The sequence below is a fragment of the Cygnus olor genome, chromosome 16, assembly GCF_009769625.2.
Source record: "Cygnus olor isolate bCygOlo1 chromosome 16, bCygOlo1.pri.v2, whole genome shotgun sequence".
NCBI classification, from domain to species: Eukaryota; Metazoa; Chordata; class Aves; order Anseriformes; family Anatidae; genus Cygnus; species Cygnus olor.
In genome coordinates, this window is record NC_049184.1 from 15249350 (window position 1) to 15377912 (window position 128563).

At 54.1% G+C, this 128563-nt stretch overlaps 11 protein-coding genes across 24 annotated transcripts; 8 read left to right on the forward strand and 3 right to left on the reverse strand.

The window, feature by feature from the left end:
- Positions 1 to 1771: 1771 nt before the first annotated feature.
- DUSP15 (dual specificity phosphatase 15) lies at positions 1772 to 9405 on the reverse strand. The gene is made up of 7 exons (XM_040576329.1): positions 9272 to 9405; positions 7214 to 7247; positions 4625 to 4707; positions 4161 to 4210; positions 3540 to 3614; positions 2879 to 3050; positions 1772 to 2683 (listed from the first exon to the last, which is right to left on the reverse strand). The coding sequence occupies exons 1-7, from the start codon at positions 9290 to 9292 to the stop codon at positions 2474 to 2476; spliced, it is 645 nt and encodes a 214-aa protein (XP_040432263.1). The 5' UTR covers positions 9293 to 9405; the 3' UTR covers positions 1772 to 2473.
- TTLL9 (tubulin tyrosine ligase like 9) lies at positions 9279 to 21341 on the forward strand. 5 transcript variants are annotated; one of them, XM_040576324.1, is made up of 14 exons: positions 9279 to 9422; positions 9592 to 9696; positions 10690 to 10937; positions 11429 to 11540; positions 12702 to 12887; positions 14838 to 14906; positions 15206 to 15296; positions 15913 to 15953; positions 16041 to 16152; positions 17003 to 17061; positions 17899 to 18095; positions 19790 to 19903; positions 20390 to 20511; positions 21072 to 21341. In XM_040576324.1, the coding sequence occupies exons 1-14, from the start codon at positions 9279 to 9281 to the stop codon at positions 21140 to 21142; spliced, it is 1671 nt and encodes a 556-aa protein (XP_040432258.1). In that variant the 3' UTR covers positions 21143 to 21341. The 5 variants fall into 5 exon arrangements, with proteins under 5 accessions (XP_040432258.1, XP_040432259.1, XP_040432260.1 ...); XM_040576325.1 differs by having other exon boundaries at positions 16041 to 16128; XM_040576326.1 differs by lacking the exon at positions 14838 to 14906.
- Positions 21342 to 22770: 1429 nt separating this feature from the next.
- On the reverse strand, positions 22771 to 24424 carry PDRG1 (p53 and DNA damage regulated 1). The gene is made up of 5 exons (XM_040576330.1): positions 24264 to 24424; positions 24111 to 24186; positions 23940 to 24014; positions 23503 to 23583; positions 22771 to 23179 (listed from the first exon to the last, which is right to left on the reverse strand). Exons 1-5 carry the CDS (start codon positions 24345 to 24347, stop codon positions 23097 to 23099), a joined length of 399 nt encoding a protein of 132 aa, XP_040432264.1. The 5' UTR covers positions 24348 to 24424; the 3' UTR covers positions 22771 to 23096.
- Positions 24425 to 29401: 4977 nt separating this feature from the next.
- Positions 29402 to 39990, forward strand: XKR7 (XK related 7). 4 transcript variants are annotated; one of them, XR_005824966.1, is made up of 4 exons: positions 29402 to 29868; positions 36281 to 36480; positions 36632 to 39017; positions 39056 to 39990. XR_005824966.1 is itself a non-coding variant. In XM_040576331.1 (3 exons), the coding sequence occupies exons 1-3, from the start codon at positions 29402 to 29404 to the stop codon at positions 37582 to 37584; spliced, it is 1620 nt and encodes a 539-aa protein (XP_040432265.1). In that variant the 3' UTR covers positions 37585 to 39990. The 4 variants fall into 4 exon arrangements, 3 of the variants coding, with proteins under 3 accessions (XP_040432265.1, XP_040432268.1, XP_040432266.1); XM_040576331.1 differs by having other exon boundaries at positions 36632 to 39990; XM_040576334.1 differs by lacking the exon at positions 29402 to 29868 and adding an exon at positions 29966 to 30004 and having other exon boundaries at positions 36632 to 39990.
- A 1117-nt stretch (positions 39991 to 41107) lies between these two features.
- On the forward strand, positions 41108 to 44954 carry CCM2L (CCM2 like scaffold protein). Of its 2 annotated transcripts, none has more exons than XM_040576335.1 (10): positions 41108 to 41287; positions 41525 to 41692; positions 42005 to 42088; positions 42184 to 42367; positions 42783 to 43237; positions 43333 to 43468; positions 43589 to 43652; positions 43778 to 43925; positions 44053 to 44191; positions 44424 to 44954. In XM_040576335.1, the coding sequence occupies exons 1-10, from the start codon at positions 41258 to 41260 to the stop codon at positions 44705 to 44707; spliced, it is 1692 nt and encodes a 563-aa protein (XP_040432269.1). In that variant the 5' UTR covers positions 41108 to 41257; the 3' UTR covers positions 44708 to 44954. The 2 variants fall into 2 exon arrangements, with proteins under 2 accessions (XP_040432269.1, XP_040432270.1); XM_040576336.1 differs by having other exon boundaries at positions 41110 to 41287; positions 43781 to 43925.
- A 484-nt stretch (positions 44955 to 45438) lies between these two features.
- HCK (HCK proto-oncogene, Src family tyrosine kinase) lies at positions 45439 to 54723 on the forward strand. Its single transcript, XM_040576337.1, has 13 exons — positions 45439 to 45548; positions 47352 to 47469; positions 47763 to 47802; positions 47990 to 48089; positions 48308 to 48406; positions 48582 to 48685; positions 49082 to 49231; positions 49534 to 49686; positions 50029 to 50211; positions 50452 to 50528; positions 52434 to 52587; positions 52849 to 52980; positions 53796 to 54723. Exons 2-13 carry the CDS (start codon positions 47353 to 47355, stop codon positions 53996 to 53998), a joined length of 1512 nt encoding a protein of 503 aa, XP_040432271.1. The 5' UTR covers positions 45439 to 45548; position 47352; the 3' UTR covers positions 53999 to 54723.
- A 940-nt stretch (positions 54724 to 55663) lies between these two features.
- Positions 55664 to 71031, forward strand: TM9SF4 (transmembrane 9 superfamily member 4). The gene is made up of 18 exons (XM_040576338.1): positions 55664 to 55821; positions 59416 to 59529; positions 61100 to 61199; positions 61610 to 61778; positions 61859 to 61988; positions 62988 to 63111; positions 63483 to 63601; positions 63795 to 63906; positions 64399 to 64469; positions 65048 to 65180; positions 65747 to 65828; positions 65935 to 66010; positions 66352 to 66435; positions 66620 to 66795; positions 67123 to 67186; positions 67780 to 67899; positions 68445 to 68534; positions 68913 to 71031. Exons 1-18 carry the CDS (start codon positions 55738 to 55740, stop codon positions 69060 to 69062), a joined length of 1998 nt encoding a protein of 665 aa, XP_040432272.1. The 5' UTR covers positions 55664 to 55737; the 3' UTR covers positions 69063 to 71031.
- Positions 71032 to 76966: 5935 nt separating this feature from the next.
- PLAGL2 (PLAG1 like zinc finger 2) lies at positions 76967 to 86289 on the reverse strand. 3 transcript variants are annotated; one of them, XM_040576339.1, is made up of 4 exons: positions 86151 to 86286; positions 83514 to 83741; positions 81761 to 82155; positions 76967 to 80832 (listed from the first exon to the last, which is right to left on the reverse strand). In XM_040576339.1, the coding sequence occupies exons 3-4, from the start codon at positions 82021 to 82023 to the stop codon at positions 79611 to 79613; spliced, it is 1485 nt and encodes a 494-aa protein (XP_040432273.1). In that variant the 5' UTR covers positions 82024 to 82155; positions 83514 to 83741; positions 86151 to 86286; the 3' UTR covers positions 76967 to 79610. The 3 variants fall into 3 exon arrangements, with proteins under 3 accessions (XP_040432273.1, XP_040432275.1, XP_040432274.1); XM_040576341.1 differs by lacking the exon at positions 86151 to 86286 and adding an exon at positions 84238 to 85262; XM_040576340.1 differs by having other exon boundaries at positions 81761 to 83741; positions 86151 to 86289.
- Positions 86258 to 89750, forward strand: POFUT1 (protein O-fucosyltransferase 1). 2 transcript variants are annotated; one of them, XM_040576343.1, is made up of 7 exons: positions 86267 to 86485; positions 86593 to 86714; positions 87076 to 87258; positions 87840 to 87952; positions 88410 to 88602; positions 88860 to 89102; positions 89225 to 89750. In XM_040576343.1, the coding sequence occupies exons 1-7, from the start codon at positions 86356 to 86358 to the stop codon at positions 89411 to 89413; spliced, it is 1173 nt and encodes a 390-aa protein (XP_040432277.1). In that variant the 5' UTR covers positions 86267 to 86355; the 3' UTR covers positions 89414 to 89750. The 2 variants fall into 2 exon arrangements, with proteins under 2 accessions (XP_040432278.1, XP_040432277.1); XM_040576344.1 differs by lacking the exon at positions 89225 to 89750 and having other exon boundaries at positions 86258 to 86485; positions 88410 to 88565; positions 88860 to 89098.
- A 1368-nt stretch (positions 89751 to 91118) lies between these two features.
- Positions 91119 to 103064, forward strand: KIF3B (kinesin family member 3B). Of its 2 annotated transcripts, none has more exons than XM_040576346.1 (9): positions 91119 to 91205; positions 95583 to 97021; positions 97625 to 97726; positions 98411 to 98533; positions 98645 to 98763; positions 98998 to 99111; positions 99804 to 99909; positions 100119 to 100297; positions 100558 to 103064. In XM_040576346.1, exons 2-9 carry the CDS (start codon positions 95639 to 95641, stop codon positions 100649 to 100651), a joined length of 2220 nt encoding a protein of 739 aa, XP_040432280.1. In that variant the 5' UTR covers positions 91119 to 91205; positions 95583 to 95638; the 3' UTR covers positions 100652 to 103064. The 2 variants fall into 2 exon arrangements, with proteins under 2 accessions (XP_040432280.1, XP_040432279.1); XM_040576345.1 differs by lacking the exon at positions 91119 to 91205 and adding an exon at positions 91588 to 92229.
- Positions 103065 to 104872: 1808 nt separating this feature from the next.
- ASXL1 (ASXL transcriptional regulator 1) lies at positions 104873 to 120998 on the forward strand. 2 transcript variants are annotated; one of them, XM_040576348.1, is made up of 12 exons: positions 104873 to 105038; positions 109412 to 109494; positions 112398 to 112506; positions 113630 to 113750; positions 113826 to 113923; positions 114272 to 114365; positions 114664 to 114816; positions 115241 to 115404; positions 115511 to 115607; positions 116106 to 116211; positions 116682 to 117297; positions 118035 to 120998. In XM_040576348.1, exons 1-12 carry the CDS (start codon positions 104979 to 104981, stop codon positions 120978 to 120980), a joined length of 4647 nt encoding a protein of 1548 aa, XP_040432282.1. In that variant the 5' UTR covers positions 104873 to 104978; the 3' UTR covers positions 120981 to 120998. The 2 variants fall into 2 exon arrangements, with proteins under 2 accessions (XP_040432282.1, XP_040432281.1); XM_040576347.1 differs by having other exon boundaries at positions 113630 to 113923.
- Positions 120999 to 128563: the final 7565 nt, after the last annotated feature.

Consider the following 128563-nt stretch of genomic DNA (forward strand, 5'->3'; position numbering starts at 1 on the left):
GGAGCTAGTCCAAGCCCGCCGACTCCTCAGCCAGACAGAGCCCAGCTGGATAAGCCTTTATCAGCTGGGGAATTCTCTCCTAACAGCGAGGTGGTGACATGCAGGACCAGAGGGAGGTAATTACCCTGCCATCAGGGGAGATGCTCAGAATTGTTTTCCCGGCTGTTCTGCTCCCTGCACAGGGAAGGTGAAGCTGCTTAACCCTTACACTTTTCAGGCTGAAATGCACTTCAGAAGCAGTCAAACATTAACTCGCAGCTAACCCTGCCCTTACCTGTTTTTTTTCCAATTGTGCAAACCAGATCTGCCAAAATAAATATGTTTTGCCGTGCTGCGGAGCTGGACCTGGAGATGCCGTTGCTCTGCACACAGCCTTGATGTGGGTTTATAGCGTGAACCAGGAAATGTTGCATGTAAATACCTCTGTGCGGCATGTCCCGGCGGGGGGGCGGCAGGAGCGCGCAGCTGTGCAGGGGGAGCACGCTGGGGGCCAGGGCTGGAGCCCCCCCTGCAGCACCTCGCTCTGTGCCGAGGGAGCGGGGAAGCAGCCAGGGCTGGCAGGGCCGAGAGGAGAGGGGGACTGGAGGGCGCAGAAGCAGTGGGGGATGATGCTGAGTTATCCTGATGAAAACAAGATGGGAAATTTGGGGTGCCGAAAGCTGCAGCACTGCTCGGCACCCCCCCCCCCCGAACAGCAGGGGCAAAGCCCCTCCGCCTGCTGCCCCTCACTGCTCCCCGCACAGCTCCGTGTCCCCTGCGCAGTACCCGCAGGTGCAGCAGGGCCCTGGGGACACCCGTCAGCTGCCTGCGTTCAGCCACAGCCGTCATGCAGCAGTAAATGAGCAATCATTAATTATTGACGGGCATGTCCTGTCTGACTGCGCTGTCTCCTGAAAGCACCCAGGGCAGAGGCCATCCTCGCTCCCCGGCAGCTCCTTCCCCCTGGGAGCCTGTGTCTGGTACTCAGAGCACAGCTCAAATCTCCCTTTCTGGCTGGGGGGAGGAACACTGAACCCTTTAGGAAGAGGGGAACCGTGGTGCAGACAGCGGGGATGAGGGAGCCCCCAGGGACCTGCGCTGGCTGCCCGCAGGGTGATGCTGATGGCCCAGCTGGGCAGCATCATCCCCACCTGAGACTGCGGCAGTACAAGGTGTGAGCAGGACGGGGCTGGGGGGGAATGGGGTTTGCACTGCCCAGCCTCCCCGCCGCTCCCAGCAGACTCCAGCTCAAGGCAGTGAAGAGGCTGCAGCAGAACAGGATCCATGTGAGTGCCCGTCTGCTCCTTCCTGAGCTCCCCAGCAGCACAGCCCCGCAGTGGCACCGGGGTTTCTGTCCCTGCCTGTGCCCTGAGCAGGCTTTAGTGAGCAGCCCGTGCCCTGCAGTTTGCTCCCAGTGGCTCTGCTGTGGGGTGGCATTGGGTGGCTTCCCACCAAGGACAATGCTGCTGGGGCATGGCCGGTACTGTTTGCACGTGGTGTTCCCAAAACATCGCTGTGGGGTTGTAGCTGCGGGGCCTCAAACCCCCAGCAAACGTGGGCTGTGAAGCGCAGCTGGGTGGGAGAAGGGCAGGGAGCCCTTGCCTCCTTGTAGCCTCCCTGCGAGGCAGCAGGCTGGCCTCTGTACTGGTGTGCCAGTGTCTCCACCTACTGCGCCCCTTCCCTGTGCTGCTCACGGGTTTCAGACTCTCCCCATGCCAGGACTTTCCTGCCCCAGCCCCCCCCGTTGTGACCCAGCCATCACCCACGAGTCAATTTACATCCCAGGCAGACCGCAGAGAAGAGACGTTTATTACTATGAGGACATAGAAAGTCTTTAAGCAAAATGGCTTAAGGCTCCGCTTTAGTGAGGTCTGGCTAGGTTAAACATTTATTTCCCACCATTTAAAGATTGTGCCCTGGTATCAGTGGGAATGGGGTGCGATGAACTCCTAAAGCTGCAGTGCTTGCTCAGGGCTTGTGCTTGGTTGGCCTGGAGCGCCGGGGCACCCGCACGCCCCTGCCCCGCAGCCACCTCGGCTCTGGAAGCTTGATGCTGGTGGGAAATCTGCCCCAAGGGGTCAGCAAGCTCTCCTGCACCCCGTGTGCCCCTGAGGCCCATGCAGCTGGTACTGAAGTGCTAAAGCTGCTGTCAGCATCACCTGGTTGCTGGGAAGCCCTGTCTGTCACTCTGCCTGGAGCCAGAGCCCACAGTGACCGGGGGACCGTCATCTGCTTTCACCAGATGTCCTCCCACACCAGGCACGAGGGGGCTGACCCCCGCAGTGGTCTGCAGAGCGCAGCAGTGCAAATGAATCCCTCCCCCGATAGCTGAAAGCCAGGACAGAAGATGGCACGCTTGAACCCAGAGAGGAGAAGGAGCTGTGCTTGCCTGTGGCTCTGCAGCACAGCACTTCCCCTCCAGGCCAGCGGTGCTGCAGCTTAGTTTTTACCAGGCTGTTAGGTGATTTTTGCTGCTCTCCCTCCCGGGCTGTGATCACTTCAGACAAGCCGGGATGCAGGAGAACGTCCTCTTCACCCGCAGCAGAAAGGGAGCGGTGCTCTTGATGTCCCTGGCTCTCGGTACCAGTCCTTGCAGAGCTCCCTCTGCTCTGGATGCTCCTCTCCCCACTGGCAGCAGGGCCTTGATTTCTTCCTCGTCATTGAAAGGGGATGACCCATACCTCTGCCTCAGGTGCCTGCGGATCTGGGGAAAGAACAAGATCCCAGCATGCTTATTTCAAAGTGCAAGACCAAGCCTGCAAGCAAGGGGCACCGGGAAGGAATCTGGTGCCCCTGGGCTCTGTTCCTGCCCTGAGACCCACGAGCCGGCACCGCCACAGAGGAGCAGAGCCGCAGGGCTGTGCGGGTGGCAAAGGCTGCGTCCCCTTCGCGCTCCCACCTTGCGGGCTGCGCTGCTGCCGAACTCCTCCAGCTGCTGCCTGAAGCCAGGGTTGGGGTTGGCGACGGGTCGCACGCTTCTGATGGCCTCGAGCACCTCCTGAGAGCTCAGCTCCGTGACGGCCATGACGTAGGCGACGACGACAGTGGTGCTGCGGGAGATCCCGGCCAGGCTGGCACGGGAACGAGCACATGGGAGGCTGTCCGTGGTGTGCCCTCCCGGCTGCTGCCCTGACCCCATGCCTGCCCCTTCCTCCACCCTTGTGCTTCAGCTATTTTGGTTCCCCTTCTCAGCAAACTTGCTCTCTGGGAAGCCAAAGCCCTTCCAAGGTCCTCTCGATCAGTGCCTATAAATACACCCCGCTCCCCTGGGGAAGTGAAAGTATCAGCTGCTGCCTGGAAGCCTGCCCCAAACAGCTCTCTTCCCACTTGCTCGACGACAGCAAAAAAGCTGCCCCACTCTAGCAGCTCTCCAGCCCCAGGACTCCCCAAATCCTGCTCATTTGGAGGCTGCAGCTAAGCCTGATGGTGGATCCTGAGTGGATTCGTGCATACGGGGACCCCCTGGCAGACACTTGCGGCTGAAGTGGGGGGTTCTGGCAGCTAGACCTTCTGCTGTGCTGGGAAGAATGTGGCATTGGGCATGAGAAAATGAGTTTTACCAGTGGACAAGGCAGTTCCCTCCATGCAGGCGACACTGGTGGATAAAACTGATGCATTCCTTGAAGTGCTTCTTGCTAGCAGGAAAAATAGAACAGAGTAAGGACTGCAGGTGTGGAACCAGATTTTTAGGCTGCAGGTGGTGCAGCCCTGAGTGTCTGAAGACAAACAAAAATAAAATTCCTGTTGCTTTACAGACACCATCACCAGCTGCTGAGACCCAAGCAGCTCAGGACTATTTTCCCAGGAAAAAGCCTACGGCTGCTCACATCTCTGACCGTGCCAGCACTCCTGGCCAGCTCTGCGCCTTCCCTGCTCTCCCCCATCTCCAGGCAGCCCTGCCCAGGCTCCCAGGTGGAATGCTCCCTCCTTCTCTGCATCCCACTGCAGACGGGCTGCCTCTTGCCTCAGCTCAGGGCTGGGACCTGCTGCAGTTGCTGAGCTGGGAAGCTGCTCTGCCAGGGCCCCGAGGCTGTCCCCAGCACCACAGCACCGTGTCTGCAGCTTGCTGCATTTGAGGAGCTGGACGCAGCACCGTGAGGGCTCGGGGTACTACTGGCTGTCCCACAAAGACCGAGCTCCTGCATGCCCCCGTCTGGGCACCGGCCTCACTGAGTACTCACATGTTGGCCTCTGGTGTGTCTGGCAGGGGAATACGGAGGTAGGTGATGTCCTGCAAGACATGAAAACAGGAGAAACTCAGCCACCGGGGTCCTGCAATCTGCTCGCCTGCACTCCCCTCGGGCTTCATTCCCACAGCACAGCTTCCCTCCGTGCCGGGATGGGGCTGCTCTCCCCCTCGGTACGTGCATCGGGGAGGGCAGCAGGGAAAGAGGAAGCTCGTGGCAGAGGGTGGGAAAACAAGATGAAGCTGGAGAGCTGGAAATTGTTTCTCATCAGCATTCAAGGCCAGGTTATGATCACAAGCCAGCAAATTTCCCAGAGCAGAGGGGCTGCCTCGCTCCTCTGGGACTCTGCTGCTGGGGCGAGGTGGACGTGCCATGGGATGCTCGGAGCTGAAGGGAGGTGCTGCAACGTGGGAAGAGCTGCAGCAATCTGCATGCTGGCGTCAGGCATGGGACCCTACCTGCAGCAAGGGCTGGGGGGATTCATGGATGGAAACAATGTGGGTAATCTTGTTCCGGCTTAGCTGCTCCAGGTCTTTGGCATCTAAAAGATAAAAGTAGATATTAGCACGTATTTGTTTCTTACCCTTCTCCTCCCACAAGCACATCCACCGCTCTCCTGCAGACAAACCAGCACGCAAAGCCTTGCTCGGGACGAGCAGCTGCATTACACCCCCTCCCATGCACATCAACGCACTTGGAAGAAGAGCAGTCACAGGCAAATATGCAAACGCCTCTTGGAAATCTGGGAACACAAACCCGGGGCACCAAAACAGAGACCTACTCCCTCCGAAGGCACTTGACCTTGCTGCTTCTGCTTGGATGAATTCACGTCTGCATGGGAAAGCACTCTCTTGTGCAAGCAGGCAGCTTCCCACTTGCCTCTACTTGTCCACCAGCTTAGGGCGGAAAGAACGTGCTCTGTGACCGCACCTCTCCCATGCAACCACAACATGTGGTAATGGGACCTACTGCAGCCTAAATGATTTATCTCACAGGCTGCAGAATCGGAGCTGCAGCTTTTCATACCAACACTGAGCTTGGCTTAGGCCGAGTTCGTTTTTAGTATCTAAGGGGTCTGCAGGAAACAACTGAGCTGCAATTTGGAGCACTTTGCATGTATCCCTCTGCCATTGCATGCACAGAGATCAAGTACCCTCAACTTTCTGGGGAAATGACCTACTTTTCACTAATGCTTCAGCATCCTCTGGTTGTAATGCTGGTCACTGGTCTAGCATAAAAGTTATTATGCTGTGACGATAGCCTGCTCATCTTGCTGGCTAAGCAGCTTTGTAGCTGTTTTCCTTTCATGACATGACCAGCTGATCATGCACAAGCTGCAGGAGATGAGTACTAATATTTTCTCATCTCATAGCTTTGGGTTTCTAAACTTCCGAGTGGTGTGAAACCTTGGCTCGGGAATCTGAAACATGATGTGCTAATGGCATGATGTGAATATTTAATAGAAGTGAGTCTCAAGAGGCACGCTTCACATTAGAGTCCATGCCTTGTGTGTGCGTGCAGCGGGGAGGGAGGCGGGGACCCTCTGTCCATGGACTCGTACATCAGCTGTCACCTTCCCACCCGGCTCTGGCAGGCAGAATGACGGCAATTAGTGACACGATTGTAAAGGCTTACTATGGCTGGAAAATGCTTTCAGTCGGAGAAAATGTCTCTATGAGCTGTCAGAGCTTAATTTAGCGGGCCTTAAATCTCTGTCATCACCCTGAATTTCTTGGTAGAGCAATGCTTTGGTGGCACCAGGCCAAGATAAAACATCAGTGGTTGCTTGCAGTAACCTCTGTGAAGGGCTCGGGAGCCGGGTACCCCTGGGTGCGCTCCCCACAGGGCTCCCAAACAGCACCCAGCCAGCAGCAGCTCCTCCAGCCCTAACCCCTGAAACGTTCCCTTCCGATGCTGAGGAGCGTGCTCTGGCCAGGCTGCTGCCAGCCAGGACTGTCACACTGGTTCTAACGACATTTTCTTAGCAATTCATGCCAGTGTTTTCAAATGTTCTCAGCACTTACAGCAGGAATCAAACTGTCAAAAGAGCCGTTAGGGAGGCAGGAGCTCTGATAAATGCTGGTTTTTCATGGCAGATGCCAGCCCTTACTCATGAGTGACTGACAGTGAAAACCTATTAAAACAGTGATTCGGTGTGAGAAGGGCGACTCAGCCTCTGGGAGAAACACCCGAGCATGTGCAGCCCCCTCCTACTCGCTGCTAAAATGTGGGGGAGGCCGAGGCTTTCAGGAGGGCTTTCAGTTCCAACCTGTCTGTCCCTGCTCTGGCTGGTGTCACAGCATCTGCCCAGGTGCTGCTGGGTCTTTCCTGACAAGGTCACGGCCCTGCTCAGCTTCTTCCTCCAGTTTCCTGATATCTCAGGAAAGCTATTAAAGAGAAATAAGGCAAGCAGAGCAAGGGCAGAGTTTCTGCCCTGCATTCCCACCAGTGCCTCCTCTCTTGCTGTTGCTAACACAAACTGCACGCCTGTGTAGCAGAGGAAACCTCATTCCAGGATGATGAGGCATCATCCTATCCAGAGTTAGCTCCAGCTCTCCACTGCTTCTCTCCACGCTATTTAGTTTACAGGCTCAGCGCCTGCATCTGCCCAGGCCTGAGCTCCTGATTCTTCCCCTCCCCAGGAAAGGAAAGCAAGGCTGGAGATGGGAAGAGGAGGCAGAGGAAGGCAGTGCTGGAGGAGGAGCTGGCCCATCTGCTAGGCAAAGGGACGTCCTGAGCAGGGCTCAAACAAACCGGAATGATGGGGAGTGCAACAGGAGAGCAGCTTTTATCCCTCAGCTGGAAGAGGAAGCATCGTGCACTCAAGCACCCGGGAGCCCCTAAGCCTTCCTGATGTGGCTGGGACAAGCCGTGGGGAAGCTGAGTGCCTGCTGCTGACCCTCCGAGCACAGCCCACCCCTGCAGCACAGGCAGCAGGCGCTGCGGGCGTGCAGGCAGCGCGCTCCCTCGCAGCACGAGCCTGTGGGGTTGGGGCAGACAGAGCTGCCCGGCTCAAGGACTCCTCCGCGGCGTGGGGCTCTGCTTACCGATGAAGTTTCCCAGGTAAAGGCCGGGGAGGATCTGCAGGACACAGAGAAGAGGTGTCAGTCTGTCAGCAGCTAACGCAGCCCCTGGTACCCACTGCGCTGGGGCTCCTTGCTCCAACCTGCCCCTGCCACCACCTCTGCCCGAGCATAGCAGAGGCCAGGATGAAGCACACAGAGGGAACCAGCAGCATCCACCACTCGCCTCTCCTCCCCTGGACTCCGGCCACTCCAGCCCACACAGCCACGGGCTGTGGCAAACCAGCAGAGCCTGCAGAGGGGCTCAGACTGGTGAGCCCAGCCACAGCTGGAAAGGCAGAAGTGCTGCCACCAAAATGAATGGCTAAATGACCTGTCCGCTGTCACCTCGCTGCCTCGAGGCCTGCAGCAGCAGCAATGCAGCTCGGTGCCTGACATCCAGCCCAACTGATCTTTGGCCACACCAGTGGCAGCCCCATTCTGCCTTCCTGCCTCATGCTCCAGGCCCTTGCAGGCACTGGAAGTCTGCCATGTCTCTCTTATTGCTCCCTTATCAATTCCATTGTCACTTTCTTTAGTGATTTCTTATTGCTCCTTTTGCTCATTATCTATCTATTTTTATCTGAGCTCAGCAAGCTGCACGCACCTTAACGCAGCCTCAGACTGCGCCCCTGACCTGTGCTCATCCTGCTGTTCGAGGCATGAGGAAGCAGCAGACCCAGGGAAGCTGGAGGACGTGACCCAGGACAGCCTTGGCCAGCGCTGGCAGAGTGGGGAGTGATCACACACTCCGCACAGCCCCCAGCTCTGCTCTGCTCCCTGTGCTCCCCAGGGAGCCCGTTTCTAACAGGCCTGGGACAGATTTCTCTGAACACTGTGCCTTAAAAGTAATTGTCTTGCAAAATTTCACTTCTTACGATGAAAAGATAATTACTTGACAGTGCCTCTATTAACAGCACTCCAGATTACAGAAGTGAGACACCTTGCATCCATTCCTACCCTTAGCTATTTTATATTATCCTTTTTCCCATCTTGGAAAATGAGGGCTAACAGCCTGTGCACACTTGTGTGCGCTCAGGCTCACTTCCAGCTTCTCCCTGCTGCGTGTTTGGTGGGCTGGGACCTGGGCAAGCAGAGAGGATTTCTACAAATAAAGTTTTGCTTGCACTTATCTCACTGCTCATGTTTGGAAACATTTCTATTGCTCTAACAGCTTAAAGATCTTTTTTATGATTCCTTAAATTTTAGATCAATTTTATATCGACAGGGCGCCTTTAACTTTCAGCAACTGCACTGCAAATGAGATGGCACAAGAGCCATTTAGCAAGGCCAGCTCCCAGGGGCAGGACGCTGAGCCATGAATAATGGCACATTCCTGTCCCTGTAACTTTCTGATCCACTCCTCGCTGAATAAAATGGGGCATTGCAGCTCTGTCTACAACACTGAAAACTTTCCCAGATAATGAGTTTTTTTAGGTTGGAGGGGATGTTTAAAGCATAAAGATGTCTCCGTTCACCTGTGACCTGGGAAAAGCTCAGACAAGCAGGAAATAGTGCCTGTCCCCTCTGTCAAGCAATGCTTTGAGCGCTGTGCAGAGCCCAGTGCTGGCAAGCACGGTATGTGGCACTACACCACCCTCAGGGTCTAATAGGGCTGCTGGTGTGTGCTTGGGATCTTGTGCCTTTGCTTTAAAGGGGTTGAAAGTTTCCTCCCTCCCTTGGAGGGGTTTCTGTGACCTCCCGTCCTCCACACTCTGGCGTGAACCCGGTAGTGCTGTTCAAACCAGGCATGCCCTGACAGAAGTGGCCGGAGGTGGCTTGCAGGGTAAGTCCGAGCTGCAGCTTCACACAGCATCTCTGCCTGCTTCTCATCTGATTCTGCTCAGCCTGCAGGTAAACAAGCTCCTCCAGCAGCCGTGCCTGGTGCCGCTTTCAGCATCGGCGGGGAGGCTCCCTGGCACGCGAAACGCTGCTCGGCATCGCAGAGCAAACAGAACCAGACCAACATCCCCCACCTCCAGCACTGCAAGCCTGACCTGCAGCGCCCGGCTCTGCAGAGCTGCACCCCAGCGCTCCCTTTACCTTGCTCATGCCATTTCCCATGGTCTGCAGGACGCGCCCTGGGAGGGGCGGGGAGCAGGTGTCCTTGTCCCTGATGCTACCGTCCGCCCTGTCCCCAGGCGAAGCTGCTCCGGACGCTCCCTGGGAGGGTTTCCGTCATGAAGAGCTTGCTCCTGCGGGACAGCCGCTTGTCACAGGGGGCTCGATTCCAGCACACGGAGGCCAATCCCCTGGCAGCAGCGGGCTCTCCCGGACAGGAGAGACCTTGGCCACTTCCCCTGAGGCTCCTGCTGAAGCCCTTCCCCAGCACCCGCCTCCCTCGCACCGACTGCTCCTTCTTACCGGGAGGAGACAAAGGAGGAGAAACTCCACCTCTGAGCGGTGGTGTGGGAGCGCTGGGTGCGCTGTCTGCTGACGGCCGCCGCTGCCAGCACGGCCGGACAAGGCTGCAGTGTGAAGAGAAGAACAAAACCTTTGTCCTGCTCGATCAAGGACAGTCTGTTTGGCCACGCAGCCAAGCGCCCGGTGGCATGCCCGACCCTCCCTGTGCCTGCCGTGGGGGTACAAGACCCCAGCTCCCGCGCTGCAGGAGAACCGCAGGCTGACAGCAGCAGCAGCTCCATACCCACCCGCACACAGGCAAGACAAGACGCCTCTCCTCCCGGGGGAAACGTCCCTTCTGTCCCCACAGATCGGGCAGTGCCAGCGGGTGCCGTCACCTGAGCACGGGCAAGAGGCCAGGTTCAGACGGCGAGCGCCCAGCCGGCGCCTCAGGGCTGCTCCCTCCCTCCCGCGTCGCCTGCACCTGAGCAAAGTCAGGGTTCTTTTCGAGACCTGAGCGCTGAGGGGACTGGGAAGCGTTGTCACCGTCCCTGCGAGGCGGTGACAGAGCTGCAGAGCTCCCAGGGGCAGGTCGGGGCCTGGCCTGCGCCCCCGGCCTCAGCCGGGCAGGACTCCCAGCCCCTGCGGGGACCCGGTCCCCTGCAGCCCCTGCCCCGTGTGCCCTGCTGGGGTGGCAGCTGCCCTCTTGGTGTCACCGGGGCAGGGAACAACCCCACAGCAAGGAACAACCCCATAGCAAAGGACAACCCCATAGCAAAGGACAACCCCATGGCAGGGGACAACCCCACAGCGCTCCCCCCCTGGGCTGGGCAAGGAGCCAGGACAACCCAGCACCCTGGGGACACCGGGGCTGCGTTAGGGGCCCAGGGGTTGGAACTGGGGGCTCTGGGGGTGACCGGGAGGGCGGCAGGGGGACCCCACAGGCCCGAGGGGACGCCCCCCCCCAGGCCCGGGGCCGCGGGCGCCCCCTGCTGCGCTGCGGTTGCCATGGGGACGGCCGCGGCCCGCGGGGCCTGCGCCATGGCGGGGCTGAGGGTGAGGCCGCTGCCCCCCGGCCTTCCTCCTCCTCCTCCTCCTCCTCCTCCTCGTCCTCTCACCGCCTCGCCTCTCCGCTCCTCTCCCCGCAGGCCGCCGCTCCCCGCGCCCCGAAGAGGCCGAAGCAGCGCCCGGCGGAGCGCGGCGGGGCCGGGCCGGGCAGCACGGCCGGCTCTGCCCGCGGGGCCGCCCCGCTCCCGCCCCCGCCGCCCTCCGGCCTCCCCCGCCCCTGCGTCCGCTTCAAGTGCGGCCTCGCCGGGCCCGTCCTGGATGTGCTGCGCCGGCGGCCCGGCTGGCAGCAGGCGAAGGAGTAAGCGAGGCCTGGCCCCGCTGCCCTCGGCCGTGGGGGGTCCCTCTCGCCGCGTCCCGTTCGGCAGCGGCCCGGTGGGGCCGGCTGGGGGTCCCCCGGTGGGGCCGGCTGGGGGTCCCCGGTGGGGCCGGCTGGGGGTCCCCGGTGGGGCCGGCTGGGGTCCCCCGGGGGCCGGCTGGGGGTCCCCGGGGCGGCTGGGGGTCCCCGGGAGCTAGCTGGGGCCTGGGCTGTGCTTTGCTGCGTGCCTGGCCCAAAGAAGCCCCATAGTGCTCCCCAGGTTGTGCCCCCAGATCCTGGCTTTGCGTAGGTCGAGGCAGGCCTGGGGGTGGGAATCCTGAATTTTCTCCCCTTCTGACTTTAAAGATGGGGAGGACGCCCCCCGCCCGAGCAGCTTCTCTCTGGTGTAGGAGGTGCGGGGAGGAGAGGTGGCTGTGGGCGGTGGTGACCCCGGGTAAGTGCGGTGCTTTCTGCATGGGGGCCTTCCTCCCCAGCGAGGAGGAGTGGGATTTTCTCTGGTGTGATGTCAGTTGGCTTCGGGAGAATTTTGACCACACGTACATGGAGGAGCATGTTCGCATCTGCCACTTTCGCAATCACTATGAGGTAAGAACCCCTCAAAGGTGGAGTGAAACTAGGAGGGTTTGAGGAGGTATTTTTAACTTGTCAGTAAGTTTCCACGAGAAGTGGTTATGACTGGAAATACCTGGTAATGTTTTCCACCATGAAAACTGGCTTCTCTTACAGCTCTGATAAACCTTCAGAATGTATCAACATCCTTGTGCCTCAGGTAGGGCTTTGCTCTGGATCGTGACACCGTTTTACCTTGTTCCCAATTCAGTAAGCACCAGCAAGTCCATGACTCTTGAAAATTACAAAACCAGTAGTGTAAGGGGGTCTAGTTAAAAATACAGCCCTTCCTGTTTGTAGGTGAAGGTGAGTTTCCTGACACGTTTCCAAGTGGGATCTCCTGCAATTCCGGTGCATTAGGATTGGACATACGTGTTCTCGTTTGCCCAGTGAAAGAGAGCTTTTACCCTATATTCATCTAAGGCTGGTGCATTGCAACAGGTCCTCCAAAAGGGCAGTATTTTGGGGAACCTCATTTGTATTTATGAGCAGATTTAGTTGCAACAGCTAAAACTTACCATCTCAGAGGTCTGCCCCCCATCCTGTCATGGATGGTGACTTCATTTCAGCAGTAAGGGCTGCTGAGCAGGATGTGCATCTGTTCTGAGCCTTCATGCTCACCAGTGTTAGCATAAATGGGGACTGACAGTGGTTTGTAACACTCGTCTGTAACCTGCAGCAGTTCAGGAGCGGATACGCTTCGAGCTCAGCTGATCATGCCACAGGAGCTGCAATCTGAGGAGCGATGGAGCTGCAGTGGTTTGGGTTAAGCCTGCCTGCAGACATGATTACAGCTGTTGGTGTGGGCAGTTCTGAACAGGGCTGTCTGCTGGAAATGAGTATGCTGACTGCACTGAAAGGTTACGTTAGAAATGGTAAAACATGGGTTGTAAAACCTGCTCTGTTCTAGCTTCCCTCTGTTTGTGCAGAGATTAAATAAAAATTGAAATCAAGCCTTCTCTGGCACAAAGCAAAAACAGTTCTCAATGATTTCCACGTTTGTTTATTTTTTTCCTGAGGCATATGTGGTGCAGTTGATTCCCCAGATGTCACCAGAAACATCTCAAGGGCAATGAAAGTGAGTCAGGCTGCGTGAGCATCTGTTGAACCTAACCTTATATTTCTCTTTCTACCCAGCTGAGTCGGAAGAACTATTTAGTGAAGAACCTGAAGAGGTTTCGGAAGCAGTTAGAAAGAGAAGCAGGAAAGCTTGAGGCAGCAAAATGTGACTTTTTTCCAAAGACATTTGAAATGCCTTCAGAGTACCATTTGTTTGTGGAAGAATTTCGCAAGAAGCCTGGCATCACTTGGATAATGAAACCGGTAAGTGTATGTTCCTCTGAGGAAAGTGAGACAGAGATGAATGGATGCCTTCATCCTGTGGAAGGAGAGGAAAATATGTAGGAAACCCACAGGAATAATGACATGTAGCAAGGTGGTTAGGAGCAGCAATACTTCTGTCCAGTTTCCTGGCCAACACGTACTACCAAAACACTTCCTTTTGTGTCATAATTTATTTCAGCAGTTGAAAAACAGCTCATTTTATTTGTAGAGCCAAAGTTAACTCAATGGTGAAGGTATAAAGCCCACGATTTTTGTGTGTAGGAACAGATTGTGCTCTTAGGGATTGTTGCTATGGGGCTACGGCCAAGTTCATGCTCTGAAATATTCCAGTTCAGCTGCAGGTGTACAAGAAGGTGTGTGTGTATGTAGGGCAGCTGTCTAATCGGGCTTCTGGTTAAGCAGTGTTTTAGGGCAGCTCCTAAAGATGGAGCTATGAAAACATCTGTTTGGTTTCAAGGAAACCCCACTACATTAGATGTCAGCCCTTGTAAATCCAGCCAACATACCGAGTGGACTTTAATCTCTTAACGTTCTTAGGATGACAGAAAACTCCACGAGCAGCCTGGAGTGTAAATCGGGGTGGATTTGGTTGGCATTACTTTTTTTTATGCTCTGTAGTTAGAGACCTGAAGTGTAGCCTCATGCTCTGAATCAAATCTGTCCCACAAAACTTACAGCTAGGTGGAACTGTGCTGAATGAAGCAACTTTCAATTTAGCCAGTGTCCTTGGGAACCGAGAAAAAATTGTACTATTTCCTTTACAAATTACAATGTAAAGCTGAGAAATGTCTTGCTTCTGCCAGTTGATTCAAGCTGTATAACATCATGAGTATCATGCCATGGTGCATAATTAAAAATACACTGATCTGTGGGACTGCGAGAGGACGGGCACGTTGCTTTGTGCAGTAGGTCTGGCAAGAAGGTTGGGACAGGACAACTTGCCGTAGCTGCGAGTCAGACCCATCAGTAAGGGCATCCTTTTGAGAGGAGAATGGGAGGTAATTATGCAAACTAACATGCGAATTACAGCCAGGAGGACAGCAGCTAGTGATTATCCAACTCTGCAAATGGGAGTGTGTTAATTGTCAATAGAAAACCTTATATTAAGCTGAGTTTTATGCCCACAACCTCAATTAAAATGGTGGAAAAAAACAGCATACGGTAAACAAGGATATATGAAAAGCCTGTGATTGCTGGGACTTTACCAACAACTTAAACGAAATAGTTTGCGACTGACCTCAGAAGCTCACAAACAAGTGAAAATAACTCTGGTGCTCGTTCTGTCGGTCTGCGCTCTTCAGCAGCCCCACGTAGTGATGTCTTGGCCTGCCTACTCCCACGCTTGGGTACCGTAGGTCAGGACATGCACGGTGCCAGATCCCAGGACTGCAGGAATCTGGACTTCCTTTGAAAGTGTTCTGGGGAGTCTTGCTTCTCAGGTGGCTTATCCGGGCCACTCTTAACTTGCTTTTAATACATAGCACAAACTAGGCTCTCTTCTGGTTTGTTCTGCTCTTGCTTGCCGTAGTTCTCTGACATCTTTCATGACTTTCCTGTTTAATTAAGTTCTGTAGCATACACAAATTTCAAGTGTGACTTAAAAATTCCCAACAACATATGTTGTGTTACTTATATTTCTGCAAGCATGTGACAGAGTTGTTTATTCGTTACTATGGAACTTCCCCATAGGCTGTCTGCCTGCTTTGCCCTTTCCACCAGGAATTCTCCTAACACTTGTAATCTGAGCATTTAGCACTTGAGAGCTGTTGTTGGATCCCTTCGTTTTCTCCCTGTCCCCATAACATTAAATAAATACGCTTGCATACAAACAGATGATGAATCAGGTTATGCAGGGCTGCTATGCTGAAACTCTGGGGAACAGCAGGAAATCCTAACGTGAAAGCAAGTAACTGCTTCTCCACGCTGTAGGTTGGCAGGTCACAAGGTAAAGGAATCTTCCTGTTCCGAAAACTGAAGGATATCATTGACTGGAAGAAGGTGAGAAAAACTGTCTTCTCTTTAGGCGATGCCCAACTGGAATTTTGTTCTCTTTCTATTCTTTCATCCCCTGTTTTTGCCAATGACTTGTTCTGTCCTCCTCTGCAATATTCCTTTGCTGTTCCCCCGAGTGACAACAAAGCTTCTTACGGTGGGTTTTCCCAAATCGTTGTATATTTTATCTGGGATCTGACTTCTTAAATGGAGGCAGAGCTTCCAAAACAATGGAGTGTATATGGGGAAAGATGGTGGAAAAACAGTTTCTTGAAAGGGGAAACTGCATGTTGTTTCTCTCACAGGATGGTGTCCGTGCAGATGAGCAGAAAGATGAAACACAAATAGAAACTTATGTAGCCCAGCAATATATTGAAAACCCATACTTAATAGGAGGTAAGATGCCCATCTAAGCCTCTGCTTTTCTGGTTTGGGGAAAAATTAGCCTAACCTATGGGATTCCCACTGGATGGAAAGGACACCGTAGGTTGTTCTCTGTGCTGAACTGTATGTGGCTAACTTCCTGGAGTGACCTGTTTCTGTGCCTATAAGTGACTGTAAATAATCTGCAGCATCGATATCTGTGGTGTGGTAACTAATTGGCTTGCTGAGGAAAGGCTTGTGAGAATGTAGAAGTGACTCGGTGAACAACCACTGGGACTAGTTCAATGCATAACATGTTAATGAGTGTGCTGTCGCTCTTAGACGGATCATTACACCACTAGCGTGCATGCCCAAATATTCATCAGAAGAATGCAAAGGGATGCTTGCTTAAGCTTTGCATTATTTTTCCAGAAACTTGTAAATAGTCATTGACCTGGAATAGTGGCCCTACTGGTGTTTTTATTTTAATATTAGATAAATGTTCACAAAGTTCCTGATTCTAAAAAAAAAAAAAAGTATGATTTTCAATCCTTTACCTTTGCGTGCTTATTTAGATATAAACTGATATTGGGTACTTCTAGGCAGTGGTATCGACAACTGTATTGCATTATTTTTCTGTTCTTCATAGGTCGAAAGTTTGACTTGAGAGTTTATGTTCTAGTGACATCTGTAAGTGCAAGCCACTGTTATTAAATTCTAACATCAAAACTGGATTTTTTTCCTCAGTGCTCAGTTGTTCCTTTCCTTTTCTCCCAGTACATCCCACTGAAGGCCTGGTTATACAGAGATGGATTTGCTCGCTTTTCCAATACACGATTTACTCTGAATAGCATAGATGATCACTGTATCCTACCTGTCTCTGTGTGTGGTAAGGAGGGATGAGAAAAGAAATGTAGAATTTTACTGCTCGGTATTAGATATATCAGATGAACCTTGTCACTTCTGACACCTGCAAACACCCACAGGATTCTCCTGTCGTGTTGTTGCCACTGTTATTCTGTTTCTCCTGTCTTTTTTTCACTGGAAGGCTGGTGTCACCAGATCACGGGAAATGTCAGTTTGACAAATCAGCTAGGAACCCATGCTGAAATGTCAGTCCTGATTTTACTGTTAGTGGTGGAATTTTGGCAGGCTTTCTTCTTCCTTAGCTTCAGAGAATGGAAGGACAGGGTGATTCACGGCATAGAACTATTTGATTTCCTATGTGTCACGCTTGTTACTGTATTGAGTTTGATAGCTTTTACTTGATTAACACATCTTCCCAAAAGGTATCTGACCTTAATTTGATGGCTTAGGAGACAGGAAAATCCATCACGTCTCTCAGTGAAAGTTCAGAGTTCAAGCATGCTCTGAATGACCCAAAGCTGTACCAGGATGGAGGTACAGCAGACGGTCTTGGGTGGGAGTGCACTGGGGTCTGGAGGCACGCTTATATGAAGAGCTTCATGCCAGCCAGGGGGTACACGGCTGGTTCAGGGCAGTCACTCTTTTGAGAGTGATATTTGGAAAGTGACTGCTCTTTTTTTATTTTTTCCTGCAATTCTTAGTAAGATATCATGCAGTGCTGTATATAAGCTCAGGTGGCTGAAGCCTCTGATTACAGACAGGGAGGATAATTAATTGGTACTGCGGCAAAGGAGGATGGTGTAGAGTAAAAATTCAGTATTTACTTGTTCAGCGTCTCTGTGTCTTTGATCCTTATCTCTGCTTTATGCCAGATGTTCATCTCACCAATGTGGCAGTGCAAAAGACTGCTCCAGATTATGATCCCGAGAAGGTGAGCAAGTGTGTGTTGTCTGCAGACTATTCCCCTGATGCCTGCCATTTGGGCTCTTCTGGCAGATGCGAGCAAGCTGACCTCATCATGCCAGCTGCCATGCCGCGGACATGTGCGGCAGCCACTTAAATGTGCTGCCTTGTCTCCAGACACCCATAAATGTGATCTCATTTATAGGAGAGAGGCTGGGCAAGCGTTCTGCTTTAACTATTGCATTGCAGCCGTCTGCTCATCTACAAGGCTGATGTTTTTGACTTTAATAGCTTTCTGCTTAGAACTCTTCTGAGCTGTAGATACCTTATCGCTTGGCCCTTCATTTCTAAGACCTCAGTGATACAACAAGGTTAGCATTGCTGCACACAACTGTCACTCTTAAGCCTCGTGTCTCAAGAGGTGGCAGCTGAAAGAAAATAATCTTAAATGAGATGTCAGATTCCTACTGAATCTGAGATGAGGGTTGACATTTGAGAGTAACAGAGGATTGTGTTGAACTTCCATTTTTATAGTGTATTCCCTCTTATAAATCTCTCATCTGTATGGAAAGGAGGGTCTCTGCAATACCCTGACAGAAGATAAGATGGTGATTTGCTGTTTGGGAACTTGTGATGGGGACCTGGAGACTTTTTTTTTTTTTCCCCTTATAGCTGTACAATAATCAAGCTTGAATCGCTTAACTGCAGCGTGGGGTTAGTGGCCCTTGCCTTCTGGTCTCTGGGTTTTTACTAAGAATTCTTGCTTGGCTGTAGAGATTATGGAGTGATGACTGAAAATCATGCAGATAAAATGTGTGTTCATCCACTGTGAACAGCTTAATATAATTGTGTTTGGATGTCTCAGGGCTGCAAGTGGATGATTCAGCAGCTCAGGCAGTACTTGACTGCCAAGCATGGACCAGGATCGGTGGAAGTTCTCTTCGCGGATATGGACAACATTTTCATCAAGAGCCTCCAGAGCGTTCAGAAAGTGATTATCAGTGACAAGCATTGCTTTGAGCTCTACGGCTATGACATCTTGATCGATCGGGATCTGAAACCGTAAGGGTGTTAATGAACATAAAAGGGATTATAGCAGCAGGCCAGCTGCTTTCCCTGTGGTGGTGGGGACACCTCGAGATGCTTCTGTCTTCTGCGTAGATAGCTGCTTGCAGGCTGGCTACGAGTGAGCCAGTCCAGGAACTGCAAGTGAAGCATGGAGAGGTTTGAATTGTTTTAAGCACAGGAAGCTGAAATACAGAAGGAATACAGCTGGTTTTGCTCAGAGTGTCAGGGTGTATTAAAAGGGATCAGCACCATGTGAGTTTGTCTGTAGGATCTCTAGCACTGCATTGTGGAAACCTGCTAACTTGGTTATTTCTGTGATGTGTTTCCCCCAAAGTATCAATGTATCACAGCAGTTGCGGGAGGTGGGAGGGTTACTATCATCTCTTCTGCTGCAATACACATGAGCAGCAGCGTCCCATCGGCAATGATAAACGCCCAGCCAGCACCATTAGGCTGCTAGCACTAAAACATGCCCCCTGTGTCTGTGGTACACTGTCTAAAAGGTAGACCCCAACTGGAAGAGATGCCTTTTGTTAATTGGGGGGGGGAAAAAAAGAGGCCTCACAGGAGCTGAGGATGTTTAAAACAACCAAACAACCCCTCCTCCCAAAAAACTTGAAAACGTAATTTGACTCTATTTAGATATCTTTAAATACAGCTTTTATTCACTAAGTGAAAAATATGACTAAATGTTCAGCTGAAATTCTCAGATTTTTATCTGCTGCATACACAACCCAAGTATTGCAACAGCAGGAACCTGAAAGTGCAACTGATTTGTCATTACATGAGTTGAGAAAAATAGAAACAGCAAGTAGTACTTCAGAAATGACAATTAAATTGGATAATTCTTTCAGCCTTAATCATATAAAATGCAAATAGTACCGTAGGTAAGGAAATATCCCTCAGATATGACTTATGTTGATGGTGTTCTCTTATGAAGTGTCTCTAATTTTTTTAAACTGTTTCCTCTTACAACATATAGTAGCTGGCATACCTGTTACAGCCCTGTGTCCTGTCAGCATCAGTCTAATATTTCACGTAGTGCCACTGGGGACAGCTTTATCTCAAATGAGCAAGTAAATGCGACTCAGCTGTGGTCCTGGTAGCTCTAATTTGTACAGTCTACTCTGTTCGTAGCCTGAAACCGAATTAGTGCTTAGGCAGCATGCACATGAGCATCTGGAGTGACTTCGGTTCGTCAGGAAACAAATCCAAGTGGTGAATCGGAATAAAAGCCATTGATGTTACAGTACTTAGAGGCCACTGCTGCTGTTTGCTATGTTTACTTGGCTCTCGTAGGAGAGCTATTTGAACACTGTTGTGCTAGCAAACTGTTCCCAGGACACATTTGCATTCTTCCACTAAAACGGGTTAGTGCTTATCCTGTGAATTACCCTCAGTGTTTACTGCTTCGTCTAGAGTTTGGTTTTAACTTGCATGACTTTCTGGATGCTAGAGGGATTTTTTCTTTATTACTATTGAGAACAGGAATAGAAACTTTGCAATAAGCTCAGAATGTTCTTTGGCTCGGTGTGTGGTAAAGAGATTTGGGGTTAGATTTCCTATTGCTTCACACTTATTATCCTGCTAGCAGGCAGGAGGGTTATTGCGGATGGACGCTTCTGTTAGATGAACCACTGGCAAAACTGCCTGTTTCCCCCTAAGTTACTCTTGTCTTATCTCCTCAGCTGGCTTCTGGAGGTAAATGCTTCACCTTCCCTTGTTGCCAGTAGCCAGGAAGACTATGAACTCAAGTGTCATCTTCTCAAAGACACGCTTCATATTGTGGACATGGAAGGCAGGTGGGCAAAGAAGCTTATTACCTTCTGAGGGTTTTTATTAATGTGTGAAACGGGTGGTCTGTTTCTGTCCTGTCTATTCTTGGCAACCGATTGTAATGCTCTAAGCTTTATAACTGGCAAATAACGAATTTCCAGAAACAGAGCAAAGCAAGCAAGCCTACTGCCACTTCAGTGGGGAAAACAAAACAGCCCAGGGTTGCAAAGAGAATTAAGTCAGTGTTAGAGCTGGGACTTGCACAAGAACTCTTTCAGTTTCTTCTGCATTGTGCCTCCCACACCTATCGCTTCTGGAGCAATCTGTTCCAAGAAGCTCGTCTTGCATCACTTTGTGATTGACTTTACAACTGTGCTAACCTTGGATATTAATAGTAGGAAGATGTCCACTGCTTTCAGCTGTTCAGCTTTGTCTCTGACAGGGAGTTTATTCCCGTGCACAGACGGATAATCATTACTCAGGTACTTCAGTTCATGTATTTGATGTTGTAGGCTGACAGGGAAGGAGAAGCGTGTTGGAGGCTTTGATCTGATATGGAACGACGGGCCTGTCAGCAGAGAGGGAAACCTGGGTACCCCGGTGAATGGGAACTTCATGGCAAACACACATTTAGGTACGTACTCACCCAGCACTAGCAGGGTGCCCTACTCACATCCTTTCCTCAACAAGAGGAGAGCACGCACCTTTCACTAGAGAACAAGAGAACAGGGAGTGTGGACTCTGAGATTAAGGGTCCAAAAGGAACATTTTCCAAAAGCAGATGTAAGCAACCAGACTGCAGAAGCACTGTTGAAAACAAGCACATAAACGTAGGGGGAACAACTTTGTTTATAGCCCTGCTTTTCAAGTTTTAAGTCACTGCAGAGTTTTTTTTTTTTTTCATATGTCAGTTTTGCAGAAAATCTGCTTTACAATCATTGTGGTAACCATTTACTAAGCACTCCCCTAAAGCTAGCTGCGTATGTTACTGTTGTGAAGTAGCACATGGATTCTGAAGTCATACTTCCAAGAGGCTAATGTATCTTAAGTTTATTTTGTAGTGCTCAGTGTGCATACGATCAATGCTGCCTGTAGTTCCTAACTAATAAAACACGAGTACAGCAATTACCTTACCCTTCACAGGCATGAAGGGTAAGGTCATGTGCAACTCCCCTGTTGATATTTTCATTGCAGGCTGCTATAATGACAGGAAGCAACAACTGAAGCAGCTTTTCAGGACTCTTTCTGCGCAGCAGACAGTGTAAGGCCGATACCAAGCTTGGGTTGGGAGATCACCATAGGTGAAGTTCGTGGTGTCTCTCCCTCTCTTCCTCATATGCAGCAGCAGTTCCCATTCCTCTCTGGACATGGCTGCCTCAGCACAAGACTGCTGAGCTTCTTTCCTAAGGATTCCCCAGCTGGGAGGCTGCAACAGGCTTGAATAAAACATTTCATAATGGCCGACACAAGACACTCAAAAGTGATGCTGGCTTCTCAGCTGACCACCTGCAACCTACACAGACTGTGAGAAAAGAAAGCAGCTAAACACATTCTGCATAGCAAAACGAAGCTTTTAAGGAAGGCGGGCACCTGATCCCTCTGCTGCTACTACTATGGAAACATGTCAGATCATAAAACCTGTTGCCATGATACTGTAAAAATAACCTTGTCATCACATGTTAAGGAGACATTTCCCGGCTGTACTACACAGGTTATGTAAGAGCGTAGTTACAACACAGGCACTTGGCAGGGTGCTGCCATTCACTTCCAGAAGAGATGCAGCTTTCTGAAAAGCTACTGGTAAGACAGATCAGATAATAAGCTGATGTTACTCTTAATTTATGTATCTGAAGCATAAGCCTGAAGTGGACAGCCTTGCTTCTTGCAGTTGAACACTTGGGCTATGTTGTGTTAGCTGCAAAATTTTAAAAACTTGGATCAAATAAATGGCAGTTGGCTTTATAGATTTTAAAAATGAGCAATCCCTCAGTTTTAATGAGTCTGACAGAGGATTTTTTTTGAACTCTGCATAATTTGAAGTGCATGGGGAACTAGACAAGGCAATGCAGGGCTGCCTGGAGGACGCACCTCTAACCTGTTGTGCTGGAAGGTGGGTCACGGAGCCAGGAAAAGGGTGGTGTTGTGTGAAGTTTGACATGGCTGTGCAAAAGCTGCAGGAAGGCACAGCAAGGGTAGAGTCACATCCACCTTTGTGTTAGGTTTGACAGAACAGGTGAGCTAGCTGGAGCTACAGTGAAACAGGGACAACTGCAACGTTTAAAGTCCTTGAATTATATTAAAGACAGTCTTTATAGAAGTTTGGAAAAGAAAGGGCAGATGGTTTCCTGTACCAAAAAAAAAAATAAATCACTGTAGTCCATTATTAATTATGATTGATTTTTCAAAAACTTAATAAGGTCTTAACTTGTAGTGGGGTAGCAAGCTCAGACTAAAGAGGGTAGTGCAGAAGACAAATTTTAAAGCCTTTGTAGAAATCATTGGTCATGTCAACTGGACAGGCCCAGTGAATATCCCTGGTCAGCCCTCCTTAAGTGGCAGGGTTTTATTAACGTACATACATTTTATCCCTTCATCTTGTTCTTGAAAGCCTCACCTTCTGTGTTCTCTTGCCTCTCAACTTGACAGCAGAAAGTGTTTTCCCAGTGAGACTAAAAGGATGCTGCCTTCTCTCCATCCCTGTACCCCTTTAAGGAGATTCCTGACACGTTTCAGATGCACAGTTTCACTTTGTTTTAATACCACGGGCGCACACAGCTCTTCTATGCCTTGGGCACGCTGTGGATTTACAATTCCTCCTACTCCTGTTCCTAGCTCTGAAGCCAAACTACAGAAGCTCTCACAGAAAAATCTGAAAACACACACACACAGTTAGGAATGTCCCACAGCTCTGATTTTAATAATCCCACTTGCAAGAGGGTGGTTGTCAGAGGCCGTGAATGCGCCTGTGTTCCAGCATTGCCTCTGCAGTGCTCTGCCACCCAGTCCCCAGCAAGGAGCAGGAAGGGTTTAGAGCCAGAGGAGCTGCAGCTGAGGAGCCAAATGTTCCCGTCCGCTCAGTCCATCACCTGAGAGAGGCTCCAGCAACACAGGCGTTCGGGAAATCTTTGAGGCTATGGCTGACAGAGTGTGAGTGCCACGAGTGACAGCCTGAACACAGCACGTCGAGTGGTGTTTGCAGACAGCGATGGCACCACCGCCTCAACCTTCCAGTATGCGATTGATGAGTTTCATTTCCTCAGGGGTCATGGGGTTCAGGTTAAATCCCTTCAGCTCAGCTTTACCTATGAGAACATGCAGGAAATCACGGTTTTGCTATAAAATAAATTAAGTAGTCCCCATTAAACTGTTCCAGGAATTCTGGGGAGGGCAGTGGCAGCACTGGAAACTGATACAGGGTTCCCCCATGTGCTTTGGGAGTACATTCAGCACGCTGCTGGGTGACAGCTTCCTAGCAAAAGCAGCATGGTATTGCTGGAACAGGGAAGGAGTTGCAAAGTGACAGGAAAAGAGGCCCCGGGAGCCTCCAGGCCTTGAGTTTCTGGAACCTCCTCCTGACATCTGCTCTCAGGCGCTCACTGTAGGGTTCAAGAACAGGAGCATTTACCTTGAGCCTCAAAGAGACGGTTGACCTTGACACGCAGCTCCTTCCGCAGCTTGTTTATCTCCTCATCCAGATGTTCCTGATCTGAGAAAAGAGGGACGGGGATGAGGAGGACTGGGGCCTCTTGGGTTCGCACAGAAACAACACACAACCTGCAGGATGCTCAGCGCTGAAGCGCAGACCTGGGGGCAGGAGGGGCCCTTCTCGAGCCACGTTCCTGAACCTCTAGGTCCCACCTCAGCCCCTGATGCCCGCAGGCACCGAGCCCCCGGCAGCCTCGAGCCAAAACGCGCCCTGGGGCCCTGCCCAGGGCAGCGGGGCGATGGCAGCGGGGCGATGGCAGCAGCCAGCCTCGGTAAGCGTTTCGGGGCTCCTCCAGAACCCAGCGCCGCACGGAAGCATCGCTCTGCCCGTCCCCAACCTTATCGGGGCCTCCGTACCCTTCTGCATCATCTCCTTGGTGCGGGACTTCGGGAGCTCGACGAACATGTTCCCGAAGCACACCATGGCTTTTCCTGCGGGGGGGGAGAGAGACAAGAAGGGGCTCAGCAGAGAACCGGGCTCCCGGTGCTCGCCGCCGGCACCGGGCAGGGCTCGGGGCCCGGCCTCACCGTCGGGCTCCGGGTCCTTGTGCAGCGCCCGCAGGGCCTCGCGGTTTCGGTTGCGTTTCACGTCCAGGTCCACGATCTGCGGAGGGAGAGAGGCGGCCTCAGCCGGGCCGTGCCGGGCCGGGCCTCGCCGGGCCGGGCCGGGCCGGGCCGTACCTGCTGCCGCGCCGCCAGCACGTCCTCGGCCAGCTCCTCCACCTCGGCCAGGTAGCGCAGCACGAAGGCCGGGTCCCTCGCCATGCCCGCCGGCCCCGGCCCGCTCCGTCCCCGCTCCCCGCCCGGCGGAGGCCGCGGCCGCGTTCCCGAGTTCCGCGCCCGGAGGGGCCGGGCCGCAGCGCGCCCCCGCGCGGCCGCAGCGGGACCGGGCCGAGACCGGAGCCCGGAGCTCGGCGCCCCGCTAGGGGAAGGGCCTGCGGGCCGGGGGGGGCAAGGGCCTCCGGGCCAAGGACCTCTGGGCCAGGGACCTGCAGGCCAAGGGTCTCCAGGCCGGGGACCTCCAGGCCAGGGACAGAATCCCAGGATCCCAGAATCACCTCGGTTGGAAGGGACCTGCAAGATCACCGAGTCCTCTGACCTAACACTAACAAGTCCTCCACTAAACCATATCACTAAGCTCTACACCTAAACGTCTCTTAAATACCTCCAGGGAGGTGTTTAAGAGACGTTTAGACTCAACCGCTTCCCTGGGCAGCCCATTCCAATGCCTAACGACACTTTCGGTAAAGAAGTTCTTCCTAATATCCAACCTAAACCTCCCCTGGTGCAACTTTAGCCCATACCCCCTCGTCCTGTCACCGGGCACGTGGGAGAACAGACCAACCCCCACCTCGCTACAGCCTCCTTTAAGGTAGAGAGCGATAAGGTTGCCCCCGAGCCTCCTCTTCTCCAGACTGAACAACCCCAGCTCCCTCAGCCCTCCAGGCCAGGGATCTCCAGGCCAAGCACCTCCGGGCCAAGGGCTTCCACCGCCTCCTTCCCACCCTTCTGAGGTCCCCGCTGCTGCAGTGGCAGGGGGACCCATCCATCGGTCAGCGAGCTGATCCCAGCAGCCAGGAGGGCCGGCCCTGCCCTGGGTGCCTCAGGCACGGCACGGCTGCCGGCCAGGGGAAGGGGTCCTGCTCTGCTCGGCCTCGCCTCGAGCACCGCGTGCACCGCGGGACAAGGACATAAAGCTGTTAGGGAGTGGCAGGACCCGAGGGAACGGCGTGGAGCTGCGGCAGGGGAGGGCATGGAAGAGGCTCCCCAGGTCACAGCACCGAGCTGTTGGAGTTCAAGGAGCGTTTGGACAGCGTTCTCAGACACGGGGTCTGTTTTTGGGTGGTCCTGTGAGGAGCCAGGAGTGGGGCTCCTGGTGGGTCCCTTCCAACCCGGGGTATTCAATGATTCTGTGACTCGGTGGTCCTGCACGGAGCCCAGACCAGCAGATCTGCAGCCAGCGGTGTCCTTTGTGCTGGGAGGTGCCACCGTGGAGCCTGGAGAGCTGCGGTGCTGGGCGCGTGGAAACACTGATAACGGCTGAGCGGAGCACCAGGCTCATGGCCCTGGTGGGCTGCGAGGTGGAAACATGCTCTGAGGGATAACCCGAGGGGGGTGCGGTGGCACCCAGCACTGCAAGGCACTGCCGGGGCAAGTGGGATGGCCACAGGGCATGGGGACAGGGGCGCAAGGTGGTGGCTGGCCGGCGGTCACCACACTTTGTGTGCAAATAATCCCCGGAGGAAGATTAACCAGATTGGAAGATTACTGGCCCTAATCGCATAAGGTCATTTGTTACAGTTAACTGGAGAGATCTCAGTCTGCGGCAGCATGTGCTAAAATAAGAAGGCTCTCAGTGAAGTGATGGAAATGAGCACTTATGCACAGCATCCTGGCCGGGATGGGAGTGATTCAGGCTTGGTTTGGATTTTTTCCTGACATCAACCAAAAGAACCAGCAGGATTGGGGCTAAATGCCAAAACTGAAAAACACTCCCTTTGAAGGGGGCTGCCGGCTGGAGATTTCAGGGCTGGATTGGGAGGCAGCTGCTCCCCATCCACAGCCTCAGCATTTGCTTCTGCGGAGTCCCCGTGCGATGTGGGCGCTGGGTCAGCTGCAGAGGGACACGGCATGCGTGGGGCATGGGGCAAGGACCTGCCCTGCCCCTGCAGCCTCACACCGCAGCATCCACCGCAGAGCAACTGGCTCCAGCTTTCTGCCTGGCACGAAGGCAGCATTTGATCCTTAGTGCTTTGATGGGATCAGAAGGCAGCGCGCCTGATTTTCATGTGTGCTGGGAGCATGACTAGAGCTGGAGACGGATTTACCTCCTGGGGATACACACTTCTCAGAGCAGTGACAAAAAGCTCCATGGGTAGCAGAAGCCCTGTGTGGATGGGGATGGGATGGGGATGGGGGTGGGGATGGGATGGGATGGGGTGAGATTGGGATGGGATGGGGATGCTCTGTCATGTCCTGGCAGCAGTGGGAGATGCTCAGTGACCATCTCTGGGGCAGGCTTGCTGGTTGCCAGCACACACCGAAATGCAGGCACGGTTTCACCAGGGCTGTTCAGATGCGGGGGGCACAGCTCAGCACAGGCGTGTGGGGAGCTGCGGCTGAGCCTGCTGCGGCAGGAGGCATGGCAAAGCCCTGGGCACCTGGAGAACGATCCCAGGGCAGCAGCGGCTGCTGGTGCCGCGCTCTGCAGGCCTCTTCTGAGCCAGGCTCTGAGCCAGCCACAAATCATCACGGCCTTCCTCCTCCTGGATCCGGCGCCACGGGCAAGCCGCTTGCTTGGAAGCTGGACTCAGCCCGGAGACCGGAGGCCCATTTGGATTGATTGCATGTTTATGTGCCCTCCTGGGAAACTGTGCAGCCGGAGCGAGTGGCCACCCGCCCGCTGCCACGGGCTGGTTTGCATCACTCTGTGTTTTGCTGTGCAAAGAGAAGGTTTGGGTTTCAGCGTGTTCCTTTTTTTTTTTTTTTTTTTCCTTGCAGCACTTTTATTTATGCAGCTAGAAACCCTCCCTGCCTGCCTGCTGACAGCTGCATGGGAAGGCTTCGGGGATGTTTATAGTTTTTTTTTCTCATTTTTCCCTGTGACTGCCAGGGTCTGTTGTTAAGATAAATCAGACATCAAACCTCAGTCACCGTGTTTTCAGACTTCGGATATTCAATTCCACTTTTGGAGGGGGCGTTGCGGGATCTGAGGAGGAAGGCAGCTCCTTTTCCCCCTGGTTTCCCCATCCCCTTGCCCTGGGGCCGTGCCCACCATCACCCATGGGTTGTGGCACTGGCTCTGTCCTATTGCCCGGCCAGGACAGGCCCCTCAGGGCTGGGGGTGCCCAGCAGTGCTCAGATCCCCCTCATCGCAGCGAGTTGCAGCAGGCTCTGGCCAGTGGAGCCCTCCCTCCGGAGGAGCCCTGGCGCTGAGCGGCCCCACCAGGCTCCTTTCTTCTGGCTCCAGGATGCTGGGAGCATCCCCTCCCCCAGGCAGGCGTTTGCAGAGGGGATCTGTCAGGAGCATCTCAAGGTTAGGCATTTAAGTCACATTACCCATGCTAATACATGCAGCACTGGGAGCCTCGCAGAGGGCCTGACTCTGCTCCCTTGGGCTGACGAACGCCTTCCTCCCCCAGCCCGCTCCCTCGCTTCACGCGCCAGGCACCCAGACTCTCCCCAGCTTTGGGCTGATCCCCTCGCCGCTGTGCGAGGCGGACTTGGGAAGTTGGCCACGTTCTCTGGGATAAAACAGGCTCCCCCTCGCTGCGTGCTGCGGCGTGCCCGCCGTGGGCCAGGCTCCGTCCACGCGTTCGGTTCCTCCGCCCGCAGCCGCGCCGGGGCGAGCCTCGGGGGCTGCACGCAGCGAGCGAGGGTCCGTCCTCCGGGCTGGGGCTGCCGTAACGAGGCAGCTGCCTTCATGCGCTCACCCTCCCTGGAGACACCCTGCAAAGGAGCAAAAAGCCCTTTCCCTCCCTCCTGGGTCCCCCGGCGCTGCTGGCGCTGAGCGGTGGTGGGCAGCGAATGGAGCGGGGCCGAGGAGCGGGGCAGGACCAGGGCGCAGCTGGCACACGAAGCCCGGTCGGTGCCCACGGTCTGCCCGGAGGCCTCGGCTCTTCACCTCCGTGCGGCTCCTCGTGGGATTTCCCAGAGCTGGGTCCCTCCTTCCGAAGCAGGGCTCGGGTTCAGCCCAGCAGGTCCTGGCTGTGGGGGGGGGGGAACAGCCCCAGCGGCTCCCCCCTTCCCTCCCTCGGGCTGCCCTGGTAGGGGCCTGGTGGCCGTGGGCAGGAGCCTGGTGGCTGTGTCCTTGTGGTGTCCCCGTGTCTCTGTGGTGCCACCGTGTCCCTTGGTGTCCCTGTGTCCCTTGGTGTCACTGTGGTGTCAATGTGTCCCTTGGTGTCCCCATGTCCCTATGTCCTCGTGGTGTCCCCGTGTCCCTTGGTGTCTCCGTGGTGTCCCCATGTCCCCAAGTCCCTGTGGTGCCCCCGTGTCCTTGTCGTGTCCCCATGTCCCCATGTCCCTTGGTGTCCCCATGTCCCTTGGTGTCCCTGTGTCCCCGTAGTGTCCTCATGTCCCTGTGGTGTCCCCGTATCCCCGTGTCCCTGTGGTGTCCCTGTGTCCCTTGGTGTCCCCGTGTCCCTTGGTGTCCCCTTGGTGTCCCCATGTCCCCATGTCCCTGTGGTGTCCCCGTGTCTCTGTGATGTCCCCGTGTCCCTGGGCTGTCCCCATGTCCTTTGGTGTCCCCATGTCTCCACGTTCCTTGGTGTCCCCATGTCCCCGTGTCCCTGGGGTGTCCCCACGTCCTTTGGTGTCCCCATGTCCCCATGTCCCCGCGCTGGGGCAGCAGAGGCACCGCACCTCCGTGTTCCCAGCCCCCCCCCCCCGACCCTCCCCGTTCCGTGGGGCCGGCCCCGGGGGCTGGGCCGGGCCCGGGGCTGCTCCCGCTGGCACCGCGCAGCTCCCCCGGCCGCCGCGGGGGCTCGGCGGGGACCGGGCGGCCCCTGCGGGCGGGGAACCGGGACCGGACCGGGGGTACCGGGTGCCTATCCCGGGGTGGGGGGCGAGCGGGGAGAGGCCCCGCCGGTACCGTGCCGTGCAGCTGGAGGGGAGGGGGAGGGAGTTTCCCGGAGGCGGGGGGGGGGGGGGGGGGGCGGTGCCGGTGCCGGTTCCCGGCGCCCGTTCCCGGTGCCGGTTCCCGGTGCGGCGGGCGCGGGGCGAGGCCGGCGGGGGCGGGCGCTGCCGGGGCGGGCTCGTCGGTGCCGTCCTCCCCCCGGAAGTCTCCCCCGCTGCCTCCTTTCTCCTCCTCTCCCCGCAACATGGCCGCGAAGTCGGACGGCGGCGGCGGCGGCGGCGGCCCGGCCGTGAGCCTGGAGAGCCCCGGGGGCGGCGGCGGCGGCGACGGCGGGGGGGTGGGGGGGGGGAGGCGGGCGGGGGGGGCCGCGTCCCCCCCGTCCCGGCGGTACCGGCTGCGGGACGGCTGCTGGGTGCTGGGCGCGCTGCTCGTCTGCTTCGCGGACGGCGCCTCGGACCTGTGGCTGGCGGCCCACTACTACGTGCGGGGGCAGCGGTGGTGGTTCGGGCTGACGCTGCTCTTCGTGCTGCTGCCCTCGCTCGTGGTGCAGCTGCTCAGCTTCAGGTGGTTCGTCTACGACTTCGCCGCCGGCACCAAGGGCAGCGCCGGCAGCACCAAGGACAGCGCCCGCGGCCCCCGCGGCTGCTGCCGCCTCTGCGTCTGGCTGCTGCAGGGCTGCATCCACCTGCTGCAGCTGGGGCAGGTCTGGAGGTACGGGGGCCGTCGGGATGGGGGGCGTCACTGGGTGGGGTGGGGGGGTCACTGGGAGGGGATGGGATGGGATGGGATCAGATAGAATAGGGCTGCAGGGCTGCATCCACCTGCTGCAGGTGGGGCAGGTCTGGAGGTACGGGGGTCATCAGGATGGGGGGCGTCACTGGGTGGGGTGGGGGGGTCACTGGGAGGGGATGGGATGGGATGGGATCAGATAGAATAGGGCTGCAGGGCTGCATCCACCTGCTGCAGCTGGGGCAGGTCTGGAGGTAAGGGGGGGGTTGGGGTGGGATGGGATGGGATAGGATGGGGCTGCAGGGCTGCATCCACCTGCTGCAGCTGGGGCAGGTCTGGAGGTACGGGGGCCGTCGGGATGGGGGGTGTCACTGGGTGGGGTGGGGGGGTCACTGGGAGGGGATGGGATGGGATGGGATGGGATGGGGCTTGGAAGGCTGCATCCACCTGCTGAAGCTGGGGCAGGTCTGGAGGTACGGGGGGGGGGTTGGGGGTGGGTGTGTCACTGGGGTGGGGGGGCCACTGGGATGGGGTGGGATGGGGCTGCAGGGCTGCATCCACCTGCTGCAGCTGGGGCAGGTCTGGAGGTACAGGGGTCATCAGGATGGGGGGTCACTGGGATGGGATGGGATGGGATCAGATAGAATAGGGCTGCAGGGCTGCACCCACCTGCCGCAGTTGGGGAAGATCTGGAGGTATAGGGGTCATTGTTATGGGATGGGGAAGTCACTGGGGTGGGATGGGATAGGTTGGGATGGGATGGGGCTTGGAGGGCTGCATCCACCTGCTGCAGCTGGGGCAAGTCTGGAGGTACGGGGTGGTCACCAAGATGGGGGGGGGGGTCTGGAGGGAGGGGCAGCGTGCAGCAGGGACATGGGGGGATGTAGGTGGGGGTGGGAAGGTGAAGCAGGGGCCCGGGCAGCTGGGATGGGCATGGGATCGATCCCTCTGGAGCCACAGCAGGAGGAACAGGGGGTGGGGAGCCCCCGACAGAGCCGGGCTGCAGGTGTGGGTGGCTGTGGGCAAGAGCTGGCACCGGGAGCCCGCAGCCCCGCTGGTGGCACAGGCCCACTGGCCCCCATGGCCTTATCCTGGGGGTTTGGGGTGCTCCTGGCAGCCCTGAGCACCCCTGGCTCAGAGCCTCCTCCAGGCGTGTCCCCAGGCTCCTGCTTGCAGCCGGCTGGGGGTGTAGGGGGGGTGTTTGTGCCCCAGCCTCCCCCGGGGGCTGCATCGCTGCTGCCTGCCCCTTCCCAGGCCTGAGGCTGGGCAGGGAGGGCGAGCGGTGGGCTGGTCCTGAGCAGCTCGAGCCCCTTTGCCTGCAGCTCCGCAGAGCCTCCAGCAGCCCAGGCTGGGGGTCTGTTGGCAGGATTATTTCCCACTGAGCACCTTCCTCCCCTGCGCGATGGAGCGGTGCCGCTCCCTCCTCGGCGCTGTAATGGAGCTGGCTCCTGGGGAGGCTGGGAGGGAGCGGAGACAATGGCAAATTCCTGAAACAATGCCCTGAGCAAGCCGCACTCCCTGGGCCTGCTTCGGTGCTGCTTCCCCTCACGAGCTGCCATAGTACAGAGGCAGCTCTAGTCCTTGTTGTTGTCTGCACGCGCTTTCTTGCTGCTTTGCTTGGGATGCTCCAGGGAGCACTAACTTTGTTTCACGGCGCACCGTGCGCTGTGCCAGGGATGCTCCTGCCCCTTCCTTCCCCTCCTGCCCCTCCCCGCTTTGTTCTGCCCCACGGCAGCTCTCGGTAGGGGCAGGATGGGTGCGAGCCCCAGGATGGGTTTGAGCCTGGCCTTTGTGTGCTGGGAGAGCTGGGGAGGGAGAGGATGGGGCTCCCAGGGCCGCTGGCTGCTGAGCCCCCAGCAGCAGCCCCAGGGCCCCGCGGGTGATTGCCGGGGCCTGGCCTGAGCCGGGGCCGTGCTGCGGTCGGGGTTTTGCTCCCGCTTGTGTCGGCCGCGTCTCCTGTCTGCTGCGCCGCGGAGGCTCTTAAGCCAATTAAAGCGGGAACTCGGCACCGACCCTCCAGGACATGCTGGGCGCAGGCTGCAGCTGAGGCTCTTCCTAATCTCGGAATCTGGGATTTGCTCGGGTGACCAGTTAAATGCAGTTTGCTAAACCCATTAGTGGGGTTGGATCCGGTGCAGGTGGATGTGACAGTTTAAGAAGTGCTGAATTATGACCGAATAAATACTGCATGTGCAGGGAAGGCTTTTCCCTGGCCAGGGCGCCGGGGCCCTGCTGCGCCCCTTGCCAAACACCTCCCCCTTCCCTGATTTATCTGCGCGGCCCTGGCCTGGGCAGCCTGGATTCCCTCGGCAGCTCTCACCCTACAGGATCGATCGCTGCGCAGCGCCGGCCCCGGCTGCGCTCCAGCCAGGACCCCCAGCTCACACAATTGCAGCAGCTTCCCGGGTGCAAAGGCGTGCTAGCCACAAGCACCGACCTCGAGACCGTCCCAAATTAAAGCTGCTGCGAGAATCGAGAATCCGCGGAAGGTAGCTGTAATCAGCACCTTCACAATGCACATGTAAATGTGCTGCCGTGGGTGCCCTCTGGAGACGTGTCGGTGGCAGGAACGTGCTCGCGGCCGGCAGCCCCAGCGCAGGGCAGCAGGATGCTCCCCGCGGGTGCTGGCCGGGGGCAGGGGGCTGCTGGTCCCAGCCCCGCGGGACGGAGCCTCCCCGTGCTCCTGCTGGGGTTTGGCAGCTCGGGAACTCTTACCCGCTCTGTTCACAGAAGGTCAGCAGCTTTTTCGCCACGTGTAGAAACACCGACGGGAAGGGAAGTCCGCCGGGACCTGGTCTCCCTCGTGGTGACAACACCGGGAGCGGGCGAGGGGCTGGTCCCCGCATCGCCCCGCGGGTTGGCAGCCGGGGATGTGCGGGGAAGGAGGGACATGGGGGCCCTCGTCCATGTGTTGGCGTGACGTCTGTGGCACGTGGCGCTCTCCCCGACCCGAGGTTGCGGGATGTGCGATGCATTAGGAAGGCTGCAGCAGGAGAGCAATCCTCTCCTTGTTTAAATACAGGATTAAGGGATGATATCCCTAATTACCTTTCAGGAAAATTGCACTCTGTATCACTTGCTCTTGGACTGCGGGCTCCCTCCGGCTCCTTCACCCAAGGACGAGGACTGGTGGCACTGGATGTGCCAGGGCCTGGCTTTTCTCCTCGCACCTCTTTTCTCCCAGCGTTTGAGGTCCGGAGGCAGCCGCAGGGTGGGCGTCGGGGCAGCGCTGCCCAGCAGAGCGGCTACAGATATTTGCCAGGGGTGATCCTGAGCGCTGGGCACCAGGTCGGTGATGGGAGGCACGGAGGTGACCGATGGCTGGAGCTGTGCCGCCAGGACCCGCGTTGTGCTGCTGGGCTGGGGGCGAGCAAACGGTGCTGCTGCCCCGCTCCCGCCCCAGCCCTCGGTGGAGATTTTTGTTAGACTGGGCTTTTTAATACAAAGGAGGCAGTAATTAGCCCTACGAGCTCTCTCTGTTGGTTTCTGCCTCATCATCAGTTTTTTGAAAATTAAATGATTTTTTTTTGTAAAGTAATTGATTCTGTATTTCTCGTGCAGCTGCTGCTGCACTCAGTTCATAAAAACCTGGCGGTGCTCTGTCAGTGCACGCGGGGATATTTTCCTGGGCTGAAACACAAACCGTGTGATCAAGCGCATAACAAATAAGAACCAACATTTCATTCTGGCAACTTGATGGGAGACGAAATCTCATTTTAATGAGATCTACGGAGCTGACAGCAAGATGGGAGAATAATTGAGCCCCGCCAAAAGCGGGGGAGGCCGAGGGTCACTTGTTGAGCGCCGAGGAGCCGGGGACCACGCACGCAGGAGACGTGCACGGTCGTGGCTCCCCATCCTGCTGCTGCCTTCGTGATGGTGATGGATGCACACGGCAGCTGCCGGGGCACCACAGGGACGGCGCTGCTGTAGGGTCTGTGCGTGTGGGGCCGTTGTGTGCTGCAGGCAGCGGGGTCATGGTGATGACGAGCCCGGTTGGTGACTGATTACAGGGAGAGGGCAGGTCGCTGGTGTGCGGGCGGGCAGGGCTCCTGCCTCGGTGTCCTGGCTCTGCTGGGGCCGTGGGGCTTCACCGCTGGGCCTGGTGCTGGGGCAGGGAGGCTGAGTGTGCCCCGGGACCGGCTGCAACGCCCCGCTGCACCCCGAGCTTTGGGGCTGGGGAAGGTGCCGGGCGGCCACAGCCTCTCCTTGCCGAGCGCTGAGCCATGGGCTGCAGAAGGCACTAAATTCGGCTGTTCCTCCCGGGCTGCGTGTTCCAGCCCCGCTTTTACGTTAAGGCAAAGAAACAAAGCGGGGACCAGGAGCCTGCGGGGTCGTGGGCCAGCACCTGGCAGCACTTGGCACGTGGTGAAACCGGGCTGGAAGTACTAAAATCACGTCGTTTGCTGACAGGAACGTCTTTGTGTGGCTGCCAGTGCTCGGAAGGTCTTTGCGAGACTCTCAGGGAGGGGTGGATGGGGCAGGTGGTGCCGGGCTGCCAGGGGCTCCACCGGCCTTGCTGGGGACATTGTGTGGGAAAGCGGCTTTGGTCCTTGCCAGGGTGCTTCCCCGGCGTGGGTCTGTGCTTTCCCAGCCTCACCACACCAGGACACGGCTCTGCTGTCCCCTGCATGCTGAGCAGAGAGGGTTTTGGTGGGACCGCAGGCTGCCAGGGCATGCGGTGCTGCTGGCGACACCGGTCGTGCCCCGAGCTGCTGGTGGAGCCCAGCTTCCTTCTCCCCAGCCTCCCTCTGTCCCCGCCGCCCTGCTTGGCCAACCGAGCCCCCTCCAGCGCCGACTCACGGCACAGCCCAGCAGGATGCGGCCACTGCTGCCCAGCGCTGGGCTCTCCTCCAGAGAGAGGAGGCTGCAGAAGGAGCCATACGGAGCTGGGCTGCAGAGAGGGGGAAGCCAGATGGGAAGCCTGAAATCAGCCCGGCTGAGCCCCGGCCTCACCAGGGCCCTCGGGCTGCCCCGGCTTCACGTGAGCCGGGTGGGAGGACGCGGGGGGCAGCCCTGCAGGGTGCTGGAGCCGATGCCCTGCGGATGCCCGGTGCCTCCTCCCTGCCGAGCGGCACCAGGAGCCCTGTGGGGCCGCTGGGTGCTGCCGGGTGCTGCCCTCCCCTCCTGCCCGCTGTGGCTTTGAGCGGGGCTGCCTGGGGCAGGAGCAGATGGCGGCGGCAGCGGGGCAGCTGGGGGGCCGCGGTGGTGCCAGCTGATGGCCCCCACCACGTCTCCGGGCTGTGCGGCCCCCGGCCCCGCACCGGCCGCAGGAGGGGCTCAGGAGCTCGGCCGTGGCCATGGGTGCGGGAGGCCCCGGGACGTCCCCGCAGCGGGAGCAGGGCCGGCTCCTGCCTCCTCCCTGCTGATGGATGAGCCGAAAGTGCTGGGATCAGGGCTTCTCCCGGCACTCACGGGCTAATGGAGTCGGCTGACAGCGTTTTATGGACCTGATATAAAGGCCATCAGTTTGCGTGACAGTTTTACTAGGTTGGGAGGAAGCTTTACGGTCTGACTTCCTTTTGCTTAATCTTTCTGCTTTCGTAGTCATCCGTCTCCCTCCTCTCCCCCCAAACCTGTGCGCGGTCGGTGCGGAGCAGCCGGCGGAGGTGGCTCTGCCCGGGCACGGCTGCTTGGGGACACCCCGCACGCCCGGCCCCGTGTCCCCTCCTTAGGACAAGGAGCGTTTCCCTGCGCCCTGTGGCTGCTGGAGCTGGCCCAGTGCCGCGGAAGGGGTCCCCGGTGACTCAGCCGGTGCGTGCGTCGGTGCCACGCGCAGCTCCTCTGACCCCCGGCCGCTGACCAGATGGCCGGGGCCGGCGCGTGCCCGTGCCTGCGGCCCTGCCAAGAGCCGAGGCAGCACCGGCACAGGCGGACGGGGGCTCCCCGCGGGCACCCCGCACGACCAGCTGGTCCCTCCCGCTCCCTCCTTCCTCTGCCGCCGCCTGCCTGGGGCAGGGGGAGGCAGGGGGGGCTGCGCGCCAGCCGGGGTGAAAATATCCCCTTTGAGACCCAGCCGGTGGGCTGGGACCGCGGCACCTGAAATGCTCTGGGGGATGAAGAGTGGGGCCACGGGCTGAGGTCCCCATCTGGGGGCAGGAACCAGACCCTGCATGGGGAGAGAGGGTGCAGGGGAGCGGGCGCTGGGCTGGCTTGGCACGAGCTGCCCTTCCCTGGCATCTCAGGGCCCCACGTGGAGCCGCTGCCTCCTGGGGCAGCACGGGGACGCGCACAGCACCCCGCTGCCCTGCGCCTCGGTGGCAGGAGGATTTCCATGGCCTCGGATGGGTGGGGAAATGCCGTGCTGGAGCAAGGTGGCGGCAGCCCCGGGGCATGCCTGGCACAGAATGCGGCAGGGGCCGTTCTCATGCCCCTGCCCCCCCCCCTCGCGCAGGTACCTCCGCACGCTGTACCTGGGGCTGCAGAGCCGGTGGCAGGCCGAGCACCGCCGCCGCCACTTCTACTGGCGGATGATGTTTGAGAGCGCGGACATCAGCATGCTGCGCCTGCTGGAGACCTTCCTGAAGAGCGCGCCCCAGCTCGTGCTGCAGCTCAGCATCATGGTGCAGCAGAACAGCATCGAGCCGCTGCAAGGTAGGGGCAGCCCCCTCCGACACGGCCCCCACGGCTGGGGAGGGGGCTGGAGGGGCCCGGGATGCTGCTGGCCAGGAATGGCCCCAGCCCCGTGTCCCCCTGCCGCCCTCGACCCCGCTCTCACCGCCCCCTCCGCGCTCTGTGCCCGCAGGGCTCTCGGCCTCGGCCTCGCTCGTCTCCCTGGCGTGGATGATCGCCTCCTACCAGAAGGTGCTGCGGGACTCGCGGGAGGACAAGCTGCCCATGTCGTACAAGGGGGCCATCGTGCAGATCCTGTGGCACCTCTTCACCATCGCCGCCCGCGCCATCGCCTTCGCCCTCTTCGCCTCCGTGTTCCAGCTCTACTTCGGCATCTTCATCGTCACCCACTGGTGCATCATGACCTTCTGGATCATCCAGGGCGAGACGGACTTCTGCATGTCCAAGTGGGAGGAGATCATCTACAACATGGTGGTGGGCATCATCTACATCTTCTGCTGGTTCAACGTCAAGGAGGGACGGAGCCGCTACCGCATGTGCATCTACTACGTCATCACGCTGTCCGAGAACGCCGCCCTCACCGTCCTCTGGTTCCTCTACTACGACCGCGAGACCACGTCCGACTTCGACGCCTTAATCCTCGTCTGCGTGGTCAGCTCCAGCTTCGCCCTCGGCATCTTCTTCATGTTCATCTACTACTGCCTCTTGCACCCCAACGGCCCCATGTTCGGCCCCCACGCCGGGGGCTGCATTTTCCGGCAGCGGCCGGCACCGGCGCCGGGGTCCCCCGCGGACGCCGTCACCAGCCCCCCGCGCTCGCTGCCGCGGACTACAGGGGGGGAGCGGGAAGGGGCGCCGGGGGACCGGGACAGCTGCGTGCCCGTCTTTCAGGTGCGGCCCTGTGCCCCGCCGCCGCCGGCCGCCCGCGCCCCGCGGACAGAGGGCCCCGTCATCCGCATAGACCTGCCCAGGAAGAAGTACCCGGCCTGGGACGCCCACTTCATCGACCGGCGCCTGCGGAAGACCATCCTGGCGCTGGAGTACGCCTCCCCGACCACCCCGCGCCTGCAGTACCGCACCGCCGGCGCTGCCCAGGAGCTCCTGGAGTACGAGACCACCGTGTAGGGCGGGCGCGGGGCTGCCGTGGCACCCCCCCCCCCCCCCCCCCCCCGGCCGGGCTGTCCCATCTCTTCGCAGCGTTTTGCCTTTCTTTTCGGTTCACCGGCGCCGAGGGGTGACCGCGCCGAGCGCCCCGCGGGCAGGGGCCAGTGAGGTCCCTTGGTGCTATCTGCCCCCCCACACACCGCCCTCCTGTGACGCCGCTCCTCGTCCCACCCGGCTCTGCGCCGGGGGCTTGTCCTTGCCAAAATACCTCACCTGTGCCTGAGCCCCGCAGCGCCCGGCTCCCGGCAGGGCTGGCCAGGTCGGCAGCGCAGGGTGGGGACTGTGGGGCGCCCCGGGGCTCGGGGGTGGTGGGTGCCCCACTCCGGTGAGGGGCTTTGGGCACGGTGGGGCATGACACAGGTGATATGCAGGGGACACGGGCGGTGGGACAGGGCCGTGGGGATGCTGGAGAGGGGCTGTACTGGGGTGTGGGGGGCTCCTGTCACCCCCAGGGAGCAGGTGGCGGTGGGGAGTGAGCAGGGGACATCTGGCGTCTGGCCACCCCCCCATGTCCCCTGCTTCCCCAAGCCCCCCAGGTCCCGGTGTCTCCCTTCATCTCAGCCCTCGGTTCCCCCCGGTGTGGGTTCTGGCCGTGCCTGCGCCCCAGGGGGGGCCCCCGCTCCGTGTGGGATGCAGCCCCCAGCCCTGAGCCAGGCCCCCGATGCCGGCCGGGCGGTGTGGGGCGGTGGCTGCACCCCACCATCCCCTCCCGCCCTCCTGGGAACCGCTTCATCGCGTCGTGTTTGTTTTCACCTGGTAGGTGACATTTGTGTGACATTTTCTACCTCCGCTGACGCTGGTGGGGCAGGGCCTGCCTGGCACCGGGGGGGGGCATTGCAGGGTAGTGGCATCGCTCCCGGGGGCTCCCCAAGGCCAGATTCACCCCCAGGCGTTCTCTCCCCCCCTTTCCCAGCTGGGAGCATTTCCATCCACATCCCCATCAGCATCAGCCCCCCCAGCTCAGAGGTGTGAACCCGAGCCAGGATCCTGCCCCTGCCCCCGGCGCCCCCCAGTCCCCACAGAGGAGCGGGGCTGCCCTGGGTCTGAATGTGTGCCCTGCTCCTGCGGGGCCGGGCTCCCCGGGTCCCTGCCCGAAGGGCTGTGCTGAATGTACCCCCCCCGTACCCCCTCCCGCGTCCGTGTGTCCGTCCTCTGTGTTTGCAGCTGGGTCCGAAGGGCAGAGCTGCCGGCCTCCCCAGGCCGTGCACCGCTCGCAGCATGTGCAGAGCCCCCCGGCACGCACCCACAGCCCCCCCGTGCCTTCCCCCAGCCCTGGTGCCCCCCCCAGTCCCCGAGCTGTGCTGGCCCCGCGGTGCTGAGCTGTGCCCCGGGCCGGCAGCCCTGCCCCAGCCCCGCTGTGCCCCTGCGGGCCGGGCTGCTGCGGGGTCCGCAAGGTGCTGCGGGGTCCCCAAGGCGCAGCGGGGTCCCCAAGGCGCAGCGGGGTGCGCGGTGCCGCTGGTGCCCCCTTGCTTTTTTTTCCCATTTCTCCGTAGCTCGAAGGCCCCGGATGACTGCGGGCTGGGGTGGGCCGGGCTGGGGTCACTGATGCTAACTGGTGCTAACTGAAAGCCTCGGAAATCCTTTCGGAGGAGGGCATAGAGCATCGCGGGGTCTGGGCAGCGGGCTGGCCCCCCCGGGACCCGCACTCCTCCTCTCCCACCAGTAACGGGCAAAAAAAATCCCCCATCCAGCCGAGCTCTGGGGGCAGCCCCGTCCAGCTGGGCTCTCAGCGGAGGAGGCTTCTGTTATCCTCAGGGAAGCACGACGGGAAGATGGGACCCGGGGGGGGGGGTTGAGGTGCGGGGGCAGCCAGGAGCCCTCCGCGGCCCTGGGAGCCGCCGTGCGGTGCCGTGCCGGTGCCGGTTCCTGCACCCTCTGCCCGTGCCCCCAGGGTTCGGAGCCACGCAGCCTGGGGTGATCTGCGCCCCCCCCCCCCCCCCCAACCCGTGCTCTTTCCCCGGGGGGGCGCGGGTCGGAGGGACACTTTTCTATGCACTCAAGCCACGGTACCCTCAGCCCCGGGCTGCTCCCGTGTCGGGGTCAGGGCAGCGGCTGCAGGAGCCGGGGCTGGCTGCGGTGCGGCGTGGGGCTGCACGTGGTGCTGGGCCCCCTCCCCACACGCAGCTCCACCTGCACCGTGCTTGCAGCCCCCATGCCTGGCCCAGTCCCGAGCCAACGGGGCTGAACAGCCAGCGCCGAGGGGGGGCTGGTGGTGGTGGCGATGGTGGTGCCAGGCCATCAGCACCCGCTGGCAAGGGAGCGCCGAGGGGGCTCGACCCGGGGCTGAGCTGGGTGCTGTGGGGCAGGGGCAGCTCCGGGGCTGCTCCAGCTCCCTCTGGGGAAGGGGGTCCTGGTCCCGGGGGGGGGCGGCAGCATGGGGCAGGCAGCGGGGCCGCCCCGGGTTCAGGGAATGGGGGGGGGACGTGGTTCGGACTGGGGCTGAGCTCTGCTGCTCTTGGCCGGGGCTGTTTTCTCCCCGGAGGGGGCAGCTGGGGGCTGCGTCCCAGCGGGTCTCAGCCACGTCCCCACGGTGCTCGGGACCGGGAGCCCGGCTGTCACGTACTGTAAATACTCTGTGTGCCACCTTCTTCTCTGGGACCCTCGGCGCGGGCAGGGGGTGAGCGGGAGACCGGGGTCTGACCGAGACTTTTTTGTATACCACAAACTTTTTGTATATTTTTAATTTTGCTGCAACATGAGATATTAAATTCATTTCAATAAGCCCTGCCTGCGGGAGCTTTTCCTTGCTGGCGCCTCCAGCTCTCCCCGGTCCCCACCGGTGGCTCCAGGTCAGGGATCTGCAGCGGAGCAGGGCTCTGCGTGGCCGTGCCGAGGTGCTGGGGGGCTCTGCCCAGCCGTGTTGGGGTGCTGGGGGGCTCTGTCCTGGGGTGCTGGGGACACTCAGGGACAGGGCAGGATGGCTGGGGAAGTGCCACCTGTCCGGGGCCCGGGGCCCCCCCTGGCACTGCCCTGACGCAGCAGCCGGCAGGGAAGGGGTGCACGGGCAGGATGCGGTGTGCCGGGGAGGAAACTGCCGGACACGGCCCCGTCCCAGCTCTCCCAGGCTGAGTTAACTCCCTGCCGGAGGCCCTGGTCCCCATCCACCCCCCAGACCCACATGGGGCCTCGAGCCCCATGGGCAGCTGCGGGGTCGGGGTGCTTTGGGGGCTCCTGCATGGGATCCAGCTGGAGCCTTCCCCCATGGCAGGGCCACTCGCAGGCAGGGCAGGACAGGGGCAGCGAGGGGCAGGGAGCCCCCGAGTGAAGCCACAGGGAGGGGGCTGCTGTGGGGCCGTGGGAGCCCCAGCGCAGCGAGGGGCAGGGGCTGCTCTGCTGCGTGGTCCCGGGGCACCCCCAGCCCCAGTCCTGGTCCCGTCCCGGTCCTAGCCCTGTCCCAGTGCTAGTGCCAGTGCCAGTGCCAGTCCCAGTGCCAGTCTCGTCCCAGTTCCACCGCAGTCCCAGTCCCAGTCTGAGCCCAGTTCCAGTCGCAGTCCTGTCCCAGTCCCGGCCCAGCCCAGCCCAGCCCAGCCCAGCACCCCCGGCGGGGCAGGAACTCACATCAGAGCCGTCCTGGTGGAGTTTCCGACACAGGAAAACAACAAAGGCGTTGGACGGGGAGGACGGCGGCAGCGCCATGGACTGCGAGGCCAAGAGGGGGAAGAAGGTGAGCACATTTTGGGGGCTGCGGGGCGGGCAGGAGCAGCCCTGCAGCACTCGTGGTGCCTGGAACGAGGGGTGGGGAGATGGGGGGGGGCCCCACCTGCTGTCCCCTGGGGCCGAGCCCTCAGGTGGCGCAGATTTGGGGACCCCAGCGAGGAGGAGCCGTGCAGTGCCAGGGCTGGCCCCCCCCCCCGCCCCTGCCCCGTGGTGACGTGCCCCCGCATCCCGCTGTCCCTCGCAGGGCTTCGTGTCGCCCATCAAGCGGCTGGTTTTCCCCAAGGCCGCTCGGAAGCCGGCGCTCCGCAGCAGCGTCTACCGGCGGCCGCTGCACTCGGTGCCCCTCTACCCCCCCGACTACCTGATAGACCCCCAGATCCTGCTGCACGACTACGTGGAGAAGGAGGTGAAGGTAACGGGCTGGGGGGGGGGGCCCAGGGACACCGGTGGCCACACCTGCCATGCGGGAGGCCACCACCCATGGTGGCCAGCAGGGTTCTGGCCCCCTCCTGTCCTGGACAAACACCCAAGGAGGGGGGGGGGCAGGTTGGGGTGCGGGCAGTCTCCTCACCACTCCACCCCAGGGAGGTGCAGGCTGCCCGTGGGGCCGTGGCGGTGGGAGGATGCAGAACCCCAGCCCCACTGCCCCCCAGGGCTGGCGTTCCTCCCACAGGGCTCCCCCCTGCCCTCCCCAAAACCCCTTGGGGCTTTGCCCCCCCCCAAGTTTTTAGGGCACCTGACCTGGGTGACAGCCTCCCTGAACCCCTCCAGCCGGGATGAGGTGCTGCAGCTGCTGGACACCGCCAGGGTAAGAGGGTGCCCGGCACCCCATGGGGATGTCCCCGCACTGCCCCGCGGTGCCACCGGTCCCCCCCACGACCCGGCACGCTCTCTGCCCCACAGCAGCTGAAGGAGCTGCCCCTGCAGACGACGCCGGAGCAGGACAGCATCCTGAGCCTGTCCGCCCGCTGCCTCCTGCTCACCTGGCGCGACGACGAGGAGCTGATCCTGCGCATCCCCACGCACGAGATCGCCGCAGCCTCCTACCTGCGCGACGACGCCCTGCACCTCCTCATCCTCAAAACGGGTGCGGGTGCCCTGCTGGGGTCCCAGCGCGATGCGGCCGACCCCAAGCACCCCGTGTGCCCTCCCGGGGCGGCAGCCGTGCCCCCAGCACCGGCTGCATTTGATGGTGGTGGGAAAGGATGCTGGAAGTGCTCCCCCCACCCCGTACATCCAGCCCCAGATGGGGCACAGAAGGCTCCGGTGCTGTGACCGCCAAACCAGCCGCAGCTGTGCCCTAATCCCCCTGCTCCCACCCCACAGCAGCCCCCACCACCCAGCCCCACTGCCCCCAGCTCGCTGGGCCTCCCTTATCCCCCTGCCACCCCTAGCCCCTCTGCTTCCCTCCTGACCGGGGGGGCCAGGGATGAACTGGGAGCCGGGTGGGCTGGGGATCACAGCCCCCACCCTGACACCCCGTCCCTCCTTGCTGCCCCCAGGCCTGGGAGTGGACCCGGTCCCCGCCGGAGCACACCCCGAAGCGGCCCCGGTCGGCGTGCCGGAGGCAGCCCCGGCCGAGAAGCGTCCGGGGGGCGCGTGGCCAGAGCCGGGGCGGCTGGGGGGCCCGATGGAGCGGCGGCACACCATCTGCAGCCTGGACTGGCGGGCGGCGCGGGGCGGGCAGGAGGGCCGGCAGGGCGGCAGCCTGGAGCGGCGGCGGGGCGGCAGCTGGGAGCGGCGGCAGCGCGGGCGGCCCTCGGGGAGCTGGGAGCGGCGGCAGCCCTGCGGCGGGAGCTGGGAGCGGCGGCGGGCCGGCACGGCCGGGGGCAGCTGGGAGCGCGGCACCGGCTTCGGCAGCTGGGAGCGGCGGCACGCCGGCAGCAACCCCCTGGACCCCCAGGAGCCCTGCCCCGACGCCTACTCCAACCTCGTCATCCTCGCCGTGCCCAACAGGGTGAGCAGCCCCGGCATGCGCCCACCCACGCGCCCACCTCCCCCCCCCCCCCCAGCACGCGCCCACCTTCCCTTCTCCCCCCCTTCCTGCTGCAGGATGCCGCCGAGGAGTCCTGCGCGCTCATCTGCCAGGTCTTCCAGATCATCTACGGGGACCAGAGCATCGAGTGCGTGGACCGCGCCGGGTACCACTACACCTCCACGCCCACGCGGCCCTGGCTCTCCAGCAGGAGTGAGTGGCTGGGGGGGGGCGGGTGCGGGATGCCGCGTGGGACTGCGCGGGGCTGGGGCGCTTGGGCACAGCATGGGGGGCACCTGCCCTGGCTCTCAGAGCTCGGCTCTCCCTCCCCAGGTGAGAGCTGCCGCACGGACGGGACGTACGGCTACGATGCCGACTTCAGCTGCTGCAGCTCCTTGTGAGTCTGGCTTCCCCTGGGTGCCCCCGTGGTGGGTGCCTGTCCCAGCTGCAGACCCCCCAGCCCTGCCCGATGGGGGGGTGGAGGACCTGCTGACCCCCCCCCCCCCCGCCCCTGCCCTCCAGCAGCAATGGCTCCGAGACGTTCGAGGCGTATTACAGCGGGGCCTCCTCGCCCTCCTTCCACCAGTCCCACCACAGCCTGGCCACCGCCTGCAGCGGCAGCGACCAGAGCAGCACGGGGCTGGAGCAGCTGCAGGACTACATGGTGACGGTGAGGGCGCGGGGGGGGGGGGCCCCTCTCCTCTCCGGGTGCCGGGGAGCAGCCGTCCGGGTGTGGGGTGGTGGGGTTGGGGGCCATGCGCTGCCCCCAGCCCCGACCCATCCCCGTGTCCCCACAGCTGCGCAACAAGCTGTCACCCCAGGAGATCCAGCAGTTCGCCCTGATGCTCCGCGAGTACCGGCTGGGCACGCCGGTGCAGGAGTACTGCGCCGACCTCCTGCGCCTCTACGGGGACCGGAGGAAGTTCCTGCTCCTGGGTGAGCGGCGCGGGCGCTCACCCCAGCTGCCGGGGCATCCGAGCAGCCCCAGCAATGGGTTGCTGTGTCATGTTGGCCACGTCCATGTGTCCTTTGGGGATGGGGAGCTGGTCCTGGGTGTGCACCGGGGGGTGTTGGGTCCCCGCTGCTTTGCGGATGCCCCTGCCCTGGGATGGGGCTGGCTGGCACCCTCCGGGCACGGTCACCCCGAGCCTCACGGCGCCTGTCGCAGGAATGAGGCCCTTCATCCCCGACCAAGACATCGGGTACTTCGAGACCTTCCTGGAGAGCATCGGCATCCGCGAGGGCGGCATCCTCACCGACAGCTTCGGCCGCATCAAGCGCAGCATGAGCAACACGTCGGCCTCGGCCGTGCGGAGCTACGACAGCTGGTCCCTGCGCTCCGAGTCCGAGTCCTTCAACCGCATGATCACGGACATCACCCACGACATCGAGGCGCTGGCGCGGGACGAAGAGGAGGAGGAGGAGGAGGAGGAGGAGGACAACTATCTGTGAGGGGCTGCTGCAACCCGGCGGGCCCCTCGCTGCTCTCCAGCGCGGTGCTGGAGCTCCACGCCTGGATGGGCAGCGTGCCGGCTGCCTGGCACTGTCCCCACTTCGTCCCCACGGGAGGGGACAAGGCTCCGCGCTGCCCTGGCAGCTCTCGGCTGGGCTAGTGGTGGGTCAGGGCGGCCCCCCCCCCCCTCCAGCAGCGCCCCGTGCTGTAATTTTTGCAGATCGCAATTAAACGCCCGGGCTGGGAGCAGCCGCAGTCCCGATGTCCCGGGGCAGTGCCTCGGGGGCCCCCCCGGCAGGACCGGGATGGGGCAAGGGGGGGAGCAGGGCGGGCAGGGGCCGGGCTGCCCGCAGAGCTGTCCCCTAACAGCGCTGTACCCAAAACCCTGGACGGCGGGGGGGCGGCGGGGGCTGCTCGGTGCCACGGGGGTGCCACACGGCCCCTGGCTGCCGTCGCCCCCAGCCCATTCGGGGGCGCTCGGGGTGACGGAGCCGAGCAGGGGCCGTGCGGCGGGGCCGCGCAGCGGGCGCCCCGGGGACACCGGGGCCGGGAGAGGAGCGGCACGGCCCGAGGGGGGGGCTCCGGGTGTCCCCGTCCCCGCTCCCCGGGGGCGCGGCGCGGGGGTCGCGCTCCGGCCGCCTGCACCCGGGAGGGGCGGGGGCGTTACCGGGAGGGGCGGGGCCTCACCGGGAGGGGCGGGGCCTCACCGGGAAGGGCGGGGCCTCGACGGGGCGGGGCGCGGGGCGCACCCGAGCTGAGCGCGGCGGCGGCAGCCGCGGCTCCGGGAGCGGGACCGGGAGCGGGACGTGCCCCGGGACGTGCCCCGGGACGGCGGCCGAGGTGAGAGCGGAGCCCCGGGGAGCGGCGGGGCGCGCGGAGCTCCCGGGACCGGTACCGGGCTGCCCAGCCGGCCGGTCCCTGCCCCGGACAGCCGGTGCTGCCGGGGTCCCGCACCGTGCTGGCACGGGTCTGGCCCCGTCCTGTCCCCGGGTGGTCCGGGGGGGGGGGGGTCCCGGGGTGGGCGTGCGATGTCCGGGGGGGACGGGAAGGTGACACCGGGGTGCGAGGAGGGGAGAGGTGGGGTGGTGCTGGGGTGCCCCGGGTGCACCCCGTGGAGGCGCCGCCCGATGTGGGGCTCTCGGGGGGCTGCTGGGGCCCCGCCGCCCCCCGTCCCAGCAGCAGCGAGGACACGGGGCCGTGGGCGGCTGCGCTGCGGTGTGCCCACGCCTTCACACCTCCGCCACTTCCCGTCCCGTCCCCAGCGCTCGGGGCAGCCAGGCCAGCTGCTGGACCCGGGATGTGCCAGGGAACAGCTCCCGGTGCCGGTGCTCCCGGTGCCACCAGAGCCCGTGGGAAAGCCCTCGCCACCCGGCCGCTGCGTGTGACGGTGACCCGGGATGCTGCAGGCTCGGGGCCGCGGCGTGCTCAGCTCCCCAGGGGCCTGATGCTGCCCTGCTCTGTGCTGGGCTTTTGGGGTTCACTGGCAGCTGGTCTCGATGCCTGAGTCCAGGGTGTCCTCTGGGAGGGGGACGCGCTCCCTGCCCCTGTCGGCTCGGGCTGCTGCTGCCACTCATGCCCTGCCCTGACGAGGGGTCTGGCGGAGGCTTCGGCACACTGGAAAGGACGAGGAGTGACAGTGGCTGGGCTGGGAGGTGACAGCGGTGGTCCCTCGAGGGCTGTGGGACCAAGGCAGTGCTGTGCACGTCCCCTGCAATGCGGGGGCCGTTTGCTTCCTCCTTTGCTGTCACCGCCTGCACCCTTCTCCTTTCCCCTGTGCTGAGGTCTCCGCCGGACAAAGGGAAGTGTCTTTTCTGGGGGGTTTTCCCCCACACTTGCTGCTTCTGGCAGCAGGTTTTCCTGCTGACGTTTCTTTGGGGGAGCTGGGGAAAGCTGAGCACTTGGATTCATCCTGGGCTGGTGGCTGCCAAAGGCAGCTTCACCCTGCAGGGCGCAGCCGGGGGGCACGACAGGGAGCAGAGACCCATGGCCACACCGAGGGGTGCCAGCCCACAGCAGCACCCAGGGCTCCTCTCGCCTTCTCCCCGGCCTCCCTGGGCTTCCACCCCACGGGCTCAGTGCCCAGATGGGCTCCTCGGGCCCCTGCTGGCCCTGGCCACCCTTCTGTACCCATCCCCAGGTCTTGGCGGGGCCCTGCCCACAGCACAGCCATTCTCTCGGATGTGGTCTTGTCCTGGGCTGAACCACTTTTCATTTCCCTTCTTTAATAAAAGCAAAAAGAATAACAGTGCCGATAACCGTGCTGGGCTGGTGAGCTCTGAGCACCGGGAGATAGCAGAGCGGCGCTTCCCTGCTGTGGAGCTCAGCCCCGGCACCCCGGGCAGGGAAAGCTTTTTTGGGGAGCAGCTGCGGAGCTGCTTCGTGGCACCCTGCCTGTCCCAAACTCACCTCCTGCCACGGCTTTCTCTACGCCACAAGACCCCTTTTTCTTCTCGCCCCTTGACGCCCCTGTCGGGCTGCCCACGGCTCCGACCGGCCGGGCTGGGTGCTGGTGCTGTGCGTGGTGCTGGGGGAGCGGAGCCCACCCTGCCCGTGGGAGCGGGGCCGTGGGCTGGGGCAGGAGCTGCTGGCGCGGGGCTTTCTGCTCTGTCGCAACGGCTCCACTTCCCCTGCCCCCCTTCACAGGATGGGTTGCGTGAAGTCGAAGGAAGCTGACATCCAAGACAAGGTGATAAAAACAGATCTCGGCCCCGGCCTGCAGCTGGGCCACTACGTGAAGGACCCCACGGCTGACAACAAGCACGTAAGTGGGAGATGCTGTGCCCCCGCTGGGTGGGCGCGCACAGCGCTGGAGCCACCCGTGTGGGCTCTGCCCTTGGCCTCGCTGGAGCTGCGTGAGCACCGGGCCTGGGGCTGCCTGGGGGCGCTGGGATGGGAGCGAACCTGGTGGAAATAAAGGAATTACGGGGAAAGAGAGAGAAAAATGAGGGTTTCGGGGAGGGAGACGGGGAGATGCCGGTGCAGTGGCCGAGAGGCCCGCGGGGTACCGGTCTCTGCCACCCGTGACTTCCCTCTGTTTGTTGTCCTGCTTTCCAGCACAATGCCTGCAGTGTAGCCGTGCCCCTGCCCGTGGATGGTGAGTACGCGCGGTCCTGTGGGCACGTGGGGGTGCGCAGCCGATCCTCAGCCCAGGATCGAGCCCAGCTGGACCTGGCAGCCTGGGAGCTGTGGGCTCCCTCCGAGCGCAGCGCGGCCGTGGCGCGGGGTGGCAGGGACCTGGTCCCATCGCAGGGACGGGTGCCCAGGAGCCCCTCTTGCCACAGGCCCGGGGGACAGCGTGGTGCTGGCGCTCTATGACTACGAGGCGATGCACCCTGGGGACCTGAGCTTCAAGAAGGGAGAGCGGCTGAAGGTCCTGGAGGAGTAAGTGTCCCCTGCCGCAGGGTGTCCTGAAGGCTCGTGTGGCCCTGCTTGCTGTTTTTGTGGACTTTGCCCATTTGCTCTGTGCTGTAGCGCTCCGGTGACCGCCCCGCCGTCAGCTCGCTCGCAGCTGTGCCCAGCGCTGCGATGCGCCCTGGGTGCCGCTGGCATGAAGGAGCTGGTGGCGCCCAGCACTGACCCGCTGCCATCTTTATCCTCAGGAAGGGCGAGTGGTGGCAGGCACGGTCGCTGGTGACAGGGCACGAGGGCTTCATCCCCAGCAACTACGTGGCCCGAGCCGACTCGCTGGAGACAGAAGAGTGAGCGTCCCTCCGGGGCCAGCCCATCCCACAAGCTCCCACATTGCCCAGTTGTGGCCGTCCCCCCTCCTGCCCCGTGTCCCCCGTGTAGCGGGGGCTAACGCCCCCCCAGCCCACGCCACCTTGGCTCTCTGGTCCCCAGTGGTGGTCGTTGTGTGCTCTGTTCCTGCCCCAGGTGGTTTTTTAAGGGCATCAGCAGGAAGGACGCAGAGCGGCTGCTGCTTGGCCCTGGGAACGTGATCGGATCCTTCATGATACGGGACAGCGAGACCACCAAAGGTACCGAGGGACCCCACAGGGCGAGGACAGCCCTGGGAGGGCTTCCCTTGTGCAGATCTGCCTGGGAGAGGGGCTCAGGACCCCCCAGGGGGCTCTGCTTTGCTGCCGGGCAGGAGCTGGGGTCTGCTCCCTCTACAAGTGCCCCCACGAGAGCCTCAGCGCTGCCGTGTGCCTGAGCCCTGCAGGGTCCAGGGATGCCCGGTCCCTCCGAGGCTGCCTTTGGTGTTTGGGGCTCAGCTGGCCGCATGCTGGAGCTGAGGGGGTGGCGGTGGCAAGGAGGGGACAGTGCTGTGCTGGTGGCTCAGCTGGGCGGTGCTGGGACCCCGCACGGGTGTCCGGGAGCCGGGGGGGGCACTGCCCCATGCCGCGGCTCGCAGCTCGCCCTTCCCCGAGCAGGTTGCTACTCCTTGTCGGTGCGGGACGGGGACGGCCTGCAGGGAGGCAGCGTGAAGCATTACAAGATCCGGACGCTGGACAGCGGCGGCTTCTACATCTCCCCGCGCAACAGCTTCGACACGCTGCAGGAGCTGGTTGAGCACTACAAGGGTGAGCCCCGGGGGCGTCGCTCCAGCACGATCCTGCCTGGCACCGCTGGGCTCCGTGCGGCCGCTCGGCTTCTCCTCGTGGTGCCCAGCAGTCGCAGCTGCGGGTGGTGGTGCCCCAAATGCCTGCAGTGCCCAGGACTGCCCGTCCCCAGGCTGGAGCCCTGACTGTGCCATGTCCCAGCAGGGCCGTGCTGCGGTGCTGGTGTCCGACGCTGGGTCGTGCCCTGCACCCACGGGGGCTGTCGCGGGCTCTGCGCTTCGTAGCACGGAGCCTGGCTGATGGCACTCGCCGCTCCCCGGCAGGGCAAAGCGACGGGCTGTGCCAGAGGCTCACCTACCCCTGCTGCATGCCCAAACCCCAGAAGCCCTGGGAGAAAGATGCGTGGGAAATCCCTCGGGAGTCTCTGCAGCTGGAGAAGAAGCTGGGAGCCGGGCAGTTTGGAGAAGTGTGGATGGGTGAGAGCGGGGGGAGGCAGCTGGGAGGAGGAGGAAGGCGATGGTGAAGGAGGAAGGGCGAGGGATGGGAGAGGAGGTGGAGGGGTGGCAGGGGGTGGGGGAGTGCCCTGCGAGCAGACAGCGAGGAAGCAACTGGTGGGAGGAGAGAGAGGCACTGGGAAGTAGTGGTGGCCCTGTCCTTCCCGTGGGGACGGCCCGGGGCTGTGCGTGGTCTCCAGCCGTCGCGCAGCAGCTCTGCCTGCAGGAGTGGGGGTTTGGCTCCACAGCCCAGTGCTCCTAGTGCGGGGTGCCTGGGGAGGGCTGGGCACCCTGGGGAACGGCCTGCGTCCCCCCCCCCCCCAGCTACCTACAACAAGCACACCAAGGTGGCGGTGAAGACCATGAAGCCCGGCAGCATGTCTGTGAGCGCCTTCCTGGAGGAGGCGAACCTCATGAAGACCCTGCAGCACGACAAGCTGGTGAAGCTGCACGCCGTCGTGACCAAGGAGGAGCCCATCTACATCATCACCGAGTTCATGGAGAAAGGTGCCGCCCGCGCCCCTGCACGTGCCCGCGGTGCAGGACTGGCTCCCCCCATCCCCAGGGGAGACGTGGGCTCTGGGGGAACATGGGGATGGCCCTGGGAGAGGGAGGGAGGGGGACAGGCAGAGGAGGATGGGATCTGTGCTGCCTGTGGGTGGGTTTGGGAGCTGGTGGGCCCCAGAGGGTCCCGGAGCAGCATCATGGCCCTGGCCAAGCCGAGCCCCGTGCCCTGCCTGCCTGCAGGGAGCTTGCTGGACTTCCTGAAGAGCGAGGAGGGGAACAAGCAGCCGCTGCCGAAGCTGATCGACTTCTCTGCCCAGGTGAGGAGGGGACAGACCTTCCCCAGCTCCCCGTTCCAGCTCCCGGGACATGGGGCCGGCTGCTGGCACCCCGGGGTTTGCAAAGCTGAGCTCGAGCCCTCCAGATCCCCCCGAGAGCTGTTCTCCAGGTGTTTGGGGGGCAGACTGAGAGCAGCCCGCCCGCAGCTCAGGTGGGAAGGCCCCACTGCCTGCAGAGCGCCCCGGGGACAGGCGCATGGGCTGGGAAATGTGGGGAAGGGGCTGGCGAGGGTCACGGTGCCGTGCAAGGCAGCCCGCTGTGTGCTCCTAGCGTGGGAGCAGGTGTGCAGGAAAGGAGAAGTGGTTGCTTCCTCCCCACTAACCCGGTAGCTGCAGCCAGCACCGGGCTGTGCCCAGCACCCTGAAGCAGAGCAGACCCTCTTGGGAGCCGGGAAGGTTCCTCTGTTAGGGCTGTGGGTCTCTGCCCAGCAGGTCGCAGCCCTGGGGGCCCGCAGCACAGCTCTGCTTTTTGGAAGCCGCGGGGTGAAGGGCTGGAGCTGGTTCTCACCTGCTCACGTTTGCACTGTCCTGTCTCCAGGACACCCCGGGTCTGGCTGGCGTGGCCTCCCCGGGGAGCAGCAGTGTCAAAGCTACCGATTTGTGTCCATCGCTGCTGATGTGACAGTTACCTGAAAATAGTGCTCGGTGCGATACAGCCCAGGGGACAGCCTTCACGAGAGCACTGCAAGGAATGTAACATGCTGTTTTACCCCACAGCAGTGCCTATGGGAGCTTTATGGCAGTAACTACACTTAAAATCATCTTCCAGCCGTGGGCTGGAGGAAGGCATCTGGAAAGGGAGGGGTACTCGGTGAAAACAGTGTCGAGGGTATTTTCAGGAGCTGATTTTGGGTACAGCTGAGTGTGCTTGTACATCTAGCTTCGCGTGTGCAATCATTTGTGCAACCACTGTCTTGTCGCTGCTGCTTCTGCAGCGCCCACAGCCAGCGACCACTGAGCTGAGCTTGGCGCCTCAGTGAAATAATTCACGGAGGAACCTGAGCAGCAGCAAGGCCCAGGCGCAGGAGGTTTAGACCAGGTCGCTGGCTCCTCGAGCCGGCTGTGGCCGTGCCGAGCAGCGAGGCAGGCGTGCAGCCATCTGCTCCCGGCAGGCTGCCTCCGCGGGCTGCCCCCTCCGCGCCTCGTGCCACGGCTGCAGCACCGGGGCAGAGCCCCCAGCACCTGCACGAGGGCAGCAGCCGGTGAGCCCGGTGCCGGGGCTGGGGCTGAGTCACTGCGAGCAAAACCGCCCGTGGCCCTGGAAATGATCCTTCCGCTCTTGCGGTGCTGGTTTACTTCTGTATTTCGTGGGTCTCTGCACCTTGCCCCGGTCCAGCCTTGCGGGTGCAATGGCGGGGCTGACTTCATGGGCTGCTCTCAAAGCCCTCAGGCAACTCCCTGTCCTCGCCCAGGGGCCATCGTGGGGCTTTTCTGTCCTCCCCAGAGAAGCTCTGTACTGCTGACAGGTTCTAACAGCAGCAGTTAAAGTCCATTTGTTGTCCCCTCGGCAGAGAGCGGTTTGCCCAGCTGTTACACCTCGACCTGCGGACATTCACAGACACTTGCTCACAAGCACGTCAGCTCCCCGGACACCAGCTCTTGCTGCTTTTCTCACGTGTGGCCTTAAATGGGTTGTGCTGGCCCGGCCACCCAAACCCCTGATGTCTTTCACAAGGGATTCCCTGCGCTGGGAGTGGTTCCCATGCAGCAGTCGATCACGTTTCCACTGTGGCTGCCCCGTGCTCTGCCGTGGCTCAGCCGCCTTTGGCCCTGCTTCTCTTGTACTCGCCAGAAGCAACTAAGCTCTTTTCCATTCCTAGCAACAGTCACTTTTAGGGTTTTTGTGTTATTTCAAACAGACCCCTTGCCTTTTTCTGCTTTTTACAGATTGCAGAAGGAATGGCTTTTATTGAGAAGAGGAACTACATCCACAGAGACCTGAGAGCTGCCAATATTCTAGTGTCAGCAATACTGGTGTGCAAGATCGCAGACTTCGGCCTGGCCAGGATCATTGAAGACGATGAGTACACAGCCCGGGAAGGTACAAGAGCTGCTGTGGGAGTCTGGCCACTTTCTGAGATGGTGAAGGGTTGTGGGATTCCCTTAAAGCCACTTAAAATGTGCAGCTTTGGCAGCAAGGGCCCAGGGAGGGACATACTGCATAAATGGACAGATGAGTGGAAGCTCCTCTCATTTGCATTGCTTCACATCTTCCTGTTTGTTTCTTGTTCCCCATATTTCACTACGAGTTTCTCAGCATTTGGGTTATAGCTCGTGTTTCTCGTTGGATCTCTTTGTCCAGGTGCCAAGTTTCCCATTAAATGGACTGCACCAGAAGCCATCAATTACGGATCTTTCACTATAAAATCAGATGTCTGGTCCTTTGGGATCCTCCTGACCGAGATCATTACCTATGGGCGCATCCCATACCCAGGTATGGAGCTGAAATGCGCCCTCTAATCCGCTTCCAAAAGATGTGCTCTGTGTTCTGGGGCCCATCTACGGGATCTGCTTCTCCGTGAAGTTAGGTCACTGAAAACAGAGGCAATGGCAGGAAATTTGAATCTCACAGTGGGAGCAGAGCTGGAAGATCTCTGGACAGCACACAGATTTGTGTGCACACCACTAACCCATGCTCTTCTGCTTCCTGCAGATTAAGCGTGTTTGGAAGTAGCACAGGAGTTCAGGGCTGATAGCTGGGCCAGATGTTTTTGGGAAGGCTCAAACAATCTGTAAATCTTCATCGTTAGGAGCCACCCTGTACTGTATACTAGTTGTTTCTCTGGTGCCTTTTTTCAATGGAAAATGATTCTGCACAAGGACGTTGCCACAAGCTGTCCGTGAAGGATGTGGGGTGGCTTAAAGGGCTGCGAGGGAAGGACCAGCTCTGCCATCGGCACTAACTTATATTTATCAGTGACTCTGGAAGGAACGGCTCATTAAAAACTCAGCAGATGGAGAAATGCCGCCTTTATTTGGGGGGAATTTATACAAAACAATTACAATTCCCATCTGGTCTGCTCAAATGGGGTACAAAACCGCATGCAACAAGTGACGCACCATCCTAGTTGTTCGCATGTTTCCCTCAACAGGAGTAGGGGCTCCCCCTCCCCTGCTCCTCCAACCTGTCCTTTTTCTCCCTAGTGACAGTGTCCAAAGGGTGAGTGTTGGGTTTTATTTCTTCATTGCCTTTGAAAGAAATCAGTGACAAACTGTGAAACATTCACCCGTTCTGCTCCATTTCTCCAGGGATGTCGAGCGTGGAGGTGATCAGGGCCCTGGAGCGCGGCTACCGCATGCCCCGCACAGAGAACTGCCCCGAGGAGCTGTACGACATTATGCTGAGGTGCTGGAAGACCAAACCAGAGGATCGCCCCACCTTCGAGTACACGCAGAGTATTTTGGAGGATTTCTTTACTGCGACAGAGAGCCAGTATCAGCAGCAGCCATAATGCAGAAAGTTTGGTGGAAACGATGGACAGCCCTGCACTGTGCGCGCCGTGTTAGCAGCAGCGAGCACATGCACCCTGCTCTTCCCTGTCCCGCTCTCGATCTGTGCACACCTTCCTCGTCTGCTGGCCTGGCCCAGAAACCAAAGACTTCCTGAGGAGGCTTGGCTAGGAGCAAGGGCACGACGAAGCATCGCTCCAGCCACCCCCGGGGCTGCCAGGCCGGGGATAAGCGAGGCAGGGCTGCACCTTGTGCCTTCTGCACGTGCCAGACTGCCGGGCAGCAGCTGCCCCGGGCCGTGCCTGCTGGTGGGTGTCCAGCTGGTGTGAGAGCACCACGCGAGGAGGGCTGGGGCCACGGCTGCTTCAGCTACAGAGGAAAAAAGAAATAGGTTTTTTGAGCCGTCTGAGATCTTATCGTGCTGTTTTGCAGAAGTAGGCGCTTGTGCTGCACTGTGCTTGTTGAAAGGCCGTTCTGCCCTGGGGGTGCTGTGCAGTGCCCACCGCCCGCACAACCTGGCCGCTCGCGCCCACGCGCTGGTGAAATCCCGATGGATCGCCACCGGGTGCTGCGCTGCGGCACCTCAGCTCGTCTCTGCCTCAGGGACCTGGCTTTGAAGCGTTACTGAAACGAGACTCTCCCAAAGCCCTGCTGGATGGTGTTGGTTTTTTTTTTTTGGTACTTTTTTTTTTTGGTACTTTTTTTTTTTTGGTACTTTTTTTTTTTGGTACTTTTTTTTTTTGGTACTTTTTTTTTTTGGTACTTTTCTTTTTGCGGTACTTTTTTTTGTGGTACTTCATCTGTTGAGTGCAAATTTTGGTGAGCCTACTTCAGCAAGGAGGGCAGCGCGTGCTTCAGGGAGTGGATATGCACACACAGAGCTTTTTAGCGGTGGGACTGGTCTAACCCCGCCGATCTGCCCCCGTGCAACGTTCTGGAGCCCTTGCTGGAGCCTGCCCCGTGCTTCAGCTGCAGCCCCTGCAGCGCTCCCGGGGCTGCTCCCCTCCACTCCAACACCTCCGCTTCGCCCACAGATGTCATTTACCTCGTACCCTCTGATTTGCATTATCAGCAACGAACCACGCGTTCCTTCCACGCTCATTTTATGGTTTTGTTCGTTTTTAGTATTTAATGGCAGGTTGTTTAGGGAAGAGGAATAGAGGAAGTAATGATTTTACAGGGTGTTCTTTACTTCTTACAACGGACTTCCATGACTGCTTATTTTTTTCCTCATATAAAAAGACAAACACCATTTTTGTATGCTTTTATTATCAGCTTTAAGAAGCTTTTTTTACAGTCAATAAACTATTTAAACAGCCCCATCGTTGCAGCGCTCCCTCGGGCGACCCGGTGGCAGCGGGCCCAGAGCTCGCCAAACGCTCCCGAGGCGCCTCCTCTCGGCTGCCCCCGATGCAGACGGAGCCTCAGCCCCCGGGGCCTTGCCGAGGCCTCCCCCGGGCTGCTGCCGCCCGCGGCGCCGTGTGCCGGGAGGGCCGGGCCGCAGCCCCGGTGCCCGCCCAGGCCTCGGTGCCCGCTCTCGGGGCGCTGCCCTCAACAAAGATGGCGGCGCGGCCCTCGCCTCACGCCCAGCGCCGGCCCGGCCCCCGCCGCCCCCGCCCCTTCCCCGGCCCCCGCTGCCGGCCCCCGCTGCCGGCCCCGTTAGCGCCGGGCCGGGCCCCGCGCGGCCGCCGTTGGCGGCTCCGGGCCGGGCCGGGCCGGGCCCGCCGAGGCCGCTGTCGTCATGGCAACCGGCCCCGCAGCCAACCGCTCGCCGCTTCCGCTGACGTCAGCGCCGACACGTGGATCCAAGATGGCGGCGGCGATGGTGAGCGCGGCGGCGGCGGCGGGCACGGAGCGGGGCCGGGCCGGGGCCGGGGGGGGCCGGGCCGGGACCGGGGGGCCGAACCGGGCCGGGAGGGACCGGACGGGACGGGACGGGGACGCTGCACCGGCTGCAGCCCCGCCGGCTCCCCCGCGGCCGGGCGCGGCTCCCCGGATCGGGCCGAGGCCTCGCAGCCTCCCGGGGCGGCCCCGGCCCGGCCCCGTCCCTCCCGGGCAGCGCCGGCGGGGAGGCAGCGGCCGGCCCCAGGCGCCGCGGGGGGAGGCTGTCCCGGCCCGCTGCGGCTTGTCAGCAGGGCCGGGCGGGAGCCTGTCGCTCCCCCTCCCACCTCCTCCGGTCCCGAGCCGTGCCCCGGGGCTGTTCCCGGTGGGAGGCCGCTGAGGGAGGCCCCGGCGGCACCGCCCGGGGGAGCAGCGCGCTGCCGAGGCGCTGGTGAGCGGCCCGCAGCCTCCCGGTGGAACGGGGAGCGTGCCCCCGCGCCTTCGGGGAAGGTTTTCGAGGAGGAGGCGCTGCGGGAGCAGGGTTGCGGGGAAAGGATGGGCGCTGCTGGCCGGCACCGGGGCGCGGGGAATCCCGGAGCGCCAAGGCTGGCGGAAACCGGACGGGGATCGGAGAGCGGGGGTGCGCGTCTGGTTTGATTTAGGCATCGGTACGTGCTGCTGGCTCTCTCCCAGGCAGGGAGGAGGCAGGGCCCGAGCTCGTTTCGAGAGCTGAAGACGTTTCTCCGGGGGATCTCCTGGAAGCCTCCTCTTGTACGAAAGGCAGAAGGCTGCTGACAGCCCTCCTGGTGTCAAAGGGGCTCTCAGAGATCCGTGTGAATGCAGCACTTGTCTCCTTTCCAAAGCCTTTCAGTGACTCCTCTGAGCGCAAGCGTAAGCTGGGCCTGTGCAAACACTTGTGAGACACCCGGCGAGGCAGCCTGCGAGCGGGGCGGGGAGGTGGCAGGCTGGCACCTGGCAGGGGCGAGGAGCGGGTGCTGTCTGCGCCCGGCTAACATCCTGATCGCCGAGCGGAGACTGATCGTACGTGGCAGGGAGCTTGGGGTGCTCTGGTGTAGTGGGTCTTCGTTTCCTGCCACGGAGTAGCGGGCGATTCCCTTCTTCCCCTTCTGACCTCATATCAAAAAGTGTTGGTAGTTGGACCAGGTCCTCAGAGCTTTGTGGATCTGGCCGGACGAGTGGCTGTGCACAGGTCCTTTTCCCTGGTTTTCCTCAAAACCGAAAGTTAGAAGCCCTTGGTTGTTGCTGTTTGTACCTTTTGCCCTTCTCTGTGTAAGAGAGATGAAGCCTTATCTGTCATCTCATTCATACGCTATCCATTGTTGTCATTTCCTGCTTCCTTTTCTTCCCTTTAAGCAAATCCTGTGCTGTGTTCTCACCTTCCTGGGTGAATTATCAACCAGCAAGCCAGCCCTAACGCGGTGCCGGGCGTATCACCGGGCTGCAGGCTGCTGGAAATCGCTGCTGCTCGAAGGCTTCTTCGTGTTGGCAGCCTCTAGAAAACGCCTGCCAGCAGCCAGGCGGGGGCATCCCGGGCCCTGGTGGCCCGGCCGCGCTGGGCGATGCTGAAGAGCGTTGGCAGAGTGCCTGGGGCAAGGCTGCCTGCGGGCTCCTGTTTGCCCCTTCCCCTGGATAAACTTCGGAATTCAGACTCTGGCACTGGCAGCTTCCGAGCCTGCAGACTGCGTGTGTGTACACGTGTGTGGTCACAGAAAGGTGTCCTGGGGGGTCTTCTCCTGCTGGGTCCGGCCGGGGCGTAGCTCGACAACCCCGCTTTTTTGGCAGCGATTGGTAAAGCTTTTGTGGATCTTTAGAAGAAATAATAAAGGCAATATTTTTTAAGTCTTTCTAAATGAGATAAATCAAAGAAACTGTCCTGGAATTGTTTGCAAATGTAAAGTCTAGTGATAATTACTGAGAAGTAGCTTCTTGGAAGGGTTTCTCTGCGAGCTTCTGTTGGTGCCTGCGCGTAGGACAAGAAGCGCGCTGTGAGAATGGCTGCAAGGAAGGCTTGAGTTAAACTGTCCTTACTGTTAAGTGGTTCCTTCCAAAGTTAATCACAGGGATGGATTTTCAAAGGAGATTGCCCGTCACGCTTTCGGGATTGACAGAGGTCCCGCAGGCTGAATTTCACGCGACGGGAAGAGGCAGCCCCTGTCGCTGCTGAGGGTGGCCGCGTGCTCGTGTGGCAGCGCCCGCCCCGCCGCGGGCGTCCTGTGGTGACGTGCTGCCTGCCCTCTCGGCCATTTCCCTGGGCTGACTTTCCTGGTCTGGAGCTGTGCGTGCCTGTTGTGCTGCGTGTTGCTTCGTTGTTCGATTCCCTGGCACCTTGGAACAAAGACCGGCACCTGTGTGATTTTTCACGCAAGCTTTTTGAAGCGTACAGGATCGGGGAAGGCCACAAAGGCAGTCCCCTGCCTTCTGAAGTCTGTGCCTCACCGGGGCTCTGGGACTCACCTAAAGCAGGGCTGCGTCCTGCGAGTTCTGATCTTGCGCGGCAGACGGTCTGCCCTGCAGGCGTCTGAAATGAAACGATTGCCGGGCCAGGCCCAGGAGCTGTGCAGGTGTTTTGGCACGTGTCCGCGTTGCCACGCTAACTGCTGGAGGAGCAGCACCTCCGTGGGTATGGAAGCACAGATCCTGCCCGGGAAGGCTCCAAGCTTCTCCCTGCACGCGCTCTGCCAGGCAGAGCTGGCTGCTGAGGAGCCCGCATTGGAAATTTTCCTTCAAATTTCACTTTCAAAACTCAGCCCCACCTGTTGCGTAGCAGCGTTCCCGTTTCTTGTTACCAAATGCTCTTTCTTGGCAGCTCTTTCCGTAGTCCCCCTCAGCCTTTTCTCTTGCTTGGTACCGCCTGAGTCATCGTCGTCTGCGTGCAGAGAGCCTGATTTCTGCCGAAGGTGTCATCGCAAACTTCATCTTCCACGTGCCCGTGTGTCTCCGAGCGCCTTCCAAAGCTCCGTCCTTATTTTTGTCATCCTGCAAGCTTTTTTCCCTGATGCCGAGCTGTGTTGTGGCCCAGAGGGGCAGGGAGAAAAGAGTGGGGTGGAAGGAGAGGTGGTGATGTGCCCAGCCCCTGCCGCACCACCCCGCGCTGGTCGCCGCAGGCAGCGGTGTGGGGCAGCTCCTGGTGGGCAGGGTTAACCCGGTGCCAGGGCTGGTGCCCAGTTCTCCAGTAAGCCGCGGGGTTGTGCCGTTCCTCACAGGCGTGGCGGGTGGGCGGGTGGGGGTAGAAAAGTCAGGTGACAGCCTGCTGGGTGAACCGTTCCAGACAAACGCATCTTTCCTGCAGCTCAGCAAAGCCAGCGCTTTCCTGAGTGCAGGTGAAGAACCAGGCAGAGTGGAAGGTGACCCGATGAGAGTCACAAAACGAAGTGAGGAAAGCTTTCCTGGAGTTGTGCGTAATCCCTTGACCTTACAGATTTTATAACGTCTGGAATTAATGCTTTCGGTGTTGTTGCCCATATCTAACGTTGCTCTGGTGTTTATGTTACTATTTTTAATATTAAATATATAGATTTATATTTTAGTGCTAACATTAAATATAAAAATATGTTAACATTTCTTCTCCTTTTTGCAGGAAAGGCTAAGGTGTTTGCTGGTCTTGCTGTTGTGGCTTCGTGGTACGGATTCTTTCTATGTGCCCGGTGTGGCTCCTATCAACTTCCATCGGAATGATCCTGTAGAAATAAAGGTGGGAGGAACTTGGATCTGGTTGTATGTTGTTCGTTTTTTTTTTTTTGTGTGTGTGTGTGTACATTTTTATTCCTCGTTTATATCATCATAGCTACATGGGATGGGCAAGTCAAACTTTGGGATCGATCCTGTTACTAAATTTTTGGTGCAGATTATTTCGTTTTTACTATCTTCGTGTAGGGTGTTGGGGGTAAGCAGCCCTCAAGTGGTCACTCTTGTCACCTCACCCTGCAATTCCCAACGTGATTCTCTTTCTTGTTTCTGATTTCTTCTACCAAATCCCTTCAGCAATTGCACCAAAGTCCTCAAGTTGTTGCTCTGTTTGGCCAAAGAGCGCGCTCTTTCTGCAGTTTTGAAGCGAATTTAGCCAGATTCTTTTTCCGGCACCGTACTGACTCCCAAAATGCTCGTGGAGGATGAGCCTGAGGACGGTAGGATAAAGCAGTAGTCGAGTCGGACTTTTTCAGTGTTCTCTTCTACCCAGTTTGCACATGCAATGTCTTCAAGTCAAGTGAAATCCATGCTAAGCCCTTTCCAGGAGCAGGCATTTGTCCTTGAGTGGTGGGGACCTTCCAGCCCAGGCTTGCTGAAGAGCTGTTCCTGTACAGCGTTGCTGGTAGTGAATGATGGAACCGCTTCTCCTGTGCAGGAGGAAGCCAGGCCCCGCTTCCAGACGTTAGCAATTTATAGCCCTTTTCATTTATTTTTCTAAAGCTGTGGCCTCTGTCTCAGCAAAATCCAGCACCCTTGGGGCTGCTGAGGTTTGATGCTCCCACATGAAGCACAGCACAACTTGCTCTCTGGCTGCAGGCTGCCAGACCTGGGCTATTTTTAAGCAAATGTGATTTGCCTGTGGCTACAGTGAGCTTCCTGGAAGAGGGGGTATTGGAGTGGCTGGTCTCAAAGGGATTTCATGAGCCAAATGCTTCTTCAAGTGATAAGGCAGGTCAGCCTGTTTGCCAGCGCTCTTCCAATAAAGGAGCTTGGCTGCGTTACAAAACACTCCTGTTTTTCTGAGCAGCTGTGGCCTTGGCTATCGTGGTATATGTCTGTGCTTCCCTTGTGCCATGTGACTTGTGGGAACTCTCCAGAAATGTTTGGGTTTTGTCGCTGCCCTTTGTCTTCCCAATCTGGTGGCTCTCTGGCTTTTCTTCCAGTGACAAAAATTGCTCAACCCTTCGTGTAACTAGAGGCTAGACCTCTAGGTCTGGTGTGACATGATTTATTTTTTTTTTAAATATTTTTTTAGGAAATAACTGCAGTCTCATATGAAATTTGATTCTTGTATCTCAGAATGTCTTTCAAGCTCTTTGTTGTTTTGTGGGACTTCACCGAGTCATAAATTTGTAAAAATAAAAAAAAAAATCTGCCGTGCTTCTTTCTTCAAGGGTTTCTCTGTTTGTGATTGAAATGCTGCTAAGTCCTAGGGTAGAGAATGTATGACTAGGAACTGTGCAAAAGGAATATTTGTCTCCTTTCTTACAAAAGTGAACGTAGGAGAGGTGTATTTACCAGAGGGCAGGAAACTGAGTTCTGTCATGGGGATAATCCTTCCTTTCTTCCTCCAGGCCGTGAAGCTCACCAGCTCACGAACCCAGTTACCATATGAGTACTACTCGTTGCCCTTCTGCCAGCCCACCAAGATAACGTACAAGGCTGAGAATCTCGGTATGTATCCGCCGAACAGCATGCTCCCCAGCACTAAACTGCTGCTTACGAGCTGAGTGAGAGTATGTTTAAAGGAGGAAAACGATTTGCAAGTATCCTCTCTAATAAACTGTTTGTGGAGGGCCTGCTCCCTCTATTTCTTTACATGCTGGCAGTTTGCAAACTAGAATGTCCGTATGCTGGAAAAAGGAAACAACTTACCTGAAGGAGAGAGCACGTAACCAGTTACACGTAGTGCTTGGTACTTCCAACAAAGTCAGCTACCCTCTAATTTTTTCTTTGCATCTGTGGTAACGGAGGAGACTTGCTCTCATGACCCTGGCTGTACAGTGCTCTGCAAACCGGGTGGCAGGATCAGTGGCAAGAAGCCTGGCAGCCTTAAACCCTGCTTTTATTCTCCTGTTTTCCAGGTGAGGTTCTCCGGGGGGATCGAATTGTAAATACACCTTTCCAGGTTTCCATGAATGTGGAGAAGAAATGTGAAGTTCTTTGCAACTTTCCCAACAAGCCGGTCACTCTGACCGTGGAGCAGAGCAAGCTGATCGCTGAGCGGATCAGGGAGGATTACTATGTGCACCTGTGAGTCGCCTGGAGCATGGGTTTGTGTCGGTGGGGGTTCTGTGTCGTGGACAAATTTGATCTGAAATATGTGCTTTCAGCATTGCTGATAACCTCCCTGTGGCCACACGGCTGGAGTTTTATTCCAATCGTGAGGAAGAGGAAAAGAAGAAGGAGAAGGATGTGCAGTTCGAGCATGGATACAGGCTTGGGTTTATGGACGGTAACAAGGTAGAGAACCTGGGTGCTGTCGGAGGGGTGCGTAGAGGAGCGGTGGGAGTCTCTCAGAGCATTGGAAATCCACCAGAGAGCATCAGGGTTAGGAACGCAACCGACATTTTTATATAGAATAGAAATACAAGAGAGGTCTTCTAACAGAAGAGAGTGAGGGCAGGTGCTGGAATACCGGTACGACAGCCAAAGCTCCTAGCATGGACCTGCCGTAAGGCTTTGGACGGCAAGGGTATGGGCTATTAGAAAGTAAAAGCACTGGCAAATTGTATAAAAAAAAAAAAAAATCCTGTTTGTAACCATCTAGAAGAAGTTTCTTAAATTTGCAAATGGAAACTTAGCATGTGTATTCCTGTAGATATTTTTTTAACTGTGTGCCTTAAAGATTAGCTGTATTTGACTTAACTGATGTATCTTTTTAGCATAGTCAGGAGTTCAGTTGCACACACGGCTCTGATCGCTTGAGTATAAGTTCTTACGGGTGAATGAACTTTCTGTGCCTGCAAACAGAGCTGCTGCACTTTGTTCCTGCCGTAGGTGATGTAAGAGCTCTTTGAAAGTACAAGCTTAGGACAGCTGTGAGCACCAGCAGACTGATTGATGTTTGTCTGTTAGAAAAAGCAAGCAGGAAACTCAAGGCTGTAGCTGCTGAGGTCCTTCCAACATAAATTCTGTGGTTCTTTTGCCACCGAAGTCTCCACTGAGCGCATCGTGGAGATGTATCTCAATATAATGGTATTGTCTGGGCCAGAAATAGACTGGAACCTCGTCACTGATGCTTGGAGTGTTTGAGGTGTCACCTCTTCAATACCTGTGTTCTCTCCTCTTGTTCTTTAAACTTGGCAGTGATAGCTTGATCTCGCACTATAGCACAATGTATCTGGGAACAGCAGGAGTCTTCACTTTTCTGCACTGAAACTGCTTTCTCCAGTTGCTTCTAAACTTTGCTTGTTCCTCTCTCGGGTGGCTAACATTATATTTAATGTCAATCTGTTTTAGTTCTACCTGCACAACCACCTCTCCTTCATCCTTTACTACCACAGAGAGGATGTGGAAGAAAACCAGGAGCCCACCTACAGGGTTGTGCGCTTTGAAGTGATTCCCCAGAGTATTAAACAAGAAGGTGAGTGACTTCTAGGGAGGGGAGCAAGGGAGAAGAATCTCTTGTAGGTCAAGTGTTGAACACACGCTGAGGTACCAGTGCCAGTTGTTACTTCCTTGTCTCAGGGCACGGAAGGGAGGGAGTCTGAATTATAAGAACAATATTAGCTGTAACAATAATATCTTTCCTTAAAATTTGTTTACGCTGTTCACTGCTGATTGGAAGAATAGTTGTGCAAACCGCAGAGCAGCTGGGAAAGGAATGAATGTTTTCCCTGCAGTATTTGGAGTAATAGTGGCACAGTGCCTTGAACTTGGGGCCAGGCTGATCAGCGGGAGGGGTGGTGCCTCAGGGAAGGTCTGACCTAGTGTGTGCCGTGTTTTCTGTTACAGACTTGAAGGCTGATGAGAAGGGGATGTGCACCCTACCTGAAGCCACAGGCTCTGCCCCTCAGGAAATCGATCCCTCTAAGGAGAACCAGATTATCTTCACGTACTCTGTCCACTGGGAGGTGAGGGAGTAGTGGGAAGCTGGCTGGCAGCTAACTGCCCCTGCCTGGCACGGGCTGGCAGTTCGTGCTCCAAGTGTTTGTCACAGGGGTGTTGTGGAAGACACCGGGAATGTGCTGGTGTGAGAAGACACGGGGCAATGATAGCTGCTGGGGTGTCCGAAGGGCTTCTGGTCACACCGTGCTGTCCTTTCAGGAAAGCGACATTAAATGGGCTTCCCGCTGGGACACCTACCTGACCATGAGCGATGTGCAGATTCACTGGTTTTCTATCATCAACTCGGTTGTGGTCGTCTTTTTCCTTTCTGGTGAGTGAGATGTGTGGGCTGAAGAAGGCTTTACCGTAAGTGCAGGGAATTGTCTTTAAGCCTCAGTTGCCTGTAGCTCAAGGAGGAAGTGGCCATGTCTGAACCTGCTTGGAAGGGGCAGGAAATGAGCGTTAGCACGTATAAAACCTCCTGGTTCGGGCAGCACCCCGTGGGGTCAGGCTGCTACCCGCTTTTGTGCTCTGACTGGGGTAGTTGGGGGAGTAGAATCGTTAATGTGTTTTGTTTTTTTCTTTTTTTAAAAAAAAAGAAAAACTAGGAAAGCCACAGTGCCTTGTTCATGCTGAAATTCTGCCTTCCCTACTCCCTGGGGCTTTGTTTCTGTTTTTGCTGTAGGCTGGGGGAGAAGAGTAATGGTCCAAGGCCTCCTCTCCTAGCCAGAACTGTGTATGTTGGTGGGATCAGTGTGGTTGCACAGCACGAGAGCAGCAGGGCCACACAGGAGCCTCTGAGCTAACCTGTACTTGTTTTCAGGTATTCTCAGCATGATCATCATCCGCACCCTCCGGAAGGACATTGCCAACTACAACAAAGAAGATGACATTGTATGACGTGTTTGTTCTTGGGGCTGGGATCGGAGAGGGAGGGAAGCACAGATGAGGAGGGATTTGGTTTGAAGATGTGGCTGTAGTATCTCTTCCCACCTTGCCTCCCATTTTTCTTTGAACCCTGAAGATTGGAGAGGCGGTTCCGTAATGCGCTCTCAGGACGCGTCCCGTCACTGGAAGTATTCAAAGTCAGGATGGGGCCCTGAGGAACCTGATCTAACGAAAGATGTCCCTGCCTGTGGTAGGGGGGATGAGGTAGCTGATCCTTAGAGGTCCTCCCAAACTGTTCCTTGATGTGATTCTGTGACACCTTTGGCACTCTGTATACGACAGCTAATTACCGGTACAGATGTCTTCATACTTAGGTAATGACTGGTGACAGTTCCATAAACGTGTGTCCTGGCACTGGCAGTTCAGGTCTTAACTGATTGAAGTGCGAGAGGAAAGAAGTTTGTTAACTAGAGCGATATGATTCTGTAGAGCTAGATACAAGGAAATTAGCCTCTTAGGGTGGCTGTGATAGGACCGTTATTTCCACTGCTAAACTGTATTTAAATACGTTCTTGTTGCTACAGGAAGATACCATGGAGGAATCCGGCTGGAAACTTGTGCACGGAGATGTCTTCAGGCCTCCACAGTATCCCATGATCCTCAGTTCTCTCCTGGGTTCTGGAATTCAGCTCTTCTGTATGATCCTGATCGTCATCTGTAAGTGGCACGTGTTGCATGGAGCGGCCATAACAAGAAGAGGAGCAGTGCTCAAGGGTGTTTGCAGCTCCAAACTGCAACTTCAGTCTAGGCTCACCTTAGCTTGAGTGAAGTCACATGAGTCTGCTTCCTGATGGAGGCTGTAGGCCTGTGCTCAGCATTTCTGAGTTTCTAGATAGATGCCTTCAGCTGAGAGATGCTTTTTGAGTTTGTATTTTCTGTAATCAAGATATGAGAGGCAGGGATTCTGCAGAAACAAGCACTGGGTGGTAATGGACTGAGAGACACTTGCGCATGTGTGCTTTGCCTTCTGAGCTGCACCTGCTCAAATCTCTGGGCAATGAGGCTAAAGCATGATCTATAGCCTGAGAGCAAAGCTGTGACTTTCTCTCCGGCCAGTGCTGGAGGCTGTGGGTGTGTTAGGCTTTGAAGGAAATGAGGTCTGTGGAGGAGGCGGCGATCCCAGGCGGCTGCATTCAGCTTGTGGGATGGCCCCTGGCCTCCAGGTGCAGGCTGGCACGTGTGCATCAGAGCCATTGTGCTTTGTCCTGGTTTTTCCTCCGCAGTTGTTGCCATGCTGGGGATGCTGTCACCTTCTAGCCGGGGTGCACTGATGACTACTGCCTGCTTTCTCTTCATGTTCATGGGGTAGGTGCCCACTGCTTTCCACAACTGAACTGTCCTGCCTACACCTGCCCTCCCTTTCCCCAGCAATGAAAGCTCATTTTCTTTGTCTTGGCTTGCTTCTGTCCAGGGTATTTGGTGGATTCTTCGCTGGCCGCTTGTACCGGACTCTGAAAGGACATCGATGGAAGAAGGGAGCCTTCTGTGTGAGTCTCTTGGTGTTCTGTGCTGCTTATCCGGGTTGATGATGGCAAGGTCTGGGGTTAAGTTCCACATGCATTTGTGGGTAGCTGGATGCACGCTGGCTGGACGTGCAGAGATTTGGTGTGGATTGAGTCCTTGTAGCTTTACGTGAAAGGGTAAACACCAGAGCACGTACTGCTGCAAAGCAAGAGGGTTGTCTGAGATCTTCCCCACTGCCCGTCTGCTGTGGGAGCAGAAGGGATGCTTCCTCCACGTGTGCCTTGTCCCAGCAATGGACTCATTAAAAAGAAGCATCTGGTTAATAAGTCAGGTGTTTTCTCTTAACTTGTGTTTGCTCTTGCAGACAGCTACCTTGTATCCGGGTGTCGTTTTCGGTATCTGCTTTGTCCTGAACTGTTTCATCTGGGGGAAACACTCCTCTGGAGCGGTAGGTACCTCCTTCATCCTGGGAGCCTGCTGGAGTGGGAGGCGGGTGACTGGGCTGTGGGGGAGTTGCCTACTTTCACAGCACCTTTCTCATGTGGGTGCCAGTGCAGTGAGTTGGGCTGGCCAGTGACTTCAGTCTCCAGGCAGATGAACTTGCTTGTTTTTATGACTCTGTGTGATTCCAGGTGCCTTTCCCTACCATGGTGGCCTTGCTCTGCATGTGGTTTGGGATCTCGTTGCCCTTGGTGTACCTGGGGTACTACTTTGGATTTCGCAAGCAGCCGTATGACAATCCCGTGCGGACCAACCAGATTCCCAGGCAGATCCCGGAGCAGAGGTGGTATATGAATAAATTTGTCGGGTGAGTGATGAGTGTCTAGGAAATACGGTGAGTTAAGCCCCATTCCCTCAGTTCTCTTAGGCTGCTGACCATCACCTTTCTGCTGGTGTCTGGACACAGCCAGGTCACACAGGTGTTTTCTTGAGTAATGCGGTATCAGAGACTTAATCTTGACATGTTTAATGTACCCAGCAACAGGAGCAGCTGAGTCATTTACTGCATGAAACTTATTCTAGCAATCTGGAGCTGTAGAGCTTCTGCCAGGAGTGCTCTGGGTGGTTACAGGGAGCTTCTAATGGCCAGACAGTTATGTTGTGCTGCTTACAGTTTCTCTTTCTCGCTCTATAGGATTCTCATGGCTGGTATTCTGCCTTTCGGAGCTATGTTCATTGAACTGTTCTTCATTTTCAGCGTAAGCATTTAACCCACTTCATTCTTGAATAGGATTCCTCTTGTGCCAAAGCCAATATGCCTCTGAAAGGGAGGGAGCACCCACCTGGGGCAGTTTCGTACTCCTGTACTTACTGGAGGGGCTGACAGGTTCCCTCAGGGTCTTTCAGTGTTGTTCCTAGAGAGAGCTGGGCTGTGGGTCTCTGCAGACTGTCTTCTTGCTGAAAACACCTGGAGATGTCTGTAGAACCTTCTTTTGAAGGGTGATTCGAAGGATGGTGGCGAAGATAACGCTTGTTGTAACGTTATGGCAAAGAGGGGACCTGACCTTAAGACGTTCAGCTGCTGCTTATTTCTCACCTTTCTGTGGACATGGAGGAATTTGCTGTTCCATTGCTAGGAAGATGAAGGGGAGTGAGCAAGCTACCTCGTAGCTGTCTTTGGGTATCTTTTTGCAACCCAGTCCCTTTGGGAAATGCACTTGAACTGATGCCTCATCTCTGTGGGGCCGAGGGTCCCTCATTTTTTTTCTTGCGTTAGCTGGAAGAAGTTAGTCTCACATTTGCTGATTGATTACAGAAGCATGGAAACAGTTTTATGCTGTCTTCGTTTCAGGCAATCTGGGAGAACCAGTTCTATTACCTTTTTGGCTTTCTCTTCCTGGTGTTTATAATCCTGGTGGTATCCTGCTCACAAATCAGCATTGTCATGGTGTACTTCCAGCTTTGTGCTGAGGTGAGATTTCCCTTGTCATAGTTTCAGTAGCTCAGGGTGCACACTCGTTCCTGGCAAAGCACAGGTCACGTTATTGCTGCTGCTTAGCAAAAATCCAGCATGGCCCAGATTCGTGGGTGTGATTGTTCTTTACACCTCTAGACTTTAAGGAGAGTTGAAGCTACTTGACATCTAGGCTGGGAACTGTGGTTTCATACAGGCAATTCTGCTGGGAGCAGGGTATTTTGAGCTGACATCTCTTCCGAAAGAAACCATTTAATGCCATCCATGTCTGAAGAGAAATGCAGGGCCAAAGGCTGAGCCATGTTCTCCGGTAGCAAGTGCTGTGATGCTGACCTGGCACGTTTCACTGTCAGCTTTTTGTCCTTGCTTGGAAATAATTTTGTGACGAAGTAGCTCCCCATGCCCAAACTGTGGTTTTGCTTTGAAGGAAAATGGGTAATGTTCTCCCTGTCCCAAAAAGCTCACAGCTCCCCTGAGCCAGTGAAGCTGGTGACATGAAAAGGAAGCCTGTGGAATAATGCTGAGGCTTTTTACCCTGTCAGGATTACCGCTGGTGGTGGAGGACCTTCTTGGTGTCTGGAGGATCTGCCTTCTACGTGCTCATCTATGCCATCTTCTACTTTGTGAACAAGGTATTGTTATCCCTCTCGTACCAAAGTGCCACTTTTCTAGGAGAAATCGTTGGATCCGGGGAAGGAAATGATGGGGCTGCCTAGTCCGAGCCCATCCCTGTGCTAGCACAAGGCAGCTGAGCAGCCAGCTGTGCTAATGGCATTTCCAAAGCAGGGAGGAGGATTTAAGTACCTGAGGCCCCTGCCTGGGATACCTGTGTGGAGCCATCAGTTGCTAGCAGTGGTCCCCAGCCCCTCTCTTGAAGGGGACATCTCAGCTGAGCAGAGGGTTGCTTCTACTTTGAATGCCCCTTGTTGGGGGCGTTGGCTGGTGTGGGACCTGACTCATGTTACCTCTGAACATGATTTTACTTATTTTTAACTCCTCTTCTGTTTTAGCTGGATATTGTTGAGTTCATTCCCTCCTTACTGTACTTTGGCTACACCGCCCTTATGGTCTTGTCCTTCTGGCTCCTCACTGGCACCATTGGCTTCTATGCAGCCTACATGTTTGTCCGGAAGATCTATGCCGCAGTGAAAATAGACTGAAGATGCACAGAGCCAGCAGAAAGCAGACACCTCTGAACACATGTCCTCCTGGGAGCGAAGGAGACATCTTCTCCCAATTCTTTTAAGGAAACAAAATCCAGTGGGAGAGTGACGAGAAATAAATAACTCCTCATTTTGGAATGTAACTTTTGGCACAGTGTACATGGATTCTGGGCTACTTCTGGGGGGAAAAGGGGCCTGTAGATACCTTACATTTTAACTTTATTATCCTGTTCCAGATTTGAGGGAGTTTTTTAGCAGAGAAATATCCCTCTGTATAAGTAAACCCCTTTTTGCTAATTCATCTTCTTTTTTTTTTTATGTTGATGATGAATGGATTTAAGACAGCAGTGGAAACACTTGTGAGAACATTTTCTTCCAGCCCCTAGGGTGCTCTAGGATTCAGGGAGACTCTTCAGACAAGTATCAGACTGGATTTCTTTCCTGCCTTCATGTCTGCACAGAAGAGCTTGACTGTGGCAAAACAAAAGGATCCTAAAAGCTCACCCAGCATGGGTCTGGCGTGCTCTCGCTGCAGAAGTCCTGGCATCAGCTTGTTTACAGTTTGATGGAGGTGCCATTCGGAGCCTAGGAAGTGCAATTTCACCGTGAGAGAGCTGGAGAACTGCAACCCTCAGCATCATTTCTCCCAGCTTCTGGCCTTGGACAGCATGGGAGGGTGGGATTTCCTCTTTGGAAGGTGCAGCGGGCCGCAGTGTTCTGGTGGAAGCGTGTGATTGTGCTGGTGCTAGAACACGCCACTGGAAGGATGCATGAGGTAACGGCCAGGGTTTGTGATGTCCATAGCTCTGCTCCAGCCGGGTGAGGAAACGGGGCCGGCGTCCTTCCTGGGAACCCCACGGTTCTGGGAAGCCTGAAGTCGGCGCCGCCGTTGCGTTAGTGCCAAGCAGTCTGATGCAGTGTTGGGCCTCGGCTGCGGCGAGACGTGCGCCGGCCACGCGGAAGGGGCTGGGGACGGGGAGTGGCCCCAAGGAGTTCTCCCATTGCCAGAAGCGGGCTGCCTCACTGCCTGCCCTGTTCCCCAGCTGCTCTTGCTGCTCTCTTCTCCTCTCTTAGATTCTCTACCTCCAGGGAACAGAAGTTCACACCCCCTCAGCTGTATTTTGTTCTCCACGAAGCGGTCTAAGTCCTCTGGGCAGCCAGTGTGGGCTCTTCTGCAGCAGGCTCTTCTTTTTCTGTGGCTTGATGCCTGAATGAGCCCCTGGGAAGATCTTTTTAAACGAGGTTTGAAGTTTTATGTTGGTCATTTATGATGTTTACCGGTAAAAAACTTCGATGTTGCAGTGAAGGCTCCCTCCATCCCCAGAGTAGCTGGATTCAGTCAGGGCTACAGGGGAGAGATGTGGTGGTTTGTGAGATCTATAACAATTTTGGTTTTGCTTCTTTCTATATTAAGAAATAAGGCCTCCAGGTGACCGGCTGTCCCAGGTGACACCATTCCAACACAACTGTCCCAAGCCCTCCCTGTTACCAGCACTGATGCATGCACTTGAGGGGTTTGGGGCTATTTTAATCCAAATTGCCCTAAGAGTTTCCATGAGGTCTACACAAGGACCTGTGCCTCTTATTGATGGCCTTGCTCCCTGCGAGGAGCTGGCTTCACAGATGCTTTGATTCCTCCTCAGCCCCAAGTCTTTCTGGCCTTGCCTAATAACTTCCTCAGCCATGCGCCATGCCAAAGTCCGAGCAGCCAGGAATCAAGGATGGAAAAAAGAGAGCAGGGGATGCACGAGCCAGCTGTGCTGTGGAGTACTGCGTCGGTTCTGATTTAAGATCTTTGAGATTTTTTTTTTGTTTGTTTTTTTTGCTATCCCCACCTGTGGAGAGGCTCAGCCAGCATTGATTTCTCTCCTTCCCCCCGGAGTGTTTTCTCTGTATTCTTTGTAATTTTTAATTAATGTATGTATTCTTTGTGCCCTACTGTAAATAAATCTGCCATTGTCCTGTTCTGGGTTCTCCCAAGCCACCTCTTTGATTTTCTTCTCATAACGTTTAGCCTGTTTTGGCACCTGTGTGGTCTTCGATGTGTGGCTTCAGTCACAAGCAGAGCCTGGAGTACATTCCAGTTTCTTCCGTGATATTTTTCTCCTGCTAAACTTGGTGGAGCACTGAAGCTTCTCCCAGCGTGGCATGTCCTGTATACTGCTGTGTGTTGTGATTAAAACGCCGCCGGTCAAGGCATTTTGATTTGTTCCTCGCTGTACTGCTGTCGTGCGCTGTGCGGGAAAAAGGCTTAAGCAACTCGGTTCTCTCAGCGTGACGTGTGGCTGGACTCGCGCAGCGCTAAGGGCTGGAGCGCCACGAGGGGAGGGATTGTCGATGGCTGGCACCGTGCGTGGCAACTCCGTGGTGCTTCGGAGCAGCTCGGCTGTGAGCCTGCAGCTGAGGGAGCCGCGTTCCCTCCTCCTGTTCTGGAGCCGTGCCGGCGCCGTCGGAAGGTGCCCCTTCGCTGTTAGCTTGCGGCTTGGCGTCTTTACCAGCACTTGTGCGTTTTTGCTGCGTTGGGGCATTTGTGGGCGAAGCTTCCTTCAGAGGCGGTGAGTGCGGGAGGGTTAGCGAGCTCCCTTGTGATGTTTTGCCCCGCAGAGCGATGGGATGCGAGCAGCTCCGGCTGGTAACGCGTTACGGCGCTGCCAGTGGCTGCTGAATGTCTGTGGCGGTGATCAGCTGCCGAGGCCAGTGGGGAAATAGTTTAAATTTTTAATCAAAAATCATTGGAGCAGTCAATTCTACCCTTAAAAAGGGTGGAGGAAGACTTCGGCTCCGCCAGCTGGACAATCTGCGCTGAGCTTGTTTTTCATTTTTAAGCAGACTGGTAAAGTGTGCCGTTTCCTCCTGTGCCAAGTCCGAACACAACTCAGGCAGCAGCACTTTGCCAGTCTGTATTAAGAACAAAAACGAGATCGTCCCAGAAAAGCTTGTGAGCGGTGAAAATGATTGTCAGCTTTTAAACCACGTCCTGAAAAGAGATTTCTGAGAGGGCAGAGTCCTTTTTTGTCTCCGTCAAAATGCTTCTGCAGCTGGTGTCAGCAAGACGGTCATGGCTTAAGCTTTAAGTTTTGGTTCTGGTTCCTTTGCATTTGTGCAGGGCACGGTCCTGGGGAGCCGGATGGTTCTGGGTTATTTGGGAGGGAGGGGGTGGGCCGTGCTCATCCAGAACGCTTCCCCTTGGATGGGTGGTTTTAGTGGAACCGGATCACCAAAGTTCCTGTCTGACAAACATTTTTCTCCTTGACGCAAGGTAACGGTACTGGCTGTTGCTACCTCCCAAGCAGGCTGCCCTGTCCTTCCTTGGTGCTCATTCTCTGCTGGAAACAAATTTAAAAGTCTGCGTGGATTCGTGTTGGAAGCTGGGTCTTTGACTCGCTTTATGATTCTGTCTTTGCTTTGAAACAGGCCAACCGAAAACCCCATTCCCCTCCAAAACGACACTCAAGGCGAGTAATTCAAATGCTTTTAATAAACACCTTCTTTATTTAAAAAAACTTTCAATTTGAAGTTCATTTTGCAAGACGAGGAAAGAGCTAATTTTAGTTGTGAGCTGTATGTTTCCTAATGGCACTTCGTATTTTTACAATTTAAAAACCTTGTTTATAGCCCCCAAAATACTCCATTAAAAGAGGTTACTCAATGTGTGTAAAAGTGCTAGAAAGTTTCTTTTTAGAAAGCCACTCAAGCTTTAACAAGGGGAAGCTCTGGCTCTGCCAGCTGCAGGAAGAGGTCAAGTACTGGGTCTGGCACGGACCGCAGCTGCAGGGAAAGATGCTGAACCCCTGCCATCAGCTCCCAGGGCTGAGAAATCTCTGCCTTAGAGCGGGACCTCTGCAGGCTCCGGACCAGGTGCTGCCCCCTGCACCTGCAGCTTCTGGCAGGAGCAGAAGCGGTGCTGCCCTGCAGGGCCAGGATTCTCAGCGGGATGCAGCCGCGAGGGCCCCGCAGCAGCTTTTCCTCCAGCAGCAGTTTCGGTGCGTGACCGCTTCCCGGGGCGAATCCTCGTGGCTTCCACAGGTTCCCTCTCACGACTGCTTCGAAGGCAGACATCTCTACTTTTTTTTGTTCAATATCCTCATTCAAGTAAAACGCCAGTACAAATATTACGAAACCAGCTTTCTAAAAATAATTTCTAGGTATTAGGGAACACTAGCACAAGAAAAAGTCAAGGCGTAGGCACTCAGTAGGGCAAGGAGGAGTCAGAAACTCCGGCCAGGCTTCCACCAGCAGTAACTGCAGCTGCCCGGGGCCAGCTCTGCCTGCACGCGCCGGCGTCTGCACGGAAAGCAGCAGCTCAGGTGTTACCTTCAAGCGCAGGACAGCGAGCTGCGGAGGAAAAGGGGCAGCTGAGGCAGGCACCTGCGTGGGAGCTTTTCACCTGGGCCCATGTGCTGAGTGACACGTGGCAGCTCTTCCTGTCCTGTGGGCTTTATGCAGAGCTTTTCTTCTGTCTCAGTACATCATCCGTCGGACCCGGCTGTCCGCTTGCATAGTAGTTCCAAAGACGCAGACACGGTATGTGAAATAGAGGGCGAGAGTGAAGGTGAGGACAACTTAGAAAGGGAGGCAGGAGGGGATGCTGTTAACAAGATGTTTTCATATTGAGGATTGTTCCCCTAACTGAAAATGGAGAGCTAACCTCTTTAATAGCAGTAAAAAAATGGGTTCCAAATTCCCTGTTCTTTCTTTTGCAGCGTCTTTAACTTTCCTTGTCGCAGTGAGCTCCAGCTACACAGAAGTTACCTCCGTGTCATACAAGTTCTTTGCGTGTGCTGGTGTTTAGGCACTGCTGGAGAGGATTACTGGAGCCCTAGCTTCAGCTGCGAGCACCCAGCGCAGACGATGCAGAAGGCCACCTGTACACACAGAAACAAAGCGTGCTTTCAGCGGGAAAGCAAAGCTAACTCCAGGGTGTAATTCGTGAAAAGCAGAAAACGATCTATTTGGTCATCGCAAAATCAGACCCAGAAAGAATTTTGCTTGACCTGCTCCTGAGGTCCGAAGCGCTCAGTGGTGCGTGGTCTGTGTAAGCGTGCGGTGCTGGGTGCAGATCACACGGGAGTCTGCTGAGGAAACGCTTTGGGAGAAAACTTTCTACCTGAAGCTACAAAATGTCTGAAACGCGTGGGAGGATTCCTGAAGGCTCCTGGCTGTCCACCAGAGTGAAGCGATTACACTGCGGGGTCGGGGCAGTAGCACAGAGGGAAGCTGAACCGGAGCACCCGCTAACAGTGCAGGTGGAACAGCAGGACCCGAATGTACCGAGAGCAGCGACAAGGCGGTGGAGGCAGGGGAACAGGTGAGTAACGGGAACGAGAGGGCCTCTAAGAAAGCCTCAGCAGTAGCAGCGTGCTTCCGAGTGTAGCTTCCAGCTGCCTTACGACGGAGGCTCGCTGTTACCGTGACCTGGCACAGGGAAAAAGGCACAGAAGGGCCGCGAGGTGCCCGGGTCGGTGATTCCAGCAAAAGCAGAGCGTGTGTTTCCTGAGCCCCAGCCTGGCAGCCCATGGGCCGAACCAGGCGGCCGCCTCCTGCACGTGGGCACCCGGCGGGATTGCATGCGGGGCCTCAGCCAGCAATGGGGAAAAACACAAAACAGATGAGTAACGAAAAAGAAACAAATTTTGGAAAAAGATGGAAACCCACGAAGCTTTAATGAAGTGGTTCTGTTCGAGCCGTTCCGCTCGGAGCCGTGCACTCGCTGTCTGGTGGCGGTGTCTGCTGGGCTTGGGCAAGCAATTAGCTGAAAAATAGGCACCCAAGGGAGAATTCAGTGAGCCTGAGTAGCCAGGATTAGAGAGGATAAGCAGGAAGGTAGGCTGATGGGGAGAGCATCTTTGAAGATTTCTTTGTAAAAATTTTAATTGCAGGCGGTAGAAAATGCCTCTGTGGGATTATGCTTTCCAGATAGCAAAAGTGATGCAATGTCAGAGAAAGGAAATAGGGATTTTTAACGGCGAACTGCAGGAAATCTTCCAAGCAGCTGCTATTCACCTGTCAGCAAGGAAGGAATTAAAGAACAAAGAGCTGAGCTCCCAACAAAAGTACTGAAATCATCAATCTACCAGAGGGAAAAAAGGGATTCCCATTGAAGTGACAACATTTTTCAACACTGAGGCTAAAGAGCAGGCACTATTGTGAGACAGCTGAACAGGATCTGTCAAAACGCCGTACGTGGACATTCTGTCAAGTGAAATTCAGTGGAAACAAATGCAAGTTAACATGTTGTTCCTTCATACAAATGGATTTTGAGCAAGCTGTAATCCCATGGGGAGAAAGATCTTCAGACTTTCACACAGCTCCAGAAATCTGAGCCTGGGAAGGGCTGGCTAGGTGAGTTAACCCTGCGCTGCCACAGAAGTGGCTCGTCCTGCGTATTTTCTAATGAGCAAGCTGGAATTGTTCTTATTTCAGTGGGACGCTGTGTCCTTGCCTTTTTGATAACTGAGGGACATTCTGATTTGTAATTGCTGGCGTTTGTGTCATGTCCTGCCCTATCACAGACTTGTGCTCTCCAATTGTATCTCAGGCATCTGCACAGTTCCTACAGGTCTTGAGCCCTCAAGTCGCCACACTTCAGAATATTTCTTTACTTAACTAAACCCTGCTGGCCAATTATTTGCTGTAGTTGCTCCTCTCGGGCTCAGTCTGTTGACACCTTTCTGACACAGACGTGCCTGGAATAAAGACAGCACAATGGGGGGGTCCAGGGGGCGCTCCCACTGAAGTCCACTCAGCACTTAAAATGCTCTGCATCTTTGGAGTCTGTCTTGTACTTAGTAGGCTAAGAGAATGAGAAGTCTGCTGGCGTAGCGTTTATTGCAGACAAGTCTCATCAGTTCTGCCAGAGCCATTCAGAGTTTTGCTCTCCTACAACTGGTGCTTAGTGTCTCAAATCTTGACACGTCTCTGCTGCCCTATTTCAGCGTAAGACCCAGCCTAGCTTGCCGTCTCCTACATTCATTTAGTCTCTGAAAATACTGCTTTAAAAGCTCCTCTCTTCTATCAAAGTATTTTGTGCCTCTCCAGGTGGCTTAATTTGTATTTGTCCTGTTTGACTTGCAGTGGTACCCAGCACCTGCAGCCCCGTACCCGTGGCCCTCAGCGGTCTGCCGCAGAAGAATGCGGGTCTGTAACCGTAAGGCTTGGTGCTGTGGTCGCTGACGCCGATGCTCTGGGTCTCTGGTTAAGGAACACTTCCACATTCACCATTTTTCCCTGCAGTCTCCCACTCCCCGTTAATCACGATGTTATGAGAGGAAGTAGCATGTTGACTTAAACCTCCCTAAACCTTGATTTAAAAGGAAAAAACCTTTCTGGGCTGAAACTTTTTATCGTCCTGTAACTATCGTAATGGGTACCGTTCCCTCGTGCATGAATAGCCTGTGCACGAACGGAACAATTGTCTGGGCTGTGCTGCAGCAAGCATCCTCACAGCATGGCAAGCACGACGCTGCATTTTACCTACAACTAGCACTAGCAAGAGCTTGTCTAAGCTGACTTCTACTGATTTTTCTAATAGCTCAGTACACGCCTCCTAAAGAATTTAGATTTAAGTGGCATATCTTAGATTGTCGTAGTCTTTTGTTACAATCAGCTAAAAGATGTTCACTGATCAGCTTCAGTAAATAATTCCTTTTGTGTACGCTCAGTATTTCAGGTGGAAGTAGACGCGGTAGTTTTAGACTGGCTGAGAAACTCCTTGCAAGTGCTAAGCTCTGCTGAGGAACAGAAATTTTGACTCCAGTTTCCAGTGTAAATATCTGGTATCAGCTTGTACATGCTGTCTGCAAACACGCTCCCCTTGCTGGTTTAACCTTTCATTTAATTAACAAATGTTACTGCAAGTCCAATCGTTAGCGTAGCTGTGGAAAGCAAATCACACATGCAAATAATAGCGAAATGAATTCCATTTATTCTTTGACAGACTACTGGTAGGAAAAAGATGCCTGGCTCTAAGTTTAGCTACCGCTGCTAAAGGAATTCCAGTGATGACATCTGTTGAGAGTACAATGCAGGCAAAAAGCAAGAAAGCTGAATACTCGGAAAGGGAAGAAGAAGGTGTGCGATGGCATTGCATAACTCTGCTACTCCTCACTTGCAGTAAGTGATCAGTTCTGGCCATTTATTTCTCAAAAAAAAATATCTCGACTGAAGACGGGGTAAGGCTTGCATATTATTGATAACGTTGAGAAACTCTTCAGTTTGCCAAGAGAAAAGCAGCAGGAGATGGGACTGAGGTATTCAGTGGTGGTAAACAGAAGACTAGCTGAAATGCCCTATTTACCTTTTCTATGTTAGAGAACAAGAAGGCACTCGTTGAACTTTGAAAGGCAACATCTTACAGTGGAGAAAAGGAAGTACTGCATTTAACTCAGGGAGATCATTGCCACAGGATATTGCTGAGGTAAATAAATCTTATATTACATTTTGATACAGAAGTATTATTTGCAGCATCGCTGGCTAACCTAAAACAAACGGTCTATGGTTTGGAGAATCAATGGATCACTAAGCAGTCCTTCTGGGAGGAATTACTAAACTAAATTAAAATAAAATTTGTGAGTAAAATGGAACGGGGACAAGCCCATAAAACGTGAGGCACGGCTGATGTCAGGCTGTGGGATCGGTGGCTCAGCAGAAGGTTAACGCGTCCTGACTGCAGCGGGTGTGCTCCGGGGAGCTGAGCAAGGGCAGTATCTGGCTTCACGGAAGGAGCTGGGGTAACAGAACAGAGGTAGATTTTGCATTTTCTGGATTTATAGAGAACAATATTGACAGATTTCCTGGTTTATATTGGCCTACAGTGGTTCCTGCATGCTGAGGTACAAGGATCTGCATGTCTGTAATCATAAACATGTACTACTGCACGGTGAGAGTGACCTCCACATGTCACTACTTCAATACAAGTGCCCAGGAAAATGAGAGCAGGAGACAAGACAATGCTAAATGACATCCAGCAGCTCGCTGCCACTTAGCAGTGTAACCCTTCTGCCCTCGGGAGGGAGACAGTCCGGGGAAGAATTTAAGAGGTGGGGCAGGGAGCAAGGGAAGCAGAACTTCAAGAGGCAAGGCTCAAAAAAAAAAAGAGAGAACAAAAAGGCCAGTGGAACCAAATCCTAAGTGAAAGGGTGACTGCAGGCCCAAACTCTCAGCATTTGTTGCAACTATTAGTGTTGGGAAAAATGCTTCAAATACAGTAACAGAGTGTAAATGAAGCTGGGACCAATTTTTCCTCCCAATTCCTTGCTGTTATCACCCTACGACAGAGGTTTAAAAAAAAATAAATCTATCTCTCGAGACTGCTTCGTAGATAAGCCAAAAGGGTACTGACCTCACTGAACTGTTGTGGTTAAAAAAAAAACACAAAACAAAAAAAAACAACCAACAAACAACAAACCAAACACTAGAAACTCGTACTCTGTTCCTCATCTCAAGGGAACCCGTGGAGCGAGGGCCTGAAGCTCGTTCCCACCCGTGCCTGGTCGGACGGTACTCAGTGCTGCTGCCCCCTCCTCACCCAGCTTCTTCACATGCTTTGGTTTCCAGAACAGATGCACGATCTGTTTGCCTGCGGGAGATACTTAAAAGGGCTTTATCCATACACCACAAAAACAAGCTAAGTTCTGCGAGCTGCTCCATCCCCTTGACACGTGGGTAGTCAGAGAAAATACACAGGAAGCTGCTGCCTGCAGGGGCAGAGGCTGAAATGGTCCGAAAAAGCAGTGTATTTCCCCATGGGGGAAGAACGTGATAAGTGAAGAGAAATCAGTGCAACCTGACTTCCTCGTGTAAACAGTGTTCTAGCTACACCAGATATAAAGCCAGTGTATCCTGGTGCCTCCTATGGTTGTAACGGTGGGGACAGATTTGCATTGTGTAAACAAAGGTCACTGTAATGAGTTGAACCTAACGGCTCCGCAAAGAAGAATGAGGTGACGTGAGCTGAATTCTCCATGTAAACGGTCTCGGTGCTTAACACTGACGTGGAGTAAGCTGTATTCGGTGGAGTAAGCTGTATGAGGTGATGGGATGAGAGGTAGTGGGGAAGGACAGCCTCCTCCCCGTTGGCTTCATACACAGCGGGTGTCCTGACTTCTCCTTCTCCGTGTGAAGGTATTGGCTGTTTTGCCAGAACTGCAGTGTCGTAACATGAAATGGAAGCTGGACTCTTCAAAAGTTTAGCCCCGGATGAAAGAGTCTCAACTCCTTCTCAGGGACGATCCCTTCCCAAAGAGGAACATAGCTCCAGGATCTCAGGGAAGGTCAGTGCTAAGTGTGGCTCCTGATTCACAGATTAAGAATTAGATAAAATATATCCAGTCTATTAGCTGAAAACTTCTTGCTGTACAGGACTGGGACTTGCATGGGGATCTCTGCTGTTCCAGTCTACAAGTGCTCCCTCCAGAGATCAGAAACCTCCTGTCTGAAACAGCTTTGCAAAGCTTTCGCACCCCAAAGGGAAGTAAGAGTTGTGCGTTTTTAAGGCTCTCCACAGAAGGGTGACTGAAAGATCTGTTCTCCAGTGCTATTTTCAGCTTATTGGAACGCCTGGTGGAAACGTGGCAGCGTGGTTGTGCTCAAGCTGGAGGTGAAGACGGGGGGCAATGAATGAAGGGGCCCAAAGTTCAGGGAGGCCCCAGCTCCAGGAGATTCTTGAGGTTGATGTTGCAAAGTGGTAAGCAGTGGCTGCGTCTCCCCCTGTGAGTAGCCCATGACCAATCCCCCTGAAGACACAGGTGGATTGCAAGGAGGAAGATTTAGGGGGAGGAAGCCAAGAAGATGAGAAAAGTCCATGTTAGCAGCACAGAGAGCCTCTGAAAGGTTAGCAGGGCTCTTGGAAAGCAAAGCCTCGTCCAGAGGGGGTGGCTGAGGCGAAGAGGACTGAGGCTCACCAGACGAGAGAGACAGGCTGCCAGGGAAGTCTGACAAAAAGCTGTCCACCTCTACTTTGGGTAGTTTCTCAGGCAAATATGAGGTAGATCCAAGCTGATACTTTGGAGGAGGTTGCGGTGGGGAGGAGATGGGAGAAGAAGACTCCAGAGGATAACTCATTCCCATTGGAAGAGAATTAGGAACCAAAGAATGGGGCATTCCTGAGCTTGGCATGGTTTGGAGATGCGTGCTGTACATGCCCACGGGCAGCATGCCAGGGAAGCTCTTACCACCTATCATGTCTCTGGATGCCATACACAGGACGGGACTCAGCTCTTCTTTTACTGCTACAGACGAGCTGCAGCTTAGGAGACCCAGCATGTCCACGGGCTCCGTCTTAATCTTCAGCAGTTCCTGGGAGTGGCTTTTCTTCATGTGCCTGGTCAGATGATCCTTCCGCCCAAACCTCTGAGCGCAGTACTGGCACAGGAAATCCTTCCGCCCCGTGTGCACCACCAAGTGTCTCCGCACATCTTTCCGGGTGTAGAAGCGCCTGTCACAGTGGTCACACGGATGCTTCTTTTCCTTCGCCCCGCCAGAAGCCCGTCTAGAATGAGCTTTGAGGTGCTCCAGCAGGACTTGGGTACTTTCGAATGTCTGGAGGCATACCTTGCAGCTGAGGTCACCGCTGGCAGCCGCGTGCATGGCCAGGTGTCGCCTGAAACCAAGCTTGGTGTTGTAGTTCTTGCCACACTCGGGACAGTGGAGGGCCTCCTTGTTGGGATCGTGGGTCTGCAGGTGGTTGCGAAGGTGATCCTTCCGGTGAAACATCTTCTCGCAGTACATGCACTGATGAGGCTTCTGAGCAGAGTGAGTGGCCATATGCCTTTTGGGAGAAAAGCGGGAAAGTTTAGACTAGTGTCCAACCCCTACGAGAACACATGCTACTTTTTCAAAACGTTCCTTGCGTCCTACACTGTATGCCATAGAAATCCCAGGGGGCATTTTAACGCCACTAAGCGGTGCTGAACTGACAGCCTGGGCAGCAGTGACTCTCCAGGCACAGAAGCACGACATTTCGAGCCACGGTTAGGGTCTGTCTCAGCAGTTCCTGTCCTCCCTAGAACGCATCACCTCTGCGGACGGATACTTCAGTCACCTACTCAGCTCCTGTTCTCTGCTGAGGCTACCAAAGGGGGAAATGACAAAGAAAGTCGTAGTGGTTTAGGACAAGAAATGCTCGTCCGCTGATGAGATGGCTTCATTTCATCAGGAAGCATCGGACGGTGGCAATGTCTGTTGACGGCCACCGTGGACTGATTTTACCTTGGTATCTTATACTCTGACACTGTTCATCTAGTCTTCAAGTTCCTAACGATCACATCACTTAATTATTCTATTCTATATTTCAGTAGGTAAACAGGAGCTCTGCTTCTTCATGCTAGAGCAATGGTGCCATAGAAATGTTTCTGTGATTAAAGTTACAGAGGTAGGGCTTATGAAATGTGAATGCTATTCTTGCTTTTCTTTTTGGTTTTTAATCTGTGAACTTCACTTTCTGCTTCAATTTCCTCCTTAGTAAAACAGAAAACATCTTGAGCTCAGGATAAAGTATTATCTGAGGTTCTCTGGAAGGTGCTTAAAGAGATGCCAAGTATGGTAATGTCTGGGACTCAACTGCTTCGCAAGGTAACAAGGGCATTCCCCCTCCTCCACCTTCTCAGAAATTCAATCAAAAAAACATGATGGAGGGGTTTTCCCCTCTCTTCTGGCAGAGGAGCATTGTTCTGCAGAGGCACTCAGCAGTTACCTACCTATACAGCTTGTACTTAGAAGCAAAGGCTTTGCCACAGTGCAGCTGGGGGCAGTTGTACGGTCGCTGCTCGGTATGAGAAAGCGTGTGAGTTCTCAGCTTGTCCACGTTAGTGAAGGAGGTCTCTGATATTTCACATTGGCATTTTCCCTGACTTTCAGTCTCTTCACCTCTTGGCCTGGGAACTAATTTCCAGCCTGTCTCTTCCTCCTCCTGCTTTGCATCTTGAATCCAGTTGGGAACACTGGGAAAAAATGCCGTCATGGCAGGCCTAGTGGAACACGGCCATGTCAAGCAGAACTCGAGCCTGCAGGCGTCTTGCCGTGACGTTGTCTGGGTGCAGTTTCAGTTGGAACCCTCTGTGACCAAACTGCTTTAACAGCAAAACATCATCATCTGGAATCACAGAAGAGTTGGTGTTAACCCACTACATCTTCCACCTGAGCACGCAAACGCGGGTGAGCATCAGCAAGCGCGACAAATGCGCGAAGGCGCTCGTGCTGCACGTTCACAGACATGGGGAATTCCCAGCTCCAGAATACGCCTGGTTCTTTCCTCTCTTAACCCCTGTTCCGTCTCCCTGAATAAAGAGCCAGCGTTACCTGCTGCGTGCATTTTCTCCTGAAATAGGTGGGTTTGCCTCTGGAGCCCTAAATACCTCGCCTTTCCCAGCATCTTTTGCAGAGCGTTCCTCATCCCCTTTTTTCACGTTCTTCATGTCTACTCTCCCTTGCTCTTGCTCTTTGCTCCCCTGGGCCAGAAATTTAAGGTATTTATTATTTCTTTTTTCATCCACTCTCCTACCAACACACTGCACTAGCAAGACCGTCTCCCAGCAAACCAATCTGCGTTGCCCCACGCGGGCGAACAGGGCTGTGGAAGAAAGCTTGGTGCTATCAGCACCGTCACACAGCTACCTCTTTCAGGAAGGCAGCAGGTGCTACTTCTCTTGAGGGCGCGATAAGTCACTGTCATTTCTCTTTTCTTCTGTGGGGCAAATTCTGCCTCTCTGTATTCCAAGTTTTCTACAGTAATAAACATATTTTTTTTCTTTTACACCCTTATCCATCGATATGGAACTTCAAACTATCACCCACTCAACCAAACACACCTCCTGCATCCTCTTAATCTATGGCGATTCTCTGCTGGCTTTTATGTAGAAGAAAATCTCTCCTGATCTCTGCCAGCGGGCTGTTCTTGGGTTGCGTTTGTCTTGTTGGCAGAGTACTGCATTTCTGTCAGGTTCTACCAGCACTTACACCAGTACGTGGTGAGATGGAATAAAAACCTCAGAAAAGCTCTCTCTCGCTGAATTTAGCTACCTAAGAAACTTCTTAAAATAGCATCAAACCCTCAAGCTCTTTCTCACTCCATGATTGCTTCAGAGGGAGGAACTTCCTGCCTGCACATCAACAAGAGTGCCAGTTGTGGGCAGGATGTGCAACTGCGAGGGAACTAACCAACCCCCATTAAGAGAGGGCACCGCGGAACGTTATAAATAGCTGAAATAACAATAACGGCAGCCACACAATCAATCCCGATACCGCGAGCCGTTCCCTCGGGGTGGAAAACACCGGGAAACGGGATGGCTCCAAGACAATGTGTCACTGCGTAGGAGGTGTGGAAACGTCCGTTAGGAACAGGATTCAGGTTTGGGCAGGCTGAATCTACGCAGGCAGAGCACGACAAAAAAGGACTGGGATTGCTGAGCGCCACTTTGGTACAACACAGCGTGACGTGGCGGCTGCTCCTACCCTTTAGGCTGCAGGAATCCCGTGTTTCGGAGCGGTCTGTCTTTGTTGGCGTGTAGGACTGCCAGTATTTCACCTCTGTATGATGAGATGGGTGCCGAAAGTGATAAATGTTCTCTGTCTCCTGCGTCAGGGCTGCGTACACGTTCCAGGACTCTCTGCCACTTCCTCCAGGTATTTGCTTATTTCCCTCCGCACGAGCTCAGCCATCTGTGCCAGTTTCAAAGCTACCTGAAAGAAGACAAAATTTGAACTTTGCTGTCTTCAACAGCAAGGTGCACAAACTACCTGTTGCCTTCGGAGCAAAAATCCAAATACAAATGAGTTAAGACGTGATAATTTCTGTATTTGATTACTGTTAAACTTCATGAACCTTCCTTAAAAACTGTAAGATTCTTGCACGAAGAAGGACTCTGCCTACTGAGTCTAATTCTAAAGGCACGTCATGGGACACCGACAGCTGCAGAGTGAGAAAGAAGAAAAAAAAACACAAGATGAGGGTCTGGCACAGTATCAATGAAAACTCTTCAGCAGCTTGGTTCACCTAAAAGTAACGGCATAAGCATAGTGACACGGCTCTTTGGAAGGTTAACAACACAACTCACACGTGGCTAGAAAACTCTGTGGGATCTCTACGTTCATATTTAGAATGGCTTTCTTAGCAGCACTTCCCTAAACTCTGTAGCCACCAGAGAGAAACAGCCACCGCGGCGTGGAAACACTTAACCTGTGCTTGATCACAGCAGTAGTGCCAGCACCGGGAGCCTGTTTGTCTTACACAGCCCTTGAAAAACACTTCCAGCCTATGAATTTTCAGAAATCTCAAGTAAGATCGTTACAGAAAACTCCCACCAGAAGGATTTTCCTCTGTTTCAGTTCTACAGAGGTTGAGAGGTTGTCAGAGTGAACAGCAAGCTGGAAAAAAATACGATCCACCTGAGGGCTGGATCCCCACTGGCTGCCAACGTACACGAAATATTTCACTGCTGCGCACATCGGGTTTGTGCAAATTCATCTAGAAGGCATCGTAGAAGCTGATGGACCGTGTGCGATCCCAGCCAGCTGTCACTGTACAGAGCGCAGTGAGAGACGTCCGAGTTAGTGGGTGGTACAAAAAGCTCTCAGGCGTCACAGCAAGTCCCTGCCCTAGAGTCCCCCACCTGCTCTGACAGTTTCTTCCAGTGGTTAAACCTCCTCCAGGCAGGGTTTGTTACCGAGTACTCGAGCAGCGTCTGCCCCTAGAGAGCCCTCTGGTCACAGAGCCGTGCTGGGAACCACACCGGGGAGCTGACCCGGGTTAAAGACGACCGGGCAACACCAAAAGGAGCCTGGGTCGGTTCTCTGACCTGGCCCACAGCAAAGCTGCGCTGCAGCGGGGACGGTGGGACAGGAGGCCTGGCTGACGGGTCCCCACGCCTCGCAGCTGCAGCTCCTCTTCTCTAACAGGCACCCCTGGTGTGCAGTTCGGATCGCTCCATCCCCGGCTTCTGCCTGCTGTCTCACCGCGCCTTTGCTAAGGAGCTGCTCCAGCGCTGCCCCTTTTCCTCCCGCGCACGGGCGGCTGCGCTCACACTCACGGTGGGACCGGCGAGGTCGGCCTCGGGACTCCCAGGTCCCCTTCGTCCCCCCTTCCTTCTGCACTGCCCTGGCCCAGCTGTTCTACAGCAGTGCGCCTGAGGAGCTCGCCCTGCTGAAAAGCCGCTTATTCTTTAATTTGCCCTCCCCCAGCCAGATGAGCCCCCCCGTCCTAAGTTGTGCAAGCTTCCACCTGCTCGGCGACCCGGCCGAGCTGAGGGCTGCAGCCGGTGGGAGCCCAGCGCCGGGCAGGGGCCCGGAGCTCAGCGCAGCCCCTGCGGTGCCCCAAGGCCTGGCAGCCCGGCGCCAGCCCCCCCGGGCCCGAGCTCTCCCCTCGCTTACGGACGCTGCTGGGGCTGAGCGGGGGCAGAGCGCCGGGAGCTGCCCCGGCACCGCAGCGCGGAGCAAATCACAACGAAACCCCCCGGCTTCTCCGCGCTGGGTTCCGACCCAGCCCCGCCGCGGTTCGCTTCCAGACCCCGAGTCCCCGCTGCCGCTTTCCTCAGCCGTTTCCCCGCGAATTTATTATTATTGATCAGTATTTACGTTTAAAGGCAGACCGGAGCCGGACGCGGCCGTCGGGCACCTGCTCCCCCAAGGCCACCCCGCGCCGCTTCCCTCCCTCCCTCCGTCCCCACGGCCCCGGTGTCGCCCCGGCCGGCCCCGCGCCGACCCGCGCCCTCCCGGCCCGGTGCCTCCCGGCGCGTCCCCACCGCGGCCGCCCCCGTCCCGCCGCCCCCACGACGCCCCCGCGGAGCGCCCCCGAGCCGCAGCCCCGTGCCCGGTGCTGGGTGCTCTGCCCGAGGCCTCCCCGGTGCCCCCGGGCCCTCACGGGCGGGCGGGCGGGCGGCAGCGACCGGGGGGGGGGACCGCGGGGGGGGGGGGGCGGGGCCGTGCTCCCGGGGCGCTGCCGGTACCGGGGGCCCTCAGGTGCCGCCCCCCCGTGCCCACGGGCAGCCCCGGGAGGAGGAGGAGGAGGAGGAGGAGGAGGAGGAGGAGGAGGGGGAGGAGGGGGGGGGAGGAAGGAGCCGGTGCCGCCCCCGCCCCGCCCCCCCCCGCACTCACCCCGCTCCCCCGGGCCCCGCCAGGCGCGGCTCCGGCGCAGGCCGCGGCGGCCCCATTGTGCGGGGCATTGTGGGAGTGACGTCGGGGCCCGCCGCCGCCGCCGCCTCGATGGTGCCCGCGCCCCGCTAGAGCGGCCGGGGCCGCGGGGCCGCGGGGCACGCCGGGAAGGGGACGGCCTCCCGCAGACCTCCCGCCCTCCGCCGCCATGGCGCCGCCGCCGCCGCCTCTCGCCGCCCTCCTCCTCCTCTTTCTCCTCCTCCTCCTGCTGCCGCCGCCGCCGCCGGCAGCCGGTGCCTGGGACGCGGCCGGGTACCTGCTGTACTGCCCCTGCATGGGTGAGGCCCTCCCGCCGCCCTCCCCACCCCTGCCCGCCGCCGCCGGGGTCCGGTGGGGCGGAGGAGGCTGAGGCCTAGGCCCGTTCCCCCCCCCTCCCCCCCCTCAGGCCGCTTCGGGAACCAGGCCGAGCACCTGCTGGGCGCCCTCGCCTTCGCCCGAGCCCTCAACCGCACGCTGGCCGTGCCGCCGTGGATCGAGTACCGGCACCACCGGCCGCCATACACCAACGTGAGCGCCGGGGGGGGGAACCGGGTGGGGAACCGGGGGGAGCACCCGGGGGAACCGGGAGGGACGGGGGGGGAGCACCCGGGGGAACCGGGAGGGACGGGGGGGGAACCGGGGGGAGCACCGGGGGGGGAGCACCGGGGGGAACCGGGGGGGGGACCGGGGGGAGCACCGGGGTGTGGGGACCGGGGGGGAGCACCCGAGGGAACTGGGAGGGACCGGGGGGAGCACTGGAGGGGAGAACCGGGGAGGGCATCAGGGGGAGCGCCGGGGGACCAGGGGGCAGGGCATGGGCCTGGCCTCGAGGCTCCGGGGGCTCTGCTCGGGGCCGGCCCCGCGGTGAGGCCCCGCGTGCCGCCCGCAGCTGCACGTCCCCTACGAGCAGTACTTCAGGCTGCAGCCGCTGCTGCGCTACCACCGCGTGCTGAGCCTCGAGGAGTTCATGGCGGAGCTGGCGCCGCGGCACTGGCCGCCCGGGGAGCGCGTGGCGTACTGCTTCGAGGCGGCGGCGCAGAGGAGCGCGGACAGGAGCAGCTGTCCCATGAAGGTAAGGGCCTCCCTCCCGCAGCTCGGTGCTGGGGGTGGTCAGGGGTGGCTGGCTCACCCAAGTCACCGTTCGTTCACAAACACGGGCCCCGAATCGCCACGAGCGACGTTCCCGTCACTGCTGATCTGTGCGCCTTGCTGCACCTTCCTGCCTTCCTCTGCCAGCAAATGCCCGGGGTTCGGGAAGGCTGTTTGTGCAAGTAGGGCTCACCTCTTCTGACCTGACTGTGACTGTAAGGAAAACAAGCCTGGAAGAAAAAATGCCCGTCTCCTACTGGTCCTTGCCTGGTTCCTGTCTGTGGTATAATTGTCCAACTGGTTTTAAAGTAACCTTTAAAATATTTAATGACTGTGGTGGTGGTGTTCTTTTAAAGCAGCCTTTGCGTTAGTTCTGAGTTAACTCTCTTTAACGTTTCACTCTCTCCTTCCCGTGGAACTGATACGGGACACACAGGCTGTTACGTTCGGTCTGTGCTCTTCCTGTAACGGAGGAACTCTTTGGCTCTGCAGCCCGGGATCTTGTTAGCTCACTCTCTCAGACCCCACGTGTGCACTGAGTGAGCGCTTGTCTCTCCTTTGCAGGATGGAAATCCCTTTGGCCCGTTCTGGGATCAGTTCAAGGTGGATTTTGATAAGTCTGAACTCTTCAAGGGAATCTCCTTCAGTCCTGCATACAAGGACCAGTGGATCCAAAGGTAGCGAGAAGCAGGGGAACTGTTGGCATGCCACTCTAAGCGTTTCGATTAACTCAGGAAAACAAAGCCGCAAGTGACTTTAGTCACATCGATATGGTTGGGTGACAATTGTTCTAGCCTGGGATGAAAACACAAGCTGTCATTGCTAGGTAGCTCGTTGTTACGTGTATCGGATTCTTACCTTTTTGTCTGTCAAAGAATACTAATTAATTTGTTACTGGGTGGGAGGTAAAATGTGCTATCGGAGTTCTGCTCCGCTGTTCTGTTCCCACGGCAAAACGGTTCGGACCTGTCTTGTGTAAATCCGGAGCAGTAGGTGCTGTGTGTTTCAGGCTGTTCGTAGTTTCCATTCTTACCTTCCCAAAACTTGTACTCAGCAGTCCTTGCGCAAGGTTATGCGTGCAAGGTTGTTACACTCCCATCTGTTTGATGTTTTTGATTTGTTCCCCCCCCCCAGGTTTCCACCATCTGAGCACCCCGTACTTGCCTTACCCGGGGCTCCAGCCCAGTTCCCGGTCCTAGAGGAGCACCGCCCCCTCCAGAAGTACATCGTGTGGTCTGACGAAATGGTGAAGAAAGGAGACGCCTACATTCATTCCCTGCTGGTTAGGCCGTATGTAGGAATTCACCTGAGGATCGGCTCGGATTGGGTATGGTTCGGTGCGGGGCTCGTTGCTGTAGGTGGGTGGCTAACACCGTGGAAAAGCTGTTGGAGTAGAAGCTGCCCTTCTGGGACGGAAGCCTGAACCCTGCCTGCATTCAGTAACTCGCTGCGTTTCGCTGCTAGAGGTGCTGTTGGGATTCCTCCCTCAGACAGACCGTAACGCTGCTGGTAGGGGTGGGGGGCTTGGTAGTGCGTTCTTGCAGCGTTTCCTTTCAAACGTGATATTTTCTCTTCTTCCAACAGAAAAATGCTTGTAACATGTTAAAGGACGGGACAGCCGGGTCCCACTTCATGGCGTCACCTCAGTGCGTGGGCTATGACCGAAGCACGGCTGTGCCCCTCACCATGGACATGTGCCTGCCGGACCTCAAAGAGATCAAACGTGCCCTCAAGCTGTGGGTGAAAAAGACGGAAGCTAAATCTGTTTATATTGCTACTGATTCCGAGCCCTACGCAAAGGAAATACAGCAGTTCTTCCAAGGAAAGGTAAAGCTTCTGGAAACTTACTCCAGCAGGAGTGCTTTAATAAAAGCTGGCGTTATGCTGAGACATTTGGATTGTAATAACAGATGACTGGGTTAATTTACGTTCCTTGCTTTTCTCTGCAGGTCAAAGTCGTAAGCCTGCAGCCGGAGGTGGCTCAGATCGATTTGTATATTCTTGGCCAGTCCGATCACTTCATCGGGAACTGCGTCTCTTCCTTCACTGCCTTCGTAAAAAGAGAGCGTGACGTGCATGGAAAACCCTCTTCGTTTTTTGGCATGGACCACCCGCCGAGGTTACGGGATGAGTTCTGACCAAAAGAGGAACAGGCTTGATAGTTCTCAGAGCTCTGAGCGCGGTACCTCGCTGAGGGACCACTCGGGTGCTAACGGTGTTCTCCGCTGTGCAGAGCACACTGCCGGGCTGCCGCACGCCTGTTTCCAGCTCCTGGGTACTCCTCACAGTCACTCTTCTGTCTGACCTCTCTTCTGTGTTTCCAGGGCGATACCAGACAGAAAAGAAATTTTAAATCATGAAGTTTGTAGGAAACTGGAAACTGTAAACTATATGCATACAGTTCTTATGATGTAGTTTATATCTCTCTCCATCCTCATTTTTGGGGGTTTGCCAACAATTACAAAGAAGCTGCTCGGATTTCCTCTCTTTTGCCGTTAGTAATTTTATCTGGAGATGTTGAGAAGCTTCTCATTGTCCAAAACTGACTGTAAGCTCTTTTAAAGAGCGAAGTGTTGTCAGAAATACCATGGTCCCTGAAAAGCAGCGCAAGATAAAGCTCAGGATAGGAAACGAGATCTGGGTTTTATCGAGTGCGGTTATTGCCTTACTGGACCCACATCACCTCGGTGCCTCGCTTTCCGTTCCCTGTAGTGGACTGCCTCGCAGCAGTGCTCTGAGAGTGGGCGGCTGTGGAGCAACACCTTGATCTCTCCGGCAGTGCTAGAGAAGCCTGGTGGTGGCGTGTTTACTCGTTACAGTTATGTGTTCAGACGTTCTTTGTATTGAACTGGGGAAAGGGTTTTTGGAGGGACATGGGTGGAAGATTGTTCGTAGTCGAGTTGGAGACGTAGGGTTTTGTAGCTGCTGATGTAAGGTGGAAGTCTGTTAGAAATGTAATTGTTTTTAAGCTAAAACTCCTGAAGTAGCTGTAGCGTGGGTTGGTGCATGTTTTACCTAGGTCCGTGTTAATGGTTTCTGTTTTTGTTTTTTTTATTTCTGTACTCTGTAAAAATAATCCCTCCGACAACAGAATTCCTGGTGGTAGGGCTAGTTCCCAGCACAGCTAACTGAAAGGCGTTAGCTAATGGCGAAACAGCAAAACGAACAAAAAGCTTTAGTTTGCCCCAGCGCTGTTTGCCTCCGGTACCACGTCAGGGTCTTCAGCGGTAAGCCTCGGTTCGGCCAATGCCTCTTCGTACTCCCGTCACCTTTTCTGAACACCGACTGCAGAACTTTGGTTAATTCCTAAAAGTGCCACTCGTGAGGCTGTGCTACCGGCCTGGCCGCCTCTAGTGCGGTCCAAATAACGCCCTCCGAGCGTTCCCGGGGGTTTCATTGCGGCTGAGTTTTGGTGTTTCGTTGTTACTGCTGTCGCTTGCCGCCCCCCCCCCTCCCCGTGCTGTGCAGGAGGGCGGCGGCTCCGTGCACCCAAAGCCCTGCTGGGCCCGGAGGAGCCCGGGGGTGGGCGCGGGGCCCGGCGGGGGGAGCAGGAGAAAGAAAGGGTGGTTGGTTGTGGGGTTTTTGTGGGTTTTTTTTAGAAAAAACGTGTTTTTCTAACAATAAAGAGCTTTTGTAGGCAATGCTGTTGCCCTGCGCGTCCTTTTGGGGGGCCCCGGGGCTCTACCGGGCCGGGGGGGGGGGGGACGGGCGCGGAGCTCTACCGGGGGGGGGGGGGGGGGGGGGGCGGTCGGCCCCGTGGCTCTACCGGGACCCGATCGCGCTCCGGAAGCGGCGGCGTGGGGCGGGCGCGGGCGTTGCCAAGGAAGTGACCGGGGAGTGTGGGGGGGTGGGGGGGCGGCGCCGCTCCGGCCCCGCCGCATCCGGTGCCGCGGGAGGAGGCGGCCGCGGGGCTCCATGGTGACGGCGCAGGTGAGAGCGGCGAGGCCCGGCCCGGCTCGGCCCCGCTGTGTGTTCCCCCCCCCCAGCCCCTCCCGGCGGCCCCGGGCTGCTGCCGCCGGGCCCTGCCGCGGGGCTCGGCTCGGGGCGGCCCCGGGAGCGGCGGCGGCCCGCTGGGGGCTGCTTGCAGCCACGGGGAGGCGGGGGGGGGGGAGCGGCCGGGGGCGAGCCGCCGACCCCAGCCTCCCGCCGGCGGAGGGGCTCCGGGCCGGGCCGGGGGCTCCCGGGCGGTGCCCGGCAGCGGGAGGCGAGCGGGGGCCGGGGGTGGCCGCCCCGGTCGGTGCCCGGTGGCTGCGGGGAGGTCGGGGGGCAGCGGGGCCAGCCGCCGCCTGGGGAAGGGCTGAGAGGCACGGGGGGAGCAAGGCAGGGCACCGTCGCCCCCAGTATCTGAAAGGTTTAAATGAGAGAGCGGCGGTGGGTTTCAGGTGGTACCCGGGGCGGTACCTGTAGGATGCGAGGCAAGGATTTGGGCACCGTTCCTAGAACTTCCCCAGATCTCTACACTCCTCTCTACACTTGATGCAGGGGAGCCTCGCGAGGCCCGAGGCTGTGGGGTCGGCCGGGTGTGCCCGGGTGTGCCGCGTCCTCGCTGCCAAATGTTCCCATCCAGAAGTGCCCCCGTTAGCCCACAGCCAGCCCGTGGCAGTGCTTGTTTCCTCAGGAGCAATCTTCTGTTGTAGAAAAGAACTCAAATGCTCCGTTTGCTCCCCGCCTTCCCCACCTTGGTTATACGGAGCCCATCTACCAACGCATTCCTTCAACCCTAAGTCCCAACGGGACGTTCAGGGGACTGAACCGGGTCGCTCGAGGCCTGCCTGGTGGCGTGAAGGAGTCCCCGTGGCAGAGGAGCGCCTGGTGCTGCAGCCTGCGCCGCGTTTCGCTGCCAGGCCCCACTGGCCAGGGCCTGTGCAGCCGCTCCCTGCAGCTCCGTCCTTGCAGGAGAGTTCCTGTGACCATAAACACCACAAACTGGTTCTGCTTTTGGTCAAACAGCTGGGTGAGTCTGGGGAGAAGCGTAATTTGATGTGTTGTGCTTTCAGTAAGCTGCACGGCAGCAGCTAAAATAAATGGGGATGATTCGTGACAGGTTGTTATGAAAATAGCCCGCATCAAGGGTAAGATAAATTGTCTGGGTCTATAGAAAGAGACTTGCAAGTGAGACGGGGGAATGCGTCAAAAGTTTAGGAAGCTCATATAGATGAGATACACCCAGAGGAGCAGCAAATATGCAACTTTTTTTGTTAAAAGTATGCGTTGCCAAATCTTAAAACGACACGTGCTGGACGTTTCACTTCCAGGTGAGTGTGTGCACAGCAATGTGTACTCTTGAAAAACAAAGCAGCCAATGTGAAGATTAACTTAATCCTCATCGTTTAATCCTAGTCAGCATCTCTTTCACAAGCTGCCCTTCTCATCAAAATTACATTTTGGATATTAATTGTATAAAGAAGGACCAGGCTCCTCTTGTCAGAGTTTGTGCCTAATTTGAGTATTTGCCAGTACGTACGTTCCCCATGTAATGCAGATAAATGATGCGTCGCTTGTTTTGTGAGCTTGTCTCTTGTGAACTTGAACTATAGGAATATCTCAGGTAGGTGGGGAAGGAGAAGCATCACAGAATCACAGCATGTATTTATATATATAATTACTCATGATGAGTAGAGGGAGAGTTGCTTTTTCTGCTTCTGCAAGACTTGTCCCCGTTTCAAGTGTTCTTTTCTATTGGCATACCAAAATACATGTTCCCTGTGGGCCAGAAAATAAGGTCATCTTTATTTGGAGTTGTCAGCTAGGAGGGAAATTTTTTTCTTCAGTTGCAATCCAAAATTCCTATAGCGGTTCCAGTTCAGTATGTGGGTTGTTAAACGCTTCTGGATCATTGTCCAGTTTGGGCAGCTCCACGCACGTTTTTCATCTTCCTGCTAGTAACTTCTAAATGCTTTCATGGGAATAACGAGGGAGCGAGGCGCTTCCCTGCACAACAGCAAGGAAATTCTGAAGGTCGTGTAGAGGTTTCCATACAGTTCTTCAACATGTTTATTTGTTCCTCTTGTGCTATTCTTTGTAGTGCAGATCTGCAGTCTGGACGTTGAGATAGGAGCGTTCTGCTTCCTTCTTCAGTCCTCTAGCTCTGCTCTTGAAGTTCTCTGTCACCTTATTTGAGAAGCTCTCTGGAGACATGCAGTTACTGAGTAAAAACGGTTAGACCGAATCCATGGGCTGCTGCAGATCCAGCTGGTAGAAAGATGCATTTGGAAAAAAAAAAAAAAAAAGCTTACTAGAAATGACACTGCATTTCGCAAGCTGTACCATTTGGATCTTCAGTGCAAGGCTGTCGCTTTAGCAGTAACGCGGTCTCTGTGCTCTGTTTTAAATGGCAGCTCGTTGTGCCAACTGCTGGGAAATGCAACAGCACGTGTCTTCCTCTGCAGCCCAGAGTCAGGAACGGCTCGGACCCGTGAACTGGATTTATGCGCCGTGCCTTCGGGCTGGCGGTGAGCCTTGTGAGCCCGGTGGTCCCCACTCAGCGGGTGCAGCAGAGCAGGAGTGTGGCGTGCGGGCCGTGCGGTTAGCGTGCGTGAGCAGAGCTGGCTTTTATGGAAAATCCCCATAAGTGTATTGGTGAAAGAAAAACAATAGCATAGGTCTGTGCAAACAGTTGTGCTTGAAGGCTCTCAGGCACACGTGGTTGTTTGCTGTTTCCTATAAAAACAGACGCACGAGCTCTAGCTGAGGAGGACATTCGTTTGCAGAATCCTTTCCCAGAGGGCAATCATGTTAGAGAAAGACGACGGTGGCCTCAGAGGACTGAGTGCTTTATGAAATGTTTATAAGTGATAGGAAAGGAGCTTAAACTCACCTTCAGAAGGCTGAGAAGGGCAAATCCTGGCAGGTGTCCACTTCACACCCTAATGTCCTCTGATTGCTTGAGCATTAGGCGAGGCATACCGTAGATCATTCCGCCTTTAGAGCTTTCCCTTCTACTCTCTGCTGGATACAAGCTGGAAATGCCACCTCTCTTTTAAGTACGCTAATACTTGTGCAGCAAGCACAAATGCAAGATCAACATCGACCGGGAAGCTTGGAAGTGGAGCAGGGAGCGGACGAGCCCCGTGGGGGGCCGCAGGGGGTGCAGAGAGCAGGGGGCCTTGGGGTGCTCCCGGCTGGGGGTGGCAGAGCCCACACCGTGCCTCGTCCCGCTCCTGGCTGGCTGTCCTCACCCGGCAGAAGGCAGGTGCTGGAAACACTCCTCTTAGCTGCCAACGGATTTTGGCGTCCAGCTCACTGGGGTGATTTGGTCCCCCGGCTGGTTTGGCTTACAATGTCTGCAAGCCTTGGAAGGCGGCTACACTTGGCTGCCGTAACGCTCTACTTTGCCGCCAGCTAGATTGTGAGACGTGGGAAAACTTTTGTGTAACAATTATTTTCCTTCACTTGATTCTTGACAGAAAAGTGAAAGTAACATCAGTTTTCCTAGGTGTGGAAACGGAACGTTCAGGGATGGGATGCCTGGGAATGGACAAACTATTTAACGATTTTATCTTGAATCCTCACAGCTGTTGTAGCCCAATTAAAGATCTGTTATGCTGTAGGTAGGCTTTAGAAAGTGACTTTAAAAGTTTTAATGCACAAGACATAAAAGCATTTGGGCAGTGTTCCAGGGAACCGCTGTCACTTAAGAAAACCCAGGCATAGGTTTTAAACCTTCCGAGTCAGGATGGTCCTGATGACACATCACATCACATCACGTGTGAGAAGACTGTAATGTAGAGGTGGTCTCATAAAAATGAGACATTTTTGTCAATACATGGGAGGCATAAGAAGAGGCAACTCTGAAAATACTATATTTATGTTTTGTAATCTCTTGAATGTTGGTAGGTAGGTGAAACACGCAGGTGAATCACCAACTGATTTCCTTTCACGAGCCTGCAGCTGCGTTCTGAGCAATATGGACAGAGCAGGTCTGTACTGGACTTTCAAAGCACAAGATATAAAACAAAAAGCTAAACTGCAAAGAGAATCAGTGGCAAGGAGATACATCATTTTTATAAATAGTTTTAAAAGCGTTACGATTATTTTTAAAGGTCAAGAAAAGGATCTCTGCCAACTGCAAAGGTGAGATTTGATGAAGATTCTTTGCAGCAGAGCCTGTATAAATGATACTGACGGGCTTTGGTAAAATAATACTGTCTTGGCTCAGGCCTTTTTTTAAATTTTTATGTTGTCCTTAATTGTTATTCTTCAAAATCCCTCAGAACGTAATGCAAAATTCTGCTTGAACAGATGAATTGAATATTGGCTCTGTGCAGAAAACTGCCTTCATAGATGCCTTCTTTGTTTCTGTTCTAGGTTTCTAGCACTGGATCAGCCATTGATCAGAACACGCCAGCCACAGACCTGCTGTCATGTCTAAGTTAAAGAGCTCTGAGTCTGTTCGGGTGGTGGTACGATGCCGGCCAATGAACAGCAAAGAGAAGGTAGCTTCGTATGAAAAAGTCGTTAACGTGGATGTCAAATTAGGGCAGGTCTCAGTGAAGAATCCGCGGGGAACATCTCATGAACTGCCTAAAACTTTCACCTTTGATGCTGTGTACGACTGGAATTCCAAACAGGTTGAACTCTACGATGAGACCTTCAGACCTCTCGTGGACTCTGTTCTGCAAGGTTTTAACGGGACAATCTTTGCGTATGGGCAGACTGGAACGGGGAAAACATATACGATGGAAGGGGTGCGTGGTGATCCTGAAAAAAGAGGGGTCATCCCCAATTCATTTGATCACATCTTCACCCACATCTCTAGATCCCAAAATCAGCAATACCTAGTTAGAGCCTCTTATTTGGAAATATACCAAGAAGAAATCAGAGACTTGTTATCAAAGGATCAATCCAAACGGCTGGAGTTAAAAGAGAGGCCAGATACAGGTGTATATGTTAAGGATTTGTCCTCCTTTGTTACAAAAAGTGTCAAAGAGATAGAGCACGTCATGAACGTGGGAAACCAAAATCGCTCAGTTGGTGCCACCAACATGAACGAACACAGCTCTCGATCTCATGCCATTTTTGTGATCACTATTGAATGCAGCGAGTTGGGACTTGATGGAGAGAATCACATCCGTGTTGGAAAACTCAACCTGGTAGACCTTGCGGGCAGCGAGCGCCAAGCTAAGACTGGAGCACAGGGGGAAAGGTTAAAGGAAGCTACTAAAATCAATCTCTCTCTTTCAGCTTTGGGCAATGTTATATCTGCCCTAGTAGATGGCAAAAGCACACACATTCCATACCGGGACTCAAAGCTAACTAGGTTACTTCAAGACTCATTAGGTGGCAATGCCAAGACTGTGATGGTGGCCAATATAGGCCCTGCCTCTTACAACGTAGAGGAGACTCTTACAACACTAAGGTATGCCAATCGTGCCAAAAACATCAAGAACAAGCCGAGAGTGAATGAGGATCCTAAGGATGCTCTGCTACGCGAATTCCAGGAAGAAATTGCTCGACTCAAGGCACAGTTGGAAAAACGGTCTATTGGCAAAAGAAAGAGGAGGGAAAGGAGAAGAGAGGGTGGGGAAGAGGAGGAGGATACTGAAGAGGGTGAGGATGAAGGAGACGACAAAGATGACTATTGGAGGGAGCAACAAGAAAAGCTGGAGATTGAAAAGAAAGCTATTGTTGAGGATCACAGCTTGGTAGCAGAAGAAAAGATGAGACTGCTGAAAGAGAAAGAAAAGAAAATGGAGGACCTGCGACGAGAGAAGGAAGCAACAGAAATGTTGAGTGCTAAAATCAAGGTAGAATTCTTCCTCGTCATACTTTCATACTTTTTTAAAGCAATTGATTTAGGCAGTGGGGAGAATAGCAGGTTTCCCAGGTAGGAAAGGTATTTCAAAAGAAGTTTCCAGAATAGTGATTTGTGTTTAATCAGATTTTAAAATAAACTGTTTCTAGACAGAAGTTGAAATTCCCTTAGTTTCCGCCATTAATTAGGAACCTCAATATTCATGAGTTGCTGCATTGTTCTTATATGCTGATCTTGTAAGATCTTAAGCAATCATCACAATAAAATGTGATGATGCATCTTTTCGCAAGCTGTAGCACAAAAAAAAAAGCTTCATTCTGTAACAGATCATTAACAAGATTTTATACGAGAGTACACATTTTAGTTCTTCAGATTGGCCACGTTACAGCAACGTGTAATTCCAAGCAAGTTACTGTTTCATTTATCCCCCAGTTTTACAGCAATTTTTAGAAATAGTAATTCTCAGAGCAGATGACTTCAGAGAGAGCTGCCCTCATGAAGAAGTCGTATGTAAATGAGAGAAAGTCACATCCTGCGGAAAAGACTTGTTAGCTGGTCACTGAGAGAGAAACTTAATGACCGTGTTTTCTTTCAGGCAATGGAAAGCAAACTTCTGGTGGGAGGAAAAAATATTGTGGATCATACAAATGAACAGCAGAAAATCCTGGAACAGAAACGACAGGAAATTGCAGAACAGGTACAAGGAAGAACATTTGTTATTTTTGTATAAAAAGCCTTGCTGTGGAACTTCTATAAAACATTGTATCAGGAGAAAGGTAAGAAAGTTTGCACAGGTTTAACCCTGAAATTGATTTAATGGCAATCTTAAATCTCAAAAAAAGGGGCAAGGGCTTGTGTCCTATTTATTGTTGTATGAAATATGTAGATAAGGTTTATAATACCTTTCTTCCAGCTTTTCACATTAAAGATTTATATTCCATCTTAATTGGATATGTCTGTAAGCGAAGAAATAATTGGAAGGCCTCAGAGAGTGACAATTCAGCTGTTAACTCGAGGGAAGGGGTGTTTGCTATGTGACAGAAGTTTATTTTCTATTACGCATTTTCTGATGGTAATTCGTTAAGTGCAATGATTAGTATGAATTGATTAAAAAAAATCTAACCACAACATTTAATTCCTTTAACTGAAACCTGAGCACTTATTCACCCTATCTGATTCCAATAGACCCTCACCAAAATAAAGACAAAGAAGAGCTAATGCTTCTGGTATTTCTAAGGCAAGAGATAGGAAGAACTAGAAGCTAAAGCAAAAGCCCTGGAACCCAGGGAAGTAAAAACATCCCAAGTGTTGGTTTCATGTATGTCAGCCTGGAGGTGGCAATGCAATTGTGGTCCCTAATACTGTACATCACATTCTTCAGAAACGTCGGGAGCGAGAAATCCAGCAGCAGATGGAGAGTCGGGATGAGGAAACACTAGAGCTGAAGGAGACCTATAGTTCTCTTCAGCAAGAGGTGGACATAAAGACCAAAAAACTCAAAAAGGTAAAAAGAAAATTCTTTCACATCCACTGGGTTAGGAACAAAATCAACTTGTGTGTGAAACTGAGAGGAACATTGGCAAGTTATGACTTCAGCTCTTGTTGTCTGTTCCAGTTATTTTCCAAGCTGCAAGCTGTGAAGGCAGAGATCCATGATCTCCAAGAAGAGCACATCAAGGAGCGCCAGGAACTGGAGCAGACCCAGAATGAACTTACCAGGGAACTAAAGCTAAAGTAAGTCCCGTCACTTCATTTCCTGTCAGTTAACTTCAACAGAGATGGTTTCTTAGTGGGGAGTGAAAGGAAGGACTGTTCTGCACATGCTTGTGGAACAAGATTTCAACAAGAGAAAGCCAAAACATTCCTCCTTTTCCACAGCTATATTAAGTCAGTGCGAGAGGAGCAGTAGAGAAAATCGTCTGCTGATTGTGTTTCTTGTGTATTTCCCATTGTTGTGGTTTTATGTAGGCACTTGATTATTGAAAATTTTATTCCTTTGGAAGAAAAGAATAAGATCATGAACAGATCATTCTTTGATGAAGAGGAAGACCAGTGGAAACTGCATCCCATAACCCGGCTGGAGTGAGTGTACTTCTCATCTTCTACTTAGGATCTAGTTACAGGTCGCATAAAACCCTCTAGTTGCTAAGAACAAGGCACCCCAACAGAGGGATCGAATTGGGGATGTAAAACGGCCCTCCAAGTTCTTAGCTTCTTGTTGAATTATAAAACAAAGATATTATTCATCTGAGTAGGTTGAATAAAATAGGAATGCACAGTTAGGAAAATTCTTGGAAGATTAAGATTTTTCTTCTAGATGAGCCCAGTAATTATATGTAGAATATATGTAATTCTGCATGCACCATTGAAATAGCAGTAAATTCCTATTGTATTTGTTTCCTAGATTACTTAGGAAAGCTCTCAGAAATTATTATGCGAGAGCTGTGGGTATATCCTGAATCTCTACAGAGGAAGTTCTCTAAAGCAAATTTGGTAAGCAGGGAGCAACCAAGTGCATCTGTGGTCTGTATGATAAAAAACAACAACAACAAACCATGGAGATACCCTGCTTTGTGCAGGGAACAGATGACAAGGGATAACTGCTTTATCTTGTTGACTGACTGCTGAGAGCAGTTCTCGGAAATGCAGTCTAGGTTGTTTCTGCTCTCTTGAAACGTATTTCCTTGTGGAATTTGCAGATGTTGTAGCTCATAAATTCCAAGAAGAGTTTTTGGTTTTGGTGCATAATAGACTGAGTATCTGTGTTTCTCTAGTAACCAGCAAATGATGAAAAGACCGGTGTCTGCTGTAGGATACAAAAGGCCACTAAGCCAGCACGCCAGGACGTCCATGATGATCCGTCCAGAAGCTCGGTACAGGGTAAGCCCAGATGTGGTTACAACTTTCAAATGTTCGCCTTCCTGGTCAGGGGAATGTGAATTTCAGAGGATTGTTAGTTCTTCTATGGGACGTACATTTTCACAGTGTCCTGCATAGATTTGTAAAGTACTTCAGAATAAGCTTCTGGGGGGAAAAGAAACTATTTGTATGAAAACATGCAGGCTTTGATTTTGCGTCTACTTTCTCAGGCAGAGAATATTGTATTACTGGAACTTGACATGCCCAGCCGAACAACAAGAGACTATGAAGGACCAGCCATTGCTCCCAAAGTTCAGGCTGCTCTAGAAGCAGCTCTGCAGGATGAAGATGAGATACAGGTGGATGCTTCGACCTTTGAGAGCACTTCAAATAAAAAGCCAAAAGCCAGGTGAGCTGAATTTTTAGTAAGCAGACTAGCCAACAGCAAAGGGACAAATGTAATTGCTGTCTGTCTGCAGTTCTCATCAGCCAAGCTATGGCTAACTTGGCTGTAAAGCAGAGATAGAAAGGAATGTAGGACGGTAGAGAAAGCTGAGACTGATTAGAGTATAAATCCAGTAAAAAAAAATTGGAAGATTAATTTTGATGAGTAACAGGTGACATTGTTGGGGCTTTTTTGTTTATTTTTTTTCATTTTTACTTCTTCAGGCCTAAAACTGGAAGGAAATCAGGGGGATCCTCTTCAGCAGGCACCCATAGTTCTCAGCTCTACCCACAGTCCCGAGGGCTGGTTCCAAAGTAAAACCAGCAATTCCTCTCCAGGGCGTGAACAGCCTTTGCCTTCTGAGAGCAGAGACAAGTAAAAACCTGCAGAGAGACCTCCCAGCCAGACTCCAACCCCCTTCCCCTGGAGGTGGTCTCTTTGCTGTTTAACTGACTTTTGCCAGTCCAGGTGCACTGAGCCACAGGAAGATACGTGCTTGCAATTCAGCATTTGGCCTCTGTGGGAAACAGATTTTAGTTAGGAAATCAGAAATGCATGAGGTACGTTACAGTGTATTAGAAGCAATGGGAAGCATGGGGATCACCTCACAGCATCACCGTCTCTCCTTCTGCACTAGCCCTTTTGCTGCACTGGGCTTTTTTGCTGTTGGGCAATAAGAAGACAGAGTTGAAAGTCATCTCAACAGAACCACCGCTCCAGAGCTTCATAGTGAGAACCAAATGAGGTTAAAAAGCAAAGGATTTATCCAAACCTGGCTAGGCGCACAGTTTTTCCTCCTCCTGCTTGAGAGGCTGGCATCATCCTTTGGGGTTAAGAAGTTGGTCTGACCAGGCAGAATGGCAGCTGTGCCTCCCTTTAGAAGTGTAGGACAAGAAGGGGTCTTGAAAGCAACTTTGTACTCTGTAGAAAGGAAGCAATAGAAATTGAAGTCCTTTACTTGTTTACAGGCATAAGTAAGAGCTCCTCTAAACTGACCTCCTGCAGACCTCACCCCTACCAACAGGAACCACCTTGTCAAAGAATTCATCTGCGTACCAGTGCCAGCTCCACAGCTTTCTTCCTCTCTGTTGCCTCCATCCTTACCCCTGGCATTTGAAACCAGTCTCCACACCAAGTCTGAACGGGGGGGGCGGCGCATGGCCGTTTTCTCAAATCTCCCACTGTTCACAGGAAACGTAGCGTGGGCATGGAGCTAACTGCCTAGCAGGCTCACAGGGCTGACTCTGCTCTCCCCTGTAAGCTGGGTAGAAAGTAGAGCACCTTAACGAGAAGCTGGCTTTTGAGTGCACCGTTCTTGTAAGTATGGCCCCTCCGAAGTGTCTAAGGAGGTTCAGCATACGGTACCCCTTGTGCCTCACCCGTGTCACGTTAGAGGTTTTTCCTTTGCACCTCCTGGACCGTGCAGGGCCCGGTGGGAGTGAAAGCAGATATAACCGAGTCTGGGTAACGGATTCTGGCATTAAATCCAGGGGTTGTACTTTGAAAACAAGGGAGGAAGAACTCCTGCTTTTGACGGTCTCTCTGCAAGCTGCCCTATGACTAAAGCAGGCTGCTGTAATGCTGCAGGCTTGTGTGGCAGGGTTGAGGGAGATGGAACTGCCGTGTTGAAGACAGAGTAAGGTGTCCCTGTCTAGTGTCTCGCAGCTCATTTGTAAGTTTTAGTTCATTGTATATTGAGACTTGGGATGTTATTTTTTCTGGTTGCTGTTGGCTGTCACCCTATGAATGTTTTTACCTATTTCCTCTCCTTCACTGATGACTTTCTCCAGACTGACATGTGTGAGTGTATGAGGACTTGCCTGGTTTTAGAAATGCTCTGATATATGGACTCTGCCTTGTGTGCTCGTTACGTATCTGCTGAGTGACTTCATCCAGGCTGGAGAACTCCATTTTGTCTGACCCCCATGAGCAGAAGGAACTGCACACTCAGCACAGCTCACCTCTGCATCTTGCGGGCATGGTGCCTCGGTGAGCCAGCTGCCCAGGTGGGCCCCGTTAAACTCCAGGTCAGCTGCTTTGGGTCATGGAGTGCTTTTCTGGATCACAAGATCAACACACACACACACACACATATATTTTAGTTTTGGTGGAGGAAAGAGGAGTTTGGCCATAACTGAGAGCAATCACCAGACAAATTTCAACCAGAACATGGAAAGCTGGTATAATCTTCCTTTTTATAAAGCACTGTTTATGTACAGAGAGCCTTTTACTTAGCTCTTGTTGTATAATGTAACGTCAACTTCTCTTCCCTCTCCTCCGTCTCTCCCTAGCACATAATATTCTGTACCTTGACATTTTAAAAGATGATTGTATGCTGTAAGTGCTCAGAGAACTGAAGTGAAACAAGGGGTTCTACAACCTGTAATAGCAACGTAATATATATACGCATACACGTACACACCTACGTGTATGTATGTTTCATGGGAAGATGCATACACAGCCACATGTGTTTGCACATGCGCACACTGCCTCAGTTACTTCTGTTCCATAGGGAATCCTATATTAAACTCATATGCTGGAAACTCCCCTTGTGGCAGGACTGGTACAGTGGAAATCACAGTGCAAACCCAAACCGTTCTCATTTTAGTGCTGGTAAATATGTCAGAAAGGCTCTGCTTTTAATTCTGTAGAAATTCATTAGCAAGGTAAAAGAAACTCAGTGAGGTGGAAAAAGAATAAAATTGCATATTTAGTCATTGTATTTAAATCGGAGCAGTGGTTAGAGACTTGGTTAATGTATTCATGGGCAATCTCAGATTGTTACAGAAGCTTTTAGATTCTCTTTTTGATGGACGTACCCTTGACCAGATACTCAGTGGCACTGATATTAAGATAAAATACATTGTCTTAAGCTCTACAAAATGTACTGAACTCTGTGTTGAAGTTTTTAAGAAACATTCCTGCCAAGTTTGCGTGCCTCTGGCTGTTATCTGAACCATCTGGGCTTCCTGCAGGTTAACAGCCAAAGACAGGAAATCCAGCAGACTCCTGGAAGAGGCCCTTGGACCTGGTGCGCAGTCACAGCTTTTTCAGAGGAATGTTTTACATCCTTCTCATCTTTGCTCTGATCTGTATAGGGGGATCTTTTTTTAAAAAAAAAGTAACCTGCAGCAAAAGCAGCCCGTTGGCTCCAGGAGCAAGCACCACATGACGCTGAAGTGTAAGAGTAAAAGCACTTTCTTAAAATCCTTAACGTAGATCTAGCGCCTTTTTAAAAACATTTGCATGCTGCTTGAATTTTCTAAAACACACGCATGCCTCTGTGATAGCATCTTGGATTACATCGATGCATTATACAGATCAGATCAAACTTCTCTTATTTTTTTAGCTGTAGCAAGTCTGCCTTCACTGCACACGGAGTGCTTGCCAAGTTCCAGAGAGGCACCTGTAAAGCTGGATCTGTCCTCTCTTCTATCCGCGTTTTACAAGCACTGAGTTTTGAAAGGTGTTTTCTGTTGTGTTAAAACACAGATTGGAAAACTTAACCTGCAAAAGCCATACTTGGAGGCTGAGATGGAACTGAACTGAGAGCGCTGGTCACGGCTGCTCGCGGTGGGTTTAACTCTCCGTGGTCCAGGCGCTTACTACCTTCTTAAATTCCTCTTTCTTTTTGAACCCAAGGGCCCGAGGGCCTCCACGCGGGCACAGCGGTGTCACAGAGCTTACAGAGAGCTCCCAGAGCTCCCAGAGAGCTCCCAGAGCACTCCGAGCTCCTCGGAGCCGCACTGAGCCCGGCCGACCCTCGGGTGATCCGCAGGCAAAAACCCTGCCAATAGTCCTGTCCATACTTTTACGGCTTGTATTCATTTGTACCATCTCTTCGGCCTAGGGATGTAAAGTGCCCCTAAACACGACGTGTAATAAAGCCGGTGAGGCTTATGGCATCAGAGCGCGCCCGTTTTCACCGTCAAGCTGTGAGGGGGCGGCCGGGCGCGGGGACTTCGGGCTCTACAGAAGCCTCGGGGCGAGCTGCGGGGCCGTCAGGCGCTGAGGCAAACGCACCCGAGCCGCGGCGGTGCCCCTGGGGGTGCCGGGCCCGGTGCCGGCCCCGTTCCGCGGCCTGCGGCCGGGCCGGGCCCTCAGCTCCCCTCAGCCACCAGGCGAGGCCCGCAGCCGGCCCGCCATACCGCGCAGCGCGCGCGGCGCCCGCTGGGAGCTGTAGTCCGCCGGCTGATCCCGCCCCGCCACGGCTCCCGCAGCGGGGACTACAACTCCCGGCAGCCCTCGCGGTTTGTTTTCCTTCAAACGGCTCCCAGGCCCGCCGCGCGGCCCCGCCCCTCGAGTGGCGGCGCGCGGGGCCCGCCGTGTCCCGGCGCGGCCACCGTCGCCGAGCCCCGCCCCGCTCCCCCCCCCCCCTCCCGCGCCGAGCCCTTTGACCCCGTTGTTATGCCGGGCCCGAGCCGCCGCCGCCGCCGCCTCCTCCCGTAGCGCCCGGAGCCGCCCCCGCCGCCCCGCCCGCCCCGCCCGCCCCGCCCCCGCCGCCCGCCCCGCCCCGCCCCGCCCCCGCCGCCACCCGCCCGCTGCCGCCTCCGCCGCCGCCGCCGCCCGCCCGCGCCTAACGGTCCGCGCCGCGCGGGAGGGAGGGAGGAGGAGGAGGAGGAGGAGGAGGAGGAGGAGGAGGAGGATGAAGGAGATGAAGCAGCGGAGGAAGAAGGAGCGCACGTGGGCCGAGGCCGCCCGCCTGGTGAGGGGGGGGCGCCGCGGGGCCGGGACGGGCCGGGAGAACGGGAGGGGGGCGGGGGCGGCACCCCCGGAGCGCCCCCAGCCCCGGCCCCCACCCACCCCCACCCCCCGGGCCCACCGGGACGGCCCCTCGCGGCCCGGGCCTTGGGGGGGGGGGGGGGGCTGCCCCGACACCGGGGGTGTCCCGGGCCCGGTGCCGCCTCCAGGCCGCGGCGCTCGGCGGGGGGCTCCTGGGGTGGGCCCCGGGCTCGGGGGGTTCCCGGGGTCCTCTCTGCCCGCAGCCCGAGGGGCCCGGAGCCGCCCCGCGCTGGGAGCCGGCCGCTGTTGGCCTCCTCCCGGCCGGTTGGGGCTCGGGGGAGAACCCGCAGCCCCCCGGGGAGAGGCCGGCGGGAAGCCCGGGGGTGCTGCCGCCGGGAGGTCCGGTCCCGGTCCCGAGGCTGGGTCTGGGCTGTCCGTGCCAGTGGCCGTACTGAGCCTTGGGGCTGGCATCGGTGGGACCGGGAGCTGTTTCCTCCCTGGGGTCAGGAGGTGCAGCCGTGTGTGCCCCCACCTCTGCGCTCTGGGGACGTTTGTGGAGCCCTCAAACTTCCCAAGGGGTGCCCGCACGGGCGGGGTGGCTCCCTGCCGGCGTCTGCCCACCACAACTTCCCCCTGTGAAGTGTTTAAGCCGTGTCCGTCCTGAACCCAATTTGTGAACAAGGGAACATGACAAAACCAGCTTGGGCACCTCACAGGTAGCGAAGGCGATCGAACGAGTGGGCTCCTCTTGTCCTGTTGGTGCGTGGTGAGGGGCTGATGGCCACCACAGCCTGGAAGCACCTCGTGCTCTGGCCCCTGGGCAGCAGCCGCTCTCCTCGGGGCACCCTGAGGTGGATCTCTGCAGATCCCAGGTGCCGACGCGTGGATCGAGCGGTGATCCCGCCACTGCTGTACGGGCGTGAGCGGATCGCTGCCGTTACCTCCGTCAGCGGTACTCAGCCGCTGGTCTGTGAGGATATGGGCGTGCTCGCTATGGAGGAACGGATTTATAGGGCTTGAGGGTGTTCTCCTTGCTTGTTTTTGTTTGTTTGTTGGGCTGTGTCGTTATTATGTCTTAACCCGGTGAGGTTATGTCTTGGAGTGCGCAGACATCAGAAGGGGACAGCATGGGCGAGGCCAGATGAGGCTCACCTCTCGCACCGAGCGTGTCCTACGGTGCGGTCTTGGTGCGCGAGGCTGGTTTGGATATCTGAGCGTGTTCTCGCTGCTTGCCAGGGAGAAACCTAATCAGACAGGCATCTGTCTTCCAGCAACTTGCATAATCTTTTGTGTGGAAATGATAATGTTTTTGACCCACGTGACGTCGCTTGAAAAACTGGAAAAGGGTGCAAGCAAGCGTCTGTGGAACTTGGGTGCGTGAATCCGGCGGTGTGGTGCCGCACCCTGCGCTCCTGGGAGGCCCTGGCTCTGCGGGGCGCTTGGCTGCGGGCAGTGACCTCGTGGCTGGAGCAGCGCTGGGTGATCTGGTACAAAATCCCCTCTCGTTCAAATGTCCTGAGCTCTGAGGGATGAAAAATCCATATTTATGGGCTGCCCAGAACACCACGTGTGGCTGGGTTTCTAAGAAGCCGTTCCCTGACGTACCTCCCCACCCTCGTCGAGCGATGGGGAAGGAATCTCTTCACAAACACAGCTCTTCTCACCTACTGCTCTTTTGGCTAGAGCCTCGGGCGCAGTCACAGTAGGTGCATGAGATGCCTAAGCCTCAGCAGCATCTTAGAGCCATTGAAGACCCAGAAATAGAACTATCTCCTACTAGATTATCTACTTAGAGAGACCTGCAGTTGCGTAGCTGCACTTCCAGCTTGCAGGACTGATTGTAAATCCACTAAAAATAGATCTTTATTTAACACTAGGCTTACACATGCTCCCTGTCAAAATGCTTTTAATTTTCCTTTCTGACGCACGCTATTGGATTCTGCATTCCTCTCAATGTTTCCGAGAATCACAGGCAAAAGTGCTTTTTAGTTTTGCTGCTCCTACGGAGCTAATATCATGCACATTCCATAAAATAAGCCTTTAAAGATTCATTCGAACACCCAGAGCCATGGAACTGTTGGACAAGTGCTGTCAGTGCCAAACACCTCCGCCACTGGTGATTTCACGGGGGGAGCGATGTAAGCCTCCATCGTGACGGGCGTAGGAACCCTTGACTGTCAGTACTACAAATTGTGGAGGGGAAAATCCTCGTGGGTTGGTTACGGTGTCACTTGTACTGAAGGATTAACATGGCACGGGCAGGTTCGGGTTGGGGTATGGTTGCTGGAGGCTGGGCTCTGCTGGCTAGCGATGCAGGATCTTCTCCCAGTGCTTCCGTTAAGTAGTCTGTACACTTAATATAGCTGTTGATTGGAAATTGTTCCCCTGAGCGCAGATTCTTTTATCTTTATGTAAATGTTCATTCATGCTCAGTTTTAGGCTGCACTGTGTCTGACACTTGAGAGAGGTTTTGTAGGCTGTGAAGAATTTCCTTGTTTTTTCAGAACAGGCATCTTCCCTTTTGTGGATCTTGCATCTGCCCCTGGAGCGATGTGCTTCCCCTTGTCAGCCTGTCCCTTCGGAGTGATGGGCAGTGACAGATTACGGGGGAGGCACAGAAGAATGGTAACCTACAGAGGTTTTCTGATTAGCGAAGGAAAAAGTGTGATGGAGCTGTATTGACAGGGAATTTAAATTGTTTACTCTTTGAATATAGCTTATCACTTTCCTTGTCTTTTCTTTCAACTCCTTTTGTTTTCACGGTGTGTTATCTCAGGGTTTGTAGTTGTCCCCTACCAGGTTAGCATCACTTATTCGTGTGATCTTCAAGCATCTGAAAAATCCGTATAGGGTGGATGTCACTTAAGAAATTCCCTAATCAAAAACCGTGGCTGAGCTCTACAGTAACGTGAGGTGGTTTTTTTCCTTATTTGCAGAGGTTGGGAGATAATATGGAGATCCAGGTGGTCCCCTGCACGGCGTTTTTTGGAAGTGTCCCGTTCACACAGCCCCGCAAGGCAGGCAGCAGTCTCTGTGCCTTGACACGTTGCTGCAGTGACTCAGTTCTAGATGCTGCTGATATAACTGGGGCATTTGGGTTCCTCCGCTGCTTCTCACTCAAGTCAAACTGAAAGCCAGTATCGTGTTGTGGAGCCCTCTAAAGCCTGGTGACAAACAAAATCAGGATTGTGCATCACTGTAGCCATTACATTTGGGGAATTTAGATCGTGATTATGATCAAAAAGTTCCAGGCCCAATACCCGTTGCCACTTTTCTTGGCTGTTTCGGGCCATGTCACACGCCTGTGGTGCAGTTCTCGCCCTCGATCAGACCCAGAGGCCTGCCGTATCAGTGTCTTGCGTTCAGGGAGCAGCCCTGTCTGCTTCGATGGGAGGCAGAGGGTGCCAGGCAGTTGTAGGGTTATCCGCTTCCAAAGAAACGTGGTGGTTTACATCTACTGCAGCTTTCTTTTGGTCATTGTTTCCTGATGATGTGGGTAATCTTCTTATCACACAAATGTCCGGTCCTCTTTTTGTGTCATTGAAATTCTGATTTCTAGATTCTTTGGAGCAGTAAGTTCCACAGGCTTTAAAAATAATGAATGGCCTCTTTAATCCTTCATATGTAAGTGGCAATTCTGCGCTTCCTATGATATATGAAAGGATGAGATGTTATTTATTTTATTGCCTTTTTAATACCTGACTTCACTCGTTTGCTTTCAAAGGCAAGCAGTCAAAATCTTTTTAGTGTCTACCCATAATTTTTTCCATATCCTTTACCGTTATCGTAGTCCTTTTCTGAGTTCTGTCCTTCTCTGACAAGAATTCTGACTCTTACCCGTGGTACCCTTCTTGAGGTGGAGCGAAGCTGAGATGAATGCAGTAATCCAAGGAAGGTACGCTTCTGAATTACGTAGTTGGACAGTGATATTTTTATTGCCGGAAAAGTACTGGATTCTCTGCTTAGAGGTAGGAAGGTACGTGGTAGGGAGGACGTTTTACATCACTGAGGACCTCTACCCACTGTACAGAGTTGAAGGCTGGATGTGGTAGCAACGTGGTCTAATGCAGATTGAAGTCTGGTAAAGCTCCAACTGGCTTTTGTGTTATGGCCAAATTCTGCTGCTTTTTTTTCTCCTTCACGTTTATATTTCAGTTAATTAGGGACCAAATGAAGGTAAGCCTGTTGTAATGCTTACCGTCATCTTGAGGTAGCCTGAAATTTTTAGCATTTGTCTTTTGTAGATAAAGAAAGTTCTAAGTGGCATAGCATTGTCTCTGAACCCCCGTTTATGGAGTAGTTCTGTGAATATAGAAGCAAGTTCTGTGATGACACCCGGTGTTTCTGTCTCTTCAGGTGCTGGAAAACTACTCGGATGCTCCCATGACCCCAAAACAGATTCTGCAGGTCATAGAGGCTGAAGGACTAAAGGAAATGAGGTTAGTATTGGTGATCTCATTTAAAACAGTGCGTGTGCATGGAGGGTGAGGAGGCCTCATACAAAGCCTTGGCTTGTTTCGTGTGATTCTGCCTCATCTCTAGCCCACTTTTCTTCCCTTTTTCTCTTTCCAGTGTGGTAATTTCAGATAACATTACAGACATTTATATACTTTTTTTCTTTGACAATAACTGGAAGCTTTTCTTGGATTTTTTGATAACATACAGAGCCCCCTTCATCCACCTATTGTGTAATAAATGCCCGTTGCAGATTTGATTCCTGTATTGTGTTGCATTTGCCACTCATATGTTTCTCTCATAAGTAGCTCCTGGTACTTTCTACTATTGTGGCTCTAGTAAGTTTAAGTTCTGTCTCCTTTGATGCTTCATTTCTAGAGATTTCTAGAACAGCCATTATATAGTAGGAGACTCTGAAAAGTCTCTTTTGTTTTATATTACTGTCCTGGCTTCTGCTCAGGTTTTTGAGCACTGTAGTAGTGCTGCTTACACTGTTGTGGTTCTTGACATCGTGCAGAGGATATGTCCTTTTTGATCTGGAAAAAAAATGATGTGGAATTTAGGAAGCTACAGGAGTGGGAGATTATTTTCTTCAGTTAGGTTCCTGTGAACCTCTATTTCTGTGAGCCAGTAGAAAATAAAGATTGTCTTGCACATCAAAGAAAGTAAGTAGCCGTGACAGTCCAAGTGCCGCAGTTAGTGCTGTGTGGCGCCCTACCAAAAAAAAAAAGGAAAGGATGAGGGTTTGAGGACCAGAAGAAGCAGTCTTTTCCATCTGCAGCCTATTGACTGACTTCTGCAGAAGCCAGATGTGCAGACTTCTTCTAGTCATGGTAACCTCCTCACCTTGATTCTGCGGGCTGTTTCCCACCATTGGGTTTGCATTCTTTGAACCTGTACTCTGGCCAGCTACAGAAAGTAAACTGATTTCTTCTGGGACCCAGCAACTCAAAGTGTTAGCTTGTTTCTGCTCCGTATTTGTATGTGAAGTCAGGAAACAGCTGTGATGGTTTGAATAGTGAAAAACGTCGATGCACGTGGAGGTGTTGTGCGTGGGAGTTACCATTGTTTGGCGAGGTGCTGTGCCACCGTGTTGCTGCATCAGTACCGGAGCTGCTGGAACACCCAATTTGTGGCTTGGGATCCTTACCGAGTAGATCTTCCGTGGTTTGGATGCGGGTGGTGGTATCACAGCCCTGAGGCAGGCTTTTAATGAAAACTGTCATATATCTTTGTTTTAATCAATACCCTGCATCTTTCTTAGATCAGCCCTGTTGCTTAGGCAGGTAGATAGCTGAAGCCCTATGTGCACAGGCTGTCCTGTGCTACAGGTAACAGCAGATCCATTCTCTCAGACCTTAGTTATTGTGATGTTCTCCCGGTTTTGACAAGTGACCTGTCACAGCAGGTAGCTAAGGACCGAACTTTGCAGCATGCGTCATGCTTAACCCCACCGAGCTACGTCATTTGTTTAGAGGCTGGTGGTTTTCCTTTGGAATGTCTGTTTTCTTCCCGTTATTAATTCTATGCTTTAAGCAGAGACTGTTTTCTTCGCAGCATAATTGTTCAAAGAATACAGGCAGTGATCCTGTCTAGCTAAATATGCGGCAGACTTTCCTGGTCCTTGAATAAAAGGCCTTCCTGAAGCTCCATTTCCTGAAGGAAATGGCTTGGCGACTCAAGATGTGGTTTTCCCTTTGAATCAATTTAAGGCAGTGTTGTCCAGGTCCGGGGTAACGCCAGCCCGTCGGAAGGGTCCCGGCCCTCAGTTGTCCTACACGCCCTGTGCACGAGCTGGGACGTTGGCGTCCAGCACCAGAGCTGAATTCTGCCTCCTGGGAAAGTTTTAACTGTTTGGTTTTTCTTCTTTGGGGGAAAAAGCACGGTTTGGGTTTTTTTGTTTTATTGTTGTTTTGGGGGGTTTTGGTGTTTTTTGCCATTCTAAGAAAATGCGTTCTGTGTCTGGTTGGCTTGCTGGGTGTTCCGTTAAATACAGAAGGGAAAGCACTGTCTAACAGGCCAGAAGGCTGGAAATTTTTTTTCATAGTATCTAAAAATGATCGAGGGTAATTTCCTCTGTTGCTGAGGCTTGTGAATAAACACCCAAAAACCAAATGCATTGAGGGTGGAAACAGAAATTGTTCTAAGTGCTGTTTTCAATTTGAGAATGATTTTCTTTGAAATGTTTTGTCTCAATCCAATTTTCAGTTTCAGTTTTAATAATTTTGAAATCAATATTGCTTTAATGTCTCTTCCAGGTAACTTTCTGCATGCACATGTGTGACTTATTGGAAAACATGAGATTACATGGCACAGAAGTTCCATCAGTGTGAGCGTAGGCTGCTCTAATCACAAATGGCAAAACCAGGCTGGTACATAGGACTTGACAAATTAGTTCATCAGACCTTTTATATCTAACTCTGCCAGTGCGGTGCTGTCTATTAGGAAAGACATTTCAGAAATACGTGTATAATTTTTGCTGACTTTTTGTTTTTCTACTGCTGAGTAAATCTCTTTTTTAGTAAAATCAATCCAATTCTGAAAATTTGAAGCAAAAAAGGAAGGCAAACGAATAATACAAGTTAGAAATGGCTAAAGAATGACCAGGAGTAACTTCAAAATTAGGATGACATTTCTTGTTTTCTGCAGATTGCTTTACTGTGATGTGTTGAGGCTAATTTACAGGTCAAACAGGAAAACAGTAATGCTATTCTGACTGAAGAGCCTATCCCATAAGGTTAATAAGTAGCATCTTTGTTCCCTTAAGTCAGATAAATGATGCTAATTTAAACAGATCTTTCAGGCCGTTTTCTTGATCAGCCCCCCTCCCCCCTTTTTTTTTTTTAAGTTATTGTCTGAGTCTCTTTCCTGCCTTCCTCTTTTTCAGTGGCACTTCTCCCCTGGCCTGCCTCAATGCCATGCTCCATTCCAATTCAAGGGGAGGTGATGGACTCTTTTACAAACTGCCTGGACGGATCAGCCTGTTCACGCTCAAGGTAAATGTTGAGTTTCTACTCTCAGTTGAAGGCCAAGGTGCAAGTTCTGCTTGTTATGCATAGCTGAGTGTTAAACTGTTACTGAGTATCATGTGAGCTGAATGTGCTGCCTGTGAGATCATCCTGTGAAAGTATGTCTGGAATTCATTATTTCACTTTAGTTTGTACCTTTCAGCTATGTTCAGACATAGGTGATAAATTCATTTTAAACCCCCTTATTATTTCTTGAATTGCACAAGCAAAATAAATTCTTATTCCAGTATTTGGAGTTCAGCTCAGGTGGCTGATTATCAAAATGGTCCTGTTACACTCCTTTTCCAACAGCCACAAGGGAACGCGGCCAACCAATAAATTACAGTGGTCTGAGAACTTGTAGCTCCGAGTAAAATCTCAATTGGAAAATATATTTTCATTTTCTCTGTTTGGTTGGTGTTTCACTGCATTCTGTGTACAGTTAGCATCACCATCTTCCTCACATCTCAAGGTCTCTCTGAAATGTTTTTTATTTTAGTCTATTGTCCCAGTAATCACAAATGTTGAAAATATTTCTGGTCTCAGGCTTTTCTTCTGCATTGTTTTGTACTGTTGGATTCCCTGATAAATATCAGCTTAATAGACACTGGTATTTTGGCTATTTAATTTGCATCCTTTTTTTCCTGCTGTCAGAAAATGTCATTAATTTGTCATACTTTACTGAAAACAGATGGAATTGAAATGGCTTTGATTATACAGGTAGTAAATGCATCTACTTGCTATCTTAGTAGTTGGCAACTCTGGTGATACCTGTTCTTCTAGTAGTAAGAATGAGATATTTCTCTTCATTAGAAACTGCTTGCTTGTTTCTTGCAGAAAAGCGTGATATATTAACCTTACATATTTTGGATATATTTGAGTTATTCATCTAGGAAGTGTCTGTGAAGCGTGCTGATAGTTTGGATGGCTTCTTTCCATTAGGAGCCTAAACATGCTTAAAAATATCTTACTGCATCAAAGGGATTAAAATAGGGAAGATAAAAAATCTAAATTAGAAGCTACATCCACTAAACCATCTGTTCCCATTGGCTTAAGTGGTAGTTGTTGGGAGGAAGGACTGTAGTCACCTGAGCTTTGTTTGCCTGTTTAGAAGGATGCTCTTCAGTGGTCTCGGAATCTGTCTGTGCCAGAAGGGGATGAACTGGAGGATACAGCAGACGCAGAAAGTTGTGAGTCCAATGAAGCAAGCACTGTGAGTGGTGATAATGATGGTAAGTGTCTGATAACGTTAATCTTAAGTTATAAGCATCTACTTCTGTGTCTGACCGAGTGCCCATCTATTTCAGTGTCTCTTGATGAAACCTCCTCTAATGCCTCCTGTTCCACTGAATCTCAGAGCAAGGCATCCTCTACTGCCAGGGAGAGCAACAGAACAGCCTCACAGGTAGGAAAATGTGGGACTAATGGAAACACAAAGCCTCTGAAGGAGAGCTTTCATTGCTGCATGCTGTTGGGATTAGCATGATGACAGGGACTAGGTGTGCGCAGGTGCCTCAGGGAGAGTTATGGGCATGTCTCCTTAGGTGAGGAGTTTCTATGACACGGAGGGATCATATACAAGGAGGTAATTTTGAATACTCTGCTCTTTGTAAATGTAATTAATGACTGACACATGAAGATTTACCTAGGAGCTGGGTGGTTCTTTGGGAAATATGGTACATGGACGATTAACCTGTCTTTCTATAACATCTTTGTTTCTTTGTTTTGTTCTTGTTTTCTTTCTGGACCACAGACAACCAAACAAAAGAAAAAGACTGGTGTAATGCTGCCACGTGTTGTTTTAACACCACTGAAAGTAAATGGGGCACACATGGAGTCTGCATCTGGTGAGCATTGCTTTTGTTTTGGTGATTTTTGCAATGACTATGTAGTTAGCTTTTAATCAGTAGTCCCTAATCGTAAGTTTGACTGAGGGCTTCTTTAACACTTGCTGAGAATGCATGTGACTGAGTTGTGCTGTTAAGTATATGTTTATCTCCATCAAAATAGCTGGTAACTGGACGACAAAACCCTGTAGTAGTGGAACTGTTGTTCTTAGCAGGTAATTTTTGTATGCTAAAACCACTCTGCGAGTTGGGCTTCTGCTACTCTTTGCATGGTTTTGTGAGATTGTTTTGCTTTTAGGCTTCACAGGAAGGCATGCCGATGGGGAGAGCAGTAGCACATCCAGCAGTAGCAGCAGCTCTTTGGCCCTGTGCAATGCCGCCTTGCGCAGTAGAACAGAAATAAACAGGGATCCGCCACAGCTACTGAGAGGTATTCGAAAGCCCACAGCTGGTAAGTGATCCTGATTAAAGTTAGGAGAAAATCATCCATAAAAGCAGGCAGTGTTGAAGTCTGTATATTTCTGAGAAAAGAACACCAGCGTTCTCTTGCTTTAGAGGGCATATGACAATCTTAAGGCTCTTCATCTGGACCTTCTTCTCTGAACCACAGTGAGCCAGTTGTTGAAAAGTTTTCCTAGTCTGAAAATCAGTAGCAAAAACTGTACCTGAATATGACAAAAACATGACCTCATATCAAAATTCCACATGCGTGCTTACTGTTAATTAGCATGGTTGAGAGAGCCATTCTTCACACTTGAATACTAGAGTCTTTACTCATTTTGCTGCAGTAGTTTATGATGTGGGGTTTTTGCCCATAATGCTGAAACGTTTTGGTACAATAATGTTTATCTTATTTGCCTGTCCTTAAACTACAGGACAAATGAAACGAAACAGGGGTGAGGATATTGACTTCGAAACACCTGGTTCCATTCTTGTCAATACAAACCTGCGAGCTCTGATAAACTCCAGAACATTTAATGCGCTCCCATCGCACTTCCAGCAGCAGCTTCTTTACCTCCTTCCGGAAGTTGACAGACAGGTATGAAGGTGCAGCACTTGGGTGTTTTCCACTCGCCATGTAGCCTCTTGCTTGCAGAACATCCGAAGGCAAATGTTTTCTCTTTGACCTGTTTTTGTCCTCTTAGGTTGGGGCTGATGGGCTGATGCGTCTCAGTGGCAGTGCTCTGAATAACGAATTTTTCACCCATGCTGCTCAGAGCTGGAGAGAACGACTAGCTGATGGTGAGTAGGTTTGCTTTCTTCTGTGGTTGGAGAATGGGTACTCATCTTGTGGGCTTTCTTTGTTTTTCTCTTACAGCTAGCAAATGGAAATTTAGTCCAGTTTGGCTGTATATCTGGCTGTATTGCCACCAATTTTTATCTTTTTTTTGTTAAAATGAATGTTTTCCTTAGGTGCCATGGGACCTTCAGAACAGAATGGTGGAGGTGTAAAGTAATGTTAGACTTATCTTCTGTTAAATGGTGACCTACATGTGGTAAAATAGAACTTGCGTTTTGTTTTTTTCAGGTTTGCTTGAGGCTGTGTGACTGTTGTCCTTAAGTAGTTGCAGGCAGCATGTAGATCCGTAGTGGGGTGGAAAGCAGCATGATAACAGAAGATCTGTCCTTCAGAGAGAGAGAGAGAGCGCTACTGTACTATACTATTAAAACAAAAAAAAGGTTACACTTGCAAAATTGATTTTGTTTGGAACTGAATTTCAGTATCTTGCTTTCATGTAGGTGAATTCACGCATGAAATGCAAGTTCGAATTCGGCAGGAGATGGAAAAGGAGAAAAGAGTGGAACAATGGAAGGAGAAGTTCTTTGAGGACTACTATGGACAAAGGTAAGAAATTTCACCTCCTCTGTCCTGTTTTATCTATGCTTATGAAGGCAGCAGAGTGTTTCTGCTTGTGGTTACCTGAGAAGATGCGGCATAAACTCCTTGTAAAAATGTAGTTGTGGAGTGAATCATTCAGACAGTTGCTTCAGGGGAATCCTTAAGTGGAATTGGCTTGGTCAGAGCAGAGTTTTATAGCCTATTTATTTTGTTTTCGAGACAAGTGAATAGTATTTGTTTTCCATCACAGATCTTTACATTTTCTTATTTTCATCATTCCCTGTGACAGTAATGTGGGATAGCAGATGTACAGGTTATCTCATTGCAGACTGACTTAATGAGGTTTTGATGAGTCTCTGCTTTGTAATGTGTATGTTACTATGTATAGTGGTGACAGTACAGCTATAAATAATAGATGAAATGCTTAAATTAGGATGGGCTTTAGCTTTTAACTAGTTTTTATGTTTGCCTTATAGGTTGGGCTTGACCCAAGAAGAATCCCAAGAGCAGAATTTGGTGCAAGAAGATGCTGAGAACAGGACAGGACTGTCTGTTAAAGGAGAAGCAAGATTGCCACGCGGTCCTTCTACACGGCAGAGAGATGGGCACTTCAAGAAACGCTCCCGGGCCGACCTGCGATGCAGAGCCAGGAGGAGCCTGTACAAATTACGTGAATCTGAGCAAAAGGAGGCTTCCAAAGAGACTGCCTCTGTGGGACCAGATTCCTCTCTTCGTAAAGAGACCAAACCTGAGATGGACCTGAAGAAAGATGATCCGACAAGCGCTTCTACTGCAGCACTGAATCCAGAGAGTTCAGAACTGCATCTCTCTCCGGAGACTTCCAAGTCACACAGTAAATCGGAAGATCCGTCATTGGCAGCTGCAAGCAGAATTCCTAGTTTGCCCCAGGAGAACTCCGCTCGGGAGTCAAAGGACCAGAAGAGGAAATGCTTTGAGGAGGCTGCCTCTGCATCCTTCCCCGAAAAGAAGCCCCGGCTTGAAGATCGTCAGTCCTTTCGTAACACAATTGAAAGTGTTCACCCAGAAAAGCCACAGCCTACTAAAGAGGAGCCAAAAGTCCCACCCATCCGGGTAGGAAAGAGAATTATAGCTGCTTGGTATCTCAGGGCTGTCATGCTTATTAGCATCAAAACATTATTGAAATGTCAAGTGTTGTCATTTTAGCAGAAGTAGTGGAAGGGTTTCATTGGCAGAGCTGGCGAAGTACCTCAGATTACCACAGGTTACTATCTTGTTTAGAAGGGCAAAGAATGGAAAATCATTCCAAGGTCTTTGCACAAGAGCGCAGGGTAACCTTGACTTTGTTAGTTTGCATTTCTGCGGATAAAGAAATCACTTTTCCTGAAACTAGCTGACTTATTGCTAAAGAGACCTTCAAATCATGTTCTTTATCCTGTGTAGTTTCCCAGTTCCTTTCCTTCGGGGGCAGAAAAGTATTCCTTCTGACTTTTGCTGTTTTAACTAGAGGCATCCATCTTGCTAGCTTCAGAGTAGTCATCCTGATGTAAAGGAGACCATTTTGATTTCTAAAGTTCTGAAAGCAAACCACCCGTTTCATATTCGTCTGCTGGCTCTGGTAAAGCAGTGTTAATACTAAGTGAGCTTTACATATCGTGTGACAGAGCACATAAGCAGAGGTTACGGGAACCATGCTACTTCTCTGCCAAAGTTTGTTTTTAAGTTGGAATTTTAACTCTTTATACTGAATTCTCATAACAAGAATTACGATGAACAGATGTTAATAAAATGCATTTCACTGTCTGTGAATAGTCAAGCGTTAGAACTAAGTGCTTTTCTCTTTCTTTCAGATTCAACTTTCACGTATTAAACCACCCTGGGTGGTTAAAGGTCAGCCAGCTTACCAAATATGCCCCAGGATCATCCCCAACACGGAGCCCTCCAGCCGGGGCAGGAGCGGGGCCAGAACACTCGCAGACATTAAAGCCCGTGCTCTGCAGGCCCGAGCCCAGCGAGAAGCTGCTACAGCTGCCATCGGAGGTGGGGGTGGCCCAGGCGGAGGGAGAAGCACTGACGAAGGAGGTGGCGGAGGAGAATGCAACAGCCACACAGAGCACAGGAGATCAAAGAGAACTCATGGAAAGCGTTCGTCAGATCTACAACGAACACAATTACTGTCGTCTCTCCGTCTAAATGGAGAAAAGGCTGACTCTGAGATGGCTGCTCAGGCAGCTAACGCGGATTCCTTTGCCTCTTCAACACAAGACTCCTTTTCTTCAAAGAGTGAGGGAAGCGGCAATCCGGAACGCACTGCAGGCACTAGCTCAGGGGAAGCTCAGCACGTGGATGGCTCACCTAGCAGGCAGTTCTGTGATGCTGTGACTGGGTCATCGTCTGACAGTGCAACTTTGGAGAGGCGGGAGGAGAGCCCTGAACAGGTCCTCTGTGATGCAAGGACTGAAACCCCAGCTTGTGTTGCATCAGAGGAGAGGCAAAGTACAAAGCTGAAATGCCTGGTTCCTCCAGTAAACGGTCTGTCTTGTTCTCAGGTTCAGGGAACTGTCATCAGTCCTACAGGAGATGGGATTCTGTCAGAACCCAAAGGTGGTAGCTCTCCCCCAGTACAGTTGGATTATCATCCTGATGTAAAGGAAAATTCCTCCAGTTGTCCTACTCTTCTGCCAGAATTGTCATCAGGTGGTAAAGAATGCCATCAGCCAGAATGCCACGAGCCAGAAGTGATATCTAGATTTAGATGTAATGGCTCTGAAACATTTGTGGAACAGTGTATGAGAAATGATAGTGATAACTCCAGAACAGTGACTACTGGAGTGGAGAAAGTAAAGCCTGCACGGTATCAGTTCACACATGTGCAGGCAGAGAGAGAGAGTGATGGCAAAACAAGTGATGAAGAACAGAATACAGAGTCTCTGGTGAAATCTTCTTTATGTGAGGACTTCATTTCTCAGAATAGGATAGATACCTCTGAAGAACTTGTGCAGCTGAGAGAGAGGTGCCCCAGAACAGAACCAGAAGATGTGTGTCAGCCACTGAGAGAGACTCAAGAGTTCAAGCTGAATGGAGATGATGAAATACAGAGTACACACAGTGAGACAACGGATACTGCTTCGGATTTTGAAGCTGACATAGCTGATGAGAGCGTAGAGATGGATGTATGTTTTAGAAGTGTCAACTGCAGGGAGGTAACCAGGAAAGACTCCTGTCAGAGCAACATTGAGAGACGTGATAGAGTTAGATCGAAGTTACCTGTGGAAACAGATAGTCTGGCCTATGTCGTGGACTTCCCTTCAGTCGCAGTGATGAGCACTGCACCTCCACCTCAGAGATGGGGGCCGCATGCACCATTGCCCCCAAAATCCGAGAGGCTGTCAGGTTCTGCTCGGCCCATATCCTCTGTTGAAACCAACAACCCTTTGGTGATGCAGCTGCTTAAGGGGAACCATCCACTGGAAGAAGTCATCCCAGGATCTCAAGCCAGTGTCAAGCTGGAAGTTATACAACCACCTGCAGACAAACAGTCGGAAAGCCTCTCCATGCAAGTGGAGAGAGGTGGCAGTTGCTATTTTGGCAAAGAATCTTCTCCAGATGTACAAGTAAAGACAAGCGCCCTAAGCAGGAGTGATGACTTCCACTCAGTGAGATCTTCTGTAGATTCCCAGGAAAAGAAGCGGGGACCAGGGACAGCGTTGCCTAGAGCAGAGGATATGGAGAATCAGTCTATTCCAGAAAAACATTCCAAAATTGACTCAGCTTTAAGCTGCCAAGACCAACTAGCAAATGTGGCAAGTGCCTCTCAGAAGCATGAAGAGATGAGCCCTCAGGAAAGAACGTTTTCTTCCTGTAGCTTTGAAGAGCAAAAGGAAGTGTCCAAGAACCATCGGGTGCCGCAGCGCAACCCACTAACAAATGTTATCACAAATAAAAGTCCCGAGAAGTTGAACCCATCTCCAGAGCCTCCGTTTTTATCTCCAAATGTAAATTCTCTTGGCCCAAAACAGACAGGGAGTACACCGGCCAATAAAAATTACGTTGGAGTTCAAGGCAAAAAGCTCTTTGGTTCTGGTTTTCCTTGCAACGCCAGTGTTAGACTACATCACTCGAGGGCTTCAGATCAAGTTTCAGACATGGGGACCTTGGCCCCCAGCAAACAGATTCCTCTGACCAAGAGCTGTGCATCTGGAGAAGGAATGCCAGGTGTAAGGGAAGAATGGACTTCAAAGCAGCACATGAACACCGTGGGAGAAATAAGAAATGAGAATGCGTTGGCATGTGACAGCCCAACCAAGAACAGTGGAGAGAAGCAGAAGGACGCAGCACAAAGCCCTGTGGAGCTAACTGAGCCCTTGCAAAGTGTTCCGCTGGTTATGGACCTGCCATTTCTTAAGTTTTCAAGGGAACCAGGGAAAAGACACAATCACCCTTTGGAGCCTTCTTCCATACCTTCTCAGTTCAATATCAAACAAGCATTTTATGGGAAGCTTTCTAAGCTGCAGCTTAATTCCACCAGCTTTAATTATTCATCTAACACTCCAGCTTTTCCCAGAAGTCTTGCTGGAAGCATGATGCAGCTAACCCACAAAGCGAACTTTGCTGCAAACCATAATACATCCCTTTCTGTGCAGATGTTTGCTGATAGCAGCAGTGTTGAAGAAATATCGTTCAAGTGTTCGTGCAGCCTTAAAGCCATGATTATGTGTAAAGGCTGTGGGGCATTTTGTCATGATGACTGTATAGGACCCTCTAAGCTTTGTGTATTGTGCCTTGTGGTGAGATAATAAATTATGGCCATGGGACAAATTGTATATTCAGTGTGTGTATTTTGATAATGACTGATCCTAAAACCTGTACACAAAATGCTATTCTGTTTATAGTAGAAATGCTGTTACACTTTGTTTTGGTGAGGAAAGTTGACTTGCCTTCCCACTGAAATCTACAGCGCAAAACCCTTTCTTGCTCACAACTACTCCACTGTCTGTGGGCTGCGCCCCACTGGAGCGATCCTTCTGCTTAACGCTGTTGTGGAAATACTGATTGTGCTCTGGTACACATGCTGAGGCTAACACCTGGCCGGGAGGCAGTTTGCTGTGGCAATCCGTGGACCCTCTGTAGAGGAAATCTTTACATCCAAAGGAACTGGAACAGGGTGTTTTCTATTTCAGGGCTGCGCTAGGTTAGCCCCTACAGTCTTCCACTCTCCCCTTCTGCCATCTCCATTCTCGGTTTGTGTGGGAAGTACCACTGTACAGTAAGCGCGAGCAGAAAGCTGCTCTGCAGGTGACGGTTCTGTACGGGCTCTGGATGCTGCAGGTGAACGTAGTGACCAGTGAAGCACTCTGCAGGTGGAGCCACGTGCAGCTGACCAGGTACTGGATGGAGCCAATTGAGAGGATGCAAGAAGAAAACAGGTGGCGTGTGCCAACTGAATGCCTTCTGCTGGTCTGCAGGAAGACGCGTGGGCCGTGGAACTGTGTGCCTGGCTGAACTCTTGGACCAGCTGCTGTGACTGCCTCTTTTGGCTGGCTGTTGCTACAAGTTAGTGGGGAAAGTCAAAGGTTCCTAGAAGCTCGTTTAGGTGGCCAGCGATCTCTGTATTGTAGCTCTGCAATGAGGACCTTAACATGACAGCATCTGACCACTTGCAAGTGTCTAGCTGTGCATCTGTGTGACGATCATCTAACATTTAAAGCAGTATTTTTGTTCCTTTTTTAAAAAATATTTTCATTCTTGGATGTATAAAGTGAATTATTTGGCTCCTGTAAGTATCCTCTATGCATCTGTTTGATCATGTATTTATATGTTGTACACAGTACTGGCCAACTCTGTAAATGGATGTAATGTACATAGAACATAAAGGGTTCTTTTTTTCCTTGGATTTTCGGGCTCTACAGCAGTATTGCATTAAAGTGGTGTTAGTTATTAATCTGCATCTGTAGTCAGAGCCACTGTATTCTGTCTTACCTAGCGTGAAGCTCAACATGCAAAGGTGACTCTCGGTTCTGACACCCTCCTCCTCTGCCCAGGGCTCCGTGCTGTGTTGTGCAGGTAGACTGTGATGTAGAAGCTCGAGGATGACCTGAGGGGCTTTGCTGAGCTGAGTGTGCTTTACTGGTCACTCCGAGCTAGTTGCCAGCTGTCGCTGTAACCGCATCTCCCAGCGCTCGGCTAGAGCCGCATTGCAGAAAGGTGAACGGCCTCGTGCAGCCGTGGACTGGCAGAGAGCAGAGACTTGCCTCTCTTCCTCTTTGGAGTAATTACTTATCAAAAGTGAATTGCTTCAACGGGGACAAAAGTCGGCTGTTCTTTAAGCACACAGTAGCAAGAAGTGTGGGAGTTTTATTTTTATTTTTTTCTGCTTGTATCTTTTCTAGCTCTATCCTACCTCCCTTCACCGTGCACTTTTTTTTTTTTTTTTTAAACTGAGGTGCAAGCCTGAGGGATGCAACAAGGTTAGTCTCTGGAAGGGTTTATCCTTAATGCATCTGACAGTCTCATATTGTGGAAGGAAAGAGGTGACCAACTCCTGCGTGCACACGCGCGCCCTGGGATGAGCTGAAACGCAGTATTAGTGAGGTCGGAGCGGAGGTGTGAAACCTGCTTACCAAAGATCGGGAGCAGAGCTGGGGTTCTCTGGCTCTGTCTCCTTCGGGGCCACTGTAGTGTACAGATTGAAGCGGTCTGGTTTGCAGAGCCCTCCGGGGGGGCCTGCTCATGTATGTCCCTTGTGGTATTGGAAAAATAAACACTCTGTAAAACCTCCATTTGTGGTTTCAATCCTCTTTTTCTGAAATCATCTGCTGTGCTCTTTAAGGCATTATTGCTTTTTCTTTCCTTTTTTTTTTTTTTAAACTGGGAGTGCTCCAGAGCTTCCCGGCTCAGATGATTAAAAAGGGGGGGTGCGTTGTTGTCACAGCCTCATCCCATCATGTTTTATACACTTGCAGATAATTGAAGACCGTGCGCCTGCTGCAGACGCTGCGTGGCTCTTGGGAAATAGATGCTGTAAAGGCTCACATGGAAGCCGTGTGGGTGTGGGATGCTGCTGGAGCGAAGTTTGCACGAGCCACTCCGCAGTGACGGCGACCCGAGCCACCTGCCTCCCCGTGGCACCGGGCAGAGCCTCTGTTCCTGCTGTTGTACAGCTCTGTTGTACAGCTTGTATGGTATGGTACTGTCTTAACGAGTTGTTGAGTAAATGGATCTGGAAATGTTTTCAAAAGCATAACAATGGGATATCAATTATATTGGTTTTTTGTGTTTTTTTTTTCTTGAAACTACCTGTAAACTTAGTTTATTGATACATTCTCTTTTTTTTTTCTAGGCAGGAAGCATTTTTAAAAAGAATAACATGAAAGATCCTGTTACGTGCCTCACTTCTGGTCTCATTACGTGGATCTTCCCCAAGGCAGGTGGCGGTCTCATGCAGCGGGCGGTGGGGCTGCTGGGAGTGCTCGGATCCCTGCGGCAGCGCAATGTATAACGTGGGTTCTGTAGTGCTGCAAAACAGCCGTGGCAGTGCTCCGCTCCCTGAGCTCCACCACGTAATTAATGCCGGGCTGTTTGCGTGCACAAGCGTGGCAGTAACGGAGCCTACATTCCTTGGTCTGCTTGCTTTAAAAATAGTGATAAGACTGTAAGGGGGGGGGGGGGGAGCAAAAGCTGAATGTTTGCTCCGTTTGAGTGCAAAGAGAAGCTCTGTCCTAAGCGCAGGAGAAGGTTAAAGCTCTGAATCCCTCGCGTTTGGAGATTTGTCTCCATGTAGCCATCAGTCCTAGCTGCAGTCTTTCAGCAGAGGCAGCCGCCTCATCAGAAACCCGCTGACCTCAGCTGGCTGAACCTCAGCTGCTGCTGCTCCAGGGGTCCTGTCCGTGAGGGGAGCCGCGGGCTGGGGCAGCGGCTGCTCTGGCACCGGCTTGGGAGGGAGAAAAGGGGGCTGTGGCTTGGGGTCCTGCGCTGGTGGTGTCCTGACCGGCAGCCTGTGTGTGCAAACACGGGTATCCTTAAAGATACCCAGGTAATGTAAGTAAGCTAAAAGCAAGGAATGCAAAAATTAAGTTGTTACTTAAGGGAGCTTTAAAATCGTTAAATAATTGAAATCACCAGCTATATTTTGTTGGTGTGGTGAATGGTGATGTCAGGATTAGTTATCTGCAGAACAGAGGAGCTTGGAGGCTTCAAAGCTAGGCTGTTATTAATGTCTGAATTTCACATAGAATAAATACAAATATTTTTTTCCTCCATGAAATTTATCTGGTAAATAACCGATTTCCTCTCTCAGAGGCAGTCTCCTGCCCGCTGTTTGCATCCCGCTTTGCAGTGCTGCGGGGCGGTGGTCAGCCCAGCCAAGGCTCTCCATGGTGGAGCTGCGGAACAGCAGCAGGTATTTCCAGAGGTAGGGGAAGGGCTCTGCACGGCCAGGTGACTGCGGCTGCTGGTGTCCGTGACTTGCAACAGCACCTCCCTTGCTTGGTTTACAACTTGGGAACAGAGATTCCCCAGGGGCTTAACGTGTGTTAAAACTGAATTGTGTTCTGGAAGCACTGGGACATGCATTACCTACGTTAGCTCTGTGTGCACACAGGCGCACGTGTGTTAACAGCAATTAACATGCGAGGTCTGTTTTGGGATGTGCCGTCCCAGCTGACTATTGACAAGTGCAAATGTTCAGGGCACCCTTTGGCTGCTCGCTCAAGGCTTCAGCAGCAAATCCCTGGGAAGGTCCTGCCCGTTCTGCATCACAGGTAAGTGCGTACGCGTCAAAATGGGATGTTTCCACCAAAGCTGTGACTGGATTTGACTCATCTTTCCTCGGTCCTCCTGACTCGGCCAGTCACTGATCCCAATCAGGAGATTTTATCTACATAGTGCTTTGAGATAGACGGTTTATGGATGCAAAGATTTATTATACTTAATGAATAAAGCTGATAACGAAAAATCAGTATTTTCCATGAGTAGAGGGAGAACTTTCCACAAACTTCAATGAAAACTCCATATTTCCACAAAAAACAGACACTTCACAAAATTAATTTTGTCAAAATATAAATTAAGCATTAATCCGTGACTATCCCCACCTGTGAGTGCTAACGCTGCTCTCTACGGTAACTGCAGCTGTCTGTTAAGGAATGGAAAGCACAGCTTATGTCAAAATAATTGCATGGTAATTTATTTTTTTTTAAAGACCTAAATTTAGAAGCTGTTTTGGTGGCGAATGACACTGACCTCTCGCGCGCTGCGGGGCTGGGGCTGGGCTACGCCTGTGCTGCGGTGAGCAGACGCGGCTGGCGATGGCGCGGGGCGCAGCGGGGAGCGAGCAGCCCCCGCTGGGTTTGATAGCGGAGGAGAGAGCCCTTTTTGTTATACAGTGTTTATTAAGTAGATTCAGTCTTATATATGATATACAGATTCAAAAGAAAAAAAGGATTCCACATACTTATGAAATCAGTGCATTTAGCAAGTAATACCATGGAGATAACAGCTTGATTAACAGCTCATTGGTCTTTGTTAAGTGAGGGGAACAGGGAGTTGGCCTGTGCTAATCATTCCACAAACAGAACAGAATTAAGTTGCATCACATATATAATAGACACACATTCTAAGAATTAAAATATTAAGCCACATTTACTGGAAAAATCCACAGTATATAACACAAATAACTCTTATCAAGCTCGTTGAGGAGGAAGTGCTCATCTGCTTAAGAGCCACATTAAGTTGCATAGGTGCCTATCTGCAAAAATATCATTTTGAAATGAATCAATTGATTAAGCAATAAAGTGTCACCTTAAAAGCTGGATTAAGTGCCATATGCTTTCTCTCTGGCCCCTCTGGAAAGCGCTGACTTTCCAAAGAGCCATCTTCTGCTTTGTTTTGGAGCCCCTCCGTCTCCCGAGGGAATGCTCTCCTACCATTTTAATCTGAAATTAACATCTTGGGCGATTTAACCATGTTAGTTAAAGTATGTTTCCAATTATGCTGATGAGTGTTTCCCCCCCTGCTTCCTCACGAGCCCCCAGTTGGCTCGATTGCTCTTCTCCATTGTTTGGACCCTAAATTGAGCTGGGCAGCTTTCACCTTTGTGCCTCCGATGTCAGAAGGAAGATGGTGAAATAGGAGGACTGTGCCATTTGTGTTTGGAGGTCTGGTTACTTAGTGAACTGAACTTCAGATTAATTCTCGTTTTGCAGCCAATCTTTAAATTGGCCACTGGAAAAAAGTGATAATATCTTGTGCAAAACCCAAAGCTGTTTAAAGGGCGTTTCGATTCTGTGGGGTCTTCCTTAAGGTAGGGACGTGTGTCAATGAGGGTGAGTGAGTCTGTGGCTTTGTTAAGCAGACGAACCGGGTGAGGTGCATCTTCCTCTTCAACAGCAGGTCTTGCAGAACACACAGGGGCCGGGAGTTCTGTACATGTAAACAGTACACTTTCACTGAGTCCAAAATTAGGAGCAAAAATACAAAGGTTCACATTGGTCTTAGGTAGATACAGGCGAAGAACTGAGCTGTACAGCTCCGAAACAACCAAACAAAAGTTTCTAAAGCACCACTAAATTATATAAAAATCAGACCATGGACGGATTGTAGTTGGTATTCTGGTGAAATACTATGCTACCTTGTAAAAAGTTTTACAAAAAATTACAAATCAAAAGTATATTAACCCTCTGAGTTCAAAGCAGCATTTTTGTAATGAACTGGTACTAAATCCGACAGCCACCCGTGGGAGGGAAGTGGCCCTTTGGATCGGGGAGGTACAAGTTACATCTGCTCAGAATCCCGGGAACGCTCTCCCATGTAGAAACACCGTCATGGGAACCGCACATCCAGGGCAGGATGGTTGTATTTAAAAAAAAAAAAAGAAAGAAAACACCCCAAAAAATCTATTTTCTCAATCCGTGATTAGCTTTTCTTAAACAAAAAAACATCCAGACCATTTGCTAACCCAGCATTCTCCTTTCACCTCTCAGAAAATCTGGAAAGCTGTTGTATTCTGCTCCTGCTCACTCCTTGTTGAGAACCTAGACTAGATCTTGACCCCTTCCTGCCTGGGGAGAGCACAGGAACGTGGCTGTGAAACAGTCCTGGCCCGCAGAGGAGCCACAGCTGGGTGCAGATCAGGTAAAGAGCACTGAGATGTCTGCGGAGCTTGCTCCAAAGAAACCATGAAGCTGTGGCTCACAAAAAAATAAAATGAGAAGAAAAAAAATCCCTGACAGAGAAATTCGTAGTCAATCTCATTTGTTTCATAACTTGTCACAGATGTGGCTGTCACCAGGGCTTTGGAAATCTGAGTCTGTACCATTCAGCTGCAAGTTATGAACATCAGTTGTTGTGACAGGGTAGACTGTTTAACATCCTTCCTATGCAACCATGAGTCTCATCTGTGTTCTACCAGCAGTTTTTAAAAAAGTGTAAGAGCTACTAAACTTTAATACATGCTAAGACAAGTTCAAAGGTGATCTGGTCAAGACAGCTAAAACTTGTATAAATAAAACTTTAAACAAACTGTAGCTGATGTCAATCTGTTCGTAAGCCCCTGGGTAACCTCTTTTTCGGTGAACTGGATGGCAAACCTATGGCTAAATGTTCTTCAGGGCCTCTTACGGGAGCAGAGGCACCAATTGGGTTATAATCGTAGAGAGAGAGAATTCTGGGACAGCGATTGTCTCTGCCTCTCTTTCTTTAACATTAAGACTTTCACAAATGGCTGTGGTTACATATTTTGTAAAAGGTTTGTTACTTCATGGTATTCACACAAAAATAAATATTTACATAAATTCCAAGTATGGGAGGATGCAGTGGACAAACCAAGCAGGCTTGTGAAGTGCTGGGGAAAGCATTGAGTCTGGAACCTGGCTCGCATGCGGCCACCGGGGCTGGGGTCCTGCTCCGGACCCCAGCCCCGCTCCCCTGCCTGCCGGGCCGGGGGGAGCCCGGCCCCAACCCAGGGGTGCTCCGAGCAGGCGCGATGCTCCCTGTTCCCGCACCAGCACGGCACCGGCAGGCCTCCACCTTACCTCTGCAGGGATGCTCGGACTGCGCGGGATGGCCGGGAGCTACGTCCCTTTTCTCCAAATGTTAGGGGAAGTTTAAGGTTTGGGGAAAACAGTCAATGCAACGGCTCATCCCTTCTGATGCCGGGCCAGGCGAGCCTGTCCTCAAAAGCCGGTGGCTCTTTCTGTACTGAAACTAAGAACTGGGTCTGGGTTTTGTTTTTCTTCCAGTGTGTTGGGCGTTCAGTTGGCTACAAAGGCTACTGAACGAGCTGCCTGGGTCCACTCCTGGCGGGGGACCGGCCTCTGCTACCTGTAACAGCCCCGGGCCAGCAGGGCTCTCTGCAGCTCCTGCCCGCACGGCGCTCGCCCTCCGC

Excerpts from the sequence above, each read along its gene's own strand:
- TTLL9 (XM_040576324.1), top strand. The coding sequence starts at position 9,279 with ATGCCATTTCCCATGGTCTGCAGGACGCGCCCTGGGAGGGGCGGGGAG. Across the intron at positions 9,697-10,689 it reads GCCAGCACGGCCGGACAAGG|CGCCTCGCCTCTCCGCTCCT; the intron begins CTGCAGTGTGAA and ends TCGTCCTCTCAC. Across the intron at positions 16,153-17,002 it reads CCTACCTGTCTCTGTGTGTG|ATGTTCATCTCACCAATGTG; the intron begins GTAAGGAGGGAT and ends GCTTTATGCCAG.
- DUSP15 (XM_040576329.1), bottom strand. The coding sequence starts at position 9,292 with ATGGGAAATGGCATGAGCAAG. Across the intron at positions 3,615-4,160 it reads GACACACCAGAGGCCAACAT|CAAGAAGCACTTCAAGGAAT; the intron begins GTGAGTACTCAG and ends TTTTCCTGCTAG. Across the intron at positions 3,051-3,539 it reads GGGAACTGCCTTGTCCACTG|CCTGGCCGGGATCTCCCGCA; the intron begins GTAAAACTCATT and ends TTCCCGTGCCAG.
- PDRG1 (XM_040576330.1), bottom strand. The coding sequence starts at position 24,347 with ATGGCGAGGGACCCGGCCTTCGTGCTGCGCTACCTGGCCGAGGTGGAG. Across the intron at positions 23,584-23,939 it reads CAAGGAGATGATGCAGAAGG|ATCAGGAACATCTGGATGAG; the intron begins GTACGGAGGCCC and ends CTCTTTTCTCAG. Across the intron at positions 23,180-23,502 it reads CCGTCTCTTTGAGGCTCAAG|GTAAAGCTGAGCTGAAGGGA; the intron begins GTAAATGCTCCT and ends ATGTTCTCATAG.
- XKR7 (XM_040576331.1), top strand. The coding sequence starts at position 29,402 with ATGGCCGCGAAGTCGGACGGCGGCGGCGGCGGCGGCGGCCCGGCCGTG. Across the intron at positions 29,869-36,280 it reads CAGCTGGGGCAGGTCTGGAG|GTACCTCCGCACGCTGTACC; the intron begins GTACGGGGGCCG and ends CCCCTCGCGCAG. Across the intron at positions 36,481-36,631 it reads CAGCATCGAGCCGCTGCAAG|GGCTCTCGGCCTCGGCCTCG; the intron begins GTAGGGGCAGCC and ends CTGTGCCCGCAG.
- CCM2L (XM_040576335.1), top strand. The coding sequence starts at position 41,258 with ATGGACTGCGAGGCCAAGAGGGGGAAGAAG. Across the intron at positions 43,238-43,332 it reads TCCTCGCCGTGCCCAACAGG|GATGCCGCCGAGGAGTCCTG; the intron begins GTGAGCAGCCCC and ends TTCCTGCTGCAG. Across the intron at positions 43,926-44,052 it reads TGCAGGACTACATGGTGACG|CTGCGCAACAAGCTGTCACC; the intron begins GTGAGGGCGCGG and ends GTGTCCCCACAG.
- HCK (XM_040576337.1), top strand. The coding sequence starts at position 47,353 with ATGGGTTGCGTGAAGTCGAAGGAAGCTGACATCCAAGACAAGGTGATA. Across the intron at positions 48,407-48,581 it reads GACTCGCTGGAGACAGAAGA|GTGGTTTTTTAAGGGCATCA; the intron begins GTGAGCGTCCCT and ends TTCCTGCCCCAG. Across the intron at positions 48,686-49,081 it reads GGACAGCGAGACCACCAAAG|GTTGCTACTCCTTGTCGGTG; the intron begins GTACCGAGGGAC and ends TTCCCCGAGCAG.
- TM9SF4 (XM_040576338.1), top strand. The coding sequence starts at position 55,738 with ATGGCAACCGGCCCCGCAGCCAACCGCTCGCCGCTTCCGCTGACGTCA. Across the intron at positions 63,602-63,794 it reads CGTACTCTGTCCACTGGGAG|GAAAGCGACATTAAATGGGC; the intron begins GTGAGGGAGTAG and ends CTGTCCTTTCAG. Across the intron at positions 66,796-67,122 it reads TATATGAATAAATTTGTCGG|GATTCTCATGGCTGGTATTC; the intron begins GTGAGTGATGAG and ends CTCGCTCTATAG.
- PLAGL2 (XM_040576340.1), bottom strand. The coding sequence starts at position 82,023 with ATGACGGCATTTTTTCCCAGTGTTCCCAACTGGATTCAAGATGCAAAG. Across the intron at positions 80,833-81,760 it reads TCTAAGTACAAGCTGTATAG|GCATATGGCCACTCACTCTG; the intron begins GTAGGTAACTGC and ends TTCTCCCAAAAG.
- POFUT1 (XM_040576343.1), top strand. The coding sequence starts at position 86,356 with ATGGCGCCGCCGCCGCCGCCTCTCGCCGCCCTCCTCCTCCTCTTTCTC. Across the intron at positions 87,259-87,839 it reads GGAGCAGCTGTCCCATGAAG|GATGGAAATCCCTTTGGCCC; the intron begins GTAAGGGCCTCC and ends TCTCCTTTGCAG. Across the intron at positions 89,103-89,224 it reads AGCAGTTCTTCCAAGGAAAG|GTCAAAGTCGTAAGCCTGCA; the intron begins GTAAAGCTTCTG and ends TTTTCTCTGCAG.
- KIF3B (XM_040576346.1), top strand. The coding sequence starts at position 95,639 with ATGTCTAAGTTAAAGAGCTCTGAGTCTGTTCGGGTGGTGGTACGATGC. Across the intron at positions 97,022-97,624 it reads TGTTGAGTGCTAAAATCAAG|GCAATGGAAAGCAAACTTCT; the intron begins GTAGAATTCTTC and ends GTTTTCTTTCAG. Across the intron at positions 99,910-100,118 it reads GTCCAGAAGCTCGGTACAGG|GCAGAGAATATTGTATTACT; the intron begins GTAAGCCCAGAT and ends CTACTTTCTCAG.
- ASXL1 (XM_040576347.1), top strand. The coding sequence starts at position 104,979 with ATGAAGGAGATGAAGCAGCGGAGGAAGAAGGAGCGCACGTGGGCCGAG. Across the intron at positions 109,495-112,397 it reads GAAGGACTAAAGGAAATGAG|TGGCACTTCTCCCCTGGCCT; the intron begins GTTAGTATTGGT and ends CCTCTTTTTCAG. Across the intron at positions 115,405-115,510 it reads TTCCGGAAGTTGACAGACAG|GTTGGGGCTGATGGGCTGAT; the intron begins GTATGAAGGTGC and ends TTGTCCTCTTAG.